Here is a 144,179-nt window from a genome sequence, read left to right on the forward strand (position 1 = left end):
CGTGTGCGTGTTAATAAGCCGCGTCACTCAGAAGTCAAAATCAAAGCAGAAAAGAAGCCAAACGAGTAAAAAAAACTCTTTCATTTTCCGTACTTTAAACTGTTCATTTTTCAATTAAAATTTTGATTTTTTTTACTAAGAATTGAAATCCTAGAACTTAAAATTCGGTTCGATATTATTTTGGCAGATTGTTTTACGAGTCCACTGTAAAAACATTAGAGAATCTTAACTAAAATTATTTCATATTTTAATTTTTTGTTATGAAGTATGTGACAGTGGATATAACTTAAAAAAAATGCACTAGAATTAAAGGAGTGTTTTATCTAACATATTTTACTGGTAAATCAATTTATGAGCCTGGAATGAAAAACCATTCATATTACTGTGAAAACGTCCATTTCAGGAAAACAGTATACTTTTAACATAATTTTTAGCTCGCAAAAATTGAAGAACCAAAAAGCTAGAGCAGTTTTAATGCTTTAATAAAAAATTGTTCAAGATGAAATTGCTTTCAATTGTTCTGAAAAATTTAGCTCACGAAATTCAGCGTAAATTAAAAAAGGGGAAATATTTCAATTCCTGTTTTCTACACCCAACCACTAGAATTTTTTTGACTAAAAGGTGTCAGCTAAGCTGAAAAATGCAATTGAAAAATTGTCAATTTTTTGTCATCAAATTGTAGTGAAAGGAAAAATCAAGGTTGTTTGATTTTCAAGACTGGCAAATAAACAACCATGACCAATTTAGTGTACAGTTGAGTTGAGATTTAAAAGATATATATACCAGAACCTCACAAAGATCACGCTATATTTATGATTATTACTAAAATTCTCACATCAAAATAACCTATTGATCAAGAAAATGTAAGTATCAAATTAAATAAGAATTTGATGACAAATCAGTTAAAAATCAACTTTGAATTCAGTTTCAAGGACAACTTCTAAATATTTCCATAAATAATTATTTGTAAGCTAGAGATAAAAACAGCCATTTTAATGCTTCTATTTATATAAAAAGCAAAAAAAACTTTAATGTGGGGTTTATTGGGAAAAAACAGCCCTGGCAAAATACAGCTTGCGGGAGGATTGGGAAGTGCCTGATTTCAAAATAGGCTCAAATTGCCTTTTGCTATCCTAAATTTCACTTTGTTAAGAAAATTTTAAAGACAAAGGCCTTCAGGCATAGGTAATGCCGATATCTGTTCTCAAAAACGAAAAAAATGACGATGTTTTTTTTGTTTATTTCCAGAAATGTAATTTCTTCAATTTTTCGAAAATAAATTAAAATCTCTCGAGGGATTATAAGAAACTTCTCTTTTATTAAGCCATCGTAGAACTCGTCCAATTCCCCGCTAAATTTCTTCAATTATAACATATTTGGGTGCAAATGGTTCAGTTTTATACCAACAGCAGAAACAAACTACGGAAGGTGAGGGGGTGAAATACTGGAAAAGAAAGCTAAAAAGTTCTATCTAAAACTGCTTTTTAAGGTTTAGACTGCTCTTTTCATTACTGCTCGTATTCAAATCATAAGTTAATAGTTTTCCTTACCGATATATTTTTTTAAAACAGACTAGGCTGCTAAATGTATAACTCAATTTCTAGCGTCCTAAGTATTGCCGAGAACTTTTACAAAAAAAAGAAAAAATCTGTTAAAATCTCTTTATGAAACATCTCAAATTAAAAAAAAACTATTTGACGACACTTTTTAGAACAAAGAAATTTTTTACTGGAGGATTGTAGTACTCTTCTGATTTCCAATCCTAGTTTTCAACAGTTTCAATGATAGGTTGTGTGGGAGCAAATGTTTCAGTTCCACATTAACGCTGCAAAATAAACTTAGGGAAGGGAAAAGTGAGTTTAGAAAACAAAGCTAACTTCAAAACTTTTTGTTGTCCAGCTATTTATGGTTTAGAGTGCTCTTTTATGCTCCGGGCACTAGGAAAACTTGATAATGGAAAAATTTAGGTGTAAAATGGCGAAGAACGTTAGCCTGAATGAGATGATGCAGTGTGAAACAAAATTGAGCACTATCAAAAACTTTAACTCCAAAAAAAAGAAACTTGCAAAAAAATCAATCAAATATCTCAGTTATCAGTCTTAGTAGCGGGACAGAGTTAACGGAAAGTGAGACTTACTCTCTCTTTCTCTCTGTGTGCGTGTGCGTGTTAATAAGCCGCGTCACTCAGAAGTCAAAATCAAAGCAGAAAAGAAGCCAAACGAGTAAAAAAAACTCTTTCTTTTATTCATTTTCCGTACTTTAAACTGTTCATTTTTCAATTATACTTTTGATTTTTTTTACTAAGAACTGAAATCCTAAAACTTCAAATTCAGTTCAACAATTTTTCGGCAGATTGTTTTACGAGTCCACTGTAAAAACATTAGACAATCTTAACTAAAATTATTTCATATTTTAATTTTTTGTTATGAAGTATGTGACAGTCGATATAACTTTAAAAAAATGCACTAAAATTAATGGAGTGTTTTATCTAACATAGTTTGCTGGTAAATCAATTTTTGAGCCCGGAATGAAGAACCATTCATATTACTGCGAAAACCTCCATTTCAGGAATATATATTTTTAACGTAATTTTTAGCTCGCAAAAATTGAAGAACCAAAAAGCTAGAGCATTTTTAATGCTTTAATAAAAAAATTGTTCAAGATGAAATTGCTTTCAATTGTTCTTAAAAATTTAGCTCACGAAATTCAGCGTAAATTAAAAAATGGGAAATATTTCAATTCCTTTTTTCTACACCCAACCACTAGAAATTTTTTGACTAAAAGGTGTCAGCTAAGCTAAAAAATGCAATTGAAAAACTGTTAATTTTTTGTCGTCAAATTGTAGTGAATAGAAAAATCAAGGTTGTTTGATTCTCGAGACTTGCAAATAAACAACCATGACCAATTTAGTTTACAGTTGAGTTGAGATTTAAAAGATATATATACCAGAGCCTCACTAAGTTCATGCTATATTTATGATTATCACTAAAGTGCTCCCATCAAAGCAACCTAATGATCAAGAAAATGTAAGTATCAAATTAAATAAGAACTTGATGATAAATCAGTTAAAAGTCAACTTTGAATTCAGTTTCAAGGACAACTTCTATTTATTTCCATAAATAAATATTTGCTAGCTACAAAAGACAAGAGATAAAAACAGCCCTTTTAATGCTTCTATTTTCAGAAAACACGAAAAACTTTAATGTGAGGTTTATTGGAAAAATAACAGCCTGGGGAGATACAGCTTGCGGGAGGATTGGGAAGTGCCTGATTTCGAAATTGGCTCAACTGGCCTTTTGTTATCCTAAATTTCAGTTTGTTAAGACATTTTTAAAGACAAAGGTATTGCAGGCATAGGTAATGCCGATATCTGTTCTCAAAAACGAAGAAAAATGATGAAGTTTTTATTGTTTATTTCGAGAAATGAAATTTATTCATTTTTTTTTAAAATAAATTAAAATCTCTCGAGGAATTATAAGAAACTTCTCTTTTATTAAGCCGTCGTAGAACTCGTCCAAATTTAAATTCCCCGTTAAAATTTTTTCAATTATTACATATTTGGGTGCAAGTGCTTCAGTTTCACACCAACAGCAGAAAAAAACTACGGAAGGTGAGGGGTGAAATACTGGAAAAGAAAGCTAAAAAGTTCTAAGTAAAACTGCATTTTAATGTTTAGACTGCTCTTTTCATTACTGCTCGTATTCAAATCACATTGGTTGCAGTAAAAATTTTTGAGTCTCATTTAGAATTTTACATGAAAGCGCTGAAGAATTAAGAGAAAAAATTAGCACTGGAAAATTTCTTAGATTAAAAAAATTCAAGTTCCTATATGATTTTTGGCACCTGTCCATGGTAAAAGTCTAATTAACGCAACAACCTAACAAAGTGTTAAGTCTGCAACCATGTACTAACGGTTCTCAGATTTTAAAATCAATTTAGTAATGAAGCGAAACAAGTCCTATTTTTCGATATTTTCATTATTTTAAGCTGTTCATTTTTCAACTTTTAACTTTTCAGAGTTTCTTTTTCTTAAAAAATCAATTGAGGAGCTAATTTTAAGCAATCAGTTTTGATCAAATTTTGTTCGAACAAATTTTGACAAAACGTGTTGTGAGTCCACAGTGGATACACTTGATAATTATTCTAAGGTCATTTATGTTCTCGGTTATGAAATTAACAGAAAATAAATGACAAAATAAACAAGTAAACAAGGTAAACAAACGGTATAGTGACAACTTTAATGCAGTTCATTTTATCTCCAACTGTCTACTGGTAAAATGTTGGAGCCCAAATTGAATATAAAATCAAACAAAACTTTGAAACGTAAAGAGTAAACTTTTTTAATTTTGACGACAACAAATTGCATCAGGAACTGAAAGTTTTTTTTTTAAAATTATTTTGACTTCAAAAAAGGGTTATGTGAAAATTATCTATTGACTATTCTACGATAAATTTAGCAAAAAAAAGTTCTGGACAGAGAACTTTTTTCGCTACCCTAAGTCTTCTCGACAGATAACTTAGGGTAACGCAAAAGATTCTCTCTAATATCAAGCATCATGGGAACTAAAAATTACAATAATAAGTACAACAAAAAAAACGTATTATTATTTCTGTAGAATTGAATTGGTTCTACATAAATAAAGTTGACAAAGTGATACAATTAAAAAAAAAACATCAATCATAGAGCAACAATTTTTCTGACAAATAGATCATTTTTTTATGCGGCAACTTACTTAGTTGAGACATATGAATGGGTCCTTGACGTCAAACATATAGATCAAAAAAATTGTTATAACTTTAGTTTTTCCATTTTATTTGTAACAAAAAGCTGTAAAAGGAGTTCAGAAATAGCAATAGGTAATATTATATCATTTTATAATCAAAGCAACATAACTACGTAGTCTAATGAAATTGAAATAAAAATATATGAAGAAAAATTTGGCAAGCACATTTTTGGCTAAATAAAAAATTTATGTGGATTAAAGTTAAAAAACATATTTAATCGCAAACAAAATACTGAGTTAATTACATTAAAATTTCTGATTGCATAAAATTTTTCAAAAAGAAAAGGATTGTAAATTGTTGTAAATTAAATTGTAAAATGGTTATCAAAAACAACAGATGAATCATGTAGTTATAACCTAAACCCCAAATCACAAAAATTGTGGCTGTTAGTAGGATTATTTGTCAATCGGCTGATATTTTAACAGTGAGCAATATTATTGTAATCGAATATTTGATGTCATTCAAAATTTTTACTGAATTTATGTGTTTAAAATTTATGAGAATGATAATTGACATTTAGTTCTGAAAAGATGCCAGATAGAAAAAGAAAACCTGTAACAGAACCAACTAACAAATTTTCGTTAAATAAAGAGGAACAATCTAAAAAATGAACAAAAAATTGGTCTATGCCTTGAAACTAACCCTTTAAAATCTGGAGTTTTCAAGCATACGTTTGATGTCGCTTTTAAAAAGTGAGCTGATGTGATTGAACCTATTGAAAGAATCCAACCTAATAAAAAAATTTGGTGTCACCATATATGAAAAAAATTCTGCATAGCTTTCCATAATTTCTAATATCAATAGTTTGTCTACAATTGATTAAAGAAAGAGCAATTAATTGATAATTTTGAGAAAGTTTTTATCATGATTTTGTTTCCTGTTTTTCGCTACCAAAAAATGATTTTATGTGATTTTTCCATCAAATAGTTGTTATTCTCAAATCCTCTGTGTGAGGTTAGTTATAGGCAAAAAAAATTCAATTATCCCGGACTTAACGTCAATTTCTAACAGCAGTGCTTCAATGGAATTGCGAGTCTTGGTTCAGAGCTCCAAGTATGTAACTTTTCAGACATGTCACGTCTTGTATCAAATCTTAAGTTTTGGTCATTTCTTGAGTCATTTTTTGGACATTTCTCTGTCATGTCCTGGTCATGACTTGAATTTTCTTGGTCCTGTTGAATTTTCTTGGTCAAGACTTAAGTTTTGGTCATTTCCTGAGTCATTTTTTTGGTCATTTCTCTGTCATGTCCTGGTCATGACTTGAATTTTCTTGGTCATGACTTGCGTCATTTCTTGGTCTTGTCTTAAGGAATTTCTTGGTCATGATCTGAAAATTTTTGAGCAAGTCTTGAGTCAAGTTTTGACCACAATTTTTAGTGTTGGTTTTTTTTGTTTCGCAACGAAAGAAAAAGTTTCCATATACGGTGGAACCTTACCCTCCAAATTTAACTAAGTCCAAATTGAAGCCCTCCAAATTCAAATAAGATGTAAAAGAAAACAGAGCACATCCACAAAGGTCTCTTCACAGAGAAGGGAAAGTTTCTCGATTTTGCCCAAATATAGCAATGACGGCCAGTCTTTTCTGCACACCGAAAGAAAAAATTGGTTTTTTCTGTGATATATAAATTTTAAGTCGATGAATGCTCAAAAAATTGTTTTCTCAGATTAACAAATATCTTGAAAAATTCTAAAGAAAATTAGCTAACTTTGAAATGCTTTAACTAAAAAAATATCTTCTCAAAACACTACTTTGCTTATCAACTGCGCAATAATCAAGACTTTTCAAGTCTTGGCCACGACTTGACTCAACACTGGGCAAGTCTTGGCCATGATTTTACTCAAGACTTATTATATACATTTAGTGAATGAGGAATTTCTCCATTAGTGGAAATCTTTTAATTTTTTACCCAGTTTACTCGTTATGTTAGTTCTTTTAGTTGAAACGTTTTTAGTACTCTAATACAAGTTGGGTTGCCAAAAAACTGATAGTTTTAATATTCCTTCTTGACTTGAAAATCTTTTAGCTATAAGTTGCTTTAATTAGCTATGTATGTTGAGTTCAACTCGTTACTGTTACTGTCAGCTACTTCTCAAAGCCTGTGTGCTCAGCTGTTTGCGTGACCCAACTGATTGCGCAGCAAGAAAACACATTAAATTTCATTGGTTTCTATATTACAATAAAAATCAAAAATTAGAAATAAGTTTAGGCTCGTACCACGGCATGATGCGGTAATGGTCAGAGGTCAGACAGACATCAAGTCAGTTTTTTTATTTTGAAAAAGGTCGAGTAAGCAAAATGCTCATTACGATGCAGAGGTATACCCAAAATTTCCGCCTTAGTAAAATTGGCTCGAAAACTAGATACATACAATGAACGAAATTAGGAGACATCCTTTGTATCTTACTTTTCGCAAAAGGGGTTCCGCCAATTTTGCGAAATAAAAGAACATTCGGTGCAAAAAGTAGGTAACAAATCTTGTAGCACGTTTCCGCTCAATTTAGGTATCTATTGTTCGCGCGCATTTTGAGCATGCACTAAGCACTTTAAAAAATATTTAATTAAAGCTTTCACAGCTTTAAAGTGCTTTAAATACATGCAATCAATAAAACTGATTTTTTTCCCAATAATCCCTCGCACATCACAGGCTTTGTATATCAATGTGGGACTGGCCGAGTTTAATAAGTAGTAATAAATAGTACTAATAAGTAGTAATAAGTAGTAATAAAGTACTATAAATTATAATAAAGTAGTAATAAAGTACTACTAATAGTAATAAGTTAGGCTTAATTAAATAAGTAGTAATTAAGTTAGGCTTATTTGCGGATTATATGCGAAATCGAGCTACATTGCCTGCGAAAAATTCATACATAAATGGAGCGGATGCGTGATACAATTTGCGCGAAAAATGGGTTATTAGGTTTGTACTTGTATTTCGCGGCTAAAATTAGGACATTTTTGCGAACACGGGATACGATATTCCCTTCCATTTTGCCGCTTTCTGCTAAAGTAGCTATTTTCTGCAATATTGTTCCACTTTCAAATTATTAACATAGTAAAATCGAATACAAGATACACGCATCGGGCATATCTGCCAGTGACGATTTGGGTATACCTCTGCATCGTAAGCTTAACAGACAGCTTCATTTCTTATTACCTGTTGTGTGAGCTGTAGTTCTTTGGTGCCTTATGCGTCAAATGTGGCTCGATCAAGAAAACAGCTCCAAAGTTCACCGATCAAATTTCACAGCGTATTACCAAAATTGTTAAGATTGACGCTCCGCTGTGGTATAAATTTAGTTTATGTAATTTAATTTCTCTTTAGAAGAAAAAAATGATACGAAAAACTAGGTGTCTATAATTTTGTGAAACAATTTGTTTCAGAAGAATTTTGTGAAGTTTAGATACTTTTCAGTTTTTGTGGTTCTTTTTCTTGTCATTTTGTGATAGTCGTTTTAAAAAAAGACCTTATGATGGTCTAAGGAGACGCAAATGAAGATGTTATTTTCTAGCGGCTAATATCTTTTCAATTTAATGGGTTCAAAGCTGTGGTTTTGTTGTTTGTGAAACTTATTAGTTCAGCTTGTATTGAATGTTATTAAATAGTCTTATGATTTAGTCTCATTAATAACAGCCGCAATTAATTTTCCGATTAGTTGCAAGACAAACTCTCTACTCTTTTAGCCGACAGCTTTTGTTGGCTATGAATTTTGAAAATATTTGTTTTAATTAAAAAAAAGGATAGATTTTTGAGACGTGTTATCTTTATTTCTGTTAAATTGTAGCTAAGCATCTGTATATACGATTCAGATCATTTATCTTTTGAAATACAATTTGCATTTCAAATCGGTTTTATTTTCCTCAAATGGTCTTTCTTCTTGGAACAACCAGTTTTCATAAAACTAATTTTGGTGATTTTTGCAAATTTGCCCCATTATCTTAGGTTTTTGTTCTCTTTTCACAGTATCATAATAATGGGCGTCATTTGATTTACAAACTTTGTTACCTTCAAAAAATGCAAATGAAGATTTTTGCTTTCTTTAGTGATCAGCTTAATATTTAATTGATTGGTAGGACATCGTTTTTGTGCATAATTTTTCGTGGAAATTTTTAGATATTGCCAGTACTTGTCGTTTTTTTTCTAGTCGTATGACATATCCTTTATAATGAAAGGCCTCAGTCGCTCTCTATTGAGGTATAAAAAACTCTCTCAATGATTTCATTTGATGCGTAATGTTCCAAATCATTTCGAATTCAATTCTTTTTTTTAAAAAAAGCGATGTTTTAAAAAATTTTGCCCCTTTTGCTCATTTCTAGTCGAATTGTTGCCAAGTCGCTGTGAAGAAAACTCCCATATTTTGCTCAAACAAAGTGCCGGTTAATGTTCTGCGTATAGATTTTATCTGATGCCGTTTTGATTTGGTTATTAGTTGTTTTCAAAAAAATAGACAAGAATTTTTGGTCGTAATTAATTTTTGTAACTATTTGATTTGTATTGCCGTTATTTCTGGCAGTCATATTATGGTAGCCACAGGTCCCATAGGACCTCTAGAGTAGAATGTTTTATTCTTTTAGTAGTTTGTTGAACGAAATGTTGATATGATAATTTTTTTATCTCTTCCTCATTTGGTAGACAATTAAGTGAAAAATGTAGATGAGCGGGGTCGGAACTTAATGTGCGAACGCACATTACCGAGCCTCCTTGTCTTTTTCAATATCAATAGATCCACCACAATAGATAACAACTATTTGTTTTTCCTCATTGAGAACTACACAAAGTTTTAATGGTTGCCGTGTAATTGAGGGAATGATAAGTTTAAGATTTTTTTACCCAATCTTTATACAGATGTTACACTTTGCTGCCTGTGAGGGTATATTTCTGTTCATTCATGGCCACCAGACATGAATGGCCACATCAGTCTTCTCCAAACTACTTTGATGAGTAATATGAAAGGCCTGTACGCATCTAAAATTGGGAACGATATCCGGTCATCTAAACATCAGAACTGCAGCTTCCGCCAGTAGAGTTGTTTATGAGGAGATATCGGATTGCATCGCTCCTTGTTTTCATTTATGTTGCTGTCACAAATCTCTTTAAGTACTACATATTTGGCACTAAGAGCGCGAAAATTGTTTCAATGAGTTTTTCGAAAAACGCAAAATGAAGTCTTCAGAAATGTTTGATATTGTTTCTGGAGCCAATGTTGTGTCCATTTTTGGAGAATTGGTATCACAATGTTCGAATGAGATTGTGTCATTTTGCATTGAAAGCGTACTCTGGAATATTTCTAGTGTTTCATTTGTTGAACTGTTTCTTCAGCGGAGCTTCAAATTGTAAAATACTCACCAATCGCTATGCAGATGACTCAAAAATTGAGAGCAAAGGAATTGAATAAAATTTAAAGAAAAAAGGTTCGGTAATTTGTGGAAATTGTCTGCTACTAGACTGCACGCAATTTTTAGCATTCAAACTTCCTTCTTTAACATTTTCTGTCGCTACAAAATATTGCTGGTATTTGTGGTGCAAAATCATCTGCAGAAAGGGATTGAACGCTAATTTCATCATTTGCTTGACGGATATCGCGGAACTTACTCCGTATTGTTTGATGGTCTCATAAAATCGATAGGCTCTCTAGCAGCCCAACTTTTCAGACTGCTGATATTCGATTTTTTATTATTGTTCTTTAGATCAAAGTGGGGCTATAGGATCAATTTTTTCTTGAAAAATTTTCTGCAAATTGTATCGGAAAAGTTTAATTGACCAAACAACTCGCGTTGTACCAGCTCATTCGCACTGTATCGCTCCTCGTCATTGTTGATGAATTACTGCAAAACTATTGTATATCTTTTGTCCCTTCATGTCGACTTTCGTCCATCTTTGGTTGAAATTTTCATTGATATGAGCAAGGGTTAAAAAATGTTTAATTCTTCTTCTAACTTCACGGAAAAACATTCTCCTGGCTCAATCTTCCGGTTTAAAAATGGTTATTCTAGGGAATAAGGCAAAACATACTAACGAGCAATTAGTGTAATAGGAAATACAAAAGCTGGTAATCATTTCAATACCATTGTAATTTGTGTATCAATAAATCATTTCAAAGATATAATTTTTCTTGCAGTTAGTTTCTTAAATGCAGAATATCAACAAGTATCAGCAAAAACTCATAAACAAAACTATAGTTGAGCCGTAAAATAATTTGGTTTATTTGGGCTTTAGCAAGCTACCTATGATCAATTGCGATTTTATGGAGTGCAGCCAATTCTGCAGCTGCTCTGATAATTGCGTCTAACGTTCACAAAACTTTTAACCTCAATAACTCCCTATTAAAAACGAAAACTGAAAAACTCTTTTCAATTCCATATTCTACGCTGGACGGGCTTTCTATTGATACTACTCACAACGATCGTATCGATCGGCCAAAATTGTCTGAACAAAGAAAACCCATTTGAGTATAAAATACTTCCCCTCTAAAGAGGGGTCGGAACAATAAAATTAAGCTCTGGTTGAGTTCACTCGCACATCTTTCGTAACGCAATTTGAGCCAAGACTTCAATTTCTCAGTCATCATTTTATTTATAAAGACATCTCCACAACGTAGCGTGAATCTTGGCAATTTCTGTAATGCTCTGTGCAATTTTTCAGCGGACTTTGAGCCTGTTTTCATGACAGATCCACGTTTCACGCATAATGCACCAATGAAACAAATTTAAGACTGTATCAAAAACCTAAATTGCATGTTTGCTACTTGTCATAGCTGATAATTTATTGAAGTTTTTAATCTAATTTTTTCAATCAATTGTCAATACTATGCTCGCTGGCAAATTCCGCCTCAAGATTTTTAAAAAATAGGATCCTCGGAGTTTAGAGAAAACTATGCTTGCGTCTGATGAGCGACCGTTTGCTAAATTTGCCATTGACGACTAGAATAGAGTTCAAGCTGTGTGGGCTGGGGTTTGAGCTGCAATGTCAGAGTTATATTCTTTGACAACTCCAGACTGGCCGGACTTCAGTTTTCCTTTTATAAATTTTCCTTCGCTTTTGGCGAGACTGGGTTTGTTTTAACCCTGATGACTTCCCTGGGAGGATAGTTGGAGCTCCGGTAATTGCATCGTTTGATGCCTCGGATTCTGCTATTGGAGGTGAAATTCAATAGGGTTTACTCTGTCGAGATGATCTCTTAGTTCTGGGGATCTTCCTGTTCGGCTTATGTCGAGGAAAGGGATGTCTTGCGATGCTGAAGATGTAGATTTTTTCTCACTGCGATTTTGCAGTACGATTGCTTGCAAACTTTCGGTTGTCAATGGCAGGGTGCCAAAACCTCGTAAAATCCGCTCAAACTTTTCTTTGCTCTGCAATTTTTAAAAATTTTTGAGGCAAGCTTGATTGAAGTGAAACTTTTGTACTAGATGTAGGTAATTCAAGGTCGTAATGAAGCATTACTTGAAAACCGACCTGCCAATTGAGGTTTTGTTGGTTTTTGACATCCTTCATTTCTTGTTGCCAGTTCTCATCAAAAACTGCACCACTTCACGATTGCTACTCCCATTTGTCCTGTCGTAGCAATTGAGCCTACCGTAACGTGTCCAATTCTAAATATTAATTCACAATACGCTTTTGCGTCGAATCTTTTCTTCTTGGCTGGGTAAATATACATGTGTTCTAATAAGATTCTGAAAACAATTTTGAAACGCGTTCAAAGAAGCCTAAGAAATAAAAATTCTTCGTCTTTTCCATTATCAACAGATCCACAACAATAGATAACAGCTATTTGTTTTTCCTCATTGGGAACTACACAAAGTTTTAATGGTTGCCGTTTATTTGAGGGAATGATAAGTTTAAGATTTTTTTACCCATTCTTTATACAGATGTCACACTTTGCTGTCTGTGCGGGGATATTTCTATTCATTCATGGCCACCAGACATGAATGGCCACGTCCGTCTTCTCCAAACTACCTTGATACACATCCAAAAATGGGAACGATATCCGGTCATCTAAACATCAGAACTGCAGCTTCCGCCAGTAGAGTTGTTTACAAGGCGATATCGGATTGCATAGCTCCTTGTTGTCATTTATGATGCTGTCACAAATCTCTTCAAGTTAAGTACTACATCTTTGGCACTTAGAGTGCGAAACAAAATTCAATGAGTTTTTCGGAAAACGCAAAATAAAAAAGTATCGTTGTATAGATCATCAGAAATGTTTGACCATCATTGGAGAATTGGTATCACAATGTTCGAATGAGATTGTGTCACTTTGCATTGAAAGCGTACTCTGGAATATTTCTAGTGTTTCATTTGTTGAAGTGTTTCTTCAGCGGAGCTTCAAATTGTAAAACATTCACCAATCGCAATGCAGTTTAAGTTTTCATTAATAAGAGCAAAGGATAAAATTTTTTCAGCTCTTCTATTATTTTTACGGAAAAACTTTCTCCGGGCTCAAACTTTCGGTTTGAAAAATTGTTATTTGAGGGCATAGGGCAAAACATACTAACGAGTAGAAAGTGCAATAATAAATACAAAAACTGGTAATCATTTCAATACCATTGTATTTTGTGTATCAATAGTTCATTCCGCAGATATAATTTTTCTTGCAGTTAGTTAATTAGTAGCAGATTATTAAACAGTATCAGCAAAACCTCATTTACCAATGGACAATTGAGTCGAAAATTATTTTGGTTAATTTGGGTTTTAGCAAGCTACCTTTGATCTCGTGCGATTGTATGGAGTGTAGCCAATTCTGCAGCTGCTCTGATCAAAGTTAAATCAATTTCTTTTTTTTTAATGATTCATACATCACGATCAATAATTCCGGTTTAACGGGAAAAAACAACAGCCAGAAAGTTAATTTCGAGCGCAGTCAAGATTAAATATTAACTGCTTATCATAGACTAAAACAGCGCACGAGCCTCAGATTTAAAAAAAAACAGAAAACAAAACTGAGAAAGTCTTCTGAGCAATTGTTGACAATTGATGAGCGTCAATTAAAACGAACAGTCACGAATTGAAGTTTACACGAATATATAGATGAAAAGTCTATAGATGAAAGTATCAGGCTGCTATTTTAATACTTGTTACTCAACACGTAAATCCTCCTTTTGTTTTTGTTGATAATAATCTGTTTCTTCATTTTATTACTCTATGAGAAATTGGTATAAAAAGATTGTAGAATCTTCAACGGGGTTAATGATGAATTATTCTAAACTACAGATTCCGTTCATCAGAAGAGCGCACTTTCGGTAATGTTCTCATTTTCTGAGGAATTGAGAATGCTGATTTACCAAAACTCAATGCACGTTTCAGAGAACACATTATGGCCTTAACAAACTAGAAATCAAAAACTGCAAAATGTCAAAATCTTTTTATTTTTGTCAACCAAAATTTTCAAAAAGCATTGGCAAAGAATAATTTAGTTATTCCTGCTCTTTTAAAAACTTTCTGAAAATTCCACTTTCCGAACTAGGTTACTTCGAGTGAGCTCCTACCATTAAAACCAATCTCAAAATAATATTTCAATAAATTTCTTTTGCCTTAATTTTTGCATAAAATTTTATTGAAAATATTCCCGATTTCTATTGAATATCCATCACTTTGAAAAACGTATTAGTGTAGCCAAACATTTTACCTAAAATACTTAAAATGTCTCAGATTTTGATGCTCTAAATTTATCAGCCAGTTGATTTCTCATAATAATTCAGTACTGAATCAGGATATGTCAATTATAGTATTTTGACTGACTAGATTACTGATTGTGGCCCTATATACACTGTTCATCACGATATTTTCATTTCTGATAAACTGAACATGCTGTCTTTTTATTATTCTCAACTTCTGATTATCATGAGCTAAAAGCTGCCTTTATTATACACCGGATGATTAATTTACCAAAGCATGAGGTTTGCGAAATGAAGGATAAGTACGAATAAAGCTATAGATTCTTTGCTTGCTTTTGCTAGTAATAATATTACACGGCGTCATTTGATATAAAGTTGTTACTAATTATTAACCAAATTTAAAGCAATACTTTGGTGAAACTATATTAGACACCTTTATTTAAGGGTGAAGATCTCATGTAGGCACCAAAGTTGACGTTGTCGACCATTTCGTCATCATAGCTACGAATTCTGAACAGTCTGCGAGCCGTTTCAGGGAACCACTACGACCTCTGTTGGAACTGCCACAGAGATGAACGGAAATCAACAAGATGATCTTAAGTTCTAACAAAATCCTAGGAAAATCTAACAAGTTCCCATTGTTCTTTCAGTTTTAAAAACAATACTTTGGTAAAAAAAAACTATATTAGACACAACCTGCTTAATATAAACGAATTGTTTAAATTAAGAAAGTGGTGTTGAAGGCCTTTAAAAAAGGCAGTAAATGGTGCGCAGCGAATCAAAAATGCGAAAGCGCAGCAAAAAAAGAGAAAAAAGTTCTAAAACCTTACAAAATTCAATCAATATAAAAAATTCTGCTTATCTGTAAAACATCACTGGTACTCTGTGCATCATTTTTTATAGAAGATACTCGAAGTTGTTCATGTGGAAGCTACCATATAACACAGATGTTGAAGAATTGGTTTGGCATGTGCGGGAGGTGAAAGCCGATTAGACATAAGCACGAAGTATCTATAAGGGCAAAAAGACCACTTTATATTAAAATTGCTCCAAAAAAGACCAATTTTTGATGATTACAAAAAATTGCAAAAGTCGGACAACTTCTTGACGTTATATGCTTTGCTGGACACATTTTAAAAATCTAGGTTGACTATAACAAAAAATCCGAAAAAAGCCGTTTCAACGAATAACTCAGTTTTTCAGGGCTAAAAACAATTTCAAAAAGTTTCAATCCGAAAAACTTGTAACTCTATTGAAATGGTGAGCCTAAATCTCTTCACAACCTCTGTCACAAGTAAGCAAGGTTCAGATTTGAAAAGTTTTTTACAGAAAAAGTTCCATCGACTATTTTTCCAATGAAACTAGATCGTATAATACTAAGAGGAACGTTTATAAATTTGCTGATTTGGCTTTAAATTATCTAATATTTCCTAAAGTCAGTGCAAGAAAATGTAGCACAACTCTTAGAAAAAACTAGAAAAAAAACCAAGAAAAACATTAAAAATTCGCTGTTTCGGCAGCTGAACAATTGAAGGTTACAAGCCAAGCAGAGAAATAATTTTCTGTACAAAATTTGAAAAGAAACTGACAAACGAGCGCATTTAAACTGTACTTAATTTCGGTGTCATAGCACTAAATACCAAAATTTCAGATTAAAAATATTCATTATCAGGAACACGAAATTTTGCAGCTGCGAAAAGTTTCGCTTGAATTATAAGATACAAGCAGAGGCAGCAAACACAACCGAATGACTACAAAAGTTGAATTTAGCAAAATGGCAACTAATAACTGTAGAAAGCATAAGAATAAACTCAATAGAAATTTCATAACCAGATAGCGCTAGTTAAGTCAAATAATTTAGGTCAACTTTGACAAGTTAATTAGGTGCTTGAAATAAGCGTTCTTTCGTAAAGTGATATTGTTTTGAAGGCGCCAGAGAGGGTAGTTGAGTGATATCTCTTAAACAAACAAATTGATGAAAAATGCATATTGAGCTGTCGATATATTTTGATTAATTAGCAAAGTTGTATTTGAGCATCAGGCCAAAGTCGAAATGGGGAATTTAAATTTAGATGAAAACTAGAGAGCGATGATTTGAAGTAAACTAGATATTTTGATCAAAATTGGAATTTCGATTTGAACCAAATTAAAGTGATTTTGAATTTGCAAAATTAATGGGCATTCCCAAATCTGTTACCCTCGACTTTTTAAGTTATATTCATCATTGGAATTTGAAAATTTGAGGGGCTGTTCCCCTCATGATTGTCCATATATAATAGGGATACGCGGCCGGTTACACCTTTTTGATCTGAGTTATTTAAGTAGAGTTTTGTTGATTTAGAGTAAATAAAAAGGCAATTTATCAGTTTTTCGAAAAACCACCAAGCCGATGTCTCCCGCCCCCCATGGAGGTTATATTAGGCGGACGTTTACCAAATTTAAATGGCATGTACACCCAATGGTCCTCTCAGGCTGGTATACCTTTCGGGCCAATCCGACCACCTAACTCCGAGCTATTAACACCGGAAGTGGTGTGATTTGAAGGTTTTCGATATTTTGAGCGAAAAAATGACTGTTCGAGTATGATACAAGGGAACTAAGGGTTGCAATGGGTATTAAGTCCAGAATAATGTAGCAGATGAACATGGGAAGGGTTTAGGAAATTGTGGGAGAAATTTATTAGCATTTTGAAATAAGAATAGGCAGTTTTCACTAAAAATAGTTAACACTGAAATTGAAATAGTATTTTTTCGAAAAGTTGAAGTCGGATTGACCTGAAAATTGGGGGATAGACTAATTTGGGTACGGGGAATCCGATTTTGAGGTCGGATTTGACCCCACACCAACCTGCACGGAACTAGCGCACGCCCGTGCTGCGGAACGTAAAATTTGAATTGCTCGTGGAGTATTGGTAGTAGCCCTATGATTTTTGGAGGGTTAGTGTAACTTTTCAAGGGCTTTCGATTGGTGATATTTTCAATCTCAGATTCCGACCGGAAGTCGGTGCTTCGGGACGACCCGTGTGCCGAAAACCGGAAATTGTCCTTTTTGAGCGGCCGAATGACTTTGAAATGGTATTAATATGATAACCTGAGACAGTTAGTGACAAAAAATAACCACCCCGGTCAATTTTGACGAACTCGGATTTTTTGGGTTTCGGCACCCATGACTCGTTAAAATTCTTCAAATTGCAAACGACTCGCAACGGCTGATCCGTTGGTCATGAAACTTGGCACGCAAGTTGGTGGCACCCTATAGTTACTAGAAAACTTTACCCGAAGACGTTTTGACCACTACTTCGCGAGTTATTAAGTTGTGAAATTTGGGGTCATCCGGGAGGTCGATGAAAAGTGTGCGCGGTCATTGCTCGTGTTCTAGTGGGAGTTAGGCCATGAAATTGGTGAGTAGGTGTAACTATGGTAGGACTTTCCGCGCCAATGGTTATTTTTACCAAAGTGAACCTTCATCCTTGACGAATGACCCCTGATTGACTCCTAGAGGTCAAACTTTGGGCTTTTACGAATATTAGACTTTTCAGCGGTTTTTAACTGGGGAATTGTGCATGAAATAGTTTAAAAATTGGAAATTACAATGGGTCTTGTGTTTAGGGTTGAGTTTAGTCATTTATTCAACGCGTGATTTTTGACAGGGATTGATTGCAGCTAAAATATTTTTTAGCGGAAATAGAGGTATAAGAACTTTTCAGAGCAATGTTCAATGTTTACTAAGCAAACACTGATTGACATGTCAAGTGCAAATATGAGATAAAGTGGAGTGGGTTTGTTTACACATGAGTCCAAAGGTCGCTTACTTAAGATAAGGAGAAAGTTGAACAATGGTTGGTAGCAGTTGAATGACAGAGCATATTTGATACTGGTTATTTGCATAGCAAACAAAACCCTCCTACAGAATGTGACAGATTTCAATTGTTAGTTGCAATGTTTACTTAAGAGATTAAGGTTTGTTTGCTTAAGATAAGAGCGTTTTGGTAGAGTATAAATTGAAGTAACAGAGAGAGAGAGAGAGAGAGAGAGAGTCGAAACAATTTGCTGAGACACAGCAGAAGTTGGACACAGGAGAGATTTTTTGCACAAGTGACAGAAAGCTTTGATTTAGTGGGACCAAACTTTAAAGAGATTTAGAGTGAGATTGAACTTTGGAAGTTTGTAATTGCAAGACCAGTTGGGATACTGGAAGCGGTTTTGATTTAGTTCATTTGGGAAGTGAACCACGGATATTGTCATTATTATTCTAATTACTATTATAAATTGTCTTGAATTTGTCTTCTCCATTGCTGTGCAAGTAATTCTCTTACTTTTGTTATCCATATAACTAGAATTGATTTTACGAGACCCATTGTGAATTAAATTATTTCAAGGCAATCTAATTTGCAACAGCATACAAGAGTGGAAGAGGGGAAAAAGCGGAGTAACAAATTAACGCTTGCTTCACCAATTCAAAACCTTTGGTTTATTTTATTTGATCGATCTTCTGGGCGACAGAGTCCCCTCACTGTTGAGCCTAGCAGAAATTCAGAAGACGACAATAACTAACAGATCTAAGCTTCCATGTTACCAGAATGATCATTTTAAATCTAAAGGCAAAATTAGTAAAATTTTCAAGCCAAAGACTTATTATTATTCATTAGAGTCTAAATTACCGTTAAAGTCCAATGCTTGAAAACTAAAGCCGACGTTCTAAAACAAAAATCAATGTTTGATAGGAAACAAATCAAAGTTCAAGTAAAAAAATAAGTAGCTCAAGCTAAAGAAAACTCAGAAGCGGAGTAATCTGGAAAGGAACCCGACGTTCTTCTTACAATAAAAACTCGATGCCTTTAAACTGAAACAGACCTCTAAATTTTAAAAACAAAAAAGTAAATTAAATAAATCTTGAATTACACCTTGAGATGAATGAAACGGAGAGGGGGTAGGATACTGCGAATTGCAGTGCGCGGGTTGGTGTGGGATGAGAACTAGTTTTGACGGGGGGAAGTGTGACTTTAACGAAATGTAACGGGCCACTTTTTCTAATTATTCACATTCGCCTTTTTACTATTAATAATACTGGTCTTGTGTCCTCAATATGAAATTTTATTTTTCGAATGAAGTAAGTCAAAAGTCAGTTTGCTTAGTAAAAAGTGAAACGTCTGAACAAGTTCAATTCTTAAAAAACAATAAAAACGATAGAAAAAAATTACTTCCCTTTGGTTAGTAAAGCCTGTAGATTACCACCAATTCTGTTTCGCAAAAAAACATAGCGCCTCTATTCTCTAATTTTTTTTCTATATTAATGGAGCCAGAAGAAGAGTTCAGCAAACCTGACCGTTGACAAAATTAAATTTAAATAAGTTTTGGATAAAACTTGGCAAAAGGAAGACAAAATTAGCTAAAAATTAAAAGTGCGCATAATTTTGAACTGATTTCTTGATTTCTTGATTGAAACAAACTTTGTGAAGCCCTCTAATTTTTCCTATTATGCTCGTTACAACTTTTCTTGAGAAGCATATGGTGCTAAAACGAAAAACTAAAACGAAAAACGAAATATGGTGATAAAACAAAAAACAATTTTCAGCTTATGTGTGTCCCCCAATTGAGTGGGGTATAGGGACGAGAAGATTATATCCAATTTGTTCCCCTTGATCTTTTCGTTCAATAATCCACTTACAAATTTGTACTCTGTATTTCATAAACGTTCTCTCACAATTGAGGTAATAATTTTATAGGTAGGATCGATAGGATTGCTCATCAGCAGTTATATAAACGTAAATAAAGGTTTATAGATTAGATGTCCAGTTTCTTCGGAGGCGGGCACTTCACCAGAAAATCTTTTCTGTAAAATGCTTTAAAAAATTTTAAATTCTTTTTCAAAAGTACGATTGTTCTATCATTGTTCAATTAATCGTTCCAACAAAATTTTGAAAACAGTAGTTTCGAATGACAGTTTGTGTTTTTTGCCACAATTTTGTGCGAGTACACAAGAAGTACACTTTCCTGGAAACTTTCAATGATGACGAAGCCATTGGTAAGTATTAATACGAGTTAACAAGTATAATTGTCACGATTTGTTCAGTAATCTTCGGTAATAATAACCGCGATCATTTTCAATGCTGAGAAGAAAAAATGTCCCATAGCATCATGCATAGTAAAATTGGCAAAGTTTAGTTGAAGTTTTTGATAACTGCATAACCCTTCAGCGCGTTTAGCCATTCCTCTCGGGCCATAACTGTGCCTAACCGGCCCGTGGGACTTACTATGAAACTATCACAACCAAACAAATTATCCAGGTGCCATTTAGGCTCATTTCCTAGACCATTTTGTGATTCTTTGAGTGTTGTTGCCCAAAATTTATTAAATAGCTCTAAATGGACAAGGTACAACATTGAGAATAAAAACTTGAAAAGCTTCCTGCTGACTATCTGCTATGTTTTCTGAGACTATTATAAGTTTTCAGCTTTTTCACCTCTTTTCGTTCACCCACTTATCGATTCAACTCCCTTTATTTCATACCTCTATCGCTTAACACCAATTTTCAATTAATCAAAATCCACTGTACGTTCAAGATTCAAAACAACATTTAGGTAAAAAGTTTTGGGTTTAATACTCAAAGTAAGAGTTTGAAAATGGATTTTGGAATGAAAAGTTTGCAATGTGAAGTGATATTCTGGTGAAAATATATGAGATTAAAAATTGGAGAGGGAATTAAATTGGGGTGAATAGTAGCAGAACCTATTGGAATAATCCATATTTAAGCTATCGATTCATGCTTCTTGGAATGGTCTACATTAAATGCCTCTAGACAAAAGATTGCTACTTAGGTAAACTCACATTTCGGAATAACGGCGAACATCAGATCCTTTAATTTAATCAAGAAATCTCGGTAATGTGCGATTGCACATAAGGTTCTGACCCCGCTCATCCAAAATTTTGGCATAATTGTCTACCAAATGAGGAACTGATAGAAAAACCCAATAATTCAAGTATTTCTAGAAAAAAAATTGGTGCATGAACGGAAAGATAGCCCCCAAAGCAAATAACACAGTGGCGTAAAAAAGGATGCATTAGGTTGATGAGATATGCCAATATTAAGAAAGCGAGTCAAGACGAACAGCAAATCCAAACAACAACAACAAACATTAATTACATCAAAAACTTTATGTCCGTTTTAAAAAACAAAACTTCATAACGAAGTCAGAACAGCGTCAGATAAAACTGAAACTAAACAAAACCACTTGTAATTCACTAGAAAGGATATGGAACCAGTCCATAATGAGGCTTTGTAACAATTGTAACAATGACAATAAAGAACAAAAACAGTAAAATTGAAAATCTTGCTTATTTTTTTAAAAAAAAACAATTACTTTCAAAGCAATAAGAACCATTGGAAAACAACTACATATCCCATAGCTTTACGATTAACAACACTTCTATTGAAGGGAAATAAGAACTGTCGGAAATCATTTTTTTATGAGGTTACCGATGAACAACAAAGAGACAAAGAACGAAAAATCATTTAGAACGCTTTCAAAGCCGTAAAGCCATACTTTGGCTCTCAAATTTCACCTTTTTTGAACACTGATAATATATTCTGGGACCTTTCATTAATGAAAGTGGGTTAAAATTAGACAAAAAGAAAAAGGCAAAATTAAGTAAAATTTGTTTTTTTTTTCGAAAAAAAAATTTATTTCTAAAGTCATTAAAGCCATTAATTACAAATCAAAAAATAATTAAATACTTTGGTTTATTCTTCTAAAGGAAGCGCTTGAAACTTGCGTTTATCCGGAATTAGTCTTACGCCTACAAAAAGGTTGTCAAATATGAGAAAAATTAAAAAAAAATTTGCGAAAAACCCATGTCGAAGCCAGTAAAGTCATAACGAATCCTTTAAAATCATTAGATTTAATGACACCAATTTTTTTCACACTTTCTACTGACACCAATTATGTCATATTTGGCCTGTAATTAACGAGACTAGGTATCAAACAGACAATAAAAGGAACAAAATTGCGAAATTAAAACGTTTTATTTTTGTTTTGGAAAACAATTGTTTTCAATTTCATGAAAGCCATTAGCTATCTACTAATATCAGAACATTGGCTCATATGTTTTTCAATTAAAAATCACTGAAACAGGGTCTTGGTACAGGAAGTTTCAAATGACTAAAAAGACAAAGTTAAAACGAAATTTAAAGACAGAATTAAAAAATTCAATTAAATTCTTCGAGAAAGTAGTGTCGAAGCAGTGAAATTCTTAATCTTTATCTTTAAAAACTTCAATATTATCAATTTTGCTCTATGTTGGGACACCAATAATTGAATATATGAACTGTAAATAACATGATAATGTGACAAAATTAAAAAACGTGAAAAATGGGCCATTAACTAAAAAAAAATGTGAAATCTAGTAGTATCAAAGCCAGAAAACAATTACTTAAGGCATAAAACCGCGATTGGTAACAAACCCTAAATCAGTAGAAAAAAGAATTATTTTGTCTGTGCTGACACTAAGATACAAGTTGACAAAATTAGGGAAAAAAATAGGCAAAATTTAATAAACCATTATTCATTTAAAAGTCAATTATTTTTAAAAGTCAAAACGACCGTAAGCTTTAAAGTTAAAAACTAGATGCATTAAATTTGAGCTAATTAGTATGGCAATTGGACCTATCACAACTGAAAAGTGATTTGAAAGCTCTGTTCTTTAATTAATATAAGAAAGATCGACTAATTTAATTTAAAAAAAAGACGACTGATTACAATCCTAATTATTTTTGGATTTTAACAGTCCACGATTGGTCCAAAACTAGCCCTGCAAATATTGTTCGTCCATTATGAACACTCTTTTGGAAACGTTATAGATATAGAAAATTTGTTAGTTAAAAATTCAAAAACAGACGCTGCGTTTTTGATAATCAACGAGTAAAGTTATCAAAAAAAGGTAAAGTTTTAATTAAAGAGCACTTGCAACGGAAGTAGAAATAACCTCCTTTTGAGTCTACAAAGATTGTGTTTGTGGTTTTGGGTGTGTAATTACAGCAAATTTAATCAAAGTGGATTCAGGAAATTTAATTCATGCCGTTTTTGAAGAGAAAGTCTGAATTTTGAAATATTTAGCTGGAATTTTTGACGAAAAAAATAAATATAAAAATAAAAGATTGAGAATATTTTTGTGTTTAAAAAAAATAAACAACACTTTCTTACAAAAATTTTAGCAAAATTGGGGAAATTTTAGTCAAAAATTCCGGAAAAAAAATAAACAACGCTTTCTTACAACAAGTTTTAGCAAAATTGAGGAAATTTTAGTCCAAAATTCCAGAAAAAGTGAATAAAATCAACCGAATTCACTCTTTTTTCTCAAAAGCTTAAGCCTTGATAATTCCCTGTAAAAAATAAAATTAAAAAAATCTTTTGTCCATATTCTACGCTGGACGAGCTTTCTAATGATACCAGTCTCAACAATGAATATATCGATCGGTCAAAATTGTCTGAACAAAAAATCCATTTGAATATATAGTTCCTCCCCCCTCAAGAGGGGTCGGAACAAAAAAATGGTCAAATATCGGTAATAAAAGCCACAGTCGACAGCTGAGCTTTGCCTGGTTATCAAAAAACTATTGATGTATTTATACACATTGGTTCTATATGAATTAGCTTGGCACGCATTTTTAGAAAAAGAAAAATCAAAGAAAACAAAACAGAATTATCCAACAATCAATGAGCAATGCTAATTACTTAATCCCTTTAAAACAATCTGGACATACTTCTAACAGATATTCGGAGTGATCAGCTTCGTGATAGATTTAATTATTGCTTTGGTAGAATGGGATACATAACAATGTTGTATTGAAAACCACAAGATCTATAGAAAACCTCTAGACTGACGAAAAACGGCTATTTTTATGAAGGCAGTGCGACAAACTGATGGTTCGATCTTTACTATAACTTAAGAGCAAGTTAACTACTTTTATTTCGAAAAAAAAATATGGAATAAACCCAAATCTATTAAAGTTCGAAGTTCTAAAGAGAGATTCGCGAAATGATTCGAACTCTCAATTTAAACTATGATTTTCCTTTAAAACTGATGTTTTTTGATGTTTTTCAGTCTTCAATTTACTTAAAACTCGCAATCTTGTCTCTCTTCCCTTGTTGCACATCTCTTGTTTTTCTAGGGGGATTAAAAATTCTTAGACTCATTTTCACTTAGTCCGTTGATTAACAAAACCTATTAATAGTTCCACTGCTGAGCAATTACAACATCACTAAGAACTCAAAAGCACTTTCCGACAAAAGAGTATTTGTGCTTTAAATTTCCTTTTAAAATTTACTTTTATTACTGGCCCCAGTCGACAACGAATGGTTATCTTGCAAGATCTTGCAAGATTCTGGCAAAATCTTGCAAGACGATACATTGTCTTCGAGATTTTCTTCAAAAATCTTGCAAGATCTTGCAAGATAACCCTTTGTCTTGTAAGAATCTTGCAAGATAACCATTCATCTTGCAAATATGCAAATAAATGGAACATGATCGAACAAGATCAAAATGAGACGCGAACATTGCTTCCCATCAATTTTTTTTACATTGTGATACATAATTACCACCAAAATAGCATCAACTTTGTTTTCTTCCGCTCAAACTAAAAATTGAATCAATTTAGAGAAAGAAAGTAAATTGTTTTCCATAGTTGCAAAACAAGAAATTTTAAGCACGAATTAATGTAAATAAATGAGAGTAACCAGTGTTAATACCAACGGCTGTAATAAAATACAGATATCTGGTATAAATGTTGTTTCAAATGATCTCTGAAAACTCATTCCACTATATTTTGGTAATAGTTTGCGCTAAATGAAAGATAATGCGTCTAAAGCAGCCAATGATAGCAGAGCTCGACCGAAACGAACTTGCAAGAATCTTGCCAGATAACCAATCTTCTTGCAAGATCTTGCAAGATAGCCATCGTCATGCAAGATCTTGCAAGATAACCATTTTCTTGCAAGATCGTGCAAGATAAGCATTTTTTGCAAGAATCTTGGAAGATCTTGCAAGATAACCATCTGGTCTTGACTAGGGGGTATACGAGGAAGAGGCTACGCGGGGAATAACAACATTGTGGGCAAAAGAACTATTTCATAATTATCAAAAATTGCGCATCCAATTATTTATAGAGCTTCATCAGACATTTGTAACCATGGTTTTCAATTTTCAACATTGCTCGAAAATCAGTTGGCAACAAGGTGTACCGCGGGTATATACATGGTTGCCTTTTTGCCTAAGTTGAAGTCCAGAATAAAATAGTCTCTGACCAGACAAAAATGATCTCTGATCAGAACTACCCCGACAAAACCCAGCGCTTGAAAACCTGCGTGTGCTCGGAATGAGCTCTAAAGCCTCCCTGGATTAGAGATCCCTGTGGTCGAAAGTCACGTCTGATCAGACTGATGTGCGTGCGAACTTACGTGGTCGAAAGTCACGTCTGATCAGACTGATGCGCGCTCGAATCCCACTAGTCTGCTCTCGGTTTTACCTCTGATTAGACTCAAGTGCCCTCGAAGTTGCCTCTGATCAGACTCAAGTCCATCGAAAATAGGCTACAAGCAATTTTGAACTCAAAAGACGCTTCAATCATTGTCCCTCGAACTCAAAAAAATAGATTTAATTCTTAACATTTTTCTCGAAAACTAAATTTATGAAATTAACCACGATCTATTGAAGTTCTTTCAAAATTCACAAACAAAGAAACGGCAATTAACCGTTGATTTTCGTTTTAAAATACTGAATATTAACATTTTCTCGGCAATTTAAGAGGTTATCCCTGAGGTTATCTTTCAAGCTATCATCTTTAATTATTTTTTCCTAAAATTAACTAATATACCAATACCACACTTAGGCTATGAATTTTATTTGAGGTAAATTTTAATTTCAGAAATATGCCACAGCTCTATACTTCTATCAGTTTTGATTGACATATTTTTTGATTTTAGATATATCCCCTTAGCTCCATAAAACTGAGAGGATAACTTTTCCAAAAACAAAACTCTGATAAAACAATATTTACTCCTCTGTCGAAAAATTATTAAGTTTTAGAGAAGCATTCCTTATAGCCCTAGAGCACTTGTTCCACTGTGTTATTCAAAAATAAATCAACCTCCAATACCATTTTTACATACACGAAGTTGCGGAATTGGTTTATGTGTATCAGTGAACAAGAGTTGCAAAATGTAATCGCTTTTGTAAGACGTATGTAATTTATTTCTGTCATTTTATAAGATTTGGGTGATTAGATTCCATCGAGGAAAATTGTTGAGAAAAATTGAAAATGACAAAATATCTCTCATTTCCATAAAACGCAAAACTTTTACAATTTTGCCTTTCCGGGCATTGGTCACATAATGTAAGAAAAAAATTATCTGCAGAAAAGCGACAGAAAATTGAATTTTTAGTTGCTTTATAAGCAACTCTTGTATTTGAAAAATTTAATACTGGCAATTTTTGGAAAAATTTCATTTGTAAAAAAACGGAAATTCATACAAAATGCAGGTGCAACAAAACATAACACAGCAAACGAGCCGCAAAATTTATTCTTCCATATGTTAGTATTTTCCAAAAACTTATTTCAAAATAAAATTTTTGGGCTTTTTAGGTGAAGATTGCCGGGTTCAACGGTGCTCCATGCTTTTTAAACTGTGACCAGAAGCAATCATATGAAAACAAAATAATGGTATTGTGTATGATTCCAGAAACATGGAGATCCAACCCGGTGTGAAAATTCTATAACGAAACACTTTTGCGATCTGATAATATAAGGTATTGGGGGATGGATATTGTAAGGGGTTTCGTATGTACCCTTGAATATATTCAATTTTTGGTAAGCTGGTTGGGGGTCCTAATCCTATACCCAATGTAGCATTGGATGGTACACTGAAGGGGATGGTTTTGAATGCTATTTATAGTTCCTGGTGTTAGGTGCAATACTTTGAATTGCAACTTCCCTATCTGATGATATTCTGTGCTCCGCACAGAGTTCTATACTGAGCTGTGGAAACTGACTGATTATGAACATAAGTTAAGATTCTATTGGTTTCCGGTGTTTGTTCATTTGCCACGTGCCAGTTATCTCATTTCTGAACACCCGGGGACGAATGATATTGGTCAGTTGAATCAACAGTTGATAAATCACCTGTAATCAGTAAAAGAAGCATGTTCTCGAGAGAGGTTTCGGGACTGGATGTAAATCTTGCAAGATTCGTGCAAAAGGATGTTAAGCGTCCAACATTTGCATTATAAACATAAGGTAATTTTTTAGGCTAATGTTTGGTGCTAGTTAAGCGACAACCGCAAAACTACCAGGCTTAAAAGATTTGAAGAGAATAGATGTATTTGGATGCATCAATGTTCAAATATCAAAGATCGGATCTGTTTCTTCTCCACGTGAACAAATTTTACATCTCAAAGCCTGTAAGAGATTTTGAACACACAATTGATGGCAAATAGCATAAGAAATGGAGCTAGTCATTACAGTTTCAGTTGAACCTTTGTAATCGTGTAGATTCTAATATTTGAACGGTGGAAAGAAAACAGCTCCCTATATGATCGAAACCAAAATTAACATATCAAGTATAGTAGCAAATTAAAAAAGACAAAATAAACAAAACTTGAACAAACTTATTGCTATACATCCGAATCATTAAATAACAAACACTACACAGAGTCTAAATGGTCCGGATTTGTTCATACAAACATTTAGGACACAATAAAACATCAGAAAGAATTTTTCAAAGCTCGCCAGTAGAATCAAATTCGATTGAGTAATAACATGTTTCCAGAGAACTAAGTTTAACTGCAGATGAGTTATAACCGCTGTAGTTATAACAGCTAGTTATTATATCACGCCACTTCTCGTGCTCTGTGGACTCCTGGCATGGACGGGAAGGGTGGAACTTCTGTTCATCGTCGACACAATCGAACCCCCTGATTCAAAGCCCCCCAGGTGTCCCAAGGGGTTAACGTGTTGTTGGGGGGAGAGGGGGCGTTGGTGATTGTGGCTATGGGACTGCAAGATAAGAGGCATATCCATGGGCACGATTCCGGGCGGAGCCGGGGGCGGAGGGGGTGGGGGAGGAGGGGGAGGGTTGGTGGTGACTAAATGGCTCGTACCCCCCGATAAGGGTTGCGCTATCAAGGGGGTTGTCGAATGGCTGTGGGGGATGGCGGTGATGGGGGCGTTGTTGTTGAAGCCCCCCAAAGTCTGCTGTTGATGTTGTGGTAGTGGTTGTTGTTGTTGGGAATACATGTTGTTGTGGATTGGGTTGTTTGTAATGGTCGGAATTGCAGCCACGCTCCCAGATAAATTCCTAGACGAAAAAAAAAACAATAATAGTTTTGAAGCACAGCTATTGCATCCATAATAAGGAATGGCATATTTCAGTTAAAATTGTTTAATAACTTAGCTGAGCGGTCATGTTGATGCTTGATTTTATCAACACTATAATGCGACAAAATGGTGATCGTTTCCAATTTTTTCTAGGTCTAAAAAAAGTTCTAAAAAGGTTCCTGTTAGCAAAACGGGCTCGGAATCGACAACTAAATTAATCCCTGGGTATAATACGTACCCTAGCATTAAGGCTGCACCTTTGAAATTTCTGAACTCATAATTCTTCACAAAGAACAATGCCAATGAGAAACTTCGGAGAAGGAGGAAGAAGGAAAAACTAACATCATACTAAAATACAATAAAAAAATGGACTATTCAATTTAAAAATTAAGAGCTTAAAACAAACAACTAACCACGAATTGCTCTACAAGCTATCCCCAAGAGTTTGAGCTCAAGTGACCTTAAGTTATTTGGGTCTGTCTAGAGGTTTCAAGTCTAAAGCGCTAAATTATTCTATTAGTTCGATTTTCAGGTGAACCTGATTTTTGTTTCCTTCACGTATATCATACTGATATGATCGCTGAAATTATCTTGTATGTTTAGTGGGTTTCGTTTCCACGTCAATTTGACCTGCTGGTAATTGAAATTTGGCTTCAAATCGTTGTTTGGTCACTTACATAAAAAATAACAAAAAAAAGACAAAAGTATTTTAAAAAATATACAACGCATCATTACAACCCGAATAAAATTTGAATTATAATATTCTTGATGCTCCACCGCCTGACGCTCGCTCATTAAAATAAAAAACTCTCCAATTGTTACAAAAATAGAAAAGTTGACCAAAAAGTCAATTAATCAAAAATAAATGTTGAATTTTGCCTACTTATCGAGTTTTAAAATTAAAAAACCCTTATTAATCAACTGGAAAAATTGGATAGCTTAGCCATATCACAATCAAAAGGAACATCAAATGCCGACAAAACTCAAGAGCTCATTAAAAATTACAAAAACAATTTGTCGATTCATAAAACCATAACTTTACTCAAAAAACAATATTTCAATCATTGGCCCAAATGTTAACACAAGTGGGCTACTTAAACCAAATTTTAAATTAAAAATAGACAGGCCTGTAATTGGGATCAAAAAATTTTATAAAGGACAGACCCAAAATACAAACCGAATCTTTTTCAATGCAAAAATCAACTATGAGACCAAAAATGACCTTGCTGTCGCTGTGAGGTTGCTTCAATTCTGACAACAATTCTTTCACAAAAAATGCGTTGTATTTATTTTGGCAAGCAAAAATTTTTTTTTATATCAAAAATAAATGAATTATTTATGAAGTTCGGTTCATTTTGACGAAAGACTGCAAAATAATTTTTCCAGAAAACTTTCTTACAAACCGAAGGTATAATTAGCGCATATATGAATTGAAAAATTTATGTCAGTAGTTTTGCATTACGTCGGCCAAAAGTGCCAAAGTGGGCAGAAAACTCATACTTAACGCCATTTTAGTGGAATAAAATTTTGATTTTTCAAAAATATAGCTGAAAATTGGGGCAAAACAGTTGGTTCAAACTATACGCCATTTTTTTGTCTTAAAACTTGAAACACATAAAACCATAGTTCACAATTTTTGTCATTTTTTGAAGCAACAATTGATCAAAAGCCAAGCAAAATTTTTTTAAAAATTTAAGCAAAAAAATTTTAAAAAAATCACAAAAAAAACAAACGGAAGTCAGGCTATCGTTCAAAACACTTTAAACCTTTTTAACTCCCAGGAAAAAACGGAATTCCGAAAAATTTTGAAATTCTACGCTTCAGAAGTTTGCTAACGATACCACTCTCAACCATGTACAATGATTATATCGATCGGCAAAAATTGACTGAACAAAAAAACTAGTTGAGCCTATAGTTCCCACATCACTAAATTTGGTCGGAAAATAATATCTCAAATTTCAAAAGCTGCCAAAATTTTATTATCCATTAGTATATACAAGGCTCAGGTAGACATTCCAAGAAGCTTTATGTTTATTGGCTTTTGTAGCCATGTAAGTTTTACCTATTAGAAAGGGAAAATTAAATTGAAATCTTTGTTTGGTCACTTACTTAAAAACAACAAAAGACAAATTTATTTCAGAAAAATGTAATGCGCACCATTACAATCCGAATAATATTTGAATAATGCACCAGCTCTTGATGCTTGTTCATTAAAACGAAAAATGTTCCAATTCTTAACGAAATAGCAAATTTGACCAGAAGACAATTTATCAATAAATGATGCATTTGGGATACTTAACGAGTAATTTTACCATAAGGTCATTATGTACCAACTGAAGCCATTAGGTATTTTCTTCATCAACTTGCTAGATAGGAATTAGACATCTGAATAATTAGACTCAGCCCTAATGCCACAAAAAGGAGCATCAAATGCTAGCAAAACTCAAAAATTCATTGAAACCCTGAGCTTTAACCCTGAGCTTTGTAAAACCCTGAGCTTTAACCAAAAAAACAAAAGTTTTTCATTGGTCCTTAATTGAACGTAAACTTTCATCAATTAAATTTCAAATGAAAATAGTCTTGTCTTTTATTGGGATGAAAAAATTGCAAAAAAATGTCTTAGAAAGGGCTGACTCAAAATACAATCCGAGTTTTTTTTCTTTGCAAAAATCAACTATGAGCCAAAACTGACCTTGCTGTCGCTGCGCGGCTACTTAAAAAAACAATTCCTTTAAAAACTGCGTTTTCTATTTTTAGGCCAACAAAAACTTTTTTCTGATCTGCAAATACAAATAAATTTTTAATTATTTATAAAGTTCGGTTTAAATTAGCGAAAGACCGCAAAGTTTTATTTCCGGAAAACTTTCTTAGGAACCGGAGGCACAATTAGCCCATATCTGAGTAAACAAAGACTGTTTCAGTAGTTTCTAAGTCCACACTACCGGTCAAACTGTACAAGGTGGGCAAAGTAGCCATATTTGATGCTATTTGTAGCGAAAAAAAAAGAGAAAAAAATCTGAATTTTCAAAAGATTTTGCTGAAAATTTAGCCAAAACAATTGGATCAAACTATTTGCCAACTCGTTTTTGTTTTTAAACATAAAACCAATGGAACCATGGTTAACAATTTTAACATATTTTCAACAAAAAATGATCAAAATTCAAGCAAAAAGTACTGAAATATAAGAACAAGACAACGGAAGTTAGGTCAACGTTCACAAAATTTTAAACCCTTAACTCCTCAGAAAACCCGAAATTCCAAAAAAATCTCTGTAATTTGAAAATTTACGCTTGACAAACTTTACAATGATACCACTATCAACCCTGAACAATGAATATATCGATCGGCGAAAATTGACCGAAAAAAAAAACAGTCGAGCATATAGTTCCTGCCTCACTAAACTGAGTCGGAACAAAAATCAACCAAAAATAAAAATTTCAGCAGTCTGCCTTTACTTACTGCTCGCGGAACTTGAAATCATAAGTTCTTTGCTACGAGGATTAATTGTCCCATTGACTAATAAGTCACTAACTCGGAAACCATTTTGAGAACAATAATTTCTCTCAAATTCGAGATTTTGAAAAACTGTGAAATAATTAGTTTGATTGTTTTGCATTCTTAATTATGTTGCATTATTTTGAATAAATTTTTATATTACAGGCAGAAACAACCATTATGGGGTAATAATATTTTTTAGTCATAAAATGATAGTTTTCTTCATCATTAACCAAATTTTGATATGTGATCTTCAATAGTTAATTTAAGCGAAGCACAAGGGTAAATAGCAATGCAAATATAAGTTTTCGTCAGTGCATTCCACTACATTAATTATTTTAAGAAACTATTTTTGAAGCTAACGAACATGTACCCATAACCAAAAGCCGAGAAAACAATTGGTTTAGTTCACAAACAAAGCCTTTCACTGGCCATAGAAAAACTGAAAACTGATTATTACAGAACCCAAACCCGATATTTCGCACAAAAACCGTACCACCGCTATTTTTTGATCCAACGACAACCACTCGACTTGTCTGAGAAATTGACGTTTAAAATGGCATGACGTAACAGGGCAAATCGGTGATGACGTATGACGTAATGTAAGATGACGCAACATGGTGATATAATTGGTTAGATGATGTAATAATCGTCAGTAACACGACATAGGGTTATGATTGTTAAAGCTTTGTGCTGTCATGACTTCTCGGACTGAAAAGTTTCCGGGTTTTTGGAGCCTGTGATGACTCATGACTCTACCTGAAGGTTTGGGTTGTTCACGTGTTTGGAGAGAGTGGTGGGTAGGGTGTTACTACTATTATTATTAATAGCGGAAGAGTGTTGATAGTTTGGCTTGTAATGTCGATTGTACGAGGCTGCTTTGCGTGAGCCTCCGGACGATGAGAGATTTGGCGAATGTGAAGAGCTGTCATTAATATACGCACATTTGAAACTACAAAAGTGTGAAACTACAAAAATAGGAAAATTTTGAGTCAAGTTCAACTTTTTTTCATTCATCGCGATCCCTGTCTCTTTGAAAACTGATTTAAAAGCAAGCTGAAAATTGAATTGTAACATATAAGAGCAATGTTTTTCATATTAGCTATTCCGGTTGCCACAAGGAAAAAACTTGGACAAAAATTGCAATTTTAGCAACCGTAGCAATTTCTGATCGTATTGTCTCATTAAGTATTTTGAACTACTCTTGGTCTATACCAAAGCTCGCAATATTAAGATCGGTTCATTGACATAAGACGAAAAGGCACCAGCAGAATTAAAAGTTGCATATGAGAAAAAAAGGAAAGAAAAAATTTAACTGTATTGATTCAAAGGCATATACGAACCGATTTTCGTTTTCACATTAAAAAATGTAGATAAAAAAGACACTTTGCAAAACTAATTTTCGGACGGTTATTGAAAACTGAACTAACCAAACACACAAGTGTGAGTATCAGAGAACACACATGAAATGCAACACAATGCAATGCTCAAAGTGAGTTCAAAAGCCATGAGGGGAAAAATAGAAATCAACAGAAAGGTGAGAAAAAATAAATTATTTGGCCAAAATAGTGAATTAATTCTAACAGCGTGTCATTAGCTTCAAAGTCATCCATAATTTCAAATATTTTATTTGAAAAAAGAATGAACTTTCCCCAAGACAACACATTTCTTTAGATCACATATTTCAATTGCATGATTATTCTCTTATAAGTAGCCTCACTTGAAAACAATGGGTGGTTGCGCTCCAAAATCCCACCAGGTCAAAATTTTTGAAGCTACCATTTAAATGCATGAGAAAAACAACCTCCATCCAATCCAAACAAAAGTTCAAATCTGACAATGAAAACAACAATCAAAACAATTTAAATTTATGAGGGAGAAGGCTATAACCAAAACAATAGTTGAGATAGTTTCATGAACGTTTAGACTCAAGATACCAATAAAAAGAAATAAACCGAAAAAAAATTAATTTTTCAAATAATTGCTTTGATGGTTTAATTGATTGAGATTTTAATAGGGAAGGCTGCTTGCAAATAACCCACGAATAGATTACTATATCCTCAGTGTAGCTCAATTACTCGAATTAAAGAAAACAATAGTCAATAACAGAAAAAATTCTCCAAATCACAGGTGACTAAACAAATTTTTCACGCAGATGAACAAAAACAAAGAAATTGGTGCAAAAAAACGAAAATTCGAGCGCAATCCAACCAAAACACTGGAAGAATTAATGCACAAAACCCATACTTGAAGTCATCGTGACGTCATATGGTCAAAACACAAAATCTTGAAGATCTTGAATTAAAAAACAAAGAGGAAGGCCAATAATAGCTCCGCACAGCTATAAAAAATTGATAGTCGAAAGACAGAAGATTTCAATTCAGTGTGCAAAATATTGCAACCAACACAGGATTGGAATTTCAACAAAACAGGGCAAAGAAAAAGATAATACAAAGTTAAAAACTGAATGAATAAAAAATACTTAAAAAAACTGTTCCTTCCAAAGTTTGGCCCAAATGTAAAAAGCTTCTGATAACATCCAAAAAACTGGATTAGTCAATTCAAATTCTTCTTTCTGCATTGAAAACAGCAAAGAAAACTAAAAAGTTACTCAGAGACAAGAGCGAAAGGAATCTGATTCAAATCAAGCTTCCTGAGGTTTAAAAATCAACTAACAAAAAAAACAAAAAGTTTTAACCATCAGTGCTCAGTGAAATATAAACATAACTTTTCTGAAGGTTCCTACAAAACTACATATTGTAAAAAATTAAAAATAAATAACTAAAGTTGCATTCAATTTTCTCCAAAGATTGTCGCGTATCTGCTGAACTCAACAACATACTGAATCTTTAAGTAGCATTTAACCAAGTGGGATAAAAATCAACAAATTTGGTTAATCAAAAACCACCACGCTATTTTCGTGGAAACAAGAAAGGATAACTTTTTCGAGAACAAGAAAAGTAATTTCTTAAAATAATTCACATGAATTACCAACAAAATGGTAAAGTATTCGTATTTATAATGCATATACATAAGCAATAACTGTCTGTTCCATTCCTAATTTATGCAAACATACTCAGCAGATTGCCGTAAAGTAGCCGCCATTGATTGCAATGCACATGATTGGAATTTTCAAAAAGACGGAAAAAAATTGATTGTTTTACAAAAAAAAGTTATCAAAAGTTCATGTTATTTTGTTTGGAATTTGTATTTATGCTGTTTCTCAATGGTAGGGAATAAGATCACTATTCAGAAACATTAGATCTGGTAAGTCGTTAGATTGATGTTTCAACAAACAGCATCAGAAACTGAGCTTTGCGTGTTCGTCGCATTCCTGTTGTTGATTTCGTTTTCGATATTAACACTTTTTGGCTCTCTAGACTGCTTTGCAGAATAACCACTGCTTAAAAAAAAACTTTTGAGCAGAATGAGCAAAAAGTGAAACTAGCCTAGAGAATTTTTGCGCAAAATGTCTGATAACTAGCAAAAAAGCTAAAAAGAAACAAATTTGTTCATAGTACATAAAGACAGGACGTCTAATAGCCGTCTGAGGCTATTACAACCACTGCTACTAATGAAAACAACACAGTAGGCCAAAAATCCGCACAATACATGGGGAAAACCTCACCATTGGCTTAAAATTTCTTCTAATTAGCAAAACTCTCAGAATGCCATCAAGACCGCGATAATATTATTAACATAATCTACTGAAACTTTTAAGCAAAAAAAACATAAAATCCAAACCATTCACTTCTTAAAAAAGTTAAATGATAACAAAACTTTGGTTCACTTAGAAATTTTATCCACACCATTATTTTTCGTTCTCTCAAGAAAAGTGTAGTTAATTAGCTGTCCATAAATACGTATAAGCTTGAAAGAAAACTGATCACCTTCAAATAAAAAATATAATTGATTATTAATTTTTAACGAATAGGATCTATTCAATAGAAACGAAAAGGATCTATTCAATTTAAAAAATGATGATGTAAAGCCGTTATTATATTAAGTTATAATGAATAGAATAGAAAGAATAGTTAATTCAATTGGACAACATTTCAAACCATCATATCCAATTACAATCTAATTAGGACACAAAATGAGCAAAATTGCTCTTCAAGTCTGTGCCCACATACGCAAAAAATTAACAAACCCAAATAAATTGATGTCATCTTGCTGAAGCCTATTAAAAGTTAGTAATACAGGGTAAAAACATCCCTATTATCTTTAATGTAAAGCTCACTTCTTTTTGATATATGTGCTTTCACTTGTTGAAAACTAAAGTTTTGAAAGTTTTCGGGTAATAAATTAAGTTGTTTTAGCCAATTCTATGTTTTCTTCAACAAGTTAGCTAATGACTTTTTGTTTTTTTGTAGTTTTATGCTAAAGCTATTTGACATCGTGATTAAGTTTTCATTTATTCATTTTATCAATGAAATGGAGTCGGAAAAGAATAAATTTTGCTGCCAAAAAATTTAAGTATTTTTTAATAACCTAAAACCCAAACACAGCGGATCAGCTTAACAATAATTTTTAGATGAACCAACAGCTAGTAGATTTGAGGAAAGCACTTACATGACTCTATTTCGAATAGTTCCTCCCGTGTTCACATCCAATCCTCCTCCTGCACCAACACCAGTATTTCCAGCAGCGCCGTCCAGGTGCATGTGGGATGTGGTCCTGCTCTGTTGATGGTTATGGTGGTGGTGATGGTGATGGTCGTGACCCTTCTTTGAGTAGACTTTCTCTGCCCCGAATATGAGGGTGAATATGAGCACCATCTGAGTTATGATCACACCCAGTGGAAAGAAAGCCGAGTATTTGTCTGAAAAACACAGATTATTACTAGTTATAACTATTACATAACTCGCTCTTCAACAAAACTCATATTCTCGTCTGTAAGTTTTATTCAATTTTTTCTTCTGGAAACCATTTTGTAAATATTCGAATCCATTTTGAAACGTTCTCTGCCCGCCCTAATCTGCTTGTTTCCTACAAATTTTTCCGATCAATTTTGGCATAAGCAAAAAAGTTATATAATCTAAGGGTTTAAAACTTATTCAAAAATTCTTTCAGAAAACGCTTAAGCATAATCTAAGAAAAGATTTCTTAAAATATAAATCAAACCTTCTTATTTTTTCTGTGCCTTTGGTGCATACATAAACTCTATTTCAACAACTTATACACTCGTTGTGTATCTACATCATTTAATACCTCACAGAGTTACATGAATTCAATTTGAGGCACGTAATTTGAAAATATCGGCAAAATAATGCTGAGTTTGTTCTAAGATAACTGACCTTTGACCTTGAGGAGAGTGGACCATGATGCACGGATGCCGAAAGCAGTGACATTGCAGACATACTCATCCCTGTCCTGGTACTGGAGATTGCTCATCCTCAATATCGTCGGCATCTTATTGTCATCAAGCATCAATTTGTAGTAGTACCTATCAAAGAACTTGTTCTCATCATTAAAGAACTTGTTCATACCACATCCACGCACTTTGATAAGACTAGTGAGCGCATACAAGTTTTCTGCTTTTGGATGCTTCCATTTTATGATATTTATTGAAGGAAGAGCATGTTATACAAAAATCCAGCGTTTTCGGGTTTTATCGTCAGCTTTCCAAAGAAGCTAGAAAATGGCATATTGGTCAATTTCTAAAACTCTTCAAAAAATATTCCAATACTTGATAAATGTCTCTTGCATAAAAAATTCTGCGGTTGAAGAAATTCAGTTCGGCTATCAATTTAATGAGATAGACTAAGGACTTTAACGACTGTTCACGAGATCAAAATTGATGATTGTTCTTTCTTATGTAACTCAAAAAACTAACGTGGGGCGAATTGCTCTCAAACGTCTGGAGAATGGTTGGCTACGTCAGTAGTTTGCTACTGTTTTGAGGAGGCTAGCTTTAGCTTAGCGTCAGGGTCGTGAGTTCAGCGGGGAGGGCACGGGGGGATGGGGCGCTCGGTTACGGGTGGAGCAATGAGCCGGGGAAGTGGTCTGAGGAGCAAATGTGTTGGAGGTGAGAAATGCGAGGGGACGTCAAGTGGAAGGGGGAGATGAAATGGGGTGTGGGGGTCAAACTCCAAGAACCGCTCACCACACCTTGATTTTATCTGTCCAAAACAATTTTGGTGAATCTGAATCGCATACGAAAAGTCTATTAAGATGAGAGGCTCTAAGAGAAATGCATGTTCTCCAGGAGTTACCTGTTTATTCTGTTTTTGAGGACAGAAAATTAAAAGTGTCAGACAAAAAATCAGTCAGGCCAAAAAAAATACCGCAGTACTAAAAGACCACAGGACTAATAAAATTGCTTCAAACTTTGTTTGAGATCAATTAATGAAACTTTGCATTCCTGTTTATATTGAACGTACGTAGAAGAAGACATTTTCTTAACCAAAAATACATGATTACCGAAAATCCCTAATTCTAATATAAGCTGAAATGCATTGAAATCAGTTACTTCGAGCTCTCAAAACGTGGCAATCACAAATATATTTATAAAAAAATTTAGTCAATTGAAGTAGTCACTTATAGCAAACTACTCGAAGGGTTCAAATTGGTCCTATAGAAATCAAAAGTTTCATGGCTATATCAGTCCTCAATACGTGATTACAAAAAGTTACTTATCGTCAAACTAATATGAGAAGCACCTTTGGATGACTAAATTTATGAACAGTTTTTTTCAGAAAACAAAAATTGTGGCAACAGTTTGGCTGATTAAGTCACAAAATTTGCTTTAAAAATCAATATTTCAGTCAGAAGAAAAGGGAATGGATTTTGAATATTTTACGCACGGTTGTGTTCAAATAGCTGCTACTAATATTAATCCCCGTGATGCTAAACATTCACTCACGTTCAAAATACTAGTTCAACAATAGCTTCTCTGAGATTAGGCGGTTTATTATTTTTTCAGTACTCTCGACCGAGAAAAATTCCAACAAGTTCTAACAAAACCACCTATTGGGTACAAATTATGTTAATTTTCTTCAGCCGGGGGTAGTAGCGTATAGAGGTACAATTACTGATTGCCATCTAAAATACGCAACAAACGTGAAAAGTGAGAAAAAAACAGAAAACAGTAACTATAAAGCGTTTCATATAAATTTCTTTACTCTTGGCAAGTTTACCACATTGGATTTTATTAGCCTGTGCAAAAATTTATTAAAGCAAAAAATTGCATAAAATGTCGACAACAGGAACTTTCTAGAAAACCGAAGATTTATTTACAAGAAACCAGTTCGTTCTAGTTCTTTAAACCTACCTCCTTCCGTTGAGTGAGTTTTCATGTCGCATCGTGTCTCCTATGATTGGTTTATTGTTCTTGAACCACTCTATCTGAGCAAAAGGGAGAGACACTATATTACAGTACAACTCCACTGTACTGCCCACGAATGCCTTCACTGTGCGTGTTGTGTTGGTCTGATTGAACTGGTTCAGTTTGTATGTTGGACCATCTGAAATATTTTCAATTGTGAACAAAGTTGTCACAGAAGAAGAGCTTCAAAATGTTAAATTTGAACCTCAGCCTTTGATCTTGGATGTTTACTCACTCTACGCACCCAGAGTGTTAATATACTTGAATTTTACATTAAGAAACAGGTATGAATCTATGAAAGGGTCGGAAGATATACTTACACCTGACGATTGCCCTTTCGTGGACCCTGCCCTGGAATGTTCCAGACTGTGCCTCATAGGTGCACCAGTAGTAGCCAGCATGCTCTATCCTGGCTCGCCTCACGCTCAAAATACTGCCATCCGCAGACACACTAAAAGCACACATACTTACAGTTGTACATTCAAGTTTGTTATGTTTAAATTCACTCTCCATAAAAATTTGTCCGAACAACAACAAAAACTTCGACAAACACTGGAACCTGCTTCACTTTGACATATAGCTGATAACGCTTGAAATACGCACAATATCTTTACCATGTAGCGTCATACGGCTGCCCAAAAATTCATTATCAACAGGGCAAAGCTCTTCAGAATTCAATGTTTTTTTAGATACAAACGAAAAATCAGCAGACTTGAACCAAATTTTGGATTTTTACGATGCCACCCACAATTTAATACATTCAACCCAACGCGTGTTGCATTCATTAGTGCTTTACTCAAGTCTGGATCTTGGATTAACCCGGTCTATTTCTGAGAATTCAATAAACATTAACAGCCAAATCAGAAAAGTTATGGAATTTTAACCCTACTAATTCATATAAACGACTTTCGTATCTAAAAAAGTTACCCAATCCAGACTTTCTTCTACCTCCAACGAACTGTGGAGATAATTTTCACTCCAATAAATCTACCCAAAACAGACTTAACGCCCTGAATTTCAAAGGCGACCATTAAAAACATTAGTCTGGCATTGATTTCCAATAAATCTCACTCATGTGCGGGTATTTTGGCTTTATCCGGAGGCATTACCAGCCAACAGAGGCGGGCAAACATCAGGTCCAGTGGGTTTTGACCCGGATTTCCATGGCCCGGAGTTTGATTTAAGCGGTTCAAGACTTGAGGAGGGGGCAATTTAGACTGACACGTAATTGATTAAGGCTCCCCGGGGCACTTGTTTCACAACCAGTTGTATTTATCCCCGGGCTGTTCACACTTAGAGAGTGAGATGGTTGGTTGCTGGCTGAGCAGGGATAAATAATATACCTTAGGGCGGGTGTTGGAACATATTAACTGGATTCCACGCGTATTTTGTAGTATTGAACTATACCCGGAATAGCCATGTTTAAAATATGACCGAAATACAGATTAAGAAAGCAAAAGAAACTCTTTGGAGCCTCAGAACCATTAATTAGATCTCTCGAAATATGAACAGAACCTGAAGCCGAACTGTGTAAATACTGTAATGCAACGCCAACTGATGTCACAGATTTTACCACGACAGTTAATAGATCTCGAAATCTTTCAATATTTTTACACAAGGTGGTAAAACATAAATTATTTTACAACATGACTGAATCTTGCTTTTAAAATGCATATTTAAAAAGAGCGAAGGACCTCCTAATCATTAGGAAAATAAATCCTGTTCGATTTCCATGTTTGATTACGTCAACAAAATTTGACATCTTGTTTATTAAATGAAAATATGTCACTTTACTGAGAACTACTTTATTGCAAAATCTAAATAGCGTTGATAGTTTCCACTGAAACTTGTACAACACAACCCTTCTCCATCTGGTTTCAAAAACTTAATAAAAACAAGACAAAAAACTTCGGGAAAAGGAAATCTGCGTCACATCAATTATCAGGGAGCACTGATAACTGACGGGATGGTAAAAATAAAGAAAAAACGCCCTTTGAAGTAGATAAACATCCAATTGTCAACCATTAAGTACATTATTGTACGTATGCTGCCAAAGGAGTCATAAATACTGGCCATAAATTTGAAGTAATATCGGAGAGGGAGGAAAATGAATTAAATAAATTGAGAGGGCAACAAATTTAAAATGAAACTAACTCGAAATCCATATTGGGAAGGGAAGCTACGTCAGTAGAGTCCTCCATGAGTCGCTGCATTATAATAGGATCATCCGGATCTGTCAACTGGCCAATGGCGTAGCTCCACGTCACTCTATTACCACCTGAAATAGATACAATTTATAGACAAAACTGAGGCGACAAACCGAAGTGGCCTTCGATGATACTCACTGCTTTGATCAATTGAACTAAAAAACACTGGGTCAGTTGTGTCTAAAAACGCAGGAAAGTCAAAACAGATGCTGATTCATACGCAAAAAAACTCCTTAAAAATTTTAAAATACATGTTAAGTCTATTATCAGGGGATGTGCTCAACTTTAGCAAAATAATCCAACTTTTTGACATTATTGAGGTGTGCTGATTCAAACATACTGCTAGAGCAATTAAAAACGAATAATTAGCTTTAAGGACTAAATAAGATAGCCACCTTCTTAATTTTTAACTGAATAAATGAATGAAACTTAAAGCCAAACATTTACGGCATAACGCGATCATTACGCAGAAATCAATAACTATTTTTAAAAACACTTCGCAACAAGGTCAAAAACCATCAGATAAAACCTAAAGTACACAAACGCACTTAACCTTTCCTAGAAAACATATGGGACCTTCCTTACTTGGACTAGGTAACAAGTAGGTAAAAAAGGGGTGGAGTTCAAGAAGGCTTCAAACTTTTTGAAACCAATTGATCTCTAAAGTAGTAACAACCGCTGGCTTTTAAATAAAAATTACCACATAAAATTCTTTAAAAAGTCAATGGAAACTGTCATTTCAAAGACTAAGTAGACAAAATTATATAAAAAACAACCGATAGAGAAACAATGACAAAAAAACAACTTACAAAAACATTTAGTAATGGAGCCATTAAAATCGATAGTTTCTAACTTATTACTGTGCTTTTAATTTTCAAAGAATCAGTTAAATTTTCAAAGAATAAAGTTCAAATTTTCAAAGAATCAGTTAAAATTCAACTGGAAAATTTTATATGACCACTTACTTGGTTCTCATTTGAAAAAAAATATGTCTGATTTGGCAAACGGTTTCTCATTTGAGAACTGTTATTTAAGGGATTATGTGAAAGACAACAAAAAGAACCACAAAGTTTGACCCTTCACACGACTTTTACGCTTAGCGTCCACGTCACAAAACAACCGATAAAAAAACAATAAGAACGTTGAAGCTTGGTTTACAAGAAGAAGTCAGAACCTGTAAATGATGATAGTGAGTTTAAAGTAAACAAGGAAAGGAACAAAAATGCCCAGTTCAAAAACACTCTAAAGTTTTTGTGGAAAAAGAAAATCAGAATTGTTAAAAACCAGTAGCTATCAATTGAAGAGATCAAAAAAGTTCAACTCAGAAGCAAACCAATTCGACCTGGTATTAATCAGAATAATTCTTATGGGTACAAGAAGAAAAACAAAAGGAGGCAAAAAGCAGAAATTTATAAGAAAAAAGGAAGAAAAAAAGACAAAGCCAATGAAATCAAAGCTGTTCACTGATGACTCATTCCTTCAATGGGTTTCTATTCAACGCCATTGAGACCTGTTACTATTCTGGAAATGCGACAAAAATTGAAAAAAAATTAAGAGCAAACAACAGAAACCCTAAAGTTTATAAGGAAAAATTGTAGTCTGACATTAAAATTATGAGCTACCAACTGACGGCATTAAACGAGTTCATACCAACTTCAAAAGAACGTCAGTGAGACCTGCCATTAGTCAATTAAGTCTTACGACTTAAGAAACAACAAACAAAGGCAAAAACGAAATACTCAATAAAAAGTGTGAGAAGAAAGTGTCGAAACGAATAACACCAAAAACTACTTACTGAAAACTTCAGATATAATTTAAGTTGGTCCTCTTTACAATTTCATGTGATAGTGTCGTGTTGTGATAAATTAACAAGTTTCAAAAGAGAACCGGAACTTAAAAAAATATCACAAAATAAAATTTTTTTAAGAAACTCGTAGTATCAAAGTCATAAATCTAAGAGTAAAAATTAAAACGGCTGAAGAGAATAACAAATTTTTTGTTGAACAGACGATTGGCCCTGATATTAGTTAGACCGAGCTAAAAATTGACAAGAAATAGTAAAAAAGGGGCGAACTTCAAAATTTTTGATTTTTTGATTACTTCAAGTAATAACAGCCATAACGTATCCAATCCGTGCATTAGATGGTTTCACTTAAACCCCATAGGGAAATTAATCGATCGGACTTTTCATTAATGAGAGAAGTCATAAGACTACAAAAAATTGCAGACAAAAATTTATCAAAAGTTTAAGTAAAAATAGTGTCGAAGCCATAAAAACAATGAGCGGTTCTCTGGGAACAAAATATATGTTCGTTGAGCTTCAAGTGAACGTATATGGTATCTGTCATTTTTGGATATGAGATTTGACTTGCCTGCCATCAGTTGACATGAAAGAAATACAGAAAAATGTGAAATGTTTACAAACACACATTCCAATACTATAAGAAAATTTTTGATTGCAAAAATACACGATGAGACCAAAACTAGCCTTTCAATCGCTCCCCGTCTAAAACAAACAGGTACATGCCCTAAACTTTACCGAAAAATAAATTGAAACTACAAAGATACAGATAATCCCAACTGGAACAAAAATGGCGAAAAAATGACAACTGAACAAAACAAAACCATGAAGGGGTTTTCAAATGATACCACTCAAAATTCACTGCGGTGACTTTATGGTTCGGTCAAAATTGAAAATTGACCGAACAAAAAAATCCATCGTGCTTATAGCTCCTCCCTTATAAATGTGGTCATAAGAAAATTTTATTAAGTGATTCTCAATTCATGAAACGAGCTCAAATGACTTAACGCGATGAATAATACTACAAACTAAATTAAAAAAAGTTGTTGTCCCGAAAACAAATTTTAAGATTTTGTACAGCTGATAACCATCTCAAACACCAGTTTTAGATAGATTATTGCAAATGTTTTCTGCTAAAAACTTTTGAAAGTAAATTTCATTAAAAGACTAGAAACGATAAAAACAAATGCTGACTGCAAGAAACATCCTTGGACGCTCCTAGTAAACAATACAACTAAATTAATGAATGGGGTTCAAAATATTAGCATGCTTATTGGGTTAAAAATATTAGCATGCTTATTGGGTTTAAAATATTAGCATGCTTATTGGGTTAAAAATAATAGCATGCTTATTGGGTTAAAAAAATTAGCATGCTTATTGGGTTAAAAATATTAGCATGCTTATTGGGTTAAAAATATTAGCATGCTTATTAGGTTAAAAATATTAGCATGCTTATTGGGTTAAAAATATCAGCATGCTTATTGGGTTAAAAATATTAGCATGCTTATTGGGTTAAAAATATTAGCATGCTTATTGGGGTAAAAACATTAGCTTGCTTATTGGGTTAAAAATATTAGCATGCTCATTGGGTTAAAAATATATTAGCATGCTTATTAATCAAAATATAGTAAAATGTGCTACAGCTGAAAATTGACACCCGGCAATTACCAAAAAATCAAATGTGAGTGGTATCATTAGAAAGCCTGTCCAGCGTAGAGTATGGAATTAAAAGACTTTTTTAATTTTCGTTTCTTAGGGAGTTAACGAGGTTTACAGTTTTTCGAAAAATATGCCGATTTCCGTTGTTTTTATTCACATTTTCCGGAATTTTCGCCTATATTTTTTGTAAGTTTTGCTAAAAAAAAAGTTAAAATATTTTCAAAAAGTGTTGTTGGTTTGGCTTCTAAAGATAGAAGAATGTTGATGAAATTTGTCATCTAATATTTTGGCTCAAATTGTTGCTTCAGATTGAAAAAAAAATCAGCTTTTTCATGTAAAATTGCAAGAAAAAGGCTTCTTTACTCAATTTTCCTTGAATTTGCCGGTAGTGAGCACTTAGCAAATGCTGACACTTTTTGCGTCAACTCAAACGAGGGCTATTATTCTTCTCCACTTTCTTCGAAAGGTTTCCCGGTTTGAATTTATGTCTGCTTTTAGCTAAAATAACTCGATAACTACACAAACTTCAGCATTTCTCTGATTTTTTTGTCAAAGTATCTATATTCATAACAATGGTAACCATCTTATGTTTCTCTTGATTTTTTTGTCAAAGTATCTATATTCATAACACTGGTAACCATCTTATGTTCTTAATGAAAGAAAAGTATTAGCAGGGCTAGTTTTATTCTGATCGTTGAGTTCTAAAATCCAAAAAACAATTCGGACTGCAATCAGTGGCTCTCTTTTCAAAAAAAATTTTGTCTTGTTTATTTTCTTAACAAAACAGAATACTTCACATCAAAGCTCACTGGCGGGTTCAATTGATTGGCTTCATTAACAATTGCCAAGTAATGCTTTTACTTTTTTAGTGGAAAGCTGATTGTCGTTTTGACTTATGAAGAAATTTTTTTTCAAAATAGACAATGGATTCAAGAAGGAAATGTAAAGCAATTCTTCATCTTCAGTTTTTGTTCTCTATTTCTAACGCATTAATCACAGGTCACATATCACACAAAGTAGCGTCAAAAGAAAGCGCATTTAGAGATACGTTTCTTTAGAGAAATGATTATGGTTTTAATGGCTTAGGTAACGGTTTTTCGCAAAAAACGTTGTTTTTTTCTACTTTTGTCTGTATCTGAAATTCTTTCCATAAACTTGTGGCAAATTCTGCTTAGCGGAAGGTCTCGGTGGCTTCCTGTGGGGAATAAACAAACACGTTTAAATATTTCAATATACAGCTGATAAATTTATATGGCTTTAAGTGTTTTTTAGGACTACAATTTTTTTGACTTTAATCAAGAATAATTGTTCTCATAAAAAGTATTTTGTGCTTTGCATTTTTTGCTTTTTTGTCTTTTTACTACCATGTCGTATTTTTTAACAGTTAGATATCACATTTTTGCCAAGAAGAAAGGCGCAATTGAATAAGGTTATTTTTCAAGGTTTTAACGGCTTCGACGCCGGTTCAGTTGTCAAAAAAATTTATTTACTTTTGAATTTTGTCTGTGTTTCGGGTTCCTTTTCTAATTTATTTTGACTGAAATTAGGTCTCAGCAACTTCCCTTGCTGGAATGATTTGATCCTCCTTAAAGATTTGAACTGATAAATGATGGTTTTCATGACTTTGAATATGATTGTTTTCCAAACAATTTAGGTATTTCTGGAATTTGCTTCTTCTGTTCTTTTTTGTCTATTATTGTTAATTACCTATTCTCTCGTTAATTACACATCACAGATTACATATTCGTTGTCAAAACAATGAGCATTTGAACATACCTGAAGCTTTCAGCGAATTGAATATGTTTATAACGGTTACGAAACCGGTTTTTCAAAATTTTGATTTTTGTCTGTAATTGACGTGATTTTTGTTCACGCATGAATTTCTGATTAAATAAAAGTTTCAGGGGCTTCCCTCAGAGGTATCAACCTGCTTAGAAACTTTAATTTATTGCTGATTGTTTTAATAAATTTGAAAACCATTATTTATAAAAAAAATTTTTAACTGCTTCTTGTAATCATTTGTCCAGTTGTTTCCTAATCTCATTGCTTACCGGTTTTTTATCCTGTTGCTAACAATGAATTAGGGAAAAATGCAACACACCTAACGTTTTAAGTGAATTCTTTATTTTTTTAACGGCTTAGACACACAGTTTTTCGAAAAAATGTTATTTTGATATTATGTCTGTATTTGACGTTGTTTTTGTAAACAAAGGACATATTCCGATCAACAAGAGTCTCAATTGACACGTTTATAAAAATAAACAAACCTTAGTTTTGATTTCAATCTTTAGCCAATAATTTCCTTGACTTTTAAATTAATTGTTTTCGACAAAAAAAGATTTTTAACATTGTTCTTTTATTGTCAACTTCTTAGTCTCATTAACGATCCCATAAAATTTTATTGACGTTCCAAAAACGCCCCGTCACACTTTTTTTATTCCTAGGGCAAGGATTATGGTTATAACGTCTTCGACACCGTTTTCTCGCAAAAAATTTTTTGAGTTTGTGTTGCTCTGCATTTGTTGTTTTTTTTGCAGTCGTATGAAAGAAATCTAAGAAATGACAGGTTCCTATTTCTCATCTAATTAGTTATAGATGGCTGTTTCACAAAAATTTTTGATTATTTCATTTCATATCTAATGGTTTTCAATACTTCGGAACCAATTGTTTTCAAAAACTTTGAGCGTAATCTTTAAGAGTCTAATTAAGGACTGGTCTAATTTGAGTCTAATTTAAGTGTCTAATTTGAGTCTAATTAAGGACTGGTTCCATATCTTTTTCAGTGATGAAAGATGCAGTAGTTTAGTCTGCGTAATTAAGTTTTTCTGGAAAGTAGAAATTGAGTTTTCGATGGTCATAATGTTTGTTGTTATCTGATTTTGTTGTATTATTAATAATGGCAAATTTCCACAGCTCTCTAAATCGTTGTATTTTAAATTTCACTGAGTGATTTGATTTAGACGCAATTTTTTATTCATACACCAGTTTTTTTTTCAAAAAATACTTGAAATTTTGAAAGTTTTCTATCCCTTCCTCATTTGAGACAATTAAGCCGAAAATGTGCATGAGCGGTGTCGGGACATTGTATGCGAACGCACATTAGTGACCCTCTTTATAACCTCTATCCTCGGTTATATATAATAATTGGTAGTAAGTGAACATATTGATTTGATAAAAGTCTGTCGATAAGCCTAATTGGTGAAGTTATGTTCAAAATTCGTTTTGTAAATATTAATTTAAATTATGCTAGTATTAACTGAATTCGACCGGAAATCAGCCATGAAGCAAGCTCAAAAAAATCTATTGACTACCAAAACTCTTAGGGTACAAATTATAAAACACCCGTCCCTTAAGTGAGATATCAGTGGGCTGGAAAATTAGCAGATCAAATTTAAGCCTTTTGTTAGATTTTTTAAATAATATAGGAACAACATACAGGAATAATAATATTCCGGGAAAAAAATAATATACAGGAACAAAGTTAGATCATAGCCACCTAATCCAATGAAAAGCAGCTTCGATGTTGCTCTTTTATGCATCTATGCAAAAAAATGTGTATAACGGAATGTTATCACCTGAAAACAACGCACTAGGGCGAACTTCATTTTTATTAATAAAAGATGCGCTGACATAAAAAATAATGAAAGTCTGAACTAAACCTCTGATGGCTGATGCTGCCCTGCGTGCAGTTGTTGTGACATTGCACGTGATTCGGAAGGGTCTGTCTTGCTCTATGCTCACCACACTCGGTTTCACTGAGAGATCAGGCACTGCAACAAACCACAGTCGTGTTCAAATTTTTTCATATTACAAAATCTTTAAACAATCTTACAATAATCTTGTTATCTGATCATCAATCTTGCAAGATTGTTGCCAGAAAAACATCGAAATCTTGTATGCTAAAAATCTTAATCTTGCAAGATCTGCATCATAATCCTGCAAGATTAACAAACAAAAACGAAAGCAAACGAAGCTAAAAACTTAAGTCAACAAACTGGTTTTTATTATTGACACGCAGCACTTTGCCATTTATTGTAAAAACAATATGATGGCAAGCGCCTTAAGGCTTACTTCAAAATTTAGATCAATCTCATTACGAATAACAGTTGACTCTTTGCAATTCATATGCACTTACATTGCCATGATCCGTTTCTTCTACGTTTTTACATGATCAATTGCTTGTATATCATCAGTTAGATTTTTTATGCATACCATTATAAAGAAGCAAAATTATCGTAAATAGAGGTCCACCAAAAAAGCAGGGTGGAGGACGAAAGTATTCTAAAAATTTTTTTGTTTTGTTTTTCAGTGTTTGAGTACTTTTTGTAAGGCTCACTTAAGGGTCAGGCTGTGCCACTTTTGTCATTCTATTTTTTTCTGGTTGCGATTTGAGTGTGAAATTGGTTTTTGTATACAATGATATAGAAACCAATACCTATCTGTAATTGGGCGACATTAGTCTCTGCTCCCCCGCCTGTTTTGCCCCCACTAATGATGCACTTGTAATACCCTGCGTCACTCTCGGAGATCCTGACAATCTCAAGAAAACTGGTTTTAGTCTGTCTCTCCTCGTTATACGACAGCACTCTCATCGAAACTCTAAAATCATCACTTAACAAAATAGGAGAAAAACGAAAAATTGGTTTTCTCTCTTCTTCAATTTTGAACAAAACGCTTGTTTTCAATGCTGAGTGATTAAAAAAAAAGGTTTACTGTTGTATTGATAACTATTATCACATCCGGGTACATTTTGTTAAGTGCAAAGTTGCTTGAAATCATACAAGATCATTTTGATCCTTTTAATCATATATATGGTCATTTAAGAACAAGTTTTCTTGATTGTCTTTCAAAAAAGTTAATGAATAATTTCTTTGTAATCAAACATTCTAAACAAAGTTAAAGAAAATTTATGCGGTCTATGTTAAAGTAATTGCAGTTTCACGTGAAATTCAGGTCTACAGATACTTGAAAAGCACTTGAACTGTTCTTCAGGTTTTTTTAAACCTGAATTCTGTCAGGTGTAGTTGCCCAACATTTTTTTGCTGAATTATGCATTGCATCAATCGAATTTTGTTAAATTTTACAAAGATTTAAAAGTTTTGCTTGTTGAATTCCTTTTTCAATGTCAGTCAGGATTCGTTCTTCACAGGGGAATTGTAGTTTAATTCCTTCTTCGTTCTTCTTCAAAACAACAGTAACACGCGTTGATATATTTTTATGTTAAACATCATTTGGATTCATTTTAAACACCTTTTCTCTTTTCTTAGGATTGCGCTAATTTTGTTTTAAAATCAGATCCGTCATCGACCATAACACTTTTTCCCCACTGAAAATAGTTTTTTACATTAAACTTAAGACACTTTGACGAGAAATTTGGAAGCATAATTGTAAGGAGATTTGTCCTTTAACTGAAAAATTTATATCGTTAAGATAAAAGTAAAAACTTTTGAACAAAAAGAATTGCACCAACAGTTCACACATTTTTTTCACGTGTTTTTCAGATGATTTTAGATTATCAGGTCAACATTTAGCCAATGAAGCTTTAAAAGTTCAGGTGAAATCCAGTTTGCTTCAAGTGCAGTGCAAGTGAGAAAAATTCGCTAGAAGGAGTCATGTTAATTCAGGTTTTTTAAAGGTAAAACTACCTAGGTTTTCCTCAGATTATTAATAAATCGTAAAATAAATTACTGAGAGCTGGCGTTGTCATATTAAAAAACAGAGGGCGCTAACAGCTGCACTGACTCATATAAAACGGTATCCAAAAATTCAGCTATGAAAAGCACAGAAAAAATTTAACCTTATATTGTTTCCCTGATTGTGTTAATATATTTTACGGAGTAAATTTAATAGTTCCGCGCTGAGTTTTCAGAATCGTCAATCAATTTTGAGTTATCTAAATCAATACATAATATTTTTTTACCTACGAAGAAGGATCATTGAGCATTTCTATTGGTATAATAAAAATATTAAAATTTTCAAAATCTGTTTAAGCACTAATGAATAAACACTGCCAAACATACTTAAAAGATGTTTCCATTCATTCCAACAAACAACCGTTCTGGCAGAAACCAATGCTAGAAAATAAAACTGGTTTTCATCGAAATACTCAATAACCAAGCAAATAAATTGAAGAAGAGAAACCCAACAAAACAAAAATAACAAGAAAAGTAAATAGTTCAACCTATTGAATGGCAGGAGCACTCAATCAAAACTATTGTGTTAAGGAGAGAAATTGTAACTTAGTACAAATCACCCCAAAACAACTAATACTGTTGAAAACTGCCAATAGATACAACAGCACCAACAAAAATTACAGAAGCAAACAAAAACAATTACTTTCAGATCGGCACTGTCCGGCACAGTCGATGCATCAACTTTCAACATACATAAGTTGAGACCATTTTTTTAAAAAAAAAATTCAATGTTCTCTAAATGTCGGCACGATATTGATCAGAGAAGCTGTTGAAATTTTGATTCCAGATTACGAAACAGTTCCGAGAAAAAAAACAAAAAAATTCTTTAAAATAACTTAATTAATTTTTTGATACAAAGAACCTAATTAAACTAATTGTTGTCGCCCATTTTTGGTTCAAATTTAAATCTTTGGCCGAGAGAATAATTCAAATTGTATATTAGTATGCTTTAATTTCTTCAATATACAGCTGATAAATTTATATGGCTTTAAGTGTTTTTTATGACTACAATTTTTTTGACTTTAATCAAGAATAATTGTTCTCATAAAAAGTATTTTGTGCTTTGCATTTTTTGCTTTTTTGTCTTTTTACTACCATGTCGTATTTTTTAACAGTTAGATATCACATTTTTGCCAAGAAGAAAGGCGCAATTGAATAAGGTTATTTTTCAAGGTTTTAACGGCTTCGACGCCGGTTCAGTTGTCAAAAAAATTTATTTACTTTTGAATTTTGTCTGTGTTTCAGGTTCCTTTTCTAATTTATTTTGACTGAAAACAGGTCTCAGCAACTTCCCTTGCTGGAATGATTTGATCCTCCTTAAAGATTTGAACTGATAAATGATGGTTTTCATGACTTTGAATATGATTGTTTTCCAAACAATTTAGGTATTTCTGGAATTTGCTTCTTCTGTTCTTTTTTGTCTATTATTGTTAATTACCTATTCTCTCGTTAATTACACATCACAGATTACATATTCGTTGTCAAAACAATGAGCATTTGAACATACCTGAAGCTTTCAGCGAATTGAATATGTTTATAACGGTTACGAAACCGGTTTTTCAAAATTTTGATTTTTGTCTGTAATTGACGTGATTTTTGTTCACGCATGAATTTCTGATTAAATAAAAGTTTCAGGGGCTTCCCTCAGAGGTATCAACCTGCTTAGAAACTTTAATTTATTGCTGATTGTTTTAATAAATTTGAAAACCATTATTTATAAAAAAAATTTTTAACTGCTTCTTGTAATCATTTGTCCAGTTGTTTCCTAATCTCATTGCTTACCGGTTTTTTATCCTGTTGCTAACAATGAATTAGGGAAAAATGCAACACACCTAACGTTTTAAGTGAATTCTTTATTTTTTTAACGGCTTAGACACACAGTTTTTCGAAAAAATGTTATTTTGATATTATGTCTGTATTTGACGTTGTTTTTGTAAACAAAGGACATATTCCGATCAACAAGAGTCTCAATTGACACGTTTATAAAAATAAACAAACCTTAGTTTTGATTTCAATCTTTAGCCAATAATTTCCTTGACTTTTAAATTAATTGTTTTCGACAAAAAAAGATTTTTAACATTGTTCTTTTATTGTCAACTTCTTAGTCTCATTAACGATCCCATAAAATTTTATTGACGTTCCAAAAACGCCCAGTCACACTTTTTTTATTCCTAGGGCAAGGATTATGGTTATAACGTCTTCGACACCGTTTTCTCGCAAAAAATTTTTTGAGTTTGTGTTGCTCTGTATTTGTTGTTTTTTTTGCAGTCGTATGAAAGAAATCTAAGAAATGACAGGTTCCTATTTCTCATCTAATTAGTTATAGATGGCTGTTTCACAAAAATTTTTGATTATTTCATTTCATATCTAATGGTTTTCAATACTTCGGAACCAATTGTTTTCAAAAACTTTGAGCGTAATCTTTAAGAGTCTAATTAAGGACTGGTCTAATTTGAGTCTAATTTAAGTGTCTAATTTGAGTCTAATTAAGGACTGGTTCCATATCTTTTTCAGTGATGAAAGATGCAGTAGTTTAGTCTGCGTAATTAAGTTTTTCTGGAAAGTAGAAATTGAGTTTTCGATGGTCATAATGTTTGTTGTTATCTGATTTTGTTGTATTATTAATAATGGCAAATTTCCACAGCTCTCTAAATCGTTGTATTTTAAATTTCACTGAGTGATTTGATTTAGACGCAATTTTTTATTCATACACCAGTTTTTTTTCAAAAAATACTTGAAATTTTGAAAGTTTTCTATCCCTTCCTCATTTGAGACAATTAAGCCGAAAATGTGCATGAGCGGTGTCGGGACATTGTATGCGAACGCACATTAGTGACCCTCTTTATAACCTCTATCCTCGGTTATATATAATAATTGGTAGTAAGTGAACATATTGATTTGATAAAAGTCTGTCGATAAGCCTAATTGGTGAAGTTATGTTCAAAATTCGTTTTGTAAATATTAATTTAAATTATGCTAGTATTAACTGAATTCGACCGGAAATCAGTCATGAAGCAAGCTCAAAAAAATCTATTGACTACCAAAACTCTTAGGGTACAAATTATAAAACACCCGTCCCTTAAGTGAGATATCAGTGGGCTGGAAAATTAGCAGATCAAATTTAAGCCTTTTGTTAGATTTTTTAAATAATATAGGAACAACATACAGGAATAATAATATTCCGGGAAAAAATAATATTCAGGAATAAAGTTAGATCATAGCCACCTAATCCAATGAAAAGCAGCTTCGATGTTGCTCTTTTATGCATCTATGCAAAAAAATGTGTATAACGGAATGTTATCACCTGAAAACAACGCACTAGGGCGAACTTCATTTTTATTAATAAAAGATGCGCTGACATAAAAAATAATGAAAGTCTGAACTAAACCTCTGATGGCTGATGCTGCCCTGCGTGCAGTTGTTGTGACATTGCACGTGATTCGGAAGGGTCTGTCTTGCTCTATGCTCACCACACTCGGTTTCACTGAGAGATCAGGCACTGCAACAAACCACAGTCGTGTTCAAATTTTTTCATATTACAAAATCTTTAAACAATCTTACAATAATCTTGTTATCTGATCATCAATCTTGCAAGACTGTTGCCAGAAAAACATCGAAATCTTGTATGCTAAAAATCCTAATCTTGCAAGATCTGCATCATAATCCTGCAAGATTAACACACAAAAACGAAAGCATACGAAGCTAAAAACTTAAGTTAACAAACTCGTTTTTAATATTGACACGTAGCACTTTGCCATTTATTGTAAAAACGATATGATGGCAAGCGCCTTAAGGCTTACTTCAAAATTTAGAGTAATCTCATTATGAATAACAGTTGACTCTTTGCAATTAACGTGCACTTACATTGCCATGATCCGTTTCTTTTACGTTTTTACATGATCAATGGCTTGTATATCCTATTAAGAAACAGAAATATCAATTAGAAATTTTATGCATACCATTATAAAGAAGCAAAATTATCGTAAATAGAGGTCATCAAAAAAGCAGGGTGGAAGACGAAAGTATTCTAATAATTTTTTATTTTGTTTTTCAGTGTTTGAGTTCTTTTGTAAGGCTCACTTAAGGGTCAGTCTGTGCCACTTTTGTCATTTTGTTTTCTTCTGGTTGTGACTTGAGAACAAATCGTTTTAGTATACAACTATATATAAACCAATACCTATCTGTAATTGGGCGACATTAGTCTCTGCTCCCCCGCCTGTTTTGCCCCCACTAATGATGCACTTGTAATACCCTGCGTCACTCTCGGAGATCCTCACAATCTCAAGAAAACTGGTTTTAGTCTGCCTCTCCTCGTTATACGACAGCACTCTCATGGAAACTCTGAAATCATCACTTAAAAAATAGGAGAAAAACGAAAAATTGGTTTTCTCTCTTCTTCATTTTTGAACAATACGCTTGTTTTCAATGCTGTGTGATTTAAAAAAAGGTGTACTGTTGTATTGATAACTATTATCACATCCGGGTACATTTTGATAAAAGTGCAAAGTTGCTTGAAATCATACAAGATCATTTTTGATCCTTTTTAATCATATATATGTTCATATAAGAACAACAAGTTTTCTTGGTTGTCTTTGAAAAAAGTTCATTAATAATTTCTTTGTAATCAAACATTCTAAACAAAGTTCAAGAAAATTTATGCGGTCTATGTTCAAGTAATTGCAGTTTCACGTGAAATTCAGGTGTACAGATGCCTGAAAAGCTCTTGAACTGTTCTTCAGGGACTTTTAAACCTGAAATGTGTCAGGTCTAGTTGCCTGAAAAAAGTTTTTGCTGAATTATGCATTGCATCAATCGGATGTTGCTGTTAAATTTTACAAAGATTTAAAAGTTCTGCGTGTTGAATTCCTTTTTCAATGTCAATCAGGAGTCGCTCGACACAGGGGAATTGTAGTTTAATTCCTTCTTCGTTCTTCTCCAAAACAACAGTAACGAGCCTTGATATATTTTAATGTTAAACATCAGTTGGATTTATTTTTAAGCACCTTTTCTCTTTTCATAGAATTGCGCTAATTGTTCCGACCCACATGTGGGGGGAGGAACTATATACTCAAATGGGTTTTTTGTTCAGTCAATTTTGGCCGATCGATATAATAATCGTAGAGAGTTGTGAGTGATATCATTAGAAAGCCAATCCAGTGTAGAATATGGAATTAAAAAGATTTTTTCAATTTTCGCTTTTTATAGGAGTTATCGAGGTTTAAAGTTTTGTGAATATTAGACGTATTTCAGCTGTTTTTATTCACATTTTGTTCAAATTTTCGACAATTTTGAGCAGATTTTCGTCAATTTTGCTAAAATATATTAAAATTGTTAACTGTAGTGTTACGGATTTTATATCTAAAGATAGAGGAGGGTTGCTGAACTGTTCGATACGAGTTTTTTGGCTAGAATTTAAGCTAAAATTTTCAAAATTCAGACGTTTTTCCGTCAAAAATAGGGCGAAATTTGCCTTTTTTTCAGCTCACTTGTTTTAAATTTGCTGGAGGTAGACAGCTTAAAATTGCGGTTAGACTCCTTTTTATCTCAAAAAAGAGCTAGTTGTACTCCCGCTGGCTTTAAGAGTCTTCTGGAATTATAATTTTGCCAATTTTTTTGCAAATACTCACAATTTATCGTCAATTTTGACCCAATTTTCGTCAATTTTGCTAAAATGTGTTAAAATTGTTAACTGTAGTGTTATATGTTTCGTCTTTAAAGATAGAGGATAGATAGGTTGTTAAATTGTTCGATACGAGTTCATTGGCAAGAATTTATGCTAAAATTTTCAAAATTCAGACTTTTTTTCTTCAAAAAAGGAACGAAATTTGCTTTTTTTTAGTACACTTGCTTTAAATTTGATGGAAGTAGACACTTTAAAACTACGATCAGATTTTTCTTAACTCAAAACAAAAAGAGCTAGTTGTACTCCCGCTGGCTTTAAGAATCTTCTGGAATGATAATTTTACCAATTTTTTTGCAAATTTAAACTCGATAATTATACAAAATGCAATATTTATTTTTGGCAAGCTGTAAAATTCAATACAAGATTGGTCTATTTCGCAACCATTTCAACCATTGAGTGTTTTGCTTGAAGCGCAGCAATATCGGGTCTTATGTTGATCTCACTATGGATCCTTATCATAAAAATTGTTTAGATTTTATTGGCGCGGAGCTTTTTTTTTTTTTCAAAATATTTTCTCTATGTAAATGTTTATTACGTAAACTACAGAAAAGAATGCCAGATCAGGTCTGAATTAAAGGGCAGATACTATTTACAATTAACGAGACCCAACGAAATTGTATTCTGGAGTCAAGCTCATGGTTTATATGGCTGTGATAAATTTTTTTTTAAAAAAAAATTATATGTTTTGCTTTCATTTTTATACTGTTCGTAGCCCAATGACTTAGTGTCTCCAATCAAAGATCCATTTAGGTTTTAGAATGTATAAAAGAAACTATACATTTTTTCTGTTATTATCTAATGTCTGTTATGAATTTTAATGTATTTGTTTTGGGAAAATATCGGTGGATTTTTGAACTTTGCCACTATTTCCTCATATTTCTGTCAACTTCGGTCGTGTTCCAGTAAAAGGAGGCGGAAACCGAAACCTGTGAGTTATAAATTAATGTCAGTAACGGATTTAATTTCAAATGATAGTTTCTTTATTTTGGTAATACGCGTTTTCAGTTTTTCCTTTATTTTTGTTCATATATGCATATTTTATGAGTTCATTTTGTTTCCTTGTCGAGTTATCATATTATTGACAAGACAAATTAAGGGAAGACATTGTAGGGAAAATGCACAAAGTTGTAAAAAAAAGCTGCATCTGGACATGTTAATTGTTTTTGTTGAATAGTTAATGCTTTTTGGGTGGAGACACAGTTATCTCGCAATACTTTGTGGGTTGTTTTTGGATTTTGCCTGTATTTGTCTTCCTTTCCCTTGTTGTTTGCCATACACCCAATGGCGATACATCTTAATGCTTCCCCAAGATTTATAACTCAACCTAATTAAAGATTTTAGTTAATAGCTGTTTGTTTTAATGACTTTCAATTTAAATTAAAAAAAGATTTCATCTGTCTCTTTTTTGCTTTGATTTTCGTCACCATGTAACTCAATCTCACTCATTTGAAGTCCCAATTATTTTTCGTTGATTCAAACATTTTTTGCGCTGGGTTATTTGTGGTGACTGAATTCTACGACCATTTAGTTTCATAAAAAGTGATCGAGATTTCTATAAAGTTCAATTTTTTTGGGTTCCTTTTTGTTGTCATGTCTAAGAAATCCTTTTATAGGGAAGAATCGCTGATGTTAAGATGAACGTGAAACGAAGGGTTAGAGTTCTTGCAGTTAACATCTTATAATTTTAGTGCCTTCAACAGTGTCATGTCGTAAAATTGTTTGAAGTTTTGTCTTCTTTATAGATTTGTTTTTTGTGGGCTCGTGACCTTGTCTCAGTATTAGCAGGCCCAAATGTCTCCCTGAGGTGTTGAAACTTAATCCATTACTTTTTGTTGTTATCCTAAGTCTTCTATGACTTTTGAAAATATTTGTTTTCAAAAATATATTTGAGGTTTTGAGCTTCGTCTTTTTAAATTAGTTTATCGGTCGATTTTTAGATCAGTCCGTGTAATCACAGACCACAACCCGTTTCCATTGAGCTATAACTTAATCTTCAGAAAAATTTTAGACGGAAACAATTGTTTCTCGGCTTTATAAATAATATTACTACGAAATTTTAAAAAATGTTAGATTTTTATATATTTGTACGTTTCAAAGGATTTTTGGATTCTTTTTAAATCATAACAATAATCGTTAATCCCATTTGCTTTGAATTTTTGCGCAATTGAACATTGGACAAAAAGATGTCTCTATTGTTTCCTATGTAAATATAAATGAACGTTTTAGTGGTTACAGTTGATATCTAATGACATTAACAACTGTGAAATTGTTTTTTAAAATGGAAGTATTTTTGAACTTCGCACCTAGTTGCTATTTTTTTGACATGTTAACCAGTCGCATTGGTGACAGGTCTCAAATTTTTTCTAATGAAGCATAGGTTAAATTGTTTTGTTTTGTTTTTTTTTATCTGATGAGAGTTTGATTTTGTTATGATTTTTTTATCATGGACATCGAGTTTTAGTCGTAAAAATTGTTTGTTGTTTGGTTTTTATTATTGTCCTTTCTAGTAGTCCTATTATCAACAACATTCTTTGGCCCTTTAGCGTGGCGTTATTGTATTTCATTGGTTGTTTATTGAACGATGTGTATGTTATTGAAAGTTTTCTATCTCTTCATCATTTGGTAGCCAGTTATGTCAAGAATGTGGACGAGCGGGGTCGGAACATTATGTGCGTACGCACATTACCGAGCCGCCTTGTTTTGTTTTAAAATCAGATCCGTCATCGTCCATAACACTTTTTTCCCACTGAAAATAGTTTTTTACACTAAACTTAAGACACTTTGACGAGAAAATTAGAAGCATAATTGTAAGGAGATTTGTCCCTTAACTGAAAAATTTGTATCGTTAAAATAAAAGTAAAAACTCTTGAACAAGAAGAATTGCACCAACAGTTCACACATTTTTTCACGTGTTTTTCTGACATTTTTAGATTACCAGTTCAAAATTTAGCCAATGAAGCTTGAAAAGTTCAGGTGAAATCAAGTTTGCTTCAAGTGTAGTGCAAGTGAGAAAAATTCGCTAGAAGGAGTCATGTTATTTCAGGTTTTTTAAAAGTAAAACTACCTGAATTTTCCTAAGATTGTTAATAAATCGTAAAATAATTTAATGAGAGCAAGCGCTGTCATATAAAAAACAGAGGGCGCTAACAGCTGCACTGACTCATATAAAACGGTATCCAAAAATTCAGTAATGAAAAGCACAGAAAAAATTTAACCATATATTGTTTCTCCAATTGTGTTTATAGATTTTACGGAGTAAATTTATTAGTTCCTCGCTGAGTTTTCAGATTCGTCAACCAGTTTTTAGTTATCTAAATCAATGGAATTAATAGAATCTATAATAGAATGATTATAAGAGACTTCCGAGAAGCTGTACCTCAAAAAAGGGTTTCTTAAATTCCAATCAAGAGTCAACAAAATATGAGATGACTTGTTTCTATGATACTATTATGCATGATAATTTTTTACCTAGAAGAAGGATCATTGAGGATTTCTATGGGTATAATAATAATAAAAATTTCAAAATCTGTTTAAGCACTAATAAATAAACACTGCCAAACATTCTTAAAATTTTTTTCCGATCATTCCAACAAACAACCGTTCTGGCAGAAACAAATGCTAGAAAATAAAATTGGTTTTCATCCAAATACTCAATAATCCAGCAAATAAATTAAAGAAGAGAGACCCAACAAAACAAAAATAACAAGAAAAGTAAACAGTTCACCCTATTGAATGGCAAGAGCAATCAATCAAAACTATTGTGTTAAGGAGAGAAACTGTAACTTAGTACAAATCACCCCAAAACAACTAATACTGTTGAAAACTGCCAATAGATACAACAGCACCAACAAAAATTACAGAAGCAAACAAAAATAATTATTTTGAGATCGGCACTGTCCGGCACAGTCGATGCATCAACTTTCAGCATACATATTTGAGACTATTTTTTCGGAAAAAAAAACAAAAATTTCAATGTTTTCTAAATGTCGGCAAGATATTGATCAGAAAAGCCGTTGAAATTTTGATTCAAGTTTACCAAACAGCTCTGAGAAAAAAAAATATTTTAAAATAACCTAATTAATTTTTCGATACTAAGAACCTAATTGAACTAATTGTTGTCGCCTATTTTTGGCTCAAATTTAAACATTTGGCCAAAAGAATAGTTCAATTTTCATATCAGTATGCTCAGGAAGAACAGCTCATAAGTTCAAAGAGGAGATCCTGCCGACTTCAACTGAAGACAATTGACTCTACTAGAATTCATTATTGGCTAGCCTGTGAACACCAAACGATCCATTACTTTTCATTGAATTTTTCTGGCTATTTTTCCCGCACTCAGAATTAAGAAAATCAAAAACCCGAATGTGATGCATCGGCTAATCTAGACTATTCAACCGGTCGAATTCATTTTCTTCAAAGCTTTCCTCCTAGCATTTTATAACTAATTCAATTATTGGGAGAAAAAAGAATACAACCTAACAACAATCTGAAATTCTTTCGAGCGTTTCTAGAATAAAAGTTACTACAAAATAAATTAAGGGGGAGTGGTTCAAAAGGGCCATTGAAGGTTTGCTGGACGAAGGTTCCAAAGTATTAAGCAAAAAATTCTTGAAAAAATCCTCAACGACCTATAGCTATTTCCGAACAAAATTCAGCCTAACATTCTCTTTGTTTAGTTTATTCAAAAAATTGCATATTTTTTGCGAGAAAAATCGCAAAAATACAAAACATAACCAACTAAAGTAAAGTGCATTGCTCTCAAACCACTGACGAGCGGTTGGATTCGTCAGTAGCTAGCTACAGTTTAAGGAGGCCGGCGTCCGCTTTGTTGAATGGGCTCGGGGGCTAAGCGCAGCGTGAGAAGGGTGTGAAGTGGGAGCGGGTGGTAGTGAAGTGGGGGGGTCAAATTTTGAGAACTACCCTTCCCGTCAAAGTTTGCGTCTCAAAAATCGTTTCGGTGAATTGCATACTCTAAGAGAGCTCAATGTCATCTGGGTGTTAATTGTATATCCCATTTTTGAGGACGGAAGTCAAAAGGGTCAGACGAAAAATCGGTCGAGCGAAAAATTGCCTAAAAACATAGCAGGTAAAATATCGGAAATGAAACGAAGAGTCAGGCATAATAGTCTCTAAACTTACATCAACTAAATCAGATATAACACAGAGAGAACTAACAAAAAAGATTACATCCCTAATAAATTTATGGGAAAAAGGTAGATGCGACGAGGGTGTAGCTTGGTAAGTTGTTTTTTTGGGGTAGTTGAGTTGGGGCTAGTAAATTTGAGGCATAAGTTGGTGGAGAAGGTGAGTAGGGTAGTACACGGGGTGAGGGTAGTGGTTGGGAGTAGGTGGTTGGGGTAGGTGATAAGCTGAGAGGTTTAGTCGTTTGAATAGGGACGAGGGTCTGTATTACTATGTATTATAAAATCAGCTCCTACTGAAGACAATTGTTCGAAAACAGAAATCAGCGCTCCAAAACAGACGTCAATGTTCGACAAAAAAAGTCAAAACTTCTAGTTATGAACAAACTTGCTTCAGCTGAAAAAAACATTGTTGATAATACCAAAATTCCTCTTCGATTCGTAACTAGGCCACAGCACTAAAATGTTTGCTACAAACTTTATTTGAGAGCAATTAAATATCGCACAATTGTTCTTGAACAATGATTTTCTCAATAATTATCTTCATTTGTTTGAAACAAGTAAAGAAGTAAAGAGAGAGATTGAAACCGACAGCTGGTTTTCTATTAAAACTTTTCAGAATGCGTAAGCACTATTTAACTAAGTTTAACTGGTGCTACTCAACTGTTTAATAAATTGGACTTTATTTTCTCCATTTAAACATCAGACGTCAATTCTTTTGTGTGAGCTCAGTTACATTATTCCGAATCTATTTACATAAGGAAAGGTAGCTTTGCATTGACAAAGTATTTGAATTGATTTATGAAAGAACCTATTTACACCTATACGTTTTCACTGCGTATAGCAGATAATTGAACTATGATCGAAATAAAATCAGTTCAGGTGACGAGCTTAAAAACAGTGAGGGGGTCAATAATAGCCTCAGCTATCGCTTCGTGCCTGTTAAAAAAAATCCTGGAGGAAGAAAGTTAGTTGGTTACTCACGATCTGGGAAGGTACCCAGTGCCCTTAGATTGTTTGACGGGGTGGAAGTAGTTTGAGTTGGGCACTTTTTGCAGCCACACGATCTCACTGCCAGTCTCACTCAATGGTGGACTCTGCTGACCTACACGCAAAAATATAACATAAACAATAATATCAAAATCAACATATAATCATCACATTATGTCAACGAGGGATCTTATTTTCTGCTATTTGCTTCAAATCACCTTCAAATCTACCTTATATGGGTTATTTTCTAAGGGTTTTATAAGAATTTTGCTACGAAAAATTGAGCGACATAAAATTATGATGCTGAAACTCGAAAAACAACAGAAAAAGCAAACAAATTTGGATTAACAGGCCGTCTCCTCTTTCAGGTCAACACAGCAATGAAATGGATCATTGAAAATTCAGAAGAGCCTCTTTTGGACTTGTTCGTTTTTGGGCCTTTTGAAGGATTCCTATATCACTTACCCTCCTTGGCTGTGAATCTGAACTCGCAGCTCATGAACACATCCTTGTACAGTGGTACTTGCTTCGATTGTGGGTTCATGCTCACACTTACTGAAACAACAGCACACAGCCAGCTAGTTATCTTAATCATTCATTTGGTGAGAGAGATATTTTTGGAGATGTAAATTCAATTTATATCAAACCCGTACCGAACCCCCAGAGCCCATCAGGCCTGATTCAGAGATTTTCCAGAGGCCAAGTCTTGGCAGAGAGATGCCAAGACTTGGGTAGCGGAGCCAAGACTTGAGACATCTCTGGGCAGAGAGAGGCCAAGACTTGGGTTTTTCTGGGCAGCGCAGACCCCAAGTCTTGGGTTTCTCTGAGCAGAGTTAAGGTTGACATCATAAGAATCTGGAGTTTTTATTTAATGAGGGCAACTTTTTTATAAATTTGGTGCCCAATTATACGTTTTCTGTCAAAAAAAACCATTTGCAGGTGAAATTCGTGAACTTCACCCCAAGACTTGGGGCCTCTCTGGGCAGAGAAAATCCAAGTCTTGGGTTTCTCTGCCAAGTCTTAGAATCAATTTCTTCTCTTCACGTTCACTGATATACAAAATATCCCCATGATAAAGGTAAAAACTGAGTATTTGTTTCAAAATAGGACCCATGCTTATGTATTTAGTCTCAAAAAAGATTAGCTGCAATCTGAAGTTCAAAAAAAAAGTTTGCGGTTTAAATAGATCAAATTACCTTGTGGACATTTTTAAACGATAAACAGTCCTTAAAATTTACACAGCTGATAAATAGATCCTAAAACTTAAGTCAAAAGTTATTAAGAAAGTAACGAAACGAAAAGATTAGTTTAATTCATTCGCGGTCGGTTAAATTAATTCTGTTCTAATTTCTGTAAAAAAATATTTTTGAAACTTTGTCACCTTCAAGAATTCAGCAAAGATTTTTGTTGCATATCTTCTCCTCTGAGTCTTTGTGTTTTGTGTATCAACGGTTGGGGAATTATAAGCTGAGTTTCATTTGGTTCCTAATATAGAGAGAAGCACATTTTTGATTTCCACAGATTGTTAAGTAACTCAATCTCCCAATATTGATTATTTTTGCAGTCTTTGTTATAAATGAAGAAGAAAAACGCTCAGTTCTGAAAAACCAATGAGAGAATCAGCACTGAGAAATTCATGGTCAGATTGGATCAATACTTACATTTTACGTCTCAAAAAATATTAGCTGAAAACTGAAGTTAAAAAAAAATCGCGGATTAACTGGATCAAACTACCTTGCTGACTTTTTTAAACATTAAACAGTCCTTACAACTTACACAGCTGATAAATAGAGCCTGAAACTTAAGCAAAAAGTTATTAAGAAAGTAACGAAAAGATTATTTTAATTCATTTGCGGTCGGTTAAATTAATTCTGTTCTAATTTCTGTAAAAATATATTTTTGAAACTTTGTCACCTTTAAGAATTCAGCAAAACTTTTTGTTGCATATCTTCTCCTCTGAGTCTTTGTGTTTTGTGTTTCAACGGTTGGGGAATTATAAGCTGAGTTTCATTTGGTTCCTAATATAGAGAGAAGCACCTTTTTGAATTTCACAGATTGTTAAGTAACTCAATCTCTCAATTTTGATAATTTTTGCAGTCATTGTTATAAATGAAGAAGAAAAACGCTCAGTTCTGAAAAACCAATGAGAGAATCACCACTGAGAAATTCATGGTCAGATTGGATCAAAACTTACATTTTACGTCTCAAAAAATATTAGCTGAAAACTGAAGTTAAAAAAAAATCGCGGATTAACTGGATCAAACTACCTTGCTGACTTTTTTAAACATTAAACAGTCCTTACAACTTACACAGCTGATAAATAGAGCCTGAAACTTAAGCAAAAAGTTATTAAGAAAGTAACGAAAAGATTATTTTAATTCATTTGCGGTCGGTTAAATTAATTCTGTTCTAATTTCTGTAAAAATATATTTTTGAAACTTTGTCACCTTTAAGAATTCAGCAAAACTTTTTGTTGCATATCTTCTCCTCTGAGTCTTTGAGTTTTGTGTTTCAACGGTTGGGGAATTATAAGCTGAGTTTCATTTGGTTCCTAATATAGAGAGAAGCACCTTTTTGAATTTCACAGATTGTTAAGTAACTCAATCTCTCAATTTTGATAATTTTTGCAGTCATTGTTATAAATGAAGAAGAAAAACGCTCAGTTCTAAAAAACCAATGAGAGAATCACCACTGAGAAATTCATGGTCAGATTGGATCAAAACTTACATTTTACGTCTCAAAAAATATTAGCTGAAAACTGAAGTTGAAAAAAAAATTGCGGATTAACTGGATCAAACTACCTTGCGGACTTTTTTAAACATTAAACAGTCCTTACAACTTACACAGCTGATAAATACATCCTAAAATTTAAGCCAAAAGTTATTAAGAAAGTAACAAAAAGATTATTTTAATTCATTTGCGGTCGGTTAAATTAATTCTGTTCTAATTTCTGTAAAAACATATTTTTGAAACTTTGTCACCTTCAAGAAATCAGGAAGGAATTTTGTCGCATATCTTCTTCGCTGATTCTTTCTGTTTTGTGTTTCAAAGGTTGCGGAATTATGAGCTGGGTTCCATTAGGTTCCTAATATAGATAGACAACATTTCTTTTTCGCATATAATTAAGTAACTGAATAACGCATTATTGATATTTCTTGCCGTTTATGTTTCTAATCAAGACGAAAATCGTTCACCTCTGAGAGACCATTGTTAAAATTTAAAAAAATGAAATTTCTGCCCGGATAAAAGCAATGCGTACAACTTGCCTCTCAAAAAAATACTAGATGCGAATTGAATTTCAAAAAAAAAGTTTGCGGATGAATTGATCAAATTAACTCTTTTACACAAAAAACTTTTTTAAAATAAAGAAAAGTCTTTACAACTTACTCAGTTGCAGATAAAATAACCAAAAACACAACCACATTTGATAGGAAAGAAAGGGAATTATTTATGTAATTCATTTGCGGTCATTTGAAATATTTCTGTACTAGTTTCAGTAAAAAGTCATTTTTGAGTTAGTTTTTTTTTGCATTAAGGTTTCAGCAAAGATTTATGATCTATATCCTCTCCTCTGAGTTTTCATTTAAATGGCATCAGTGATTACGGTGTTTTCAATTGAGTTTCATTTGGTTCCTTATAGATTAGGAACCAAAATTTTTTCATAGCTTTTTGTGTAATTGAATCTCTCGATATTGATATCTTTTTGTTAGTTAATCTTCCATATGTATCAAATCAAAAACTATTATTCCTGCATAAAATAGATCTCTGGAAAATTGGATTACACTTATATAGAAAGCGGTAACAAAATATGGTCCTCATGCAGCTTCCATTTATTTAAAGTCTTTCAGTTTCAGACTGATAGAGGTACTATTAGTTGTTTTGATGATAAGTAGTCAAGTACTCAGCAGAATTCTACCAACATGGGCTCCTTGTGCTAGTATTGTAGCCGTTCGGCTCTTCCCATAATTTTACTACCCTAATTCGGCCTTGTAAAAAAGTTGTTGACTGGTAAATTTGAAAAAAATTAACATTACAGGTGATATTGCTGTTCCCCAAAAATGCGTACCCCAAAATACCTAGTATCCCTGCATATACGGGTTTGCTGGATTTGCATTGCGTTGGAGAGTATCCCGATACATATTGGTATTTGGTTTTATGGAGTTGAGTGGTTCAATTTTTGCTCTGTAGGCGCCAAACCTCGAGTTTCGGCCATTTTCGGCTATTTCGGCGGTGACATAAAGTTAACTTTTCTTCTGTCAAGATTAAATATTATAGTGTTTTGGATTGCTCAGTTGATGAGGGTTATCACTATATACAGATTGTACCATTTTCCTACAAGTTTTGATGGTTTATATTAGCGAAACTTGAAATTTGATAGCCAAAATTGGTCATTTGACCAAATGAATGGGTGAAGTGGTGTTTTTTGCAATTGAACAAGTTTTTGGGCGTGCATTTTGTGTTTTCTATACACTATTTAGGTTGTTGAAGCTAATTGTATCAAACAAGGGGATTAATTCAACAATTTTTCTTTTTTCACGATTTCATCAAATTTCCGTGGATGTTGTTTTATGTCAAAACACACAAAACATCATAACCTTCATGGTGAGGTGGGAAATTTTTTCCCACCTCCCCATGAAGGTCTTCCGTGACACAGAACGTCGAAGTGGACCAGAACCACACCCAAGAATACGCCGGCAACTCTGTTTCACGTTGTTTTACGTCACTCCCCGAGATTTTGGGCTTCACTTTTTGCGCAAAAAATGCGGTACAGAGCAGTATTTTGTTAATTTCTTCTGAAGTACTGAACCAAATTGAACGGGAGTGGTCGCATTCTGTTGGCACTGAACCCCTCTTGCTTGCAGTGTTTGATTGGTTTCTCAAATCGTTGTAATCAAAAAGTTATTAATGTTCAAATTTGAAATAGTTCGAATTTTCGGGCTTTTATGGGTGACCCAATTTTCGGTACAACAAAACACGCGATTTACCCAACAAGTGTTAGTGTTTTAGAATCCCCAGTTAGTGGGGAGTCTCCCCATATATATTTTATATGGTATTTTATGTAGTTGAGATTGTCAATTTTGGCTCTGAGTGGCGGTCACCTCGCTTTTTTGGTCATTTGGTACGGTACCTTATAATTGCTATAACTCATCGAAGAATGTACCGATTGGGCTCATTTTTTAATATGATGCGTATCTCAAGCAGTGCTACAATTGGTATTAAGGGGGTTTATTTTCGTTCAGCCGTTTCAGAGAAATTGTCCAGTAAACTTGCCCTCGTTTAAGCCCCCAGAAGAGCCCCCATCCATAAAATCCAACTCATTTTTTTTGCTTTAGCTTGTTGTTTTATATATATATATATATATATATATATATATATATATAGTTTTCGGTATTGTATTGGTTTTTTTTAGCTATAGCTCTTCATTTCTCTTCAACAGTGAGTATTGAATTTGTATTTTTAAGGACCTCTTTGGCCTTGAAAAGGTGACCATACCTTACCAAGAGCCACGAACATAGTTTCAATAGCATTCATAATCATATTTGGTGCTTTATTTGTACATAAGGGTACTCAAACTTATGTTAAAAGTGCCCATGAACCTAGAAAATGCACCATTCTATCCCTCTGTCCAGAAAAAATCAAGTCTTGGATCCTTTCTGCCAAGAGAAATCCCAAGTCTTGTGTCTTGCCTGCCAGGAGGTCACCAAGTCTTGGTTGTACTCTGCACAGAGTGACCCAAGACTTGGACCTTCTCTTGGCAGAGAGACCCAAGACGTGGGATTTCTCTGGGCAGAGACCCCCAAGTCTTTATTTTTCTCTGTCAATAGAAACCTCAGAGATCGACTCTGGAGTGTTCTCTTAGCAGCCTTGTATTTGACATGATCAGACTCTGAATCAGGCCTGGAACCTTGTCTGATTTTTTTCTGAATCAGGCCTGATGGTCTCTTGAGGCTCAGTACGGGAACGTTTATAAAAAACAGCAGTTGCAACTAGTTAAACTTTTAATAATTTAGAACGTAATTTAATAAGAACGTAATTTAAAAATAACAACAACACTTTTCAATATTAAAAAATTACGACTTTATAACTTATATTATATTTACGATTGATAATATTTTCAATATGATAAATCATTTGGCCTTAATTTAGAAATTGTGCAATTTAATCTGGAGATCACTTCGTTTTAAGCAAGCAGTCGTTTGATTATTCCTAAGGATACAAATTAGAAAACGTCAAACGTAGCGCCCTTAAATTCAATTTTTTAGGAGCCTTAATAGCGAGGTTCTATAGCGAGGTTCAAAAAATTATTGCAACTTCTGCGCTACAAAAAACTTTTACTATCAAGCCTATACCTATACCTTTTCATAACAGACTGCCAGTTAAATCACAATCAGTGTGAAATTTTCACGATTTAATTATAGAGCATCTATTTTTAAAATTTAGAATTCAACCGGCAGTTTCAAAACAACAATCTTGTCAGTTTCTAGTTAACTTTTTCGGTAGCAAGATTAATTTACCAAAAGGGCACAAAAACCAAAGCTATTCAAAAGGGGCACAACACCCCAAACGTATGTACAAGTGAAGTTAATACCAGTACACACAGTAAGGATTTGCTAATTTCAGTTGCATGTACAAAAACTGAGCAGGGCAAAACATTTGATCGAGAGAATAAAACAGCAAAAGAAGAGATCAAACTACCAAAAAAGAAAAAATGCATGAAAACCAAAAAATAACTCGAAGCAAATATTCATCACATCGCTTTACAGCCAATTGGGGAAAAATCATGTTTCCCAGCAGCTCAGCCTTTTGCAACACACCCAATTCCGCTAGTCCAGTGCAAATAAAATCACTACTGCAATGTAAAATCAGAAAAAGTGTCGAAAAAACAGCTCCCAAAAGCAATCAAAATCCTATATTCTTCGAAACCTTGATTAGAACACTAAAACCATTGCTACTGTTTCTCAGGCAGTAAAAAGAATTTTTTTAAATGTTTGGACACGGCGTATCCAAAGTGGACAAAAAATGAATCTAAAGTATGAAAAAAAACTAAGTAAACTTGGTTTTTCTGAAGTTCCAAATCGTTTTGACAATTAGTAGACACTCAACTGGCCGTAGCTGCGATTAATGCAGATTTTGAGAGCAGGGCATAGCAGTGCTCCTAAAAAGCATCGGTTTTTATGGAGCAGAAGTATCGTTTTTACGAAAACAGGACATATTATCAAAAATCAACCAAAACGTATTAATGGTCAAATAAGAAGTTTTAGCAACAGTTTGTCAAAATTTAAAAATGATTTCTGTAATGTTATTGACCATATTTTAACCTGTTTTTGAGAAATAGAACATAATTTAGACGAAAAGTTTTGTAATGGTGAACAAAAATAGAGGAAACCATCCGTTGGTCCAAAAATTTAAACTTCTATACCGCGATAGCTCCTCGAGGAAGACGCATTTCGGAAATTGACTAATAAAAGACAGTTGAGCCTATAGTTCTCCATCCCTAGTGGGTCGGAACAATAACTGTTACGTTTGAACCGTTTTTCTATATTCCCTTTTATAACACAACTAAAACTATGAGTCAAAAAAGACTTGAAGGAATATAGAAAAGTTCTTTTCATAATAATACTTATAATTATTTTTGCTTTAATTTGAGCTCAATTACTGGTGACCATATCAGGGTTTTTGTTCTACATCAATTCTTGAGGTTTCAATTTCCATTCCTCAGATTGCTGTACTCAAAGATTTCGTTTTTTTTTTAGTTTAAAGTTTATCTTTACTTCCGAATGTTTGATGCCTTGATCAGTCAGATAAAAAATAAATTCAATTGATTGAAAAAAAATATCAAACTGTGACAGTGTTCTCAAAATGGCAAAAGGCATAACTGACTAGATTACAGTACAGATTATAGCCCGGACGAACATAAAATAAAATGTTTCGCGTTTATAAAATGCAGACTAGAGTGTACCCTTTTGGAAATTTGTACATAACAGTACCATCAAATAAACCTCCTTAATCTTAGCACCACCAGTTTTTGAGGCGTACCTATTTTTACTCCCTGATTTAATATTATCGTATTACGGTCAATTAATGATACAGTTGCAAAAATTAAAATTTTTTACACCTTCCCAAATTTGACGAAGATTAAATGAGCACACTGAACATCAGTTTAAATGACTTCCATTGAAGCTGTCATTTGTTACTAGTCATGAAAGTAATTTATAGTTTTGTTTAGCCTCAATGTTTCAAAAATCGATCATTCAAATAACAAATGCAAAATGAGCGAAGCCATCTTAAAAACAATGTTTTCCCCTTTTGCACATTTGGATTCTAAACGAGATCAAGCACATCGGTGTTAAATGGACTGGGTACCAAACTTAAGCAACCAATTAACACATGGGTGTAAAAATAGGTTGCTATGAGATAGTATTCAAAAAATTATGTGTAAAAAAATTAGAACTTAAACAAATCATACATATAATTTTTTTTTCAAAAATGGCGAACAACTTAAAAAACTGCATTAGGCAAAACTACAATTGGAGTTCAAAGCATTTCAGAATTTAAAAAAATAGTCACTTTCATATTTTTGCAGAGTGGGGTTGAAGAGCACTGAATTTATGGTCGACAAAATTTTCAGCGTTTTGAGACTACCATCAGAGACCATCATAAGTTGTAAAATTTGTCAGTATCTACAGTACTTCTCTCATTTTTGCTGCACAATTCTATTGATCAAAGTTTCTAATATTTCGTCTTTAAAAAATCTCCCCGAAAAAAATTAAATTATCAACGGGATTGAACTTGAATACAGAGCACCAAATTACACCAAAAACATTCATTTTAATCTCAATTTACTCGTTTTAAAAAATTTTGATTTTAGTAAACATTTTTGTGTTATATTTGGTTGCCCTACCTAAGAAACATAAACTTAACATATTTCAACTTTCAGTGAACTAATTGTTTTTAAAACACATCATAGAAGACTATATTTCCAACCCATTTTATACTGTTTTTTTTTGTTCCGTCAATTTTCGCCTATCGATATATTCATCGGGAAGAGTTGTGAATGATCTCATTGGAAATATTGTCCAGCTTAGAATTTCAAAATCAGAAGAATTATTTGAATTTCTTTTTTTCCCGGGGAGTAACAGAGGTCTAAAGTTTGAGCACGTGAGGGTCAATTCCGTTGTTTTGTTCAAATTTTTCGTCCTTTTTGCGATCTGCTTGAACATTTGATCTATTTTGATAAAAATACAACAAAACTGTGAATGATAGTCTCATTCGATTAAATTTAAAGATGAAAAAGAGTTGCTGAATTGTTTTGAACCAACTTTTTTATTTGAAATTTTAGCTAAACTTTTAAAAATTTAGCATGTTTTTCATTTTTCATGAAAAATAGCGCCAGATGTGTATCTTTAGCTTTCTGAGTCCAATTTGACTAGTAGTGCAGACGAAAACAGCCAACACTATCACTGTTTACACTATTAAGGGCTATATTTACCTATGGTTCCGTATAAAATGTTCTGGATATAACAAATTGTTGGCTTTTCTCTAATTTGCAACAATTTTTTATCAAAAAAATATCAAGTATTTTTTGATATACAGAGATTTTCTTCACGAAATTTTTTATTGAAGAATAATTTGTAACAATGACATATTTATTTCAGCCCAGCAGTGATATCAAGGTCAGTGTTTTGGCGTTAATAACAGACCTGATTAATTTCAAATCAGAGATCGATTATTGACAGATCAGGTTTTGTAAAATAGGAGGCCAGGGAACATACACTATATTTTCAGCGAAATGCTTATGTTTTGTTTTAATTCAACACAGTTTGCGTAAAGCTATTTGTGGAAATTTGAGTTTTGACTTCACGTTGGTATTCTATATTCTTTTGATTTAGCATCTGCAATGACAGGTCAAATAGGCAGTAACAATTTAATCTATTTACTGCGTTTTAATTGAAAGCCTATGGTTAATATTACTTATAGGTTCGAAAAATTGTTTGAAAAAATTGGCTTTTCAGAATTGCATTTTTTCCCTCATTTCTGTCATCTTGTAACGCAGTTGCAGCAAACCAATAGCAGCTTTTTTCAAATGAATTAGAATCTTGTCTTCATTGCTGCCTTATTTTTAAATAATGGCCGTTTGGCTTTGAAATTTCAAATTATCATAACATTTTTTTGGCGTTTTGCACATTTTCTAATTTTTAAGATGAAAGAAGGCGCAATCGATTATATTCAACATTATTAGTGAATTGATTTTGAATTTAAAAATTACGACATGTTTTGTCGCAATTTTTGACATTTGGATTTTTCCTGTATTTTTCTTTTTGTATTCCAAAAACATTCTAATTAATCACTGTTCTTAATGGTTTCATAAGGAGGTATAAACGAGCCCATTTAATAATTTCAAGTGATAGCTAAAAATTCTTTGACTTATTTATGATGAGTCATTTAAAAATTCTATGAACGTATTAACGTATTTCTTAATGTGCCATTTCTGTTTTGTCTAAATTTTAAATATTTTCAATAAAGACAGGTCCCATATAGTTTCTAGTGAAATTCAAGTAATTTTGATAAATTTAATTTTTATCTGATGCAATTTAGGCTTTGTTATCAGGTTTTCGTTAAAACAGATAGACATTGAAATTTGGTCGTAAATAAGTCTTGTTGTTTTAAATGATTTTGTTGTCTGTTTTGTCTCCTGGTCTTCATAATAACAGGTATCATCGCCCCTTTTATGAGACCTTAATTAATTTGTTTAGTGGTTTGAGTATTAAGCATTTTTTTTGGATACAGCAATTATTTTCAAACAAAAGATGAAAACAAAAGATGAAGTTCTCTTCCTCATTTGGTAGAAATTTAAGTAGAAACTGTGGTTGAGTGGGGTCGAAACATAATGAGCAAACGTACATTACCAAACCTCCTTGTTTCTATTTTGATTATCATAAAAAATCAACTTAATGATTCACCCCGTTGTGATTTTTTATAAAGTACAGGCTATATCTACGCTATATCAACGAAATGGAGAATCTAGTTTTAAGTTGAGGTCGTCTTCACAGCGTCAGGATATACGATACGTAAAGTTTGGACAGACTAGAGGATGTTACCAATAATTTGTTCGGATGTTTTTTTTTTCATTACAGACCCTGACAAAAATTTCACCCTCCACTTTGACTATTTGACGCCATTTGTGTTATCTAGACGCTTGCGCCCTACCAAGCTGGTGTCTATAACGGGACCACTGAGACAACTGAAACACTAAACAATACACCTTGAATTCAGAATTCCTCATGATGGTGAACATTCCTGATTTCAAAGAAAAAAAGCAAAACCATGTTGCCAATGAGAATAATAATTTCTCCAACAGAGAGCCTCTCAATTTGAGTTTTTACACGTGAGCCCGACAATATATGAAATGAAGCACATTTTTCGGCTGCAGAAAATGTCACAAATGTCTTTCCTCATTAGAAATTCCCAAAGTAAAGCGATTATCCAAATGCAATATGGCAACTCAATTATCTCAGACTCATTTGGTCAATTAAGGGAGAAGTCTTTCCCATGGGACACTTTTAGTATCCAATTTTCCCAAAAATTGGGCAAAATCTCTAATTTCTCAGTTTCACATTTATGCAGAATTCATCTATCACGTGATATATTCATATGGAAGCCACAAGTTCAATGCGTGAGATATGCAATGTCTATACTTTATAGTGTCAGAAACTAATATCCCGGCCTAATATAATCCAGGTGGAGTCTTTGTAACAACTCCAACCCAACTCCCATTTCCCCCTCCCCCACCCCGGAATGATAGTGATTGAATGAAGGCTGTCAATTAGGGCACCTTTGGTTAACTTCACTCTCACTGTGATTCCCACGTGAATTCATCCCCCCATATAACCGTCAGAGGGGACAAATAAGTCACGGAGAATAACAAGAGACAGATTATAGCCTCTTGGACAATAGAGGGGTTGAATGCTAATGGTACATGGCCGAAGGAATGTTCACGTTGTAAACCCAGATATAACTAGTTATAACTAGCCTGGTCAAATAACAGGTCAAGCAGGGAAAAAATTAGATACAATAGGCTGAACAGCATTTTCAAGCTTTCTTGTGAAAAGAATTAGGAAAATAAACTGAAAATCGCGACTGGTAAGGAAGGCATAAAGTTTTCAAAATTTGTTGCACCCAAATTAATGAGATTGTTACCTTTGTATTGTTTACTTCCATACCGTCTGAAGATCCCTTTCAAAACTGTGATTTATGAATAGTTTTGCAATAAACTCAACACGAGTTTACTTTATTAATAAAACAGATACTCTAATATGAAAAGCTAACTTGAAAAGGATTAAACATGTAACTGTGAAAAACTTGTTGCCAAATTTGAACCTCTATTGCAAATAACTGCGTAAATGATGATAACCTAACACAAATCTCCCTTTTCCCAGGATTTCTCAAGAGCTAAAATTTGCTGGAATGTCCTCATTTCAGCGCCCAATCTCACCAATGTTGTCTGTTTTGCCATAGTATTCCACGAGTGCTTGAAAAAGTTTCCATAAACACCCATAATAGAGAACCTCTGTTAGCAGGATTACGAACACTGTAGCGCAACAACCCCGATGAGGCGGGACGAGTTTGGGCACGTTAGAGATTGAAGCTGTTTAAGCTCAAAAGATATTTGAGAGAATAAGAATTAATTTTAGGAGATTCAAAAGAGAAGAAAATTGTGAAGATTTTAGCAAAAATCAGTGGTATATATAGTCTAAAAGATAAATATAACATTCACAGTGTACATTTGTTAAAAGGTTAATGTATAAAAAAAATCAGGCGATTTTGGGGCGTATGAGTGGGCGTCATTTCATTATTACATGCAAAATTTACTTCACTTGAGATGGTTCACAAAGTTGCATTTCCTATTCAATATTATTAGATAAATATCAATATTTGACAAACATACAGATCAAACTGATTTACATTCATTTTCTAAATTGTGAGCTGCAGTTGTCGTTATAAATCTGGTAAGTTTGTTTTCTTTCTGAGTTTATCAACAGTTTATCAACTAGAGTTTATCAACTAAGTTAAGTTTCTAAGCTCTAAGATATTTTCTAAGTTCTTTTCTGTGCTCCAATAACCTCAAATGTAAGGTTTCAAATAGTGTAGAAGTTTACTTTCAATTAAGTTATTTAAGCCAAAATTCAGTTCAGTCTATCAATAGCTTCAGTTAATTTTGTCACTTTTTATGAATCGTTACAAGTAAATAATACAAAAAAAATCGTGGAGTGCCTTTTTGAGCCCTCATTTCCTCCCCGAATTTGACCGCTCACTTCCTCCTCGAACTTTTTTTCGACAATTTTAAACAATTTGGCTCATTTCTCAGTCCCGAATTGAAGAGTTTTAATACTCCAATCTCTCAGTGAGTGGTGCAATATGTTCACTTTTTTCTCCAACTTATAAAAAACCCTAATGTTGTTTTAAAGCATTTGTAGCAAAATTATGCTGAAAAACCGTTGGAACAATCAATATCATAAAGCAGTTTTGAAAACAGAAATAATTTATTCGAAAATCTCGAGTACCTTTACTAAAGGTTTTAGCGTTTTTTGACGAAGTCATTCCTGTAGCCAAATTATGGCTAATGAGCACTACCATCTTTTTTCAAAGGCCAGGAACTTCAAATAGAGCAACAAAACCGTTTCAACAAAAGACCACCTAGTTTACTTAATAACCGTCTCTAAGGCTTAATATTACTAAGGAGTATTGCATAAGTAAATCATTGGTTTCTGCAACAATTTTTCAAAGATTAAAACAAACTTTTGATAATAATTAAACGGTTAATTCAAAAAATAATTTATTTAGATACATCCCCCTTTTCGATTTGCACCCCCATCTATACATCTACTAGCAAATTGTTTGCCCCTCATGCACTCACATACATAGTTAAACACAAAGGGTATGTACACTATAATGATGCCGCGAAACTTTGAAATTAACGCTGATGCCGCTTTGAAACTAAGAAATTAAAATTTGCGTATAACGTAAGCGGCCGTCAAAAAATCTGTGTTTTGATCAATTAGATATTTATCTTGTCCAAGCATAGTTTTGTCAAACTAATTTTTTAATTAACCGCGAGCAAATTCCTTCAAATTTACCTCTGACAATGACATATTACCATTATCATAAACAAGTATCGATAAGTAAGAGAAATTGAATTTCTGTGGGGTGCAAACAGATTGGCTATATAAGGTTTGGGGGAGGGCAAAAAAAAAGAAAAGAGCCTGCTCCTTGCGTGACAACCAAGACCTTCAAATCACGTGCTACACTAACAAAACTTTCACAAAAGAACTAAACTTTTCAAAATAGTGTCAGGCAATTATGTCGCATTTCCTCATTTTATTGAGATCGGAACTAAATTTTCAATATTTCACTCAGTGCAGTGAACTGAATTGCTTCAGTTATTCATCGATATGACGACAAGCTTCTGCATTAGTCGTCATACTTAGCGGCGAAAAACTTTCGGAAAAAAAATTCACCATTACTCTGATATCAAATTAGGAAAGAAAGAAAAAGAAAGTGAACTTACTGTCTGCAGAAACTTGAAGTAGTTGGAAAAGCACAAATATGGTAACATGAAGAGATATCATCTTCGCATAATAAAATAAATTCAAATAACTAAAAAAAATGGTAATCCAGCTTTTGCAGCCAATTGGTTGGCTTGTAAGATCAATAAAAGTTTCAAGATTTGTAATGATTTAACGTGACTCTGATCTGTATTGATCACTGAAAGAAGTAGTAATAACAGAACTTAATTTGACAAAAATATGTTAATTCTTGGTGATACAGAATTTGGTTCATGCTACAGTGTCGCCAGCCGCGGCAATTCTTAATAGCTCAGAGAGGGAGCGCTTTGAACTGTTCGGAAACCTTCAAAAGAGAATTGAGTTAATTCAGATTATTTTTGTTGTATTTGTTGCAAGTGTTCGGCTCTTCCAAAGAGGAAATAAAAATAATCAAGTAGTGATTTAGCTTCTAAGATTTGGCGTCTTCGCGTGACCTCTAATAGTTTGAAAGCTCTCGAGTAATAAGAGATAAATTATAGGAAAACGAAATATGAAATGACAAAAAAGGCGATATGGGAATTGGAGTTTTGAGAAATACAGGAAATTAAAGAGGTGTAAACGAAGAAGTTAATGTGGAATAAGTAGTACAGGGAAAAGTAGGATGAGTTCCTCGTCTATTGAATTCCTCGTTCGTCCGTTTGTTTATTTTGCAAAACAAATGGTACGTCGCTCTTGAATTGTTTACTCTCAATCTAAACAGAAACAGGATAAATTATCAACACACTCCAAATGGTTGTCAGAGAAAGGAGAGTGAAAAGAGACTTATAAATGCAGGGAAAGAATGGATAGAAAACGAACGCTCCTGGGGGGAGGGGGGTTGGTGGGGGTTGGAAATGGCTATTTGGAGTGAGGTTAATGTTTAGCTAATGAGTAACGGAAGTGGTAGGCGTTTCGAATAATGGATCATGTATCCGTTTTTTATCTACTCTCAACGAAATTTGTGTCGATCTAATTGGAAATAATAGCACAAAGAAAGATGGTACCCGTAACGAATGATCAGCGTATACAAGTGTTACTCTATCTTTTAGCTTCCTGAAAATGAAAACGGTGTAATATAAATGTAAGCGCAAGGTCTCACTGATACCATAACACCATTTTTTCTCTCTTTAACCATCAAGCATAAAAATTGCTTTTAGATCAACATAAAATCCAAACTTTTTCATGCTTCACGCTGACTTACATCAGCTTTCGTGATGCGACCCAACTTTGGTTGCAGGCAGATTCTTTATACCATTTCAAGTAGAGCATTTTTAAGGAAAACATTTGTTGTTCATCAGCTGATCATCAGAACAGCTTATATATGAAGCACGCTCCTGGATTTGCTTGACAGCAGTTAGTGCGCTCTAGGCATATGGAATATTTATCTATTCAAAAACCTATATTTTTGATGAGTTACAAAATTTTGAAAAAAGCTTGCTTTTTGGCTAAAAATTGTTCGAAACTATTATCATTCCAATTGCCAGAAATGGTAATGGAAACGATAATTCTCTTGAACAGCAGGTTCCCTGGAAGGTTAGAATGGAGAAAACAGTTTTGAGTGCCCAAGCCAAGACAAAAATAAGTTTTTGTAATTTTTGGCTAACAAACCGATCATAAACAACCTTTAGAAAAAGCGACAGCGCTTAGAACAATACACAGAAATAGTCCAATCACATGATACAAAATCGTTCTTTCGTCATTAAGTCCGGCACTTTGTCACTAAAATCGGAGAACCAAATTAAAAACTTTCTGGATGCAAATAAACCAACAAGTTTTCGTTCGGAAAAGACGGAACAATTTCGACAAAAATTGTGATGCGATGGCTTTGCAAGAACACTGAAATGCAATTAAATTCAATGATAAAATTAATAATAAATGAATGAATATTAAAAATCAACAATAACTTTATAAAGAAAAAATGAACAACATTGTTTTCAAGTAGATTATGAGCACTACTGTAATTAACCAAGTTTTAATAGAAAAACAATCAACTTGCAAGTTATTCAAAAAGTCCTCAGCGTCCTGGTCAAATGATACCAATAGCAGTACCAAGGCACATAGAAGAATTAGAGTGCGAAAAAAGGTGAGGAAACAAAATCAAGCTGGATCAGTACAATAGATTGGAGATATCTTTGCACTTGACAAAATAGTTATCTCTAAAATCATTCTGGAAAAATTTTACCCCGATTGCCTTATATTTCTGCACATTTTTGAAAAAAATCAATTTCGACTCTTAGTACGGAATTTAATAGCTTTCGAAATCTAAAAACTATTCTATTCTTTTAGGAATAAGACCACTTATACTGTTTAATATTTTTAGCGTTCGCCATTTTGTTTTTTTGTCCGACCATTTTCAACTTCTTTTTCGGTTATCGATCTATCAACGAATTCATATCACGCTTTTTAAGAAATTCGATCAGTTTTTTTAATAACCCTAAAACACGCAATGTTTCAATAGAATAGATATTTTGTTCTTCTCCAACTACTGAGGCCATCTTAGCGGCTGCTGTTAACTGTAATAGAACAATGCAGTTCAAAATTGATTGCACCCAAATTCTGTTTGTTGATGGTTGTTTGACTATTAGTATAGATTTCAATGGATAGAAAAGTCCAAAAAATATGGGCAAATGCTCGCATATGACTGTTAACGCTTGTTTACATTAACTTTTCCATCTACTTGAATACCAAAATCACGGTGCTCTTGAATTAATATTTTGCTTTTCATTGATGTTTGATGGTGAAAAATTTGTTCTCTGGACATCAGGATTTAAAAAAATCTTTTTTCGCAGTTGCATGCCAAATTCTCGTCAACAAGTCTTTTCCGATTATTTCCAGTGACGCATTCAAGTTGTCAAAACATCTATCTGCTTTATGGCTCAGAAAAATTTAATGGACGTACAACGATGCGGTGTCGCGAAAAAATCTTGTAAGATCGTTTTGTAAAACAAGAAAAAAATGAGACCAGCCCGAGAAAAAGAACTAAATTTAGTATGTAAAATTTTTTGCAAAAAAGATAACACTCATCCGTAGATTATTTTTTCTTGAACGTCTCTTATTACGTAGACTGAGAGGTCTGGATTTTTTCTTTTTGTTGAAACTTTAAATCTGATGAAGATTTGAAGATTTGATGGCAAAGCGGGGAAGACCTCTGTTTTCGAAACATTTGTAAATTAGGATTGAAACTGTACGAACAGTGGCCTACTTTGTTTTCTTGATTACGAAACCCCTAATTCCGCAAAATTCAGTGCTTCATTTTTTCACAAAGTGTCATTTGTTGGCTAATTTTCCCTATTGTTTGTTTCCATCATAAACAGACTCTGCATTTTTTTTATATTAAAACTTTTAGCAGATGTGTATAAGTTGTCTGCTAAAACTTTCGCAATGGAGGCAAAAAAATCTTTTATTTTTTTTCCTGAAAAAAAATCGGATCTTTTCCGTTTCTGCCCCCCCAGCTTAGTGGGTGCATATTATTTGCAACCCCCAGACGCACGTGCAATATTTTTACATAATGATTTACTATGTAATGACACGTGCTCTGTCACTGGGGGGAGCATAACGTACTGGGGGGGGGGGGGCACAAACGGAAAAGATCCAAAAAATCTCCTCTGGTTTGTTTATTTTCTCCGTTCACATTCATCAAGTTGCTAAAGATGTTGGTCTATTCTATTTCGGCCCCATAGTAGTTTTGGTGCCCCTCAATTACAATTTGTGGTTATATAGCACATTACTAAGTAAAAATAGCACGTGCATCTGGAGAGGCGTAAAAGTTATATGTTCAGTAAGCTGGGGCCAAAACAGAACAAATCCAAGAGGTTCATTGAGTAGTCTCTTGCATTTGATGTAACTATTCTTTGATAAACATCCTTTTGGTCTTTGATGACTTTGAAATTTTTTCTCGAGATTATGGTCTAGTATCCACTTGTGACACAACCGCTCGTTTTCATGCTAATGGGTGAGTTGTCTATGGCTGCTGTCTATCCACCTTTTTTGATGTCAATTTTGCTTTACCTCTTTGATCAGTACATAGTTCATATTTCTTCGGTGACAATTTGAGGGAATCTTTCAAAAACCGATTCACAATCCATATACTTACTCTATTTGTTACTCAAAAAATTCAGTTGCAATTGCATGCTGAAAATTATTGATTGCAACAGTAGTTCGTCCTCAAGTGCTGAGGTCAGATGAGTTCTCAGGTACTTCAATGAAATGTTTCAATTCGATTTGAACAATATAGTGGTCAGCGATATAAATTTTTTGAAGTCCTAATTTTGAAGAATTGTATGAAACATTTATCCTGGTTTTGGATTTTGCTGTCTCCTAACCATCACTCGACATTTTTGATAATGATGCAAAAAGTAAAACAAGCATCTAAACTTAATTTTTTACTAAGTTTACGCCAACAGTAAAAACATGGATCAATGAATGCTTATGAAATCGTTTGTGACTTGGTTGCTTAACCTAGCTTTATTATTGCGCTTAGGAAAATTTATGTGTACAACATTTGACTTTTTCGGCTCCGTGTTAGCATACGGTTCAAATTTTATTTGAAAAGAAAAATAAAAAGCTGTTAAGGCAATCAAAGCTTGACTCAATTTCCACATATTGTTAATGAGTACAGTCCTTTTGTTATCAGAGAGAGCGTAATAGTGGGAGATTATGAGGGAAATGGTGAAACGTCATTAGGGAAATGAAGCCTCAATGAGGCGAAAAGTAATCTTTTATTGTCTCTAAGGAGAGTTAATTTCGATAATGGCCTTTAATATCGATTCAGTATTATAAATATCCCATCGCAATATATACACTTTTAGCTCCGTCCTGCACGAACATTTAAACCATTTTCAAACTGAACTTAATTGCCGCTTTAGCAGTTACAATACCAATAGGATAAACTTGTCCATAAGAAAATTAAGACAAAGTTGATCAAATGAATTTTGCTCAGAAGTTTTCGTCAGGAATTCAAATGAAATCGGGCGAAATGTTTAACAATGCAAAGTAAAGCTTCGCCAAAACTAAATGTTATTCGGCAAAAATTTGGTAGCTCACGTGCGGCGTATACGCGTTATATAATACTATGCGAATTGAATTTGCAACCAGTAGTACAGTCCTGAAGAGCATAGTCGTAAACAGTCCGCTGTTGTCAAATGTTGGCTTTACTATCGAATGATAAACGACGGGACAAATTGAAATTAATAGACATCGCTCTCAAGCAGCATGTTTGCTATAAAGTCTTCATTGCTCTTCAGTGCGCTATCAATGAGCGATTGATTTATGAACATTCATAAATATGGACGGAGGTATTCATAAATATATGGACAAAGTTCCATTCTCAACAAATTGTAGAAACGCGAAAACAACTGATAAAAATAAGGTCAATTACTTGTTAAAAAATTAGTGTAGTATGTTGTCAAGTGCGCTTTTTTCATTTTTAGTCAAGCGCAGATAATAATTTTTTGCTACAATAGAAATTGCTCTAAATTGCATGCATATGCAATTTTCGAGTAAGAGAAGAACACAATTTAGATTAATCAAATTTAGAATTAAACTTAGCTAAATAATTATATTAATCAATCACAACCTAGTGCGCAAATCGCAACCAATTGTTTCAAAATGCGCGCCAAAAACTAGACTTTTTTAAACAGACCCTCCATTTACTAAGGGGGATATTCCTGAGTAGAACTGAAGCGAGCCAATCATTCCCATTCAGAGACAAGAATTACGTTTCCATCTGTTCGCTTAATAATAATAACGCTGAAAATTAAGTTGACCACGCGATGGTATGTAGCTCAAATGGAACCTAAAACTAACGGGTCGCTTATGCATTGTGTGACAAAGATTCTTTTCTTTGGTATTCATTGAACAGAAATATATTGAATCTAAAAAAGGATTTAAAAATGTTTTTACGATTCTTAGAACGCACCACAAAAAACCTCTCAAGAGCAAAAGTTGGGAAAAAAAGAAATTTTCAATAGCATTGGTAAATTCGAAAAAGAAGTAGCCAATGGCAAAAAGGAAATTTTTCAATCTCTTCAATGAAACATCGGACAAAATTCGATCCGCTCACCACAATAAACAAATAGTAAAAAACATAGAATTATTTAACAGTTTTTTCGCAAACAATGGAGTAGAGCTAGCAGAAACATTCCATACAAAGTAGAAGTATAATACCGGAAATAACACGAACACCATGTTCATTTTTCCAATAACCAGTCAGTACCGAATTCATGGCACACTGCGGTTGCTTTCATCGAAATTTAGTTTAGACTGCCACAACATAAACTTCCTTTTTCTAAAAAAAAAAGTGTCTCGGACAGTTAGCCCACTACTTGAAACATTATATAACGAGTGCCTGAAAAATGGCTTATTTCCAGAAAACCTGAAAGTGACCAAAATAGTGCCATTTTCAAAAGAGTGATCGTATCGAACACACAAACAACAGACCAATCTCAAAACTTCCAGCCATTGAAAAATTGTTTGAAAAAGTATTATATAAAGGAATTATATTACACGTTTTTGAGCAAAAACATATTTTAAAAAAATCTTTCTTTTTTTCGAAAGAAATTAAGTAGCTTCACTGACTGAAAAAAACAGGAAAAACTGGCTGAAATGAAAAAACTAACTAAATGCACTTTCATTGATCTAAAAAAGTTATCGATACAGCGAACTATGAGCTATTGCTGAAAAAGTGCGAACACTACGGACTTCGACAATTGGTAGTGAAGTTGCTTGCTTTATATCTGAAAGACCGACCCCAATACAATAAAATAGGCAACATAAATCTGCAAAGAAAAGCGTTAAATGCGAAGTCCCACAAGGATCAATTCTTGGTCCACTGTTTTTCATTATCTACCTAAATGACGTTCCATCCTAAAAATCAAACGAAAGCAAGATTATTCTATATGCTAATGAAACAGTTGTTTTGAATAAAGGTAGTGCCGAGATGGTAGGAATAAAGAACAATGCCAAACCAGCCGCAGTTCCGAACTGGTTTCATAAAAAATTAAATTAACAATTAACACAACAAAAGCAAAACACATGATTTTTGGAAAGGGCCGCAATCTAAACCAGCACAAACCAACAAGTGATCGAGCTGAAATTGAACAGCTTTTTTAAGTATCTGGGATTAATATCAAGCTACCAGTTGAAATTCCAAGATCATATTAACTACTTCAAGGAGAAGCTTTTAAAAATCTGTTCCATTTTTTTTTACCGATTACGCCTTATTTTTACGAGAACAGAACGATTTTTTTTAATCTTATGTCAAACCAATAGTACGAAACGGAACTACTATTGAAATTTTCTTAAAACCAATCAACATGTTGTGTTGTTTAAAAGAATTTTGAAGTAACTTTCCGGAAATGCAAACCCGAGTCAATTGAGCAAATACGAGTCCACAAATTGATAAGCAACGCCTGAGTGTTATATGCTTTTGACATATTCAAACTACTAGTACAACTAATAAAAAATCCACCGGTAAGCGAAGTTTTTCATTCAGCGGACTCGGACTTCAATAGAATCATGAAAAAGAGAAATCAACAGAGAACACAATCTCATGAGAAAAATTGTTTGTTATTTTTTTGAAACCAAATCTGATTCGAAATGAAAAATTCACTAAAGTAGGTAAGTTCAGAATTCTGCTTGATTAAGATACTATCACTCCCACCAAATCATTACGACCTTGAACACAATTCAACAATATAAATCTTAACCGTCACTTTATTCGAAAAAACTAAAACATGAATCAGGAAATTTGTATAAAAAGCAAGAAGAAAAGAGAAATGTTTAACTTGTTCTTTTTATTAGAAGTATTAAAATGATTTTCGAACTATATAGCAGCTTGTACTTTTTCGATTTGCTGGAAACCGTATGCAATTGATCAACTGTGATGCTCGTGACGCACGAAGAAACTACAAAGCACAATCATTCTATATATAAAGAAAAAAGCAAAATTAGAATGATTCTGAGAGTTCATTGTTTCTCGGTTCACTTGCGTTTTGAGTATTTTCAGTCCAACTGTTTTGAGTGCTAACTAATATTGTTTTAATGACTGCTTTTAGTGCCAACTATATCGGAGACAATTTTGTTTAACGAACAAAATATAGGAACACCGTTATCACTTTTTTGGAAAGAGAACGAGAAAGACCAAGTTTTTTTCAAGGAAATGAACTTTATTCATCACAGTTCTGTGAGGAAATTCAGCTAAACTTGAAACCTGAAATTTCAGGCTTAAATTCATAATAATTTCATCATAACATTACAGGTTTCAAAGATAATGTGATACTTGATAAAAGAACAAGAGAAGAAAAAAGTCGTTTTTTCTTCAAATTCTTAAGTTCATTAGTTTTTTTTCCTATTATTCGAATAACCTTTAAGTTTAGACGCTCCGTTGTTTTCCAAACCGACACCAGCTATAGTCAGCAACCAATTTCAAACAACTGGGACAAATGAGTTAATTTTTGCTTCAAAAACCAAGAAAAACATTTTGAAAGAGAAGACAAAAACGTAATTCATGAAAGTTTTCGCGTACAACTGGGCTATATTTTGTAACCCTTTCTGTTAGTTGTTACGTAAATCGTTGTTAAATTGACGTTAAAATAATGGATTTAGTTCATTTAGAAAAATCAAAAACATAGCAACTGAAATTTTATATATATATATATATATATATATATATATATATATATATATATATATATATATAAATATATATATATATATATATATATATATATATATATATTGGTATAATAATTGATGTTCCGATTTTAGAAAAAGGCATATCTTGCCAGAATAAAAATAAACCTGAAACCCCTTTGTTACTCTGCAAGGGATTTTGTATGATAATACAATTGTTTCGCGTACAACTGGGCTATATTTTGTAACCCTTCCCGTTAGTTTAAAACGTTGTTAAATTCACGTAAAAATAGTGGATTTGGTTCATCTAGAGCATTCAAAAACATATCAACAGGAATTATATATATATATATATATATATATATATATATATATATATATATATATATATATATATATGTATGTATGTATGTATAAATGATGTTCCAATTTTAGAAAAAGGTGAAATCTTGACAGAAAAAAATAAATGTGAAACCCTTTTGTTACTCTGCAATGGTTTTCGGATGATACCACAATTGTCCTCTCGGATTAATAATTCGGGAACCGAAATTGGCATAACAAAAAAAATCCATGCTATCAGATAGTTCTTTCGCTCATTACATGGATTCGCAACAATAAGATAGTATATTATTTTGCATGGTGTCCTATATCTGTATGCGTGAGCGATTACGAAATACACAAAATAGTAACTTTATCGAGAACAGAGACTGTTTGTTGATAGGCAAGGCATTCTTTTTCAAGAGAGCAAGTAATCTAGAGAGAGTAAGTAGGCTAGATAAATCATTAAAATTGGCACCCCAAATAGTTTTTCAACCTTTTCAAACCTCTAAGCAAGGCACTTTCCATGAGAAAATAAGGAGAAATTTTAGAAGACATTTTAAAAGTATAAATGTAGGGACAATTTTTCATCCAAGCGGAATTCATTGGATTACGTTTATTCATTCTAAGTGTTTGATGTCTTTGTACTTCAAAATATGTTTCAAGTTGAAAAGCAAAGATAAAAAATGCTTTCAAGTCAAGAAAATATTTTTTCAAGTAACGGATTTTTAAACGTCTCAAAATTTCTATGTCTCAAGAAAGTCTGAACAATTTCAACAAATCCATTAAATGTGATTTAATTAATGGTGAAAGCACTTCATAGTACACATTGGAATAGTCATGACCATTGCTCAAGAGCAAAATTTTTTTTGGTCAGACAAAAAATGTAATATAAATACACCGATCATAAACTGCAAGACCAATCAAAGGAAAAATTCAAACGTTGCCTTACAAAACGACCATTTTTATCTCCATTTTCTCGCCAACACACAAAGCACGTGTGGTGTCTGTTATTCTTCTAAGTGTGTCTATTGTCTTGATCTCCCCCTTATCTTAATCTCCCCCCCCCATCTTATCGTATCTGCTTTCTCTTTGTGTTCACACTTCTGCCATTATTACATAAAGTGATAAAAGACGGTGCCATTTAGATTGCGAAGCAATGCACCAAAAAAAACTTCAATACCTTTCTATCATAGTTTTTAGACGGCAAAAACAATTAAGTTTTTCATTAAAGCTAAATCAGAACCAAGTCAATTTGATCACTCCAAAAGATGTAATAACAACCAGCAAATAAGTTTTTGGGCAATCTTCACGAAGTTTGAGATACTCTTGTTTGACGAACCTGAATGCTACAAAACGAGCAAAAAGAAAATGGCAAAATTCAGTTAAAACAAAAAAAATGAATAAAGTTGAACCATCAGCAAAAAAGCTAACAAAAAATTAACTCAGCCATTTCTCGTCAAAGTGGTTAGATTATTTTCACGTTTTCACGTACAATGATGTTTACTTAGACTGAAAAAATTATCAAAGAACTTCTAAAATCAGTTTTCTGAAAACTGTTATCAGTTTTCACTACCGTCTCCAGACATTATACCAAACCATTAATATAAGCTCACAATAACGAGCGCGTGAGCTCGACAACGATCCGCAACCGCATCAGAAAGACCAATGATTCAATGTTTCTCTTAAAGTAGAGGAAGCCAGGCGCCACATTAGTGTAAAATTAATCAAAATTGCTTTTCTACAAAAGAACTATAACTATTTTTAATGAAAACAAATTTTGGCCGCAAGTCTATAAAACTGTACGGGGCAAATTCAGTCTCCCTCTTGTCGCTAATATGCATTTGAGTGAAGCAGCTAATCGAAAAAATTAAAACGCTTAAATCAAAAAACATTCTTTATGTGAAAAGGGCTTGCAAAAACGATTAAAAACCTGCAATTTCAGCCATAATCATCATAAATTCAAAAAATGGTCATTCGTATATCAGAAGCGGAGATATCGGAGTATGAACAGAAGCGAAAAAATATAGTATAATGCGACGAACAAGGAGGATCGGTAATGTGCGCTTGCACATAAAGTTCCGACCCCGCCCACCTACATTTTTCACTTAATTGTCCGCCAAACGAGGAAGAGATTAAAAAAAACTAACATATAATTCAACAAACTACTAAATAAACAAGAACAATCTAACTTAGAGTAGAGGGCCAATAAGATCTGTCATTATTATGACTACCAGTAAAGACGGCGATAAAATCAAATAATTACAAAAAATTAATTAAGATCGGAACCGTTGTCCATTTTTCTTAAAACCATTAATAACAAAGTCAAAATGGTATTAGATAAAACTCATACTGAAGAAGAATAACCTGTACTGCACTAGAAAACGATATGGGACTTTTCCTCAATGCGACTTGGTAACAAGTCGACAAGAAAAGAGCAAAAGGCAAAGGAGCCAAGTTTAATAAAACATTGCTTTTTCGAAAACACTTAAAATCAAATTTATTACAAACCTTGTGCATCAACTGAAATCATTAAAAGATTCCTCAATACAGAGTGAGTGAGACCTTTCGTCATCCAGGATATCTCATATGACTACAAAAAAAACAAGCAAAAAGAAAAATTTCAAAATATGCACAAAAACGGTGAGGCAGCCAAATAAATATTAACCTGATCACTGATGACATTAGCAATTTTTAATTGCGTTTTTTTTCAAATGGCCAGAAGACCGCCCATTACTGTAATTTTGAATAAAGAGAATCAAAAACCTACAAAAATGGGCGAATAAGCAAAAATCACAAATAAATTATACAAACTCGTTGTACCACGAACAAAGACTATTTGAGGAAAACGAAACCGTTAAAAAGAACAAAATTTAGCTTAATAGATAAGGGATGTGACTTGTCTATAGAGATACTAAGCTACAAGTTAACAGAATTAAGATTAGCAAAACTCAGAAATCAATTGTCTTTTTCTAACAAATATCTTCAAAAGTAACTAAGATTCAGCTTTCGACCAAAAGAGTAATTTATTTTGCAAACTCTTTGAAAGGTAATGGCAACTTTTATTCGTGAGACTAAATGATAAGATAACATTAAATACAAGCAAAACTAAATCATTTCACAAACAACTTTAAAAAACTAGATTGTTGAAGCCATTAAATTTTAAAAAAACCACGGGAAAAGGAAATCTTCACATGCGTCTCCTCTGAAAAACATAGAATCTTTTTGTAGAACGACTATCTCAAACTGACAATAAAAGGAACCACAAAAAATGAAAAAGTATTTAAAAATCACAAAATTTTTCTGCAACAAATGGTCTAATACCTAAAACCATCCGTCAAATCATTAACCAAGAGCAAAATGTTTGTTTGGATCAACAACAGCAAAGAGGAGACTTCTCAATAATTACGCTTAAATACGAACAGGATACAAAATAGTAAATTACGAAAACAAGTCGAAAATTGACAAGTTGAAGAAAACTTCTAATCTTTTGGAAAAAGATTTATTTGAAAGTCTACATAACCATTATCTATATACTGATATCAGTTATTTAGTTCATTTATAAATCTACAATTGTCCAAAAAAAAATAACAACAAATACGGTACATAAATTAAATAAAAACTATTCCAAATTCTGCAAGAGAACGGTGTCGCAAACCTTAAAATCATAAGCTATGAAAACAATAAATATGTTCAATTACGAATTGAACGTCTTTTTCTCTTTTTGCAACGTCTTTTTTAGTTAGATTTTTAAGTAATATGACAATTAACAAAGAAATACAAAGGAGAGCAATAATCGGCAATTATGAACAAAAATCACAAAGTTTTTTTATGAAAACTTGTTGTACAGAACCCAGGAAGCCGATCTTTTTAGAAAATCCACAACAAATGTTAGCTGGTATATTATACGAAAAAAGGTTGCGCATATATGAGAATAAGTTCAAAGTACACAAAAAAGATGAAAAATTGACAAGTTCAAAGAGTCACTGAAACTTTCTTAAAACAAATTTATTCGATGTCATAAGAAACGCACGATAACAACCAAATGCAATGTAGATGTTCGTCTACACCTCGTCCAAGAATCCATTGGAATCTAATACACGTACGAATTAGTAGTCAGATTGCAAAAAGAATAGCAATTAAAAGCAAAACACAAGATTTCATTTGAAGTTTACTAAAACTCTTCTTCAAAGCCATAAAAACCAATAGCTTCTCTGAAAACATACTATATCTACATTTGGCCCCAGTTTATGTAAACGAGAGCAATCATTATTTGAACAGTGAAAAGAAAATTTTGTCAGTAATCAAAATTGAAAGAACAATACAAGCAAAAAAATTTTTGAGAAGGCAGCAGCAAAAAAAATTCTGATTGTAAGAATACATGATGATATCAAATCTATCCCTGATTTTGGCGCATGTCCAACAAACCACCCAAAATTTTCAATTGTTTGCAAATTAGGCCAATTGTTAGGCGAAATATTTATAAAATTAAAGAAAGAATGAAGATATTTGAGAAGTAACGAGTTAAATTTGAAAAAAAAACAGCAAAATTTTAAAACCAGAAGACTTTTATAGGGCGCCAGATATAAACTAGCTCTCTTTTTGGAGTTTACGGAGATTGTTTCAGCGGTTTCTAGGTCTCTACGTTTGGTAGCTTTCAACAATTTTGACTAAAAAGCATATTTAGGGCCATTTTTGATGAAAAAAAAACGAAAATTGGAAAATTTGCCAAAATTTTTAGCCAAAAAAAATTTCAATCAAACAATTCAGCAACGGGTCCTCTATCTTAAACGAAGACAACGAAACTCTATCGTTTTTTTAACAGCTTTAACATGTTTTTAGTTATATTAGCAATATTGAGCCGAATTTTGACGAAAAAATTGGAAAATGTGAATAAAAACTGTCGAATACTCACAACAATTTAAACCTCGATAGCTCCCTGTAAAAAAAGAAACTTGAAAAAAGTCTTCTTAATTCCATATTCTAGGATGTACCCAATAAAAGGGGGGGTCGGAACAATTAAGCTGCCTACGATAAAATTCAAACAATTGGATTACAATAAGTGAATAAAAATAAAGAAGCTGTGAGTAATAATGATCGTTTCCAAATTTAATTTACTAAAGAGTTGCGTATAAATTTCTGAAGACAATGTCAAATTTAGACTAGAAAAAAACTATTTCAATCTCAGATATTGGCACATGTTTTGCCTGAAGTACAGAGGCTGCAAAGTTTTGAACTCTTCGATTGATCAAGAAGCTTGCAGAGGAAACTTAGATCTATTGACAGCTAGCCAGCTTAATAAGGCAATTGATAATTTAAAAAAAGTTATGTTCTAACAACACCAGAACACATAATAGGTACCCTGTTAAAATACCAACTGGAAAACAATGGGGCATGACTCGTATGGGCTGCACGTCCCGCTTTCCGTCCCCATAACACCCTTATTACTCTTTGAAATAATTACTTTTTATTATTCTATTGGCTGCCATTAAAATTAAAAATTTTTTATTAATCAAAATAATAATAACCAAAGCAGTTGAAATTCATGAGCGATGAAATAAAAATTTCAAATCAGCAACAAATTTTTCGAAAACATGCATAAAGAAATACACTTTCATAAAAAATACTCTAAATTTTAGTCTAAGTTTTTCAGAATACCCAAGAAAATTGGAGAATAGCCGATTAGTATCTAACCAAAATAAGGCTGAAACCAAAGAGGAAGGATAATTATTGGGGGAATTAAATTCAAAGTTGTCTCAATCCAGGTGTCATTTTGGATTTGGAAGGTGCTAAGCTGAGTGGGGTTGATTTCACTGTCAAGATAAGCAAGAGGTACGCAGACAAAATGAAACAAAACTGGACAAGTTTTCCTTGATTAAATTTAACAGTTAGGATTCGTTTCTAACAGAATAAAACGGGTAGTCTAATTTCAACCAATAGCCCGTAAAACTGAAGTTTAGTAGTCCTGAATAAAGTTACCGCGAATAAGGAACACTTCTAACCGGTACTGAAGTTGCAGTAAATTATGGACAAAACGGCTGTTTGAATTACTGGAAAAAATACATTTCCAATACTCAAAATATTGGCTGGCGTTCAAATGAGGAAAAACTATATCTGCTTTTTGCTTTTTCAAACAAGGAAATTACAACTGCTTTTCCCTTTTTTATTAAAGTAAACAGGTAAAATAAAATAGGGAAAAAGGTTTGAAAAAAGAAAACATAAGTGAATAGGAAACGTACTCAAGTATACGAAGAGGAAAGTGGTGAGGTGAGTTACAGATGGGGGGGGGGGGTAATTCAGGTTTGTTGGGACAAGGAAGTGTGAACAAACAAATAATGATAGCAGGAAAGGACGACTGAAGGGGATATAGTGGTATACTTCTTGATATTAGAGCTGGAATTGAAATCTTGTCATTGAGAAAGAAGAGATGACAGTTTAGTGACAGAAAGTAAGCTACAATTTCTGTCCTATGCCTACACTTAAGCTCAAATGGAATACTTTTCACACCCTGACATCAATACTTATCTTAAAAACAATCCTTTGTGTACCACCGTTCCCTCACTACCCCCCCCCCCCCACACACACACACACACACCACAACCACCACCACCACCACCACCACCCCCGCAACCGAACCCAAACACTCAACAGAAAATCTCAACTACAAAGACAAATCGTTTGGCAGGTTTTCCTGTCTTCTAACTCAGCGCTTGCTTACATTTTTGACGATTTTGTCGACAAAAATAACAGACGCAAAACTTAAAATCACTCTCAATCTATGCTTGTCTTACTCGGAATAATAATATGCTATGAGTTATGCTACAATATTATATACTATCTCCCTCTTAACTTGGCCTCTGAGGGAATATTAATCATGGTCAACCAGTACTTATCCCAAATAAGTGGCCCAATAGTGTCCATAAAAACAGACATATTGCAGGATTCTGCCTTCCTTACAAACTGCACAGCGCATTGTAAAAAGCCATCTAGAAAAGATAGTAAAAAGAATAGAAACAAATACAAACGAGCTAGTATGAAATTAGGGTTGGAGGAAGTAGTATATTATATAGATCAGATTTGTAAGCGGGCTTCTTTTTTACTAGAGCTGTGAAGCGCTTTCCGGCAGTTTAGAGCGGGCAAAAATAGGGAAAATGAAGCTAATACGGGATAGTACAAAAAGCAGTGCTTTGATTAGCTCGGTATGTGTAGTTGGTTGCGGTTGGGAGAAAAGGGGGGGCGGTGGAGGGGTGCTGGTATTAGAATTGTAATTTAAAATATCTCCAGGCGTAGCTCTAAAGATGAAAAAGTATAAAAAGAATTAAATTGACATAAGGCCATATAAAAACGAGAATCAAAAGTCAAATTACACAGATCTGTCTTGTGACATTCTTTCATTTTTCCTCTCCAAAAAGAAAGCCCGCTAGCTCAGCAGTAACACTTCATATAATTAAAATTCTCAAAACCCTACAAAAATTTCTGATTAAAACTTAGAGAGATCAGAATTTCACACAAAGCGATAGAACGCAACTGGCCTGTGGAGCATAACTGCCCCCTAGGCCATTTTTGTAATTTTTGTGAATTGTTGTAACAGATTGCTTCCGGCTTATTTCATATTCATGGGTCTAGACAATTCAAAGAACCTACGGGCTTTTCAAATTAGTTAAAAATTTTAACCCGTTTACAAAAACCCTTCAGTCTACCCCTCCCCCCTCCCCCTTAATTCAACTTACTTTATAAATCATGCTATTTCGTGGTCTTTGTGGAGGAGGTGTGGGGCGGGGCTCAGAAAAATTTTCGGATTGATTCTGTTTTGGTCCCCCGGCTTAGTGGGCACATATAGCTTTTACGCTCAATGCCCCCCCCCCCCCCCCGCCTGTTCCGTTTTTTTTGTATTAAAGTTCTCTATAAAAACACAACTTTTCTAACTGGGGGTTATAAAAAAGACCGGGGGGAGGGGACAGATTTTCATTCCCATTTTTTTTTTGGGGGGGGGGGGGGGGGTGGGTGTTTGAGGAGGGGTCAGAGACAAGCAGCACAGCGCCTACTTTTTTTCGATTATCCGCTAAATGTGGAAAAGATTTCAGAGAAAGATTGAAAATTTATAAAGCTCGCAGTGTCCAATTTGAATTCCGGCAGGATTAATTTGAAGCCGCAGTTTTGTAATTAGATTTGGCACATTAGTCGGCTCCAATTTAACAACTGGGTTCTCCATGAGGTAAATTTACCTCATTAGATGCAATTTTGTGGCCATGGAATAAACCAAGTACAAATCTCAATGCAAAAAAGCGCGTATTTCTGAAAATTTTAAGGTTCAGTTCCTAAAAATCTTTTATATGTGAACTGAAATTTAGTTATATTGCATTTATTTCAATTGGTTGAAAGCAGCCCAGCACTTAAATCCAATAATACGGTGGGCGTTTTGCCTCTTTGTTCTGGGTTATTGAGTGCAGTGTGTGTGTGGTATATTTTCCAAAAAAGAAATCCGGGTACAGTATTTGCCCGCGCGTCCAGATAAGCATCGATTTTAGCCCTCCTCAATAAATATATCTAAAATTCTAGGCTCGGAATAAAAGCAATATATATTCCTATCTACAACTGCGTAAATTTAGATGTGTAAAATTTATCTACAATGTATTAGGGTTATTTACGCGAGTCCATTTTCAACCAAAAAAAAAGCGAAAGATGTAAATTATTGGTATTGGGATTAAGTTGGCTGGACGCAGAAATGGACGCAAAAACAAGCGCTGAACTTGATCACAATCTACCACGCATATTTTCAAAGTTGTAAAGACCCAACTAAAAAGCACAAAAAAGTAGGATACAAAATAGAGTTGTAGTGAATAATGCCAGATAAGTTCGTAGTTTTTCCTAAAAGAAAGGAAAAGAAACAAGCCACAGGGAAAACAGATAAATTTTTAAAATCGTTCCGGCAATCAATCTAATTGTGAACGTACACATCTATACCTGTGCCTAATGTGTTTACATGTGCTCATATGTCCACCTACGCATGAGGGCGTTTGTTCACTGGTGATGGTGAAATAAAGTAAACAAAAGTGATTTTCAGATTGAGAGGAGTAGCTGAGATCACTTCAAATCAAGTATACCAGGTGGGGTGGGGGTACTTATCGATTTTAAAGAACGCATTAGGCATAAACAAACACGACCGATTGACGTAGGACGAAGTGCTCTCAAACCACAGCGGACACGATCCTATTGTACAATGCCTTCAACAAGGGGGATCTTAGCTAACGTTGGCCGGTGGGGAAGGGGGGTGGGGGGGTTCATAACTTCACACCGAAGACCTTAAAATCAGCTTATCAAAGACTGTTTACTACCCTACAAGGAAGTAAACTGAGCAAAATAAAACCTATGTGGGTGCATTCTGCATGTTTTGAGGTAAAAGCCACCAATTGAGTTCATGTGTATAAATTTCTGATGAGGTCAATTTATATCAACAATCTCCAAAAAGTCAAGGGCCATGGTCATATTGGTCAAGCAAAAAAAAACGCTCCCGATTAAAACAATTGCGAAAAGAAACTGTTTGACAATGTAGTTAACAATAGGCAACGAACAGTAGGCTACAGAGCATGCGATATAACAGTAGCACAAAACGAATTTAGGTTCCAAAAATGGTTCCGGAAATCTCAATTAAGCATTAGTTAAGTTGAGCAGACGTTGTAGCAACATCGCACCAAAAAATTCACTTTCTGCGCATTCTGACACCTTTTAATTGTAACCTAATTTTCTACTTGTAAATATTACCGTTATGGCTAGAACTTAACATATTCGGATTATTTAGCGCCTGCCATTTTTTGGCTCTTTCAGTTATCTCGCATTAATCGAAACAAGACGGCTCGCGAGAGAATGTGTCTAGCACAGAATGTTCCTGCATACTTCTTAAGTTTGTCAAAAACTTCTTGTTGTGAGACAAAAAAGTCTGTTGACTATTATTTCACCAAAACTCAAACGGATGCAAATTTTTCGTAGCATTCTTAAGCACTATTTTTTCTAATTTGAAGAGAAGAACAATTCGGAACGTTCAGGTTGATATAATTTTACCAGAAGAAAAAATTAATTGAGTTGTCAAGTATTTTAAAATATAAAACAAAATTTCACACAAACTTCAATGTAAAAAGGACCAGTTGAAAGCATTTGCTAACGAATAAAATGAAATGAAAAATTATAGTCAATTTCTATGACAAGTTTTGTCTTTATCGAAAGAAGTAATTCACATGTTTCTGTTTTAATGCATGTCGTCTATATCCACGCAATTCTGAACTTTGTAAAAGCTAAAGCAAACCAAACATAGGTTGTTTTTTCTTATCAGGTTTTTACGTATAAATTGAAAAAATATATAAAAATTAAATTCTTCTAATTGGAGTTCAAAATTTTCTAATTAAATGGCAATTTGAATAACACTGATTGGCTGAGCTGTATGAAAAAATCATGCTTCATCTTTTTTAGATCAATTATGCAAAGTAAATTTAAAAGTAAAAAAAATCATCCATTTAGAATAACGAAGCAGTGTTGAAAAAGGTAATGCGTTCATCGTTTTCTCTCAAATTATAAAAAGATGTTGCAATAAAGTTCCAAAAGATGACCAACTAAAAAAATCTAACAAATATATCAAAAAACTGAACCCAAAATTGATTCCAATAAATTGAACCCATAGTTACATGGAAGACTTGGCTTTGCAACCATTTGATTAAAAAAGAAAAATTTTCCACTTAATTGAAGAACTTTTTGTTCAGATATTATTCGAAATGAAAACATTGACAAAAGCCTAAAAACTTTCATTAAAAACATGAGGAAACTAATGGGAAGCAAACCAATGTGATTCAAAATCAACAGCGCAAGGATTCAACTGACATTAAGCATATAGAGAGTTTAAAAATTCGTCCTCTCAATTGTTTTTTTTTCTTGTTGTATCTTTGAATGACCTCTATGAAAGAATTACCCAAACATTAATGTCAAATTAAATCCTTCCAAAAGTACGGCGTACAAGGTACGGCGAGTTACCTTGTATAGCAGGAATTTGCGCAAAGTTACACTAAAGTTGTCCTTTTTTTCTGTTCAAAAAGTTTTGGCATTGCAGATATTTTATTTCTCATTGAAAGCAAAAGTTTGCTAGTGACTGCTCACATTTTTAAAGAACTGCCAAAAAACTCAACCGTAGATACACACAAAGACTAAGTTAGAAAGTCAACTGAAGCATCAGGAATGATCAACATAAAAAGAAAAATGATAATTTTTTCGTTCTTTTTAACAAACCTAGATTTTTGTTGTTCTGATCTCAACTCTCCAATATTTCAGCAAAATTGTGAGTTTTTTAAGTCAGATCTTAAATGAACTACACGAATTAGATTTAGCGTAAGCGGCTGCAGAAAATCGCAAGAATTTAAGGGTTTTCAGTTTTGTTTGATCTTTCTCTGAAATCGAAATTATCAAAAAGGATAAACACCTGTTGAATATGCTGAATCAAAAGGTTTTTTAGTAAATTTAAAAGAGCAGAAGGGTTAAAGAAAAGACCGTGAGAAATAAAAAAAATGGTATTTTGTCCTTTTTTCAAAATTTGTTTTCCTAATCCTTAGAATGAAGTTTTCACTTGGTTTTATTCCGTTTTTGAATAATTTGTTTTGTTCAATATATTTTCAAAGGAATGTATTGACAAACTTATCATCACAACTAAATATAAAAAAAATTCATCCCCCCTCCAAATCTTGAATTCCTTCTCCCTTTTCTCTTTCAGCAAATTTTCAAACACTGAGTTAAAAAGTATTTATCGGAAATCAAAAGTAACCTAAAGGGCTTTAAAAAACGTAAAAAAATTAAAATTTTACTGAAGAAAAAAGCTGGCCTCACATAATTATTTTCCCACTTTAAAGAATGTTGGAACAATAAATGTATAGAAAAATCTGATTTTCACCTAAATTACCAAGAATCTGCTAAAAGGAGATTTATTTTTTAAAATATCACTTAAATTGGAATGTTTCTAGCATTGACATGAGCGTAATCAAATGCACGAAAGTAATGATAAGCATATGTCAGTTTAAAAAGGGTAAAGAGCTGACTATTGTGATAAGCTGACTTAAAAAAAGAAAAACATTGTTAATTCCTTTGAGTATGAACTATAAAATACAGAAGAGAGTTTAAAGGCAATGTAGTGTTAAGAAGTATAAAAGAAACAAACGTCACATGTTGTGAAAGTTTTAAATTGTATTAAATTTACAATGTGCTAAAATATCGACAAACTAAGAGAGATGAATTATCATTGAGAAAAATTTTAAAAAAGCTAATTCTACAATTAACATTTTAGAGAAAAGAGAAAGTTTTAAAAAATGCTAATCTTCCAATTAACATTTCATAGAAGACTAAATGACGCCCTAAAATTAAGTCGAATTAAGATTGAATTTGAAAGATTTGAGATTAGAATTCAATTCAAAAACCGTCGGGTCTTTTAGAAACTCATTCCAGAAATGATATTTTTGATTGTAGTTTTGAGAGCCGCTTTTTAGGGATATTCCGCATCAAGGTGAGAGTCAAATCGTTACACCAGTCAATTGCTTTTTTTGAAAAACAGTTTTGCAATTTATTTGTTTTCTTGTTTGCTCCAAATGACAGCTTGTTTGTACGGTCATTCATTTTAGCACTTAGGGTGGCTAACTTGAGTTCATCGAAAGCTGGTAGATCTGCTTTTAGAAGCTTTATAAAATATATAATAACACGATACCTTATGAGGTATTCTACTGGTAAGACTTTGTGTTTGATCTTGAGATCAGTGGTCCTGTCAAATTTGATTCTATTGAAACATGCCTTTAGTCCCCAGTTCAGTTGTTTATTTAGAGTAACTCGAAGTGATTTTTTAAGACCTGAGAACAGAACAATTGGTTAATGCAGATGACTTAAAACAAGAGCGTTCAGTAAAACAGATCTAGTTTTTTCTGGAAGTATATTTTTGATGGAGTAAAGCCATTTCTCTTAGTACATTTTTTATTTCTTCATCGAAAGAAAGATTACAGTCAATATGAACTCCCAAGTATTTCACAACTTTTTTCTCGAGAACTGTACATCCGTTAACAACTATTTCTTCGATTTTGTTCCTTTTAGGAGCTCCAAAAATAACGAATTCGGTTTTGCTTTCATTTACATTTAACTCATTTTTCCTGACAAGAGAATGAGTTTAACAATACTTTTTTCAAGATGTAACTTTGATTCAGAAATTGTTTTTCCACTGCAAAAGTTAAAAGTATCATCAGCGTACTGGATTACATTAGAATTCACATCAGTATCATCTTTCATATCATTTACATATATGTTGAAAAGCAGTGGGATAAATCCAATTTGATTCATACTTCGACGATTTGACTTTTTGAACACAGTTTTCCAGATAGGATTTTAGAATTGTATTTGCTTGTTCACTAAAACCTAAAAATTTTGTTTATGCAGAAGAGTAGGATGTTATATCGAATCAAAAGCTTTTGATAGGTCCAAATAAGCTCCTGTGACGATGTTTTTTTTATTGAGATCATGTCCGATATTTTCAATGCAATTTTAAAGAGCATCTGTAGTCGACATTTTTTTTCTGTGTACAAACTGTGTTGTTGCAGGCAACTTATTCGTCTCTAAGTAAGTTAATATTTGATCTCGAAGAAGGATTTCGAAAATTTTAGCTAGAGCTCCAGTAAGCGAAATTGGTCGACAATTTATCGGATCTTCAAGATCATCTTTCTTGAAAAGAGGCAACAGGTGGGCACGCTTAAGGTCGTCAGGAAAGCGTTGTTCAGTTAAGAATTGGTTAAACAAAAAACAGACAGGTTCAGCTATGTGTTCTCTTGCATCTTTTAAAGCCCAAGCTGGAATGAGTGATAGACCCAACGGTTTTTCGACATTTAAATTGTTGAGTATATCAAATATCTACTTGGTTGTCGTTTACCTGTATACAAATTTGTTACTGTGGCGTGCCGCATTATTACAGAATTGATACTGTTCTTTTTTACCAAAATATTCACCTAACGCTGAACATTTATAGTTGAGAAGATTGGCAATATCATTTCCATTGGTCAAATCCGTTCCAAAATTGTTTTTGTATCTTGGAATTTGTGTCTGTTTTTTCACAGTTTCTGATTTGGTTGATAAAATGCCAACTTTATCTTGCACTTTTTAAGTTTTGAAACACATCTAGCAGATGTTTTTCATTTCCTGCTTCAAAACAATTTTATTGTTGTTATTTGATATCTTTGCAAACTTTTTTACTGTATTTTTTGATATCCATTGTTGATGTAGCGTTAGTTTAGGCTTGTCATGGCGTATGAAGACGGTCTTTTGTGGAGCATGCTTTTTAATTACCGTTTCCAATGACGAGCAAATGCTTTTATACATGATTTCAGGATTTTTTGATAAATAAAATGATCTCCAATTTATTTTTCCAACATCTGGGGAAAAAGCAGTTTTAGAGTAGTTTGTTTTATCAAACACAATTTTTCTAACAATAGTCTATTAGCGACTTCGTTCTTGATGGTTTTCTTGTTGCTAAAGTTGTATTTGAATTCAGTAAACCGTACGGCAAGATCAGAGTTTCTAGAAGATTTCTTTCATTGCAATTAAAGTAATTAAGGTTGTAGTCGCCTAGTAAAAATTTTTTTTATTTTCAGTCACTGCTCTATCTAAACCCAGGGCTTGCTCTTCCAAAAACAAACTTATTAGTTGTTTTTTTGGACAGTAAGCCAAATTTATCAACGCTTGTTTGATTTTTAGATATTCTTAACTTTCATCAGCTTTAGAAAGAGCCATTAGAAAGAGCTTTTGTTGTCATTGATCGAACGCAAATGCTCTAAAGCAAACTTAAACTCAAAAAATGGCGTGCTGATAAACTTGTTGAACAATAATCGTCTACAATAATAAAACAATTACCTGCAATATGTAGGTGACAGTGAGATTTAGGAAACGATGACGATTGAAATTAACACAAAAATGTTTCTTTTTAAAAATGGGTTAAAATGTCACGAGGGTTAATCAATAAAAACGCTAACGTCTTTAATTGATTTTTGATCAAGAATTTTAAAAATCAAATAAAATCAGAAAATAATGTAAGAGCCTGTGAAAACGAATTGGAACGAAACGTACTCGATTCCTGTTTTCAGAAACATTTAGAAAAAGAACCTAAGCACTAATTCGTCAGCAAAAATTTTAATCAAAATTTGAATCATAATTTTGACGCTATATTCTCTGATGACAAAAATTTATTAGCAACAGTAACTACGAATATTGTTTTTAAGGGACGAGTAAAAATTCAAAGTTATTGTTGAATTCAAGGCTCTGTTGCTGGCAGAATTCAAAAAACGAGATTATCACAATCTTCACTATTGAACAAGCAAAATACTGCAATTTTTAGGATGAGAAAACTTTGCAATATTCAGCACGAGCAAGTAAAATCTAGTAATCTAGTATTTATGGGTACAAAATTGTTTGTTTGGAAAACAAGAAGTAATCAAATTTGTCAAAACATGAAAATGAGAATGTTTTTCAATGCAGAGAATGCAAGATGAATTATAATAAAATAAAAAGTAATCGCATGTACTCAAACATTTTAGAAAAAAAACGGATTTTTGCCACTTTCTCCCAACACCAACTTTTTCTACTTTCAAAACGTATTTTCACAATTGAAGGACACCAATTGATGTCGATAAATCTGCAGCGACATTCCAGTCAACAGTTGAAATAAAAAAGTTACAAAAATCACAAACTGATAGGAACGCATCTCTTTGCTCGTTATGTTGATTCTTTGTCAACACCATCATAGTGCGAGTAAACTGCTCCATCTGATGATTACAACTGGCTTACTAGAGTGTATACTATAACATGCTATGACTACATTTTTTGGCCATATTTTTGATCTACATACCATTGCAGTTTCAGATAATTGCAAAAACTAACCTGAAAAGACCTAGCCTGTTAATTTAAAAAATAGAAATAGTTTTTGCGCTTAAACAGAAAAATTGTTGTCTTCAATGGAACTAAATGCAAAAAAACTTTGAGCAGAGCAAAAAATTTTCGTGGCGCCCATAAGGACTCCTTTCATCTCGGATTCGAGACCTTCAAAGATATGTACTTACAAAAATATTTTTCTAACTGCTCGCGATTAACCTATTGTTACTGATTAAGACTTCAAAGCAATATATAATTCGACAAATCAATGCAAAATGTTTCCTCGTGCGGTCATAAAATTTCTCCAGCGCTAAGTACCTGCTAACCTGATACAATTAATATGACAAATTTAACGACATTAAAACCCGAAATTTGAAATATAAAACTAACCGTTTATGATTGGTAACGAGGTCGTAAAATTTACAATAGCAGTCTGCTTTATATTCCCCGTGTATTTGTTATAACCAAATGCAGTTATAAAGCCGCACGTTCAACTTCAAAAGTGAACCGTTATCAATGGAAAAGGCAGGAGCAATAACCTACCGGTCATAAATTCAGAGATTGCATCGCGGCAGATAATTTAGAAAATCAGCAATTATCACAATTTGAAAGCCACTGAAATTTAGAGCAATTTGGAAAGAATTGACTGATAAAAGATATTATAAACGACAAATCGTTGCCAGTGAGGTAACCTTATTGGATGATGGGGTTTTTTTTGAAGTATATTGTAATTAAACTAAATAAGAAGGCGGCGGTTGTAGATAAATGTGTTTTCTCTATTGGATTATAAATGGTGTAACTGTGGAAGTATTATTATGTATTATATCTGAAAGAGCTTGTTGACAAAATAGGACTAACTATGTTTCTGTCGCTTTGTGTTCTCTTTTATTTGATAGAAATTTGAGGTAGGAATAAACGCACCAAAATATTCCTTTTCATTCATTCTTCGTTTTATTCTTTTCACGCTGTTCACTCAACCGTGAAGCCCAAAGAGTGAAAGAGAGAACAGAAATATTTTGGATTGCTTCCACAATTTTTTCACTCTTTCCTATCCCTTAACGCCCGCCTTTCTCCAGTTTTGTCTCCCTAGCGATAGCCGATAGATGATTTAGCCTAAAATGAAAATAGAAAATCCTTTTTGAAGTTTCTATTTTCGAGTTACAACTGAAAAATTAAAAAGTAGAAAATCGTAGACGTTTTTGAGCATCGCTGAACAATTAGGTCAGCTTAATAGACTTGAAAACTTTTTAAAAAGCCTATTTTTTTAAACAACAAGACAAAGTTTTTTTGCAAAGACGAATATCGACTACTATTAAAAAACGAGAGCGTTTGTAAATTTATAAGGGAAAATCAGCACAAAAATCGGCTAAAAAGACTTATGGCAAAAAGAATGTTTACAAACGTTTGTGCAGCATAGGGTGCAAACTCAAAGGTAGTTTGTACTCCCGAAGTGCCAATTTAGCCCACTTGCTGTGAACAAATTCAACCCAAACGAATGTAAACAGCTCTTATTACAACCCAATGCATAGTAACAAGGGAAAACAGTGTGGAATATTTCATAACTGTTTAGTAGTGTAGTTTGGGCTACTTTCGGGGTGATAATATAGGGTAGGGAACTATCTCTCGATCTAATTCAATTTTGAAATAACGATACTCAAACATAAAAGCACAAATATCTATTTGAGATAAAATGGGACGGCGAAAATTTCATTTAAGTCACTAGTAAAATGAAACCAAGTATAAAAGTGTATCTATTTCTAAGTATGCATGTACATGTTATGTGCGTCCTTAACGAATAACGGATATTTTATGGATCACAAGTCTGGCATTTAAAGTTATTATGGTAATAAGGAGTTATGGCAATAATTTGGCGTTGTATGTTTTAATAATCCAAAATGGTATACTTAGCAATGGATAGCTAGTAGTAATATCCCCATATCCTCAACTAACTAACTAAAACTAACTACCTTAATAAATAATAATAGTAAGTTGGTAAGATCAGTGGTGTATGCATGTGTGTGTTATTAGTGGAAGTAGTATTCAAAAATGTGTCGTCGTTCGTCCCGAGGGGGGACTGACTAAATGGCTGAGTGAATGAATAAATGTATGAACAAGTATTAGAAGTAAAAGAAGGAATGAAGCTATGGAAAAACGTGAACTAAAAACACAGTAAAGACTGCTCACAAGAAAAACGTGAAGAAAAGCCGCGATTTCAAGCCATAGTGTTCTAAGTCCTCTTATCCATAAGACTTATTCTACTTTTCTCTTTTTGTTAATGCAAATGTATTTGTGTGCTTATTCCATGGTCAAATCAATTCAAAATTCACTTAAAAATAAAAAAAAAGTATTGATGAAATTTTTGGGATATATATTTGGAAAATGTGGTCAGAATTTAGTGAAAAATTAATGAAATTACAATAGTAAAACTAACAAAAAATCTTAAATCAGAATTTCTGTTGAGTAACGAATTTTTCATCTATTATTGATTGCTCTCCATCAAATAAATCGGAAAAAGGTGGATAAATAAAAACAATAGCCATTCTTAAAATGCAGACAAAAATTTTTAGCTACAACTTTTGAAGTGGAATTACAATTAAATTTACTTGCCTCAATGAACAAAAATACCGACAAGAGAATTACATAACTTTTTCTAGCTGTTCGCAGCTTTTCGTTAACTGACTTTCCACTGCAATGCGTTTGAAGCGACGTAATCAGAAAAAAAATAACTAATACAACTTTTCAATAGATCTCAAATTTTCAAATAAAACTTTTTTTTGGAACCAAAACTGCACACATGAGCTAGACAAGAGGTTAAATAATTGATCTTAAGCTTCTAAAAGTTTTTGTTTTTCTCGGACTTGAACATGTCTTGTTTAGAGCTATTGTGTGAATTCAAACACCAGAAAGCGTCAAACTGAAGAAAGTGCTTTGTTATTTTGTCCAGCTCAGATAAATTAAAAGTTAATATTTTTTCGCACCAACAGTGTTGTAGAATTGTTAATTACATATACTGGCTTGTAGATCAACATTTTGAGCGCACTGATAACTAAAAGTAATCTTTGGTTCAAAGCAAAATTCATCAGTCAGTAATCAACGTTGCTGTTGATAGATTTTCAGATATTCGCGCTCACTGTAAAAAAACAGTGATTTTACGTTAAAAGGAGTAGCAAAAAGGATGCTCTACTGTTTACGTTAGCTAATCCAGTTCAGCTCGAGAAAAACATTACTCTAAAAAACCTAAAAAAACTCTGTTGTTATGTAAAACGAGAGACGCTGTACAATGCTCCAACTTACCTCTCTCTAGCTTCAGAGTTAAATGTTACAGAGAATAGGTCCTTTTGCTCTAGTAGAAATTTCACTATACGTAAAAGATTTGAACAAAATCTTCGGATGCAGTTTCGTACAAAACACCCTCAACTTAGATATAAATCAAAATGGCAAAATTGAACACTTCTCGGAATAACAAAAAATATTAAACACAACAAATAAAAGCCGATAGATTGCCGGACAAAAGCCGACCGCGAGCAAAAAAGACTGCTGACCCGGGTCGAGGTTTTGGGTGAATTTTCGTAAGAAATGCGGTGAATGCGGTGAATTTTCGTAAGAAATGCGGTGATTAGGGTGAATGCGGTGAAAAAAAATAATTCACCACTTTTCACCGCATTTCTTACGAAAATTCACCACCAAATTCACCGCATTTCTTACAAAATTTCACCGCATAGACTGTTATGGCAAATCAATGCAAGAAATGCGGTGAATGCGGTGAAAAAAAATAATTCACCGCTTTCTCTCAAGCGGTGAATTATTTTTTTTCACCGCTAGATGCGGTGAAAAAAAATAATTCACCACATTTCACCGCATTTCTCACAAAAATTCACCGCATTTGCTTTTCAACGTTTACTCAATCTGATTTAAATTCACGAGAAATGCCAAGGTAGTAAGTGACAGTTGGGGCAGTGGAGTAAGCAGCTGAAGGCATGCAGGAGGTCTGAGGTTTGAACCCCTGTGGGGACGATACATTTTGTAAGAATATTCAGAACGCGGTGAAAAAAAATAATTCACCGCGATTCACCGCATTCACCGCAAAAAGATGTAAGAAATACGTGGTGCAAATTATTTTTTTTTCATCGCATTTCACCGCATTTCTTACAAAAATTCACCGCCAAACCTCGACCCGGGGAGTCCTATAGTTTAAAAAACCCCAAGACAAAAGACAATTGCAAGATATTCCAGAAATGCAAACCCAAAGGCAGCAAATCAATGGGAAAAATAATCGATCATGCGAAAAAAAACTGAGTACTTCAAAAAAATAAAATTTCAACACAATTTGCCGTGCTCTGGACTGTTGAGCTCTTATTTTAACACGACTGCCGCAAACAAAGACAAAAAGGCATGCTCAAGAAAATATTCAAACTATCCCCCTTAATTTCTAATGCATCACTGATGTAGTATTACGAGAGCCGTTACAATTGAACGGATAATTAACCCTGCATTAGAGCGAACGTATTTAAGCGTTAATTAAACGTTCTTTTACTGCGCACTAAACAAATTAACGCTTGTCAAGACTGCCAATACACAAGTTTTTGAAGAACTTAATTCGACTTATTTAAATTAACACAATTTTAGGCCAGGATCTCCTTGCTTAAATCCAGGATAGAAAATGTTCTTTGTTGAGCGTAGGCGGCCTGTATCACAACACTTACTTTTGATTTAAATTACTTCTGCTTTGGACAGTTGCAATGCAGATCCGTTCCCCCAAGTTCAATGAAGATGAAGCCGATTGGAGGAAAAGACAATAGATTCTCATAAAATTCCCCCACGAAAACCATAAGTGCTGAGGTTTTAAAAGAGGAAAAGGGCAGAAAACAGGCAACTACGTGATCAATAATTGATGATGTCAGTTCTGAGATTTTTATTTATTTTTGGAGTTTTGATAATAAATCCGTGAGTTAAAAAAGAGTTAAATCTCTTGCCTTCTCGGCCATTAGGAAATATAAGAAGCACCTCATTATGACCGTGAGTTTGTGATTCGCTCCCTATCGGCTCAAACTGCGCTGAGAAGATTTTATAAATTCTCTCAGCGAAGTCGGACGGAACAAAAATTAGAGAGAAATAAGGGAGCCAAGAATGACCAACAGGCAACTGCTCTGCTTTTCGTAAACTAAATCAGAAAATACCAAACAGAAATACATCGAACTTTCAGAGATAACTTATCAACATTTCGAGCGCACGATTCCTACAAGATAGAGATTGAAAGAAGTGTCCAGGAGAAATTTAAAGAAATATCAACGCTACAACAACATCAACAAACAGTTCAACCCGATTAATTCATACTCTGCATAAGCTTATTTATTTAAACGATCTATTTAATTAATTGAAATTTTCAGCCCCCCATTTGAATTTTAGTTGAGACTTATTAGCGATAAAAGGTCTTGGGCTTAAATCTTTGCCTTCGACTCGTTTGTTCCTTTTATCGGATAGATCGGCATAGAAACAGGGATCCTGAATTGTGTGATCTGTAATAGCTCGTTCTGTTTGATACTGAAAAACAAGACACTAATTTCAAAAAGTCAAATCAATGAAGAAAGAAAGTTGATTACGCTAAAATCAAAAATTAAAACCTGAACACCAGTCAAAAATAGTCAGCAGATTGCCATAAAATAGCCACGCTTCAGACCTTTGAGTTGTCTAAAAGACCACTAACTAAAAAGAAGAAAGCAATTGCGAACAGATGATTTCAAACTATTCTTATTTGGGTCTTTCCCATTATAGCCCCCCCCCCCACCAGCTTAGTGGTCAGATAACCTATAGCCCCCCAAACATGATAATTATACCATAATGGGGGGCTATAATTTCATGGGGGGGCTATAATGGGAAAGACCCTCTGATTTTGCAATCATTTTTCGAACAATTGTCTCCCAAAAAAGTTCTTCTATGTACCCAACTCCGAACGAAGTAGCGATTTAGAGCACGGAAACTGACAGAAATTAGTAGAAATCAAAAATTAATAGTAGTTAAAAAACTTATAGTCGGTGGAGTGCTGCAAACGACTCGAAGACTAGTTCAAATAAAACTCTAGAACCAACCACATGGAAAAAAGAACGCTCGAAAATGCGTTCCAAACTGGGGTAATGTTTGTGTTGTGGTAGGGATCCTAAATGTTAGAGCCCAACATTTGAGATCCAAACTCAATATAAGTCAATATAGAAGTCGAGGTTCAAGTCCTGAACTAATTTAACCCAGCTAAAGAACGATGTTAAAACCATCAAGCCTCCTCAAGTATGATATAAACGTACAATAAATACATAAAATCTTGTTCAAGAACCGTTCAAAAACTCAAAAAAATCCATTACAGAAAGGAGCATTGAAACATTTGAGTTAAGTTTTGCAAGACCTCTCATGAAACATTTTTTGAAATCACTCTGCTTTTATTTTCAGAAAGTTAAAAAGTTGAACCAACTAATCAATTTTGGAAGAATGTTTTTTTTACAAAGAGCCTAAAATCAACCTTCCTTCAAATACGATAGACGTATACCAAAAGTTAAACTACAAGAAGACATGATATAAAAGCACAAAGAAGACATTCTTTATCACTGCAAAAGTTCTTAAATTCCTCTTTTTTTACTAGTTTTTTGGCGTTTTCAATCACATTTAAAAAAAACGAAGCACTATACGAGTAGTATACTAAAATGCACGTATTGTCACGGGGTGGGGGGGACGTCCCCCCCCCCCCCCGGTGACAAATCGTGCTGTACATTTTTGAGGTCGAAAAATTTTGTCTCTGAATTTTGTCAGGGGGACAAAAACTGGGATAAAAATTTTCTCGATTTGTGCCGGGGACAAAAACTTGTAAAAATTTTTCTCAAATTTGTGGGGGAAAAAAACTTGTAACATTTTTGTCAATTTCATTCGGTGAAAAAAACTTGTGAAGTTTTTTGCCAAATTTGTTCCGTTGGCAAAACATATGATTTTGCCAGCTATTTTATGCGGGGGATAAAAACTTGTCAAAAGATCACTGTTTTGTGGAATTAATGAAAAACTTGAAAAAAACTTGCAATTTCTGGGGGTCCATAAAGTTGATTTTAAAGTTTAAAAATTCTTAAACCCTTTTCAGTCAAAAAGACTATTCATGGGTTTCTAAAAGACCTATAACTGACTTACTTTTTTTTATTTCAATCACTTGATAAGTTTCATGTAATATATCGACAGTAAAACGAAATGGTGTCAAATGTTGGTAGTTTTGATCCAAAATCTGCTTTAAATTTGATAGTTTTTGACCAAATGTTATCCCAGATTAGTGAGTGTGGGCATATTAAAAAACCAATTAAACTTAAGTCACAGGGCTCCAGATTGAGAATTATTTTGTCTGGTATGAAATTTGCAGCGTGAGAGATGAAAATAACGCAATTTTGGAGAGAACAATTTTGGAAGAAATATACGTATGAAATGGACAAAATGAATGCTCAATACTTCATGAAACGTTCCAAAAAATACTGAAAAAGTGTTTGAAAGTCTGCGGTAAAGCAATTCATATACAAGGTTTAAACGACGTGTGAGTTAAAATCGATTTGAAAATTTTGTATTTTTTAGAGTACAAATTGTTACTTTTGGACATTTTTATGCGAAAAAACTTCCACAAAAAGCAATTCAATTAAGCAAAATTGTTTTGCATTGTGAATGACATTAAGTGTAGGCCGGTAAATTGTGTAACCTAAGGTGTTTGAGGGATATTGCAAATGTTAACACGTAGTATAGTGTAAAACTTGGGGAAAATTTTAAACATTACAAAATTGTAACGTCAGAAACTGATGTCCGACTTAACATTACTGCGTAACTTCAGACAAAATGATACAATGAGCAAACGATTTCCCTTATATATTAAAAAAAACTAACTTCTCTTTTTTTGTGAAGGAAATTTCATTTTTTTTTACTTTAAAAAACGGTTTTCCTGTTCTGTGTTTGTTCTCCTATTAGTTTCATAGCCTTAACAATAACTATAGCTGTATGTCTATTTTAATCCAATCTGGATTTATTTTGACGACCTCTGATTGATAGAAAGCTGGCTGAAGATAATTTTTTGACTGGTGCAAGTGGCAACACATGTTTTTGATTTTTTATTTCGCAAGTTTTGGTCTCGGCGTTTGTAATTGGTTGGCCAAATTTTGAGAATTATCGTGTCTACTACATTTAACATACATGCCAACATAGGTCTTTCAATAACATGAGCAATTTAGTGTGGCCGTCTCAGATTCTCTGATTAGTCAGTCGAGTTTGAGCTTTATTACCGTCTTGCACATGTTTGAACACGTGTTGTTTTATTATCAATGACAAGGTGTGGTCTCTTTTATTACCATAAGCAATTCAGTGCGGTCGTCTCAGCTTCTCTGATTGGTCAGGCGAGTTTACTCTTAATTACCGTCCTGAAAATGTTTGAGCGCGTGTTTTTTATTATCAAAGACAAGATTTGGTCACAAGCTTGAAGTTGTGTTTAAAAAGAAAGTAGTATGTCATCGTCTCAAGATTACTTTTGATTTTTATCATGATATCGCATGCTCAATTGAATATGTAGACTGTTTACAGTGCATAAACGAAAACTACACTGGAAGCAGCAATTCAATTTCAAGTGGAAAGACGTGCGTTGAGACAAAAAATTGAAAGAAAATTACGCTATTTAACACGGAACAAAAGACACTAACAAAATGATTTTCACACTAGAAGATTTCAGAAACAAAAGAAACAATGTCTTTAAATTGAGTTTTAGAAGTTGATATCAAGTTTTCTTTTCTTTGGAGGAAAGCACAGGCTCAATGGCGGCGCCTCATGCTGGCAATTATGGAAACTTCCACTACCTCGGGAGTTAAGGGTTTTGGCGTTGAGTCTGGTAGAGGACAATTTGGTTGAGTTGTAACGTCTTGACTTTCGGGGATGGTTGGAGTCCGACAAAAACTATCTATAAACTCTATGTCACTCCAATAGCTCTCCTGACTTTTGTATAGAGGAATCTTTTTGATATCATAGTCATAAAGAACTTTCCCCACATTTTGATCTGTCATCTCTGAGTTGAAAACAATTTCTCTTAACTAGCCGGTAACATGAGCGATCGTGCACTGGGCTACGTTCATCAGCGCTTTTATAAATCTGTAAAAATGCATGTAGTCAAAAATTACAGTTGGTAGCGCCATGTGGATAATTGTAATCCACTCATTCTCCCCAAACTCTTGTTTAAGAATCTCGGCTTTTTCTTTTTTGTATGTTTCATATGCTATTAATCTCACATCGGGATTGGCTCCTTCTTTCAGAATAATTGCCTCCAAAGACATGTTCAAACTTTGAAGTGAAGTTTGCAGTTAATAAATGGTTTTGGTAGTTTTTCAAATAGTTGAAACTTTTAGTAAGATTTTTCTTTATAATCAAAAGATAAATCAGTTTGTTCCAAAATGAAAGAATTGAGTATCAACCTATATAAACTGTGCTATAATAGTTTTTTCCACTTTGTGGTTGCAATTTGAAGTGACATTTTAAGAATAATTAGATTGTCAGCAATATCAAAGAAAGAGAAAAAGAAAACGAAGAAGACTGTGAAAAGAGTTTGCAAACAATTTTAAAATTGTTGTAGGGCAAAAATTGGGATTTCATGAGCAATCAAACAGTATGTAAGAAATGAGAGAAATAATTATTTGTGTTGGATTGTTTTTTTTACATGTTTAGGTGTCCTACTTGTCTCTATACTTGTCACGTAGAGTTTAATAGTTGGCTATATTTGGTTTTTGATCATAGCCAATCAGAAAGCAACAAATTTTGAAATTTAAATTTAGATCTAGTAAGACGAAAGGATATTGACTACAGAAAGTATATGAAAGCTGCGTTGTTCTACGTATTATAATTACCAATTGAAAAATTCGTGGTCAAACAAAAATAACATGCAGTTAGCATTGCGGCTATAGATTCTTAGTGGTTAAGATTATAAAATTCTAAACTCGATAAATTAGAATGTCGCCATAATTAGAATGACAAAAGTTTATTTCCTAGTTGCTTAAGGATTGTTAATAAAAAATGGTTTAGATTTATAAGAGAAAACCATTAGAAATTTTGTTGGGTTGCTGTTTGATGAGCAAAAAAAGACTTGATACGCGTTTTGATCAATCAGTTGTTTGTAGAAGCTGTTTGAAAAGAATTCACGAGAAATGCTGATCCATTTCCACATCTTATCCTGAAAAATTAGTAAGATTAAACTATTTGCTGGCAGAGAGTGAATACTTTAGTGAGTTAGACTGCTTAGATCAAGATATTGCTCTGAAGTTGCGTCCGTATGAAGGTCTAATTGGCATCGACAATCGTTTCTCGACAAGTATCTAAAGGTATCATAAATTTTACGTTTGCACGCTATTTTACACGACTCACGTGGTTTCACATACGAAACATATAAGCAAGGACCTGATTCTTCTTATATGCTTCCGTGAAGCAGCAACTGTTTGAGCGGGCATGTGTCGGCAATATTTGTTGGCTTATATATAAAGATTTCTCACACGTCAATTTTTCACTTATTAGAACGCTGAGCAACAAAACGGTTGTGTTAGACATTGTAGGATTTGGTCAAAGAAAAAGAATTTTAAAAAGTTCGGAAATTGTAATGAGGACTACCTTGACTGCGTGTCATTTTTACCACCAACAAGTTATAGTGAGTTAACAACTCAACAAAAGCAATCATTCAGTTGCTTGAGAAAAAAGTTGCACGGTATTGATTGGTACAGAATAAATTATCGCTATATTTATCTCACACAAAAAAATTAAGGAGTTCGCTTGCGGAATCCGGGTGCAATATTCTACGCTAAGGGAACGGAGAAAGTTAATTTTTTTTTCAGAGTTGCTTGAATGCTATGTTAATGATCTGAATTCAATTGAGTTACCTTCGATATCTGTGAACTATTTGATACAAAATTTTGAAGCTCATTCAAAGGGTAAAAACAACTTTAACAAACATTGTGCAAAAGAAAAAGTTATTTTCCATTTCAACTGGTTAACCAATGAGAGAGGAATCGACGAAAGGGAATGCACCCCTGCCAGCGAGTTCAAAAATTTGTGCCGTGATTACGGGGGACGGCAGTCTGAGTCTTTCAATGTCCATAGACGAGACGAAGAAACAAGAAACCAGTTTTTACAGAAAAAAGTTAAATTGTTGCTGACTGCGGATCAAATTTGCTCATTCACTCATTTAGTATATTATATTTTACCTTTTCTTCAGTGGAGAAAGCAGGATGTCAAAACCTCAACCCAGAGTCTGTCCTCCAAAACTCTTACTGATTTCGAAGCACCCGGTTGGTGAATAAATAGACAAAAACGATCCTTCAATGCCAAAAAATATTCAACATTTGGTGAAGGAAGAAAGAGTACACAAAATTGTTAATTATGACAAAACTTAGAGACTCCCTGATTACTTAATGGTTCACATGAAAGATTTTCTAACTGACTTCAATTGCTTTGAGTTGTTTTATGTAAATTGATAATCAAGTTATACTCCTTTAACAAGTTTCATTTTGTGTTGAGACGGAGGAGTAACATTTGATCAAGTTTACGCTGTTGTAGAGGAAAATTATTTTGATTTAAAATTAGAAACTTTGCAACCAAACAACTTGCCAAGGTCAGATGTCGTATTTTTTGAGCAAATGTTTGTTATATTACTGCTAATATCACTTTGTTTTGTTAAATTAACCGTGTTAAAATCAAATTGCGAAGAAACATCAATTTGGATATCCATATTGTCAAGTTTAGTTGATACCTTTTAGCAAATCCAAGACTATGAATTAATTTATATCTACGAAAGATAGGGTCTTCACGGCCGTTTTACGACCTTCAGGTTGTGGAAAATAAGAGTCAATTTTCAAAATGTTGAGTAGAAACACATTTTACCCAAAATTTAACCACATTATATTTTTGTAACCGGAAATGCAACAAAAACTTTCAAAAGTTTTATTTTCAAAAAGAGTTATTTTCAAAAAGTATGCCAATTTAGAATTTCTAAATAACCTTGAAAACTGTCTTTTGATAATCGACAACTCGTGCGTTGAAATTTTTAGCGACAAAGAATTTGTTAAGTTGCACACTGCAGGGCGTTATAAAAACAATAATGTTATTTAAATAAAACACAATCTTTATCAGCAGACCAAGTGTTCTCGTACAATAGATTTGAACACAACAAATATAATTTTGTTCAAAATAGCCCTCAATATTCAAAAAGTCGAAATTTTAGGCAAGCAGTTAATCCTTCCAAATTTTTAAAACATTGCTATCAATTGGCAACGAAAAAGTCGTTAGGGTACTTGCTTATCGATCTTGATCCAAAGATTCTGATAGTTTACCGTTTACAATACTGTTCAAATAAAAACGAGACAGGTCCTACAGTGTGCCATCTTCCATCTGATAAAGCAGAAGCAATCCCTCTAAATAAAAGTTGAGATTGTTCAGAGAAAACCATTAGAAATTTTCTTGGGTTGCTGTTTGATGAGCAAAGAAAAAGACTTGGCATGCGTTTTGATCAATCAGTTGTTTGTAGAAACTGTTTAAAAAACATTCACGAGAAATACCATTTCCACATCTTATCCAGAAAAATCAGTAAAATTAAACTATTTGCTGCCAGATAGTGAATACTTTATTGAGTTAGACTGCTTTGATCAAGATATTGCTCTGAACTTGCGTCCGTATGAAGACCTTATTGGCATCGACAATTCGTCTCACGACAAGTATCTAAAAGTATCAGAAATTTTACGTTTGCACGCTATTTTACACGACGCACGTGGTTTCACATACGAAACACATAAGCAAGGACCTAGTTCTTCTTATATGCTTCCGTGAAGCAGCAACTGTTTTAGCGGGCATCTGTCGGGAATATTTGTTGTCTTATATATAAAGATTTCTCACACGTCAATTTTTCATTTATTAGAACGCTGAGCAGCAAAACGCTTGTGTTAGACGTCGAAGGATTTGGTCACAGAAAAAAAATTTTTGTTAAAGAGTTTGGAATTTGTACAGAGGTCTACCTTGACTGCGTGTCTTTTCACCACCAACAAGTATTAGTGAGTTAACAACTCAACAAAAGCAACCTTTCAGTTGGTTGAGTGAAAACTTGCACGGTATTGATGGGGACAGAGGAAAGTATCCCTATATTTGACTAAAACAAATAATTCAAAGCGTTCGCTTGCGGAATCCGGGTGCAATATTCTACGCTAAGAGAACGGAGAAAGTTAATTTTTTGTCAGAGTTGCTTGAATACTATGTTAATGATCTGAATCCACTTGAGTGTCCATCCATATCTGTGAAATATTTGACACACAATTTTGAAAGTCATTCAAAGGGTAAAAACAACTTTAACAAACATTGTGCAAAAGAAAAAGTCATTTTCCATTTCAACTGGTTAACCAATGAGAAAGGAATCGACGAAAGTGAATGCACCCCAGCCAGCGAGTTCAAAAATTTGTGCCTTGATTACGGGGGATGGCAATCTGAGTCTTTCAAATTCCAAAGATGAAACCGCAGAAACAGGAAACCAGTTTTTATAGAGAAAAGTTAAATTGTTGCTAACTGCAGATCAAATTTGCTCAATCTCTCACTTAGTATTTTATATTGTACCTTCAGTGGAGAAAGCAGAATGTCAAAACCTCAACCCAGAGTCTGTCCTCCGAAAGTCTTACCGATGTCGAAGCACCTGGTTGGTGAATTAATAGACAAAAACAATCATTCACTGCCAAAAGAGATTCAACACTTTTTGAAGAAGAAAGAGTACACAAAATTGTTCATTGTGACAAAACTGAGAGACTCTCTGATTACTTAATGGTTCTTATGAAAGACTTTCTAACTGACTTCAATTGCTATGAGTTGTTTTATGTGAACTGATATCCAAGTTATACTCTTTTAACAAGATTCATTTTTTGTTGAGATGGAGGGAGTAACAGTTGATCAAGTTGACGCTGTTGTAGAGGAAAATAATGTTGAATCAATCTTGGAAATTTTGTAACCAAACAACTTTGCCATGGTCATAAATTGTATTCTTTGAGCAAATATTAGTTATATTACTGCTAATATCACTTTGTATTGTTAAATTAACCGTGTTAAAATCAAATTGCGAAGAAACATCAGTTTGGATATCCATATTGTCAAGTTTAGTTGATACTTTTAGCAAATCCAAGACTATGAATAAAATTATATCTACGAAAGATTGGGTCTTCACGGCCGTTTTACGACCTCCAGGCTGTGGCAAATAAGATTCAATTTTCAAAATGTTGAGTGGAGACACATTTTACCCAAAATTTAACCACATTATAATTTTATAATCGGAAATGCAACAAATATGTTCAAAAGTTTTATTTTCAAAAAGTTATTTTCAAAAAGTATGCCAATTTAGAATTTCTAAATAACCTTGAAAACTTTCTTATGATAATTGACGACTCGTGCGAAGAAATTTTAGGCAAGCAGAAAACCCTTCAAAATTTTAGAAACATTGCTATCAATTGGCAACGGAAGAATCGTTTGGGCATTTGCCTATCGATCTTGATCCAAAAGATTCTGATTGTTTACGATACTGTTCAAATGATACCGAGCCAGGTTCTACGGTGCTCTATCTTCCACCTGATAAAGCAGAAACAACTCCTCTAAATAATTAAAGAGAAAAATTTTTCTATGCTGAGGCAAATGGTGCATTTGCAACCAAAACAGTTAAGGAAGCATGTACGTAGTTGTGATAGTGGTGTTTTACTGGTTTTATGTGAATGTCTTCACAATGTTTTACTGGGTCAGGTTAGAGTGGAAGTAAGAGACTTAGAAAAATAAAGACACATAATTGAAAGTTTTCTCAGGAAAAAGATAACAATGGATAAACCACGAGCGCTTTTACTAAAAACAACCGGTTTCGAACTGATTCAACTCATTATTTAATTTTGTTTCATCCAATTGAGTTAAACCATTTCAACTACGGAGGAATTTTTTTGATTCCAAAAAATCAGTTTTTGAAAGAGCAACCATTTTCCTCACAAATTCTAAATCATCCAAGTGTTCAGCATAACGGTGCTCAACTTTCCTTTTTGAACCGTATGTGACCAAATGAAAACACTGATAAAGAGTACCAGAAAATTTTGGATACATGGGAAACAACTGATCCCACTGAGTTGTCAAAAAAAATGCGTACAAAATTCTTCAAAATCTTAACGTGCTACCGCCAGCAAATTTTATCATGACGGAGAAATTAGTTAACCTCATTAAAGAGAAAAAAAAGTTGTCACAGACGAAAAAGAAGATTTCATTGTTGACGGAACAGCGACAGGAATAAATGTTCCCGTTTCTCTCTCTGATTTGTAGCAACAAACTAAAAAAAACTAAGGAATCCAGATTTTTTTAAGATTCTTGAGGTTTTAAACATAACGGAGGATTTGGTGATCAACAGCATTGCTGAAATTGCGATCCGGAAAAAAACTTAAAGAGTTGCCAAACAAAAAAAAGAAAAAGAAAAGTATTTCGCCAAAAAGAATCAAGCTTAAAGAAACCAGCCTGTTACTTACAGAAGAATCGTCAGACGCCGGAAGTGGTTTCGAAACTTCAAAGGAAGACAGGACTCAGGAGGAGGGGAAAAATTTGGAGTCCTCCGATGAATGAGAAAAAACTGCTTGAGCTAAAATATACGAAAGGTTCCGCAGCATACGGAAGCCTGAGAAAACTAGAAGAAAGCACAATTTTGAAACCAAGTAAGGTGAAATTAATTCTGGGGGGCAAAATGCCCACAAAATCATGACAAATTAAGAAGGTTTCCAACACTTAAAGTTATTGCCTACGATATAAACAAAATTTGGTCGCTAGACTTGGCTCCAATCGATAAGGTAGCAAAGGAGAACAAAGATATAAAATACTTGTTGCTTGCGGTTGATTGTCTCTCACGTTATCTACGTGTCGAAACCTTGAAATCAAAGTACGCCTTAACAAAACCCGATGCATTCAAAAAAATATTAAAAAACAAGCGATCTAAAAAAGTGTGGGTAGATGCTGGAACAAAATTTAAGGGCTCTTTCACCACTTTGTGTCGGAAAAATGAAATTGAAGTTCATAAAACTTTGTCGAGACAATATTCGCAATTGCGGAAAGAATATAAGATCGCTCAAGTATTTGATATAAAAATACCTAAAGGGCAAATGGAGATACTCGTATATTAATCATTTGCAGAGCTTTGTACAAACCATTAGCTCTAGAGTCAACAGGGTAACGAAATTGGCGCCAAATAAAATAACCAAGAAAGACGTTCCTTAATTCCTATCACTAATTTTTAATGCGTCAGCATCACTAGTTCGTCGACAAAAGTTTTACGTTGCAGACTTTGGGCGAATATCAAAAGCGGATCTCCCTTTTAGAAAAGGATTTAAGTAAACATTTACCAACGACGTTTTTGAGATTTACGATATACCTAAAACAAATCCCCCTACCTATAGTCTCATTGACGCATCTCGGGAGCCAGTCAAAGAGAAATTTTATGAATTAGAGTTAGACAAAGTTAGCGTTAATGGTAGTGAAATAGAAAAACATGAATGAAATCACGGTTCACTTAGTTTCATCAGCCTCTATGATTATCTTTCCTCAAAACAAGTTGTCCTCATTCAAAAGTTATTTCAATGAATAAATTAATTAGGAGGGGGACTGGCGACTTGCAATAAATCAATTTATTTTCCCGGCAAATATAAATGCAGTGAACAAACACGATCTAAATATATTTTCATCTGAAGGCCCTAAGTTTTATGAAAAAATTTTCCATTTGATGCTGTCTCTAGATCATACGGACGAGAAAGACGTATAATTGGAATTGGTTCCTATGGAAACATTGACCACCTTTTGAGATCCATAAAAAACAACTTCCAGTTTACCTCATTTTGACTATCAATATAACAAAATCAATGGAGTTTTGTTCCTCTTTTTTGGTAAAAACGAAAGAACTTCTTTTCCGGATATCGAAATTCCCAGCATACTACGTTTCAACGGTTTTCATATTGGGTCTTGTTATCATATTTTATACAAGATGTTGGAGTTTTTTGAAAATCTGACCATGGCAGATGACGAAGAGAAAACTTTTGTCGGTGATTATCCTTCCGCCTTGTCTGCGGGTAGGAAACTGGTTTTTAATTACTTTACCATAATTGAATATCAATACGTAGGTGATACTAAAGCTCCTCTTATTTGAGTCATTGATTCAAAACAACGGCTGAAAAACAGTAGTCCCTGCGAAATAGAGCCAACACACAGAATTGTTCTCGGCAACTTGGAATACAAAATTTTTTTATAAAAAAAATTCCAGTCAATTGACTTTCAATTGCGGACCGAAACTGGTCAATTAGTTCCATTCGCTAGATGGAAGCCTACTATCAACAGCAGTCAGTTTCACCATACTTTTCAGCAGAACACTATCGTCAACGAGGAAGTGGTTTTGTGGCCTTAGCAGCAGGTATTGGCAGGGCCGCATTGCCGATTGCAAGAAATTTTTTTTGGCCAGTAGCCAAAAAGATTGGACGTGAAATAACTGTTCAAGCAGCTCCTGAGCTAGTAGAGGTAGTTACAAAGAATAAATCTCCAAAACAGTCAATAAGTCGACTTCGCAAAAAACTCTAAGGAAAAAAGTGTGCAGTTCAAAATCAGGGAAAATGCGTAAATTCAAAACCAACTGCAAAAATCAAGGCATTCGTCAAAAACATCAAAATCAAGAAGCCTTTGACTAGAGGTCGGTCAAATTTCCTTTCTAAAGTTCAAAATGGTTACTAATTTACTGCCCGCGGAGGCAAAGCACACCACACTGGACTTGTTTGAAGAACAGCCTCTGCTTATTACTTTTGACAATGCTTTTACTCAAAGTTTTGGACCATCATATTCCCCGGACGGTTTAATGCTTGAGTTTGATTTTTTGGGTGACAGGAACATCTTCATAGATTTACAAAACTTCTCCTTGAAATTAAATGTAAAATTTCCCGAAACATACACGGTGACTTAAGGACAAGCACTGACGCTGCAAACATAGACGCGCCATACTTAAGCAACAACGCACTACATTCTTTTTTTCAGAGTGCACTTTATCTGCTAATGCTGTTGAAATTTCCAACTCAAACGGAAACTATGTGCACAAAGCATTCATTGAACCGGGATTTTCACCAGGAAAAGCTGCAAAAAACACATGACTAGTTTGTCAGGGATGTTATTAAGAGGAGGAGCCAGCTAAAAATAACGGCCCCGACGGTATCGCGGAGGACGTAGCGGCCAGAAATGTTTTTGTAGCCAAAACCCAGGAAACTTCTTTTATTCGAAAGCCGACGCGTGACCTTTTAACTTGTGATGAACACTTACTTAGTGGTATCACTTTGCGAATTTCATTTAGAGGATCTACGAATGATTTCCGCGTCCAAGAAACATTACAAAGTTAAAGAAAATAAAGCTAATCTGTAAAATGCAATGACACTAGCGGATCAAGTTAATGACAGCAAAATGACAATAGCGGATCATGTTTTGACGGCAATTGAGAAAACTCTACTAAAAACGACTGAAGTGTATCAATATACAGAAATATTGCCCTTTTTTTAGCCACAACTGGAATAAAAAATTGGAGCCATGAGAATATTTTTTCAAAAAAACCAGTGCGACGTATGGTAATTGCAATGGCAACAAGTCAAGCATACCTCGGAACTCATCGCACTAACCCAATTCACTACCGGAAATTTAATTTGAGCCAAATTGCTGTTTATAGAAATGGCCAACCTATTGTTGGAACTCCGGTCTCAACAAATTTTAACCAACGCATTTACTTTAATACCCTGAAAGCCATGGATTTTGTGACAAAGTGGGCACGGGATAACTTTCGACAATTATCCCGATCAAGTTGTCTTAGCCTTGGACTTAAATTCAACGCAAGAGGCTTCTCATGATTTCGTTCATCCGGAACTTACAAATTGCTCAATTTCAGTTCATCTTATAGTTGACGGAGCATTGGCAGCCAACGTGGAAATTCTATTTCTCGGTGAAAGAAGCTCAACATTTCATGTTAATTCGGAACAAAAGGTGACAAAAAACTCAATTATCACCAAAAAAACACCAATGGATAGTGATGAAAAACGCTATCTGTTGGGAAAATGGAGTCATTTGAAAAATAGAGTTTTTGTGGAGTTTCTGCAAAAGGCAAATTTTCAAAGCTAACAAGAGAACGATTTATCATAGTCAATGCTTCACCGTCGCAAAATGCAGGAAGTCATTGGATGGTTCTTTTGTTTCACGAAAACAAAGTTTATTTGGCAGATCCGCTTGGAATCCCGATACAAAACAAGCAATTTTTGTACTGCTACCTGGAACGATTTTACAATGAAGTACTTCAAATACTCAAACTAAGGCCAATTCAAAATCAAACCTCAAAACTCTGTGTGGACTTTTTTGCATTTATATTGCGCATGTGATGTTTAGATACGAATATCCTTTGATGTTCAATATGAACGATAATCATGTGCTACGCTTTGCTAATCATATGCTCCAACATATTTTATTTATCTTTTCTGTTCAACTCTTTCTTCAATTACAACAAAAGAATCCAAATTTTAGTTAAAAGATTTTAATTCCATATTAAAATTTATCAAAATCAAACTTTTATCACCATGCGAACAACTATAGCCGGAATTTAATATATCAAGCATTTTGGAAAGCGCATCGTACATACCACTATTATAAATACTATAAAATTGACCAATCACGCAAGCAGGCAAAAAGTCAGTTTGAGTTGGAACATCCTGTGTCATTATCAGGTTGACATTTGGTAATTTTTTCTTCGAAATTGAAACAATTAGATTGTGCTAGTCGTTGTAATTGACTGCCTCTTGAAGTTTTCCCATCTTTTCGCCATACTGCATTAAGTGAGAAGACCCCCGAATGAGCACTTGAAAACAAGTGAAGAGACATGGTAGTGCATATGGTTTAGAAGAAGTGTCCTTGAAGGACTGTGGTAGCTGATCAACAGCAGCAATGACATGGTATAGAAATTGTTTTATATTGCAAAGATTTTCGTTTTTGTGCTGGCTGTATGCAATGTTTTTTGTTAGATTAGAATCAAATTGAGGCTCACTATTACTTATAAAATATCGAAAATGTTTATGGAATTGTCGAAAACTTTCAGGTGTACGTTCAGGCATTGCTGCAACCATTTTATTTTGCTATCTCATTCTCTTTATGACTCTCTGATGCATTTTTCATTTTTTTTGAATCTGCAGCTACGACTTCGACCATTCGTTTCTACACTGGAACCAGGCTGAAATTTCCTCTTGCCAGAGCTACTGTGCTCCTCCATAAACTTTGAGAGAGCTATTGTTCTGATACCATCAGTATTTTATCTTAATTGCTCCAATTCGAGCATAGAGAGAGTGAGTTTTTGGTTGAAACGAAATTGGTTGTCTCCGTTATAGGCTCCTGTATTATCATATAGGCTCCTGTATTATCATATTAGCATTATATAGGTTCCTGTATTATCATATGTTTTCAAACAGGCAACTAATATCGTTTTTGAGAACGCGATATATCGTGATAAAAAACAAACTAATCCAGAGACAACGACATAATACATTCTTTTTAAACACCAACTCAAATCTGTAACCACACCCTGTCTTTGATAATAAAACAACACGTGTTCAAACATATGCAAGACGGTAATAAAGCTTAAACTCGATTGACCCATCAGAGAAGCTGAGGAGACCAAATCTGAATTGCTTATGGTAATAAAAGAGACCACACCTTATCTTTAATAATAAAACAACAGGTGTTAAAACACGTGCAAGACGGTAATAAAGCTTAAACTCGACTGACTCGTTACAGGCCCACAATTGTTGTCATTCGCAATGCAAAACAATTTTTGCATAATGGAATTGCTTTTTGTGGAAGCTTTTTGCATAAAAATGTCCAAAAGTAAGAATTTTTACTCTAAAAAGCACAAAATTTTTAAATCGATTTAACTCTCCCGTCGTTTAAACCTGGTGTATGAATTGCTTTACCGCACACTTTCAAACACTTTTTCAGTATTTTTTTGGAACGTTTCATTAAGTATTGAGCATTTATTTTGTCCGTTTCATTCTTATATTTCTTCCTTATTCTCTTCAAAATTGCATTTTTTTCACCTCTGACGCTGCAAATTTCATACCAGACACAATAATTCTCAATTTGGAGCCCTGTCAATTAAGTTTTATTGTTTTTTTAATCTGCCCACAATAACTAATCTGGGATAACATTTGGTCAAAAAACTGGCAAGGCAGATGTTGGACCAAAACCATCAAAAATTGACACCATTTCGTTTTACTGTCGATATATTACATAAAACTTATCAAGTGATTGAAACAAAGAAAAAAAGGCAGTTAAAAATCTTTTAGAAACCCATAATTAGTCTTTCTGACTAAAAAAGGGTTTAACAATTTTTAAACTTTAAAATCAACTTTATGGACCCCCAGAGATTGCAAATTTTTTTACAAGTTTTTCAATAATTCCAGAAAACTGTGAAATTTTAAAAAGTTCTTATCCCCCTGCACAAAATAGCTGGCAATATCATATGTTTTGCCCACCGAACACTTTTGGCAAAAATTTCACAAGTGTTTCTCACCGAATGAAATTTACAAAAATTTGTACAATTATTTGTCCCCCAAAAATTTGAGAAAATTTTACAAGTTCTTATCCCCCTGCACAAAATAGCTGGCAATATCATAAGTTTTGCCCACCGAACACTTTTGGCAAAAATTGAGAGAATAAAACAACAGGAGTCAAAACACGTGCAAGACGGTAATAAAGCTTAAACTCGACTGACTCGTTACAGGCCCACAATTGTTGTCATTCGCAATGCAAAACAATTTTTGCATAATGAAATTGCTTTTTGTGGAAGTTTTTTGCATAAAAATGTCCAAAAGTAAGAATTTTTACTCTAAAAATTACAAAATTTTTAAATCGATTCTAACTTTCCCGTCGTTTAAACCTGGTATATGAATTGCTTTACCGCACACTTTCAAACACTTTTTCAGTATTTTTTTGGAACGTTTCATGAAGTATTGAGCATTTATTTTGTCCTGTTTTTTCTCACCGAATGAAATTTACAAAAATTTGTACAAATATTTGTCCCCCAAAAATTTGAGAAAGTTTTACAAGTTTTTGTCCCTCCGGCAAAGTTGAGAGAAAAAATTTTCGACCTCACAAATTCCACCACAGCACGATTCTTCACGGGGGCGACGTCCCCCGTGACACTACGTGCTTTTTTGTATACTACTTAAATGTATTACATAAATCGATATAGATTTAAGTAGATATACTTAAGGCTCCCTTCACCTCGAAATCAATTTAACAAAAAAAAATAAACAAAGCTTTTTGTATAAAGCAGAACACAGAATTTGTGCAAGTTTCGCCTAAACTGTTGTTCGTTTTGCTCACTTTGGATTATTTTTTGATGGTTTTACAAATTCACTCAGCTGCCTTTTGGAAAAACGTGGGAGCATATCTCAGATCAGAATTTAAATTTTTTATTTAATTAGAAAAATTATTATCACAGTTCTAAGAAAAGATCGACTGTCTGAAAGGGAAAAAATTGTTTGTTCCGAACAAACCATTTATTTTTTCAAGATTTTGCAAAGGCTGCTATTTTAAAATAGTTATTTTTTCATAAAATTTGACAATCTTCATTCAGTTGAATTATACCGTTCTGTGTCAAATATCTTGCGTGTTAAAAATTCTTATCATAGCAATCACGTTGAGGCGAGGATTGTGAGTTTAATGTCACGCAATTTCCTTGGTTTTGTTCTTTAGATGAAATTTTTTTTGCAATTTTAAACAATTTCTTGACAACTTTTAGTTTCATATCTCAGTATTTGGTGCCCAAAATGTTTCTTGTACCTAATCACCATTCAAATCGGATCAGTATGCTAAGGTTTTTAAATTAAAGGCTTCTAATTAAAGTTGTTAAAAATCATTTTTTTTCTACTGCTTTTGATTTCGAAACGTTTAGCTCACTTAGAGCGCCACAGTTCAGAAAACACTTGTCTGCTCGAGTACGAATAATCAAAAAAGTGAAAAGATTTTTTTCTTGGCAATTTCTATGTTTGATATTTGAAAGAAACACAGTTCAATCGAAATAAAAACTTCATCTAAAATTTTGTTGGTTAACGAAATGTACAACTATAACATAATTCTTTAAACATAGGAACAAGAAACATTTGGTGTGTAAAGATCACCATAATCATTTTCTATTTTATTCTGAGGTACATCTGCGCAAAGCTCTGCAAAAAACCTCAAAGTTGAAAATCAGATTGGAACTAATTTTCTACGAAGCACTTATTCTGAGGAAAGGTTTTAGTTGCTTTTTTTCAAAAGTATTCTTTTGTGAATTAAGTTTACTTTAACAAAATCTGGATCAAATTGGTTATCTACACGATCTTAAGCTGAGCTCACATGGTCATATAGTCATTTAAGCTATCCATTTCTTTTTATATAAGTCCGCTCTGATCAGCCGTGGGCACTCATGAAGAGCTTTTGACGGTACCGTTCAAAATGGTACTATCCTTGCAAAGCCAATTAGAAAGCTGCAAATTTTTTTAGTTCGAAGGTTTCATGCTCGATCATTGTTTTCCTAATGTCGAAAGGCAAGGTAGACAAATGTTACGGCATTTGTCTACCAAAAGAGTGGTTCAAAAAGTTAAAAGCAGAAACAGGATGAATGAATAAAATAGAAACAGGATAAAATGAATAAAAGCAGAAACAGGATGAATGAATAACAGGATGAATGAACAAAATGAATGAATAAAATGAACAAAAAAAGATTCAATCGAATGATTTGCCATTTTTCAGTATACATTTTTTTTCAGATACAGGCAGAAAAAATCAACATGTCCAGCGACACATAATTAGTAATGAAAAAACCTGAGGCTAAAAGTAAGTTCGGAAACAACTATAAACCCTGCTGGTGATAAGAAGTAAAACGACAGTCATTGAAAAATTAAATCTGAACGTTAGAGCGCCTATCGAAAATGTGGAGCACAGAATCATAGATAGAGCTCACAACTACAAGATAAAAGTGTCGTATAATATCAGAAAGGAAAAGCTTTAGGAAATTTTAGGACCATCGCGGAAAAAAACGTGGAAGAAAGAATTAATAACCAGACTCCTTCCCCAAAAAAATGTCAGGCCACAAAAATAATTTTTTTAGTAAACTCAAAAGGAAAATTGAAGCTGTGGACATGTGGCAACAAAAGTTCAAAAGTCGACGCATAACCAAGATGGCCAACATGTTAAAACTACAACAAAGAGGCTCGGTAATGTGCAATTTTAAAATAATATTCCGACACCACTCATCCACATTAACTTAATTATTTACGAGGAATACGTAGAGAACTTTCAAAAGTTCAGATTTTGTCCAAAGATAATTGGTGTATAAATAAAAAAGTGCTTCCAACTCAAATCAATTAGTGAAGTAATTAAGGCAACATTAGAAAGCCAATGAGCAATGAGAGCTGTTATTATAAAGACTGCAAGAAACGACAAAGAACAAAATCAAACAACAAATATAACATCATTTACATCCAAAACTCAGCGTTTTTTTCGGAAAAACAACATAATAACATATTCAAAACAGCGTTAAAAAAAGCTTAGACTAAACAAAAGAATTTTTTTTCTTCACAAGAAAAACATGGGACCAATTCTTAATTAGACTCGGTCACAAGTAGATAAAGAAGAATAAAAACGGTAAATATATTAAATAGCTTTAATTTTTTTTGAAAACAAATAAATTCAAATAATGAAAACCATTAGTTATCAACCAAAATCTTTAAAGGGTTTATGTTGATTCATATCTCCATATGAATAATTTGAGACCGGTCATTATCAAAAAACGTTGTACGTAAAAACAAGCAAACGACATATACAAACGAAAAACAAAAATTGAACCGAGTTTTGCGAGAAAACGGTGCCAAAGCCATTAAAATCAAAAATCTATGATTAAAATAAGATATAATCAATTCCTCTTCCTTCAAACAACAACAATGTAATAGGTGATTTCTCAAAATGATTGTATGTAAGTGTATAGAAAAGAACAAAAAGGGGCAAAGTTAAAAATGCATTTGCATTTTTTGAAAACAAAAAAATCGAAGCATCAAAAACACTTGCTTTCAACTGAAACCTTTCAACAGGTTCATTATTTCCAAAAAAACCTTTGCGATATGTTAATATTCAGAGTATGTTTGTACGTAAGAAGTAGACAGAAAAGAACCAAAAGGGGCAAAGTTAAAAACGCATTTGCATTTCTCGAAAACAAAAAAAATCAAAGCAACAAAGACATTCGTTAACAACTGGAACCTTTCAATTCGGCATTTTTCTCAAATAAACAGTTGCAATATATAATTATTCACAGTAAGATTGTATAATTATTCAGAAATTGATTGTACGTAAGAAGTAGACAGAGAAAACCAAAACGGGGCAAAGTTAAAAATGCATTTCCATTTTTCGGAAACAAAAAATTTTAAAGCAATAATAACACTCGCTATCAACTGGAACCTTTCAATCGGTTCATTTTTCTCCAGAAAACTGTTGCAATTTTATTTTTCAGAATATGATTGTATCATTATTCAGAAAAAGATTGTGCGTAAGAAGTAGACAGAAAAGAACAAAAAGGGGCAATGTTTAAAATGCATTTGCATTTTTCAAAAACAAAAAACTTTAAAGCAATAAAAACATTCGCTATGAGCTGGAAATTTTTAATAGCTTCATTTTTTTCCAAAAAAGCGTTGCCATATGTTATTATTCAGAGTATGTTTGTACGTAAGAAGTAGACAGAAAAGAACAAAAAAGGCAAAGTTAAAAACGCATTTGCAATTTTCGAAAACAATAAAAATCAAAGCAATAAAAACATTCGCTAACAATTGGAACCTTTCATTTCGTTCATTTTTCTCAAATAAACATTTGCAATATGTAATTATTCACAGTATGGTTGTATAATTATTCAGAAATTGATTTTACGTAAGAAGTAGACAGAGAAAACCAAAACGGGGCAAAGTTAAAAATGCATTTCCATTTTCGGAAACAAAAAATTTTAAAGCAATAATAACATTCGCTATCAACTGGAACCTTTCAATCGGTTCATTTTTCTCCAAAAAACTACTGCAATTTCATTTTTCAAAGTATGATTGTATCATTATTCAGAAAATGATTGTACGTAAGAAGCAGACAGAAAAGAACAAAAATGGGCAATGTTTAAAATGCATTTGCATTTTTCAAAAACAAAAAACTTTAAAGCAATAAAAACATTCGCTATGAGCTGGAAATTTTCAATAGCTTCATTTTTTCCCAAAAAACCCGTTGCGATATGTTATTATTCAGAGTATGTTTGTATGTAAGAAGTAGACAGAAAAGAACAAAAAGGGGCAAAGTTAAAAACGCATTTGCATTTTCGAAAACAAAAAAATCAAAGCAATAAAAACATTCGCCAACAACTTGAACCTTTCAATTCGTTCATTCTTCTCAAATAAACAGTTGCAATATGTAATTATTCAGAGTATGATTGTATCATTATTCAGAAACTGATTGTACGTAAGAAGTAGACAGAAAAGAACAAAAAGGGGCAATGTTTAAAATGCATTTGCAGTTTTCAAAAACAAAAAACTTTAAAGCAATAAAAACATTCGCTATGAGCTGGAAATTTTCAAAGCTTCATTTTTTTTCCAAAAAACCGTTGCGATATGTTATTATTCAGAGTATGTGTATACGTAAGAAGTAGACAGAAAAGAACAAAAAGGGGCAATGTTTAAAATGCATTTGCATTTATCAAAGACAAAAAACTTTGAAGCAATAAAAACATTCGCTATGAGCTGGAAATTTTCAATAGCTTCATTTTTTTTCCAAAAAACCGTTGCGATATGTTATTATTCAGAGTATGTTTGTACGTAAGAATTAGACAGAAAAGAAAAAAAAGGGGCAAAGTTAAAAATGCATTTGCATTTTTCGAAAACAAAAAAATATCAAAGCAATAAAAACATTTGCTATCAACTGGCACCTTTCAATTCGTTCATTTTTCTCAAATAAACAGTTGCAATATGTAATTATTCAGAGTATGACTGTATCATTATTCAGAAATTGATTGTACGTAAGAAGTAGAAAGAGAAGACCAAAACGGGGCAAAGTTAAAAATGCATTTCCATTTTTCGGAAACAAAAAATTTCAAAGCAATCATAACATTCGCTATCAACTGGAATTTTTCAATCGGTTCATTTTTCTCAAATAAACGTTTGCAATATGTAATTATTCACAGTATGATTGGATAATTATTCAGAAATTGATTGTACGTAAGAAGTAGACAGAGAAAACCAAAACGGGGCAAAGTTAAAAAATGCTTTTCCATTTTTTGGAAAATTTTAAAGCAATAATAAAATTCGCTATCAACTAGAACCTTTCAATCGGTTCATTTTTCTTCAAAAAACTGTTGCGATTTCATTATTCAGAGTATGATTGTATCATTATTCAGAAAATGATTGTACGTAAGAAGTAGTCAGAAAAGAACAAAAAGGGGCAATGTTTAAAATGCATTTGCAATTTTCGAAAACAAAAAACTTTAAAGCAATAAAAACATTCGCTATAAGCTGGAAATTTTCATTGGCTTCTTTTTTTTCCAAAAAACCGTTGCGATATGTAATTATTCAGAGTATGATTGTATCATTATTCAGAAAATGATTGTACGTAAGAAGTAGACAGAGAAGAACAAAACCGGGCAAAGTTAAAAATACGTTTGCATTTTTCGAAATTAAAAATTCAATCGGTTCTTTTTTTCTCCATGAGAGTTCAAAGTCATGAAAATTTTTGCCATCAATAGGATGCAGTTAATAGTTTCCTTTGCCTATTCATAGCAAGCCACTAAAAACTGCAATTATCCAGAAATTTTCATACGACTGTAAAGAAGAGCGACAATTAGAGACAAAAGATCCATTAATTTCTGCTGGAAAACAGTGTCTGAGCCGTAATCTATTGAAAGCCAAAATGCCGTTACTCAAAACGTTAAACTGCAAAAAAGGTTAAATTTTAATCAGTAAGGAAGACGATCAGACCTGTTTTTGACTACTTTAGGCAAATGTTTGACCAAAAAACAAGAGAAAAAAGAGACAAACCTTAACAGTTCGTTGTTTCCTTTAAGACCAGGTATCTTTAAATGTCAAAACGACCAAAAGTTGTCGACAAAAACAAACTAAATAGGATTTCATTTAACTCCTTATGAACGCAATAGCCACGATTAGACCATTTCTGGCGTCACTACAAAAAGACAATGACAATTTCGTGCCTTTGAACTTCGGAGCATTTTCTTTCAGTCAGTTTTCTAAAGTATATAAAATCATTGCTGAAACATGATTTTTCATTGACATCAAAAATTCGAAAAATGCAATCATAACTTTAGAAAAACAGCACCTATATTAATTGAGAATCTTTGCACTGTAGATCAAAAATTTGCTCATTCTGAAAACGTAATTAATCCGAAAGTTAGCAAACAAACATCGAATGTGACGCCAAATTAAAAAAAAATGAATAGAACCCAATCATTTCAGCTTAATGCTGTTCTCATTAGTTTCTCGAAATAGTAAAGGTTCTAGCTTCCCTAAATTTTAAATTTTTATGATTTTCAGAACTGATTTAATAGCAGTGCTCATGGAAAGTTTTAGAGATTTATCTAAAGTAACTGATTTAAGGCTGGTTTTTTTGAAGAAGGAAAATATTAAACCAGAAGGTTGAACAACGCTGTCTCAGCGCAAAAACTTTATTGACATTGATCACAATTTACTTACTTTGAAATCAAAGTTATGAAAAAGTATTCTCAAAATTTTTCAAGAGAAAAATAGTGAAAGTGAACCAAAGTTCAGAAAGTCCTGCCAAAGTCCAATAACTCCAGTAAAATTGCTAACATTAAACTCTCCTTTAGGTAAAAACAATTTTTCTTTCTTCCTTGACAGATTTGCTACGATGAAGACCAGTGAACAAAGCCAACACTAAATTTGTCTTGCTTGACAATTCAACAAGGTCATCTGACTTGGCTACGCTTCTTGAGCAGTATTTAACAAAAAGTTGAACCGACGCTGTATGTGGTAGAAGACCGGTGAATTGGTTTGATTTGATTTGATTTTTGATGTGTTAAATTAGCAGTGAACTGTTAATTGCGACTTCTCGGGTGGTAGTTTAAGCCAACTTTTAAACCGCACTTTCACTTTGGCTTGCATTTGGTTTTAGTATTCCAGTTTGTTTCTAGTTGTTCTTGCTCAATGCTTGTTCTGAGGATGGGGGCAGTGAGATTGGTTTTGATGGGATACATGGTTGCGAGATTTCAGGGGCCTTTGTTTTGTATTCGTGGAAGCATAGAGGAAGCTTTGGAGTGGGAGAAAAGGAGCAAAGTTCAAGGAGGGAGAGAGAGAGAGGGAGAGAGAGAGAGAGAGAAAGAAGAAACAGACTTTTCAGATCAGAAAAAAAAGAGAAAAGAGAAAGAAACAAAGAGAGGCACGCTCAGAGCACAACCGCAGCCAGTACTACCTTTCAGAGGATAAGCAGCAGGCTTGTGCACTGAGAACACAACGGCATGTGGTTTATGCCTCCTATTGAGGCGGGTATTTTCGCCCTTTCGGGGATAAGTGGTTGTTTCCCAGCGGGAATAGAATATGGGTCATTATCAAGGCCTCTGCATGATTCTCACGATCATGCAGCGCTCCCTTTCTGGTACCTGGAGTTAGAGTGTGGGGCCAGTGTCAAGGCCTCAGCTTGATTCCACGATCTTGTTGCCCTCCCCTTTCTGGTAACCTGGAGTTAGATCAACTTCAAGAACTAGACTGATTCCCGTGATCACTCTAGTCTCTCACACTGATCTTTCTGATGTGTTGTTTATCGGTTCTTTGGTTTGTCAGTTTCTGAAAAGGCATGTCGAAATCTCAAAAAGCATTTACATACACACATATACACACATCCATACATCAGGCATCCAGGCTTAAATACACACAAGCAAACAGATAACAACTATACATGCAAAAAAAATAATTGTTTAGCCCGGCCAGTGTATTTTTGGTGGCTTCAGGTAACGTCTAGAGTCATACCTCAAGACGTCGGCATCTACCTTTAATTTGCTTTAACTTAGATTTTTAGGAGAGTTCGCTACTTTCTTTGATAGCTTCCGCTAACGTTTCAAGTCATACCCCAAGACGTCCGAATCCACTTTTTTCCCTTTTTCCTTTGGTTTCAATTTGTAAAAATTTGCTACTGTTTTTGATGGCTTCACCTAACGTCTCGAGTCATGGCCCAAGACGTCCAGATCCACCTTTGTTTTAGAATTTTGCCCTAGTTTTTGTTATTTTCTCTCCTTTCTGCCTTTTTTCTTTTTTTTCTTTTTCTTTTTGAATGGTTTCAGTTAAAGTCTCGAGTCATACCCCAAGACGTCCACATCAACATTTAGTTAAGAATTTTGACTTAGTTTTCTTTTTTTTCTTTTGCCTTTTTCTTTTTCTTTTCGAATGGCTCCAGCTAACGTCTGGAGTCATACCCCAAGCCCTCCGCTACCACCGTTGTTTGATTTTTTTCCTTTATAAAATGTTTTGCAAAGGACTTTGATACATAATAATCTGGCTCCATGTCAACAAACGGTTTTCCACTACGCTTTTATTTTCTTTATTTCGTTTTGTAGCCCTTGCAAGGTATTCCAAGCTTATTTTTTGGATTGCTCTGCTTACTGTTTCTAAATTTTCTATTTGATGTAGTTCATCCACGCTTGTCCACATTGGCAAGTCATATGCAAGTCTTATAGCCTTATTTTGTTATTTTTGTATCTTGATGAGATCAGTTTTTGTTACATTTGCCCAAGTTGCATTTGCATACATGTATAGTGAGCCTACATACATACAAATTTACAGTGGTCTTAGACACCATAGCCAGCCGCTAAAAACTGTAATTATCCAGAAATATTCATTCGACTACAAAAAAACGACAAATAAAGACAAAAACATCCATTAAATTCTGCTGGAAAAGGGTGTCCAAGCCGTAATCTATTAAAAGCCAAAAAGTATCGTTACTTAAACGTTACACCGCATTAAACGTAAGATTTTAGTCAGTAATGAAGACGATGAGACCTGTTTTTGACTACTTTAAGCAAATGTTAGACCAAAAAACAAGAGAAAAAAGAGACAAACCTTAACAGTTCATTGTTTCCTTTAAAACCAGGTATCTTTAAATATCAAAACGACCAAAAGTTGTCGACAAAGCAAACTACATAGGATTTCATTTAACTCCTTATGAACGCAAAAGCCACGATTAGACCATTTTCTAGCGTCACTATAAAAAGAGAAAGAAGATTTCACGCCTTTGAGCTTCAGCATTTTTTTCCAGTCAACTTTGTAAAGTATATATAACCATTGATGAAACTTGACTTCCCATTGACATCAAAAATTCGAAAAATGCAACCATAACTTTAGAAAACAGCACCTAATTTATTTGAAATATTTGCTTACTGTTTCTAAATTTCCTTTTTGATGTAGTTCATCTACGCTCGTCCACAATGGCAGGTTATAAGCAAGTCTTATAGCTTTATGTTGTTCTTTTCGAATCTTGTTGAGATTATTTTTTGTTACATTTGCTCATCATGTAATCGCATACATGTATAGTGGTCTTACCATTTTTTATATAGGTACGTAATATTACTAGATTTTATGATATTGCTTTAAGATGTCTTAGCATGTTGATATTTTATTGCGTTTTTGTTACTTTTTTGTTGAGAAGATTTGTCCAGGTGAATTTATGATTAGGGTCAATTCCGAGAAATTCCCATCTTTGCTTAAGTTAAGGTCTTCTGACCGTAGTCTTAGCCTCAGTTTTGTGTCCAGTATTTGTACTGAAGATAATGTATACTGTTTTTCCCGCGATGAGGAGTCTTTTGCATTTATCGCACCATTTTTCTAAGTGTTTGATTCTATTTTCTAGATGTTTGGTAGCTATTTCTTGCTTTTCATGTGTAGTATATAGCATAATCATCTGCATATTATAAAATTGATGCATCTTTACGCTCCGGTTTGCTTACGTACATGTTCAACAAGATTGGTCTGATAAGGATCCCTTGGGGTGACCCTTCTTCGGGTGTGAAGTTTTTAAAAACTGTTTCGTTTTATTTGAGTTTGATTTTTCTGTTACTTAGGAAACTTTTAGTCCACTTTGTGATCCACCATGGTGTGGTAATCTGTATTTGCTTGCTTAAGATACCTTCGTGCCATACAGAATCAAAAGCTTACTCAAGATCAAAGAAGGGAGGGGCTGTGGCACCTCTTTCTATATTAAGCTGGTTGTTACGTTTTCTGTTAGCGTTTGAAGATTTTCTGTAGTGCATCTGCCAGATCTGTAGGCGCTTTAATGATCTCCGAGCAGGTTTGATTTTTCACAGTGATTTACCAAGTGTTCAATTACAATGCTCTCGCAAAATTTTCCAAAGCGGGATGTTATTGATGATGGTCTGTATCCCTCCAGAGTTTTCCTACGTTTGGTATCCTTGTTACAGTTGTAGTTATCCATTGGGCTGGTACATGTACTATTTGCATTGATGTTTGATTTGTTTGCAAAAAAGTTTCTACTGTTTCTAATGGTAGTTGTTTTATCTTCTGATAGCTTATTAAGTCAGATCCAGGTGCGGTATTTCTACGATTTCTTAATCAACTTTCAAGTGATGCAGAAATTACGTCTGCGTTTTGTTTCTTCTTCACTTAGATTGGTTGCCTTGAAGTTTGTTTCTCTTATTTTCAGTGAGAAAATTTCCTCGTCATGTAATGCCTTATCTGTTTTTGATTCGTCCGGTTTCATTGTTGTTTTTAGTTTTTCGGCAAAGTCATCTGCAGCTTCCTGATTATTCATTGGTAATTTTTCGCTGTTTTTCTGATTTTGGTTAGGCAATTTTTTTGCAGCTTTCCAAAAGTTATAATCTTTTCTCGCCTGATTTAGTTTGTCAAATAGTTTCTTTTGTTGTCTCGATGTGTTTTCTTTACGTCTTTTTTATATTTCTCATGTGAGTATATTGATTTTGCTGCATAATATTTGGTTTTGGGTTGTGTTTCTGGCACCGTTTCGTCTTAAAGTGTTTCTCTTACTTCCCAACATATGTTTTTCTCTTGTCAGCTTTTTGATTTGGTGGTTTGTAGCTATGTGTTTACTCACATATATGCTCTCTTGGTACGCAGCTGGAATGTTTTGTAATTTTATCTATGTTTCTTTCAAAGTCTATTTTGTTTTTTATGTTCCTATCTAGGTAATCTGAATTATGAATGATAAGATTTTCCCAGTTAACCTTGGTATGTGATTCTATTGGTTTATCTATGTTATACATGCTGAAACTTGGGTAATGATAACTAGGGCTTTCATTGAAGACATTAAATATATCAAATAAACTTGTTAATTTAGAGTTGGCTAGGTGCAAATCTAGTGTTCCGCCATTTTGTGTGTAGCTTCATAATGGTTTAGTTTTATAAAATTTTCCTCGTTAAGCCGTTGATCAATTCTTTTCGCTGTTCTGTTAGTGATTAGGTCATTGACGCCAATCATCAGGTTTTTCATATTGATTTCACCAGTAATTAAGTGGGCTTCGTTGTTTTGATTAGCTCCCTTAATAATTCTAGTAGGGATGATACGTAGATGTTTGTTATGTAGAGTCCAAATGTTTTTAGAGTGATACATTCTTTAGTTGCTTTCTGATTCATATGTTTTTGTTTCTATAAGTTTGTAATTCAATCGATTTTTGACGTAGATTTCAGATCCTAAACGGCTGTGTTTTGTGTTTCCTGCTAACGTATAGCATTCTAAGTTTGGGAGGTTTTTCTTACTTAAATTGGTTTTGTTGAGGCATGCTATGTCGGCTTGAATTTTTTCCAGTACATCCAATATATCTTTTTTTTTGTTTTTTTTGTAAACCGCGACAGTTTAGTTGCGTGACTATTTGTGTTTTTTTAATTTTCTGTTAATTTTTTTGTTTTAGTGCTGAGTGTTTTGGTTTTCAGTTCTAATGCCGTTCAGTTTATTTGATTTTTGTCTCATTTTCTCTTCATCTACTGTCAGATTATTGTCTTTTAATATTTCACACAACACTTTGGTAATGTTTTTCATGACCGTTTTCTTAAAATTTTCTCTCTTCATTCAGTTTTATTTTTTTGTAAGTTTGCGTTTAATTGGTCATTTTGGCTCTGAGAGTCATTTCTTAATCGTTCATTTGCAATTTTTGTTCTGCTCTATTTTGTTTTCAAATTTGCTAAAGAGACTTGATGGTATACTTTTGAGATTTTTCTCGAATTTTGTATGAGCATCAATTGCCATTTTTTGTGCTCCTTCCTTTGAGAGTTTCTGCATATAACGCAGAGCGTGCTTGTTGTTTTGCTTCGTTGCTTTTTTCACATCCTGTATATGCAACGCTGCGCCTTTCAGTGCAATTTGCGCAGAAAGGTTCATTTTGGCTGCTGTCCTTGATGTGGTGGTGTCCCCGCATCTTTGACAACCTTGTGCGTTGTCGCAATTTGATGCTATGTGACCATGTTCTTGGTATTTTAAGCATTGCACTTTTTTTTTGTTGTTTTGACGGTTTACGTTTGAATTTTTGTAAGCACAAAACTACCCCATTCTTGATTGCTTTTTTGCTTCGTTTTCATCTTTAGTTAAGACTCTAACTAGTCTTGTTTCTTGATTTGTTACACTACTTTTGTCTCTAGAAAACTCTCCGGGCTTAATTCCCTGTTGGTTTAGTTGTTCTTCAATTGTGTTAAGGCTGACGTCTAGCAAGTTTTTTGTAATTAGGAAGCATGGGGTTGTTTTATCCTGGCTTTCGTTGTCATTAGAGCTAAATTTTACTTTGTACTTTTGAAACTCTTGTTTGATGTTTTGTGGTGCAAGCAATTTGGATGCCTCTCTTTTTTTGGGTTTTATAGAGAACTCATTTCTCATTGGCATTTCTCTTACACTGCCCGGGTCGCTTTGGTTAGTAAGTCTGATCATGGCGTTGGCGAAGGCAGCTATTCGAGGTCCCTCCCTCAAAATTAACGTACTCGATTTGTTGGTAATTAGTGTTTGTTTTTTGTTTTTCTACATTAGGACTTTATTAGCGGCTTTGACTTTATCGCCTGCGTCAAGGCACGTTTTCGGGCACTAATGAAATAGTATCATTTTCGGTTGCGTTTTCCGGCTGGTTTTTTGGATCTAAACCCAAATCTATATCTAAACCCAAATCTATGCTTTCATTATCGGAGTGGGTCAGTTCATATGGGCCGTTTCAGGGAGGATAAAACGGGGTGCTTGTTTGCGGTTGTACGCAGTTGAGGGCTAATTTGTTTTTCATGTACAAGACTGGGGTTATTATTGAGGTTTGAGGGAGATATGTCGAACTTTTGTTCGTAATACGTGGTGTCCCGGGAGTCGGATTATATCTAAATTATTCAATTAACTTTTATTCCACAAAAATAGCAATCACAAGCTTCGACAACGTTTGTTCTATAAAATTAGTAAAATGGCAAAATTAAAAGTTGCAAAACACTTACCCTATAAGAGTTAAAAGTTGCAAGAACGCTTATTCTATATTGAAACCTGCAAAAAGACTTATTCTATAAAAGTTAAATAAATTCCAATTTCTGCGAAAACACTTATCCTATAAAAAAAGTTGCAAAACCAACACTTACTAGACTTATCCTGTATTTTGAAAGTCTCATTTCAAGCTGTTCTAGCTTATAAGGAGCTGTACATGCTCTTGGGTGCTAATCTGGAGTGGTCTAATAAACCACTGATCTAGCCGATGCTGAGGAAAAAGCAAAAAAGGCATCGATTCATCTCACCAGCAACTTTTGGGACAATTTACTAGGTTACTGGTAAGGCGTCAAGGTGCCTCTTGTACTCTCCAAGCAAGGGCTACAGCTTCTGGTCCCATTCCTTTGTCTTGCTCTTTCGTTTGTTGCCTTCTTCTGCACTTTAAGAGCACATCTTGTCACTTCTTAGGTCGTCTTCTCAATTCAATTCTCGGGTCGTCTTTAGTTTCTCCAATGTTTCTCCTGCTGCTCCAGTTGCTTCTATCGTCTTCCACCTCGTCTGTAGTAGTTCTTGTTGGAAAGTTGAATTTGGGTTAAGACCGGTGACTTGGTTTGGATAGTTTAGGAAACCAACCCTAGAGGTTACTACCCGGAGTGTAGAACTTCGTTGCGGTTCCAACAGTGTCGCCCACTCCGCCGTCTTACGTACGTCGACCGGTTCACTCGTCCGCCCGCTTGTAAAACTTGTACCAGTTTTCCCAACATTTTTTTCCGGGCCGGATGATGTTAATAAGTAAATAAAAAAGCGAGGTACCTTTATCAATCAGAATCTGCCTCCCAACGATAATTTGAAAAAACATTGATTTTGAAATTTTGCAGTAGATTTATCAGAAATTCAAGTAGAAACATGATTTAGTGGGTTCGAATTAAAATAATAACCTCTTATGGAGAGAAAAATGATAGAACAATATGCTAAAATGTTAAAAATTGAAAACTTTTGTTCAATTTTGATGCAATTCAAAAAATTTTGAAAAGCAACACCGAACTTCGATAAACCGTAATTTCAAGCGTAAAACCATCCAATTTACAGGACTACCTTTCTGCAAACAATAAATGGCAAAAATTGAACAAAATTAACAGCAAAAAAGAGACAAAAGCTTAAATTTTTGACAAATTTCTCAAAACTCATTTGTTTTGAAATCAAAGTTATGTCAATTGAAAGAATCGCATGACAGAAAAGGTTGGCAAAAAATCACAAAATCTCCCAAAGTCTCGTTTTTCGTTTTCTCCACCTAGTTTTTATATTTAGATATAGAACGTAAGTATGTGATGACTATTGTTTTGTTTGTGGCGCATTATCTGGATTGTAATAATTTACTGACTCGTTGTTCTCGTCTTGTTGCTTTCTAGTGTTTGACTTAGTTGATTTACGAGTTGCAGCTGGTTTTTCTTCAGACTTTTTCAACATTACTTATTTACTGGCTCTTTTGTTGTAGTATATTAGTTTCTGCTGCTGTATGTTCATGTGTAACTGTATGATTGTCAGCTGAATTACTGTTATGTTTAGTCTCGCTGCCTTCTAGGGTGTGACTGAAAATTTTTCTGCAGTTACGGCTAGATTGTTTCCTGACTTTCCCCAGCTTTCTTAGTCTATAAATTCACTATTGTAGTTTATTTAACTTCTGCTATAGTTTGCTTAAGTTAGTTAATTTGCTGATTGATTGTTTTGCTTTGGGTTCTGCTTGGGTGTGACTTACGTTCGTTCTAGAGTTACGGCTAGTATATTTTTTAACTTTTCATCCTTTTAGTTTTCTACTGCGTTGCTGTAATTTAGATTGTTACCGGTATAACAAGCCCCATAATTACTTTTGCTAATTTGTTTTGGAGTAGCTTCTCTTCTTACTAGCTTGTGATTTAATTTTTTTCTGGAGTTACGGCTAGTTTGTTTGGTTGAGTTTGTTGTTGTGGTCTGCTAGCATTAGTCTTTCCCGCCTCCTCACTTGTTGCTTGCTTGTGTCCTGCTTGTGTTTTCCCGTCTGTTGCTCCACGCGTTGCATCTCAATTTCCCGTCGATTCGGATTACGTTGCGTCGCGCAATGTTCGCACTTTTCCCCGTCCTATACGTTTCTGTTGCGTCGCGCGTTGCCGGCTCGTTAGCCGGTAAGCTCTTTTTGCGTTGCGTCGCGCGTTGCTCAACTCGATTTTCCGTTCGTTCTTCCACCGTTGCGTTGAGCGCATAGTGTTCAGCGCTATCCTTCTATTTATGTTGGACACCGTGTGCTCAACTATCTTTTCTGCTATTTGGGTGGTTTGTTTCACATAGCGTCTACATTGTGAGGCATTTGGGTGCTTTTTGCGTAGGGTTTGTTTTACGTGGATTTTAGTTTGTTTGGAGTGTGCGTATAAAAGACAACTGTGAGCAGTGGTGGTTATGCTGGTAAAGCTGAGTTGCACTCTGTACATGAAGATATCCCTCATTGTATAAATAGTCGAAGTAAGCGAGTGCAAGTTAAACGACTAGTAACAAAATGCAACGAGACGTTTGTGAGTGTTGTTGACAAAAATGAGGACTTGATTTCTTTTGCTGGAAAAAGGGAGGATCGAATTGAACTTGTTCCTTAATTAGAGTCCTACTTGGAGGCAATGACATTTAAGAACAACAAGATCTTCACTTCAGCACAAAATTACATCAGTTCTGCAGACGATAAAGTGCATGAGTTTCGGGAACCGAGTTTCAGGTGTTGATCAAACAGGCCGACACGGCGCGTCGCTGGAAAACATTAATAACGAGGGAACCTCAAAGAGTCAACCCCTTCCTGTACAGTCCTCAGTGTTTTCCTCGCCTCCAATGGAACCTCCCATTTTACAGCATTCAATCGCACAACAAAGAACGACATAACTCTTTCCATCTCCCTCAACACGCATGACTTAGAAATTTGCGAGCAGGGGCCATTAAACATCAAGTCTACCTGGAAACAGTTTGGCACAACGAATATACAATAAACATCAATTAAAATTTGTTCCCCAAGAATAGTTTTCCTTTAAATGCAAAGGAAAATATGGCCAACCACAAGTCTATCAAAATTCACCAGGTTTGAGTAATATGCAACCACCATCCGGTATACAAAAGAAAAATCTGATCGAAACCGCTAATAATGTTGCACTTGGTCTAGACACCCCAGTTCTTCAGCCAATAGGTGGTTATTTTGGGCCTACTCTGTTGAATTTGGGTGGTCTGCAGGTGTCTGCACCAGCTCCTCCGATACAAAACAATGCGTCCTTGTTTAGGAAACTGTCTGATTTAGTAACAAGCAAGAATAAAAAGCCCGAGTGGAAATTTGCACAGTTTAATGGTGACTCTTTACAGTGGCATGAGAAGTATAGTCAATAAAAAAGCGCAATTGATTCGCAGTCACTCAATGATGACGTAAAGTTGAATTACCTTAAAACCCTACCCTCGTGACTGGGAAAGCAAAGGTAGCAATCGCCGAGTTTGCTTACAATTGTTTGCCGGGTTTGCGTACAAGTACAAGGATGCACTGTGGACTTTACAACAAAAATTTGGCCAGCCACATGCAGTGGTAAGTTCTCATCGGCATGAACTAAACACCTTTCCCGCAGCCATATCCAGCCTTGTTGGACACTTCAAGTCACTATCATATGACGCTGACTTGACGGTTCCAGAGTCCTCAAGGAAAAAAACTCCCATACAGCGCGCAAAGTTAGTTGCTGAACATAAATTTTGCTACTCGTGCTTACGTGACGAGCACACATTCCGCCAGTGTCTTCAACCAAGAAATTTCCGGGCAGAAGCTATTGCATGGAGCAGAAAGGGTTTTTCCACCAAAACAGTCGACAAATTCCAATACCATTTAGCCACCAGGCAACACAGCTTAAATCAAAGCAACTACTAGTCAACAGCCGTCTAGTAGGACCACAACGATGTCATCTGATACTGACGTTAAGGGACTCCTTCAGGTGACTGAATTGCCGTTGGTCAGTTCTCCCAGTTTAGATACCACGGCTCCAGTTTTATGTGATACTGCCTGCAGTACCTCCTGGGTGGCCAGTAGTCTCGCAGATAGACTCGGTTTGCACGATAAAGCACTGAAGCTAACTGTCACGGCTATTTATACCAAAGAAATTGTTGAAACTAGAGTTGTTGAAGTGACTGAAAAACCAAGAAAATATCAGAACTTCAAACCATTTACAATCAACCCTTTCGGTAAAGAGAGTGAGTGTCGGCTCAGATATAAAAAATGTACAGGCCCTACAGGAGAGTTACCCACACAAAGCCGTGGTTGATACTGAGACTAATTCCCACAAAGACCTTAGGATGATACTTCGACAGGAAGTCTATCAAGGTATCTGCACGTTAGAATACTTTTTTGTCAATCAGAACCCGTTGCCGAACGCTTACCCAAAGGTTGGGTCTTAAGCGGACCGTTACTATCGAGTTCGGATTTAAACTCAACGTGATTTAAAGTGAATATCGAACATGACTATGAGCTAGCAAGTCAATTAAAACCATGGTACGACATTGAATTGTTTTGGGGTAAAAAAGCAGGCCAACACGCGATCTGCAGCACATTGAAGGGCTAACGAAATCCTTGATAGTACCACCGTACACAATGGCCTGATAAACGATGTCGAAATGTTGTTGGCGGCAGATAACACAAAGCTGCCAAGTAATTACTTCTACTCCCCTGTGCAACTCAAGTCTATGGAAATACAATTGACCAAGGATGAAGACCTGAGGTAAAAGCATAGTGGACCATAAAAGAAGATCTAAATAAAGGATACGTAATCAAAGTTCCGGAAGCTATCAGGGTTGAGAATCTGTCCGATAAAATAGTAACTACCTCACCATCCGTTTGTAACCCCAAACGAACTGGGTAAGGTGCGTAGAGCGCTCAAGGAAGCCGCAAAATGTTACGTCAACTCGTTGAATAAGTTCTAACTCACTGGCCTAGATCTACTACAAAACCTCATTTGTGTACTTCTCTGCTTCCGACAGCAGCAACATGCCGTGTTTGCCGTCATCGAGGGATTTTTTCTACTTATTACCCGAATACACTCAAATCACCCGTCACTTCATCTCATGTGGCGTGAGGATCCCACAACTAACGTTGTAGTGTACCAAATTACACGCCATATTTTCGAGACTAAGGAGCCGCCTACTTGCGCTAATTTTGCACTACAACGTACTAAGATAGAGCATGCCAATTTTTAACCCCAAGCTGTAAAAGCCAGCCTTGAAAACTTTTACATGGACGATTACCTTGACGCAGTGGAGTCTTCTGAGAAAGCTATCAATAGGCTAAAGAATGGTACATCTTATCCATCTGGGTGAGTTCAAGTTTGTAAGCAATGTGCCAATTCTGGCTGTTCAAATTGATGGTTCTCCAAAATAAATAGAGCCCACATCGTTCATGCCAGGAGGATACCTCGCACGTGCTTGGGCTAATGTGGGACCACACTAATGACATTTTAGTTGCGAGTAGGGGTCCAAGTTGCGCTATAACCAAGCCACTCACGCAGCCCTGTCTCGAAGGTGTTTGACCCCCTTGGTCTTGTCTCACTGTTTACTGTCGGTGCTCGACTGCTTTTAATAGATATCAGGCGTGTTACACAACATTGGGGTGATGAGCTGCTGCGAGACAAAGTTCAAAGATTTTTGGCTCGGAGTGCGGACCTACCAAAGCTTGAGAGAACCAAAATTTCCCGATGTTATTTCACTGGACCCATTAATAATATATATAATTGCATATGTTCGGCGAAAAAACTCAGGATATCTTCAGTGCCGTCACTTTACTGCGAGCCTGAGTTACGAGCCCTATTGGCAAGGAAAAGCAGCATGCACGAATTAAGGTGGTTTTCGGCTTAATTTTGTTAGGTTCTCACGATTGTCTAACGATTATGCACCGACTTTGACGTCAATAACATCACACAAAAAAAAAACGGTAAAAGAGCATCGAAAACCTTGCCGTTTAAGTTTCACTTGTTGGATTGTAGAGTTTACAGTTTTGTACGTTGCTTTCAAAATATTACGTTGCTTGCTATAATAGAGCTTACATGAATTCAAATATCGAACTACAGTTCTTAACCGAGTTATTTACGGCGCAGCAACCCGTGTTATGCGTCCATTAAACCTAATCGGTTCGTTGTCGTATTGGGAAGATTGGTTGTCATACCTTATGTTTGTCTTATCAATTACTGTTTGCAATTACGTTACGCATGCAATTGTCCGAATCTCCTCATCTGGAGATATCTCACAAGATGACTAACCTAATGCCCGCAACACACAGTCCTTTGGCTTCGGAAGTAGGCTGGGCTCCCTATCAAACTCTGCCGACCATTTCGTATAAGGAAGTCATTGGGGAAACTCTCGGCCAGCTTTGGATACAATCGACTCGG

General features: G+C 33.9%; 1 pseudogene; it reads right to left on the reverse strand.

Moving 5' to 3' along the window:
• Positions 1-27,939: 27,939 nt before the first annotated feature.
• Positions 27,940-104,509, reverse strand: LOC142345748 (uncharacterized; annotated as a pseudogene).
• Between the last annotated feature and the right edge of the window lie 39,670 nt (positions 104,510-144,179).

Source organism: Convolutriloba macropyga, chromosome 9 (genome assembly GCF_964194025.1).
Source record: "Convolutriloba macropyga chromosome 9, txConMacr16.3, whole genome shotgun sequence".
In the NCBI taxonomy this organism is placed as follows: domain Eukaryota; kingdom Metazoa; phylum Xenacoelomorpha; order Acoela; family Convolutidae; genus Convolutriloba; species Convolutriloba macropyga.